The sequence below is a fragment of the Salvelinus fontinalis genome, chromosome 7 (assembly GCF_029448725.1).
Source record: "Salvelinus fontinalis isolate EN_2023a chromosome 7, ASM2944872v1, whole genome shotgun sequence".
NCBI classification, from domain to species: Eukaryota; Metazoa; Chordata; class Actinopteri; order Salmoniformes; family Salmonidae; genus Salvelinus; species Salvelinus fontinalis.
Genome location: NC_074671.1, coordinates 38,628,908 through 38,773,086, shown reverse-complemented (window position 1 = coordinate 38,773,086; position 144,179 = coordinate 38,628,908). Strand labels below are relative to the sequence as shown.

At 43.2% G+C, this 144,179-nt stretch overlaps 1 protein-coding gene across 2 annotated transcripts; it reads right to left on the bottom strand.

Annotated features, from left to right (window-relative positions):
- Window positions 1-35,793: 35,793 nt before the first annotated feature.
- On the bottom strand, window positions 35,794-113,231 carry LOC129859461 (enhancer of polycomb homolog 1-like). 2 transcript variants are annotated; one of them, XM_055929280.1, is made up of 14 exons: window positions 112,924-113,231; window positions 90,071-90,230; window positions 76,759-76,904; window positions 76,361-76,567; window positions 74,079-74,227; window positions 72,645-72,801; window positions 68,806-68,964; window positions 66,411-66,500; window positions 66,056-66,204; window positions 56,539-56,963; window positions 38,633-38,787; window positions 38,254-38,395; window positions 37,624-38,047; window positions 35,794-37,388 (listed from the first exon to the last, which is right to left on the bottom strand). In XM_055929280.1, the coding sequence occupies exons 2-14, from the start codon at window positions 90,168-90,170 to the stop codon at window positions 37,316-37,318; spliced, it is 2,376 nt and encodes a 791-aa protein (XP_055785255.1). In that variant the 5' UTR covers window positions 90,171-90,230; window positions 112,924-113,231; the 3' UTR covers window positions 35,794-37,315. The 2 variants fall into 2 exon arrangements, with proteins under 2 accessions (XP_055785255.1, XP_055785254.1); XM_055929279.1 differs by lacking the exon at window positions 112,924-113,231 and adding an exon at window positions 102,374-102,764.
- Window positions 113,232-144,179: the final 30,948 nt, after the last annotated feature.

Here is a 144,179-nt window from a genome sequence, read left to right as displayed (position 1 = left end):
TTACGAGGGAACACGGCTAGCAAGGAAGCCCGAGAGGCAGCCCCTAATTTTTTGGGGGGGGGGCACACGGGGAGATTGGCGGAGTCGGGTTATAGACTTGAGCCAACTCCCGTGCCTACCGTGGCGAGCGTCGTACTGGTCAGGCACCGTGTTATGCGGTGGAGCGCACGGTTCACAGCCTGGTGCGATACCTTCCAGCTCCCCGAATCGGCCCGGGCTAGAGTGGGCATCCAGCCAGGTCGGAGGGTGCCGGCTCAGCGCATCTGGCCGCCAGTACGTCTCTACGCCCCAGGATATCCTGCGCCGGCTCTGCGCACTGTGTCTCCGGTGCGTCTGCACAGCCCAGTGCGTCCTGTGCCTGCGCCCGTGCATGTGCCGGGCCAAAGTGACCATCCAGCCAGGATGGGTTGTGCAGGCTCTACGCTCGAGACCTCCAGTGCGCCTCCTCGGCCCAGTGTATCCTGTGCACGCTCCCAGAACCAGGCCTCCTGTATGCCTTCCCTGCCTGGTGAGCCCTGTGGCAGCTCCACGTACCAGACTGCCCATACATCTCCTCACTCCAGTGATGATCCATGGCAGGAAGCCTCCAGTGATGATCCATGGCACAAAGCCTCCAGTGATGATCCATGGCAAGAAGCCTCCAGTGATGATCCATGGAAAGAAGCCTCCAGTGATGATCCATGGCAAGAAGCCTCCATTGATGATCCACGGCACGAAGCTTCCAGTGATGATCCATGGCACGAAGCCTCCAGTGATGATCCATGGCACGAAGCCTCCAGTGATGATCCACGGCAAGAAGCCTCCAGTGATGATCCACGGCAAGAAGCCCCCAGTGATGATCCACGGCACGAAGCCTCCAGTGATGATCCACGGCAAGAAGCCTCCACTGATGATCCACGGCACGAAGCCTCCAGTGATGATCCATGGCACAAAGCCTCCAGTGATGATCCATGGCAAGAAGCCTCCAGTGATGATCCATGGAAAGAAGCCTCTAGTGATGATCCATGGCAAGAAGCCTCCATTGATGATCCACGGCACGAAGCCTCCAGTGATGATCCACGGCACGAAGCCTCCAGTGATGATCCATGGCATGAAGCCTCCAGTGATGATCCACGGCAAGAAGCCTCCAGTGATGATCCACGGCAAGAAGCCCCCAGTGATGATCCACGGCACGAAGCCTCCAGTGATGATCCACGGCAAGAAGCCTCCACTGATGATCCACGGCACGAAGCCTACAGTGATGATCCATGGCACGAAGCCTCCAGTGATGATCCATGGAAAGAAGCCTCTAGTGATGATCCATGGCAAGAAGCCTCCATTGATGATCCACGGCACGAAGCCTCCAGTGATGATCCATGGCAAGAAGCCTCCACTGATGATCCACGGCACGAAGCCTCCAGTGATGATCCATGGCATGAAGCCTCCAGTGATGATCCACGGCAAGAAGCCTCCAGTGATGATCCACGGCAAGAAGCCCCCAGTGATGATCCACGGCACGAAGCCTCCAGTGATGATCCACGGCAAGAAGCCTCCACTGATGATCCACGGCACGAAGCCTCCAGTGATGATCCATGGCACGAAGCCTCCAGTAAGGAGTCATGGCATGAAGCCCGCAACGAGGGTCCCCAGTCCGGAGCCTCCAGCGACGGTCTCCAGTCCGGAGCCTCCAGCGACGGCCTCCAGTCCGGAGCCTCCAGCGACGGCCTCCAGTCCGGAGCCTCCAGCGACGGCCTCCAGTCCGGAGCCTCCAGCGACGGCCTCCAGTCCGGAGCCTCCAGCGACGGCCTCCAGTCCGGAGCCTCCAGCGACGGCCTCCAGTCCGGAGCCTCCAGCGACGGCCTCCAGTCCGGAGCCTCCAGCGACGGTCTCCAGTCCGGAGCCTACAGCGACGGTCTCCAGTCCGGAGCCTCCAGCGACGGCCTCCAGTCCGGAGCCTCCAGCGACGGCCTCCAGTCCGGAGCCTCCAGCGACGGCCTCCAGTCCGGAGCCTCCAGCGACGGTCCCCAGTCCGGAGCCCCCAGCGACGGTCCCCAGTCCGGGGCCCCCAGCGAGGGTGCCCAGTCCGGGGCCCGCAACGAGGGTGCCCAGTCCGGGGCCCCCAGCGAGGGTGCCCAGTCCGGGACCCGCAGCGAGGTTGCCCAGTCCGGGGTCGGCGACGAGGGTCCTCGCACCAGAGGTGCCTCCAGAGTGGGGTGAGCCAGAGGTGGAGCGGGGTCTGCGTCCCGCACCTGAGCCACCACCGTGGATAGATGCCCACCCAGACCCTCCCCGATAGGTTCAGGTTTTGCGGCCGGAGTCCGCACCTTTGGGGGGGGGGGACACTGTCACGCCCTGACCTTAGAGAGCCTTTTTATGTCTCTATTTGGTTTGGTCAGGGTGTGATTGGTCAGCCAAAAAGCAGGAATCCACAATTTTTTGCTATTTTGATAGGTGAGGCTTATTTGATCGAATAGAAGTTTCATAATGCTTACGTGGTTACAAGTGTACTGATATTTACTGAGTAGAGCAAACATTAAGAACACCTTCCTAATATTGAGTTGCAACCCCCCTTTTGCCCTCAGAACAGCCTCATTTCGTTGGAACATGGACTCAAGGTGTCAAGAGTTCCACAGGAATGCTGGTCCATGTTGACTCCAATGCTTTCCACAATTGTGTCAATTTGTCTGGATGTCCTTTGAGTGGTGGACCATCTGTCACGCCCTGACCATAGAGAGCCCTCGGGGTTCTCTGTGGTGCAATAGGTCAGAGCGTGACTAGGGGGCGTTCTAGTCTTGAATTTCTATGTTGGTTTGAGTATGGTTCTCAATTGGAGGCAGCTGATGATCGTTGCCTATAATTGGGGATCATACTTAGTGTGGTCCTTTTCCCACCTGCGTTTGTGGGATATTGTTTTGGTTTAGTGCTATGTGGGCTACGAACTGCACGTTAGTTTATTAATTTTCTTTTTTTGAAGATTCACTTTAATAAATATGTGGAACTCTACTCACGCTGCGCCTTGGTCCGCTCATTATGTATACGACGAACGTGACACCATCTTAATACATACAGGAAACTGTTGAGCGTGACAAACCCAACAGTGTTGCAGTACTTGACACAAATACCCCGTTCAAAGGCACAAATCCTTTCTCTCATCCATTCACCCTCTGAATGGCACTACATACACAATCCATGTCTCATTTGTCTCAAGGCTTATAAAACCTTCTATAACCGGTCTCCTCCCTTTCATCTACACTGATTGAAGTGGATTTAACAAGTGACATCAAAAAGGGATCATAGCTTTCACCTGGATTCACTTGGTCAGTCTATGTCATGGAAAGAGGTCTTCTTAATTTTTTTGATACTCCGTGTACTGTGCAACTGGGTCCTGGTCAATGCACGTGACATTCCGGCAACATTAAGAAAACTGATTTTATATCAGAGTTGTGCCTGTTATCCACACGCAATCACACGCATATCAAAGTAACTTTTCTTTTTCTGCTACTTCTATGAGTTGGCAAACAAACTGAAAGGGTGCATACTGTGTGCTGCTTTGAAAGGTATGAAGCCAAGGTTGGCGATCTACTGCCATTTACAGTTATGGAATGTTTGCTCACGATATAATTCATTGGCTGATCCCTCCTGATGACCCGGATGTAATCATGTGATCCTTCCTTCACCCATAGGAAGGCCCACCCAGTTGACTATTTTAAGATTTTGGAAGCCCTCAATAGCAATGTCCATGCCAAAACGGGTTATATCCATCTAGACTCTAGAGTCCTCTATCTAACTCTGATTGTAAATTCCCACTTCCCACTTGGTTACGAACACACATAGAAAATGATAGAGGCCTCTTGTGGCCAAAAGGCTGTTTTAACATGGTCAGCCAGCACCATTGAGGGCTTCCACCATGCTTCTGCCATTTGAAACTAGTAAATGTAGTTAACTGGGTGGGGATTCCTATGTGTTGTAGCCTCTACAGCATTGCCCATACTGTCACAGATCTTATAGTGGCACAGATATGAAGATGAATCCTCTATCTATCTCTATGCGAACGCAACATTAAAGGAGGCCAAAATTAATTGTTTCTCAATTATGCTTTAAGATGTCCACAATCCTTCCTCCAAAGGACCATTCTATGAATTACATTTTGTGAAAATCATGTATTTTTTTGTTCCACTCTTGCCCCCTACTAGCCCTCCAACACCACTTATCAGTGTGACCCTTAACAAAGCAGAAAAAAGAGCAAACATCTCCAGGACTGATGATACCAAAAAACCTGTTTTACTTACTGTGTGTGTGTGTGTGTGTGTGTGTGTGTGTGTGTGTGTGTGTGTGTGTGTGTGTGTGTGTGTGTGTGTGTGTGTGTGTGTGTGTGTGTGTGTGTGTGTGTGTGTGTGTGTGTGTGTGTGTGTGTGTGTGTGTGTGTGGCAGGCATGAGCGCCTGTATGTTTGCGCTTTCACGTTGTGTGTGTGTGTGTAAATGCTTGTGTGCCTGTCATTACAGAGCTGCAGGGTGTGAGTGAGGCACAGCAGGCTTATCTCAGGGCAAATAGTGTGCGCCTGTCATGCCTGCTGTAGCCGATGGCAACCAACAGGAAATCACAACAGGGAAGAGGAAGCATGCACGGCATCAGACCATTCCCAGGACTGAGACTGTCTCAAATGGCACCTTCTTCCCTATATAGTGCACTCCTTTTGACCAGGGCCCATGGTCAAAAGTAGCGCACTCTCTATATAGGGAATAAGGTACCATTGGCGACACATCCTGAACATAATCAGAACTGATTATGTTAAATAAATAAACTGAACAAGTGGTCCCCAGATAGACAGTGCATCCCAAATGGCACCATATTCCCTATATAGATCTGGGCAAAAGTAGTGCACTACATAGGGAATATGGTGCCATTTGGGATGTATACCATATTTCTTGGCGAAAGCTGCTGTCTGCTGCAACAGAGGCGGTTCAGGGGTGTATGAGATCAGGAGATTTCACTTTGGGGATGTTTTTTGTCTGTTTTCTGCTTTGTGATAGAATTATATAAAATCCAGTTAAACCATGGCAATAATATTTCCAACACATAAACCAGAACCAGTACATGGTGGATGCTATAGCTCTCCACTGTTGGTGGATGGGGTGAGTTTACCCTTTCTGTAAAGTCTTCATCCATGTTCATTCTTTCCTCATCGATTTATCAAACACTGCCAAGTGGTGGTTAGGATCAGTCCTTCAATGAGGAATGGTATTGAGATTGAGGGCCACGGCTATCACCTGCTATGAAATGATGACATTCTTATGTAGATTTTTAACTTACACGCACGCCCATACGCAGGCACACGCAAACATACACACGCTCCAGAATGAAAGCGTACTCAATCACGGTTCAGCCCAGCTTGTACCAAAACACACACACACTCTCTCTCTCTCTCTCTGTCTCTCTCTCTCTGTCTCTCTCTCTCTCTCTCTGTCTCTCTGTGTGTGTGTGTGTGTGTGTGTGTGTGTGTGTGTGTGTGTGTGTGTGTGTGTGTGTGTGTGTGTGTGTGTGTGTGTGTGTGTGTGTGTGTGTGTGTGTGTGTGTGTGTGTGTGTGTGTGTGTGTGTGTGTGTGTGTGTGTGTGAGAATGCCGTCCTGTCCATCTCCCAACAGAACAGCCTCTTAATTATGGAGGTCTCTGCTGCTGCCAATTAGTGTAGCAGTCCCACTGGTCTTAATTATACAAACTACACTGATAATGACAACAACGCAAACACACGCTGTCATTAGACTGGCTGCACACAAACACTCCATTTTAATTCATACAGTCACTCTGTGCATGTAATTCAAAACAACATGATGTTATACACAATTGCTGGGAAAAAGAGCAGATTCTTAGTATTGAATTCACAATATGTTCTGAAGATTAAAAATGATTATTTATATAGGTATGGTAGACAGTCACCATGCTATTCATATGAGCTATTCATAAAATAAAATATGGTATTGAATTGTTCTAGACATTCATCTAAAGAGGTTTTTCATGAAGGTCGGGAGTACTTAGATAAGTAGCTGTGTGAGTAATGAGTCATTCTGGTTTTACAGGTGCAGAGAACATACTGTACATGACAGTTTACCATATTTTAAAGCATCCATCCCCACCCCTCTCCTGCCCTTCACTTTCTACTATCAGCCTCCAGCTAACTTTAAACAAGAAGAGGGTCTATTATATAATGTGCTATTCTTTTTTACCCTGATTCAGTGAGCCAACCAAATGTTAACATGTGTTGTTATTGAAATGCTCCTGTTGCTTCCAATATGTTGTAGGTAGGTTAATTATTTGACCTAATGGGCATCGTCAGACAGTTAGACAGACAGCAGCATGACTGACACAGCCACGACGCAACCGCAACGCGTATGTCTGGGACTGATGTCTATTGGAATCACGAAGAACAAATTGAAATCTTCTCACCTCTCAAATAATTGAACTCGATCAATGTAATTTAACTCAAATAAAAAAAACATTTGACATCAATTATTTTGTGAAGTAATAATATGTTGATTGAAGAAGTCTGAAAAAAAGAGACTCAGAGTATTAAGCATAGGCCTATATTTTGTGTCAGAAAAGTAATCCATTTTTTGGGGGACCACTAGATGGCAGATGGAGCTCGAGCTCTAGGTTTAGATAGTCTGGTTGATACCGAACTCAAAGTGCTGCTGACTTCATAATCTGGAAAAGCTGTTTTGATGTTGTCGACACAGCGTTGATAATAAATGAGGGCTGTACTTTACTGGTTGGTTCTCCTCTGTGTCTTTCTCACTCAAACCCCCACAGGCACAGCCACACACACAGTGTGTTGGTTTTGTGTTACTGTGAACAAGCAAACTCTTTCTATTGACACACTGGACTAATCAATATTATCAATGGAACCATTGGAATTTATGGCTCAATATTCTCATACTTTGAAATCAGGTTGTGAGAAAATGTCTTCTGTTGGATTATTTTGTCGACGAGAGGCAAACCTTCTTATTCGGATAACCCTTTTAAACACACACCACCAAACTCTGTTTGGCTAAAATCAATCAGTGCTTTAACTTCTTTGACTGGGGTCATACAATTTCCTCTATAACCCACCGTCTCTGCCTGGGTCTACAGTAATTAACAGCCCATTTATTGAGAGATGTTTATGCCACACTGTCACACTAATCATTTCTGAGCTAAGGGAGTGGTGAAAAAGCAATGCAGTGACAAAAGCGGGCCCCCGGGTGTGCGGTTGATGGAGATAACAGGAATTTTCTGTGTGCGCGTGCGTTACACTGACTCCTTTCCGTGATTATACATGTACATGGGGCTGGACATCACACACACATTCACTCTCAAGGATGGATATAGGATACAAAAAGATGAGGGCCAATTCAGGATTATCTAGGGCCACACTCCAGCGTTAATACTACATTCAATCACATTGATTCAAGATGGAATTTGAAGGTTGTAACAATTTGTTTCCGAGGCAACCAGAAAGGAAGGAATTCACTGTAGCGAGGAAAAACATCAACTGAGTCTGAAATAAATGTCATGTTTGTTTCCCTGTGTTTCTGCCATTCGTTTCACGATGACCATTTCATCTCTGCTTCCTTCGACATGCTCCTCATTAAATTCCCTTAAAGCAATACAGTAGCTTGTGAGAAAGTACCATTTTTTTTAATATATTTTTTTACAGTGAAACTCATTCTCACATTTCACTCTTTCACTCTTTTTTTCACAGTGAAAAATAAACATTCACTCCAAATGACATCTTTTGTTTTATTTTATCAAAGACATTGTTTTAATGCAAGAACATGATATCAGTTTAAACGTTCCTCTGCTATTTTACGATACAGATCCTTATTTTTTTTAAAGCCGGAACACATTACGGGGGAGGAGGAGGATGTTATTCTCCATTTCAGTTTTCCTCGTTATTAGTTCACATATAATCCCAAAGGCTGGCAACAACAAAAAAGCTCCGGCACACAAAAGGACTAAACCACTTTGATCCAGAAGACTGATTAAATATAACTACACTTGTTTTCGAAACAAGCTTTGATGTGAAGATTATGATAACAGCACCACTGCAATACGGGACACACGACTCCAGACTCACGAACCAAGCAATCTACATATTCTGGACAAGAAGCTTTTGGATTGGTTCACCGTTTTTCCATTTCCTCCATTGAGAAATATGAGATGTAACCAGTGAAGTGAATAGTTCATTTAATTTCAGATAAACACTCAATCTCAGGATGGATCAATAAGCAACCTAAAATCAAAACAAGGATTGGGGATCCACACTAACTTGCCCAGTTACTCATTGCCATTAGGAACTATGTAAAACGAGACTAACATCTATGGGACTGTGTGCTCTGTCTTTGAATGTGACTTAATCCATGAAAAGGCACCCTGTTATTCATGTTATCCTGTTACCTATCCTCAAGATACTGTGACTCTACATATGAGGGATGCACGTCATAACAACCCCTCATGACTCAAGTATCAATCCATTATTTGTTCAATTGTTGCCATGAGGTTATGTCGTTAGGGTGTGACTAGGGAACCAGATTGATAATTTGTCTATCTTCTGTTCCGAATGGGATAACCAGGGGTAATCTGGTAAAAGGTCAAAAGAGTTCCCCCCTAATCTCTGTGCAGGTCTGGTCGTTGGAAACTAGAGTGTTGGTCAGGGCCTGATTAGTGCTAGTCCCCTAGTTTAGTTTAGTGCGGTTAGCATAAGATATCTTCAGATTAGGGCTAAATGGTTTGTTAAAACATTATTCAACGGATTAAAATGTTACTTACTCAGAGGTTAAACCTGGACAATACAACAAGCACTGTGCAGGCAGAGGAGATTGTTGTTTTCCACGAATGCTAGAACTGAATAGACAAAAATAACCATTGTTATTAATAGAAAAGGCTTCTGATAGCTTCACCGATAACTTGGTTAAAAATCAGACATGATTTATTGTGATACTTTCATTCAGTCCTCTCACTCTTCTCATGTCGCGAGTGTTACTTCATCCTAGGGGACGCCAAACACCCAAACCAAAGCAAGGGGCGATTAGGTACTGCTCATGAATACATTTCAGATGGGATATGTCCGAAATGGCAGTTTAGGTAACACTTTATTTGAATAGTGCATCTTTAGATGCTCCACAGACTATCAGTAACATTTCAACCATCTACTAACCTTAGCTCTAACCTTAACCGTTATCCAAACCCTAAACTTAACCCTTAACCTAACCGTAACCATAGCAAGCAGTTGCATCTAGATCTACAGATGGAAAATCCAGACTATCCAAATAAAGTGTGACAATAGCTTATTATCTATACTGCTCTACTGTTGGAGACTCAATCATGGAGTCTTCCACCTAAGGGATAAGGGGTTGGTTAAACATACATTATATATACAAAAGTATGTGGACACCCCTTCAAATTAGTGGATTCAGGCATTTCAGCCACACACGTTGCTGACAGGTGTATAAAATCGAGCACACCGCCATGCAATCTCCAGAGACAAACATTGGCAGTAGAATGGCCTTACTGAAGAGCTCAGTGACTTTCAACGTGGCACCGTCATTGGATGCCACCTTTCCAACAAGTCAATTCGTAAAATTTCTGCCCTGCTAGACCTGCCCCGGTCAACTTTAAGTGCTGTTATCGTGAAGTGGAAATGTCTTGGAGAAACAACATGGTAGGTCACACAAGCTCACAGAACAGGACCACTGCGTGCTGAAGTGCGTAGCGCATAAAAATAATCTGTCCTCGGTTGCAATACTCACTATCGAGTTCCAAACTGCGTCAGCACAATAACTGTTTGTCGGGAGCTTCATGAAATGGATTTCCATGGCTGAGCAGCAGCACACAAGCCTAAGATCACCAACATTTGGTGGAGGAGGAATACTTATCTAGAGCTGTTTTTCATGGTTCGGGCTAGGACCCATAGTTCCAGTGAAGGGAAATCTTAACGCTACAGCCTACAATGACATTCTAGACGATTCTGTGCTTTCAACTTTGTGGCAACAGCTTGGGGAAGGCCCTTTTGTGTTTCAGCATGACAATGCCCCATGCTCAATGCCAGGTCCATACAGAAATGGTTTATCGAGATCGATGTGGAAGAACTTGACTGGCCTGCACAGAGCCATGACCTCAACCCCACCGAACGAACACCTTTGGGATGAATTGTAAAGCCGATTGCGAGCCAGGCCTAATCGCCCAACATCAGTGCCTGACCTCTTGTGGCTGAATGGATGAATGGAAGCAAATCCCTGCAGCAATGTTCCAACATCTAGTGGAAAGACTTCCCAGAAGTGTGGAGGCTGTTATAGCAGCAAAGGGGGGACCAACTCCATAGTAATGCCCATGATTTTGGAATGAGATATTCGACAAGCAGGTGTCCACATACACTACATGACCAACAGTGTATGGACACCTGCTCGTCGACCATCTCATTCCAAAATTACGGGCATTAATATGGAGTTGGTCCCCCCTTTGTTGCTATAACAGCCTCCATTCTTCTAACATAGCCAAATCCACAAATTATAAGGGGTGTCCACATCATTTTTTATATAGTGTACTTTTGGTCATGAACTGTACATTTTACAATTTTAAATGTAACCTTTATTTAATTAGGCAAGTCAGTTAAGAACTAATTCTTATTTAGAATGACGGCCTACACCGGAGAACGCTGGGCCAATTGTGTGCCGCCCTATGGGACTCCCAATCACGACCAGTTGTGATACAGCCTGGAATTGAACCAGGGTGTCTGTAGTGACGCCTCAAGCACTGAGATGCAGTGCATTAGACCGCTGCGCCTTAGACTGCTGTGCCACTCGGGACATCAGCATGATCACAGTTTGCCAGCGAACTGAATCAGTCCAATTTGCATGTCAGGTAGCCTGCGGAGTCAAAGATTGTGTCCCAAATGGTGCCATATTCCATTTATAGTGCATTACTTTTGACCAAAGCCCTATGCAGTGCATTATATAGGGAATAGGGTGCCATTTGGGTTTTACACAGACGGTTCCACAGCAAAGAAGCAATGAACTGAGAGTAGTGGGAGAGAGGAGAGTTGAACGAATAGCCCACCACACACAATGGATAGGAAGTCAGCTGAATGCGATTTGGAGGGGTGAGGGTAGGGATTAGGTGAGTGTGAGATGCACCAGCTGCTGTGTGGCTGTGTGTGTGTGTGTGTGTGTGTGTGTCGTGTGTGTGTGTGTGTTGTTGGAGGAGGGATTCTCCCCCAGGACTGGAGGCAATCCTAGTCCATGTCATTAACCACACACACACACACACACAGCTCGTTTCTATATGCCTATTTGAATAGCATACACACTCTGAAGAACAAACAGTCACACACAGTGGTAAAACACACAGGCAATCATTAATTCTAACACACAAATATATCAATGCTTGCATCATGTATAAATAACGAAACAGCCTATTAATAAAACAGCCTGTTTTTTTCTGTGTTATAATGCACTGACTATACCAAACACTAGGAACACCTTCCTAATATTAAGTCCCCTCGGAACAGCGTCAGTTCATTGGAGCATGGACTCTACAAGGTGTCGAAAGTGTTCCACAGGGATTCTATGGCTCATGTTGACTCCAATGCTTCCCACAGTTGTGTTAAGTTGGATGGATGTCCTTTAGGTGGTGTTCCATTCTGGATACACACGGCAAACTGTTAAATGTGAGAAACCCAGCAGCATTGCAGTTCTTGACACAAACCGGTGCACTTGTTACCAACTACCATACCCCGTTCAAAGGAACTTAAATATTTTGACTTGCCCATTCACCCTCTGTATGGCACACATACACAATCCATTTCTCAATTGTCTCAAGGCTTTAAAAATCCTTCTTTAACCTGTCTCCTCCCCTTCATCTACTCTGATTGATGTGGATTTAACAAGTGACATCAATAAGGGATCATAGCCTTCACCTGGATTCACCTGGTCAGTCTACGCAATGGAAAGAGCAGGTGTTCTTAGTGTTTTGTATACTCAGTGTATATTCATAGCTGCCAGTAACTGTCTGTAAAGATGCATTAGAAATAGAATGGAATCTTGCGAAGGAATAGAATAGAATGTTGAGTAAAGCCAGAAAGGCTTAGTGACACAGCAATAGGCTCTATATGGGACACACACTCCTCAGATCTTGTGCCAAACTGTGTGGGTGTAACACACACACACTGCCTGGGTGTAACACACACACACACACAAAACCTTTGTGTTACAATCTATAAATATTGTTTCTGTGTAAATCTTTAAGCGTTTTGGCAGAATTCATACTTTTGACATAAGCTGCCTATTTATTTATGCTGTCTTTTCCTTCTTGGCAAAAATAACAAACTGCTTCATAGATATAACAGTTTAATTGAATGTTAACTCTGATTTTTTATCATCCATTTAGCTCTCTGATGGTTAGAAGAAATTGGACTGATACAACCAAGTAGAACAATGCAACCTTTGTAACCTAAATGATCAATGTGTATCCATGGACTACAGACCAGGTGGTCCATGTTGACACGTGCCTGCCTATCTAGCCACACGCCATGCCCCAGATCTGTGTGTGCTAATGGCTCTCTCTTCCCTGCATAATGGCACATACCATGGTCCACCGCTTTCTAAATGACACCCTATTTCCTATTTAGTGCCGATACCATAGGTCAAAAGTAGTGCGAATAGGGGGGCTTTTGGGACACATGTTATATCAGGTGTCCAGAGTTTAGGTTGAGCCCAAGTAGTCTGATGTATGTACAGTATATACGTTAACACAGAGTGGGATTAGTTACAGTGCCTTCATAAAGTAGTCACACCTCTTGACTTTTTCTACATTTTGCTGTGTTTCAGCCTGAATTTAAATGTATTCAATTTAGATTTTGTGTCACTGGCCTACACGCAATAACCCATAATGTCAAAGTGGAATTATGTATTTAGAAATGTTTACCAAAATAAAAATGTTAAAACATTGGAATGTCTTGAATCAATAAGTATTCAACCCCTTTGTTAAGGCAAGCCTAAATAAATTCAGCAGTAAAAATATGCTTAACAAGTCACAATAAGTTGCATGGACTCCCTCAGTGTGCAATAATAGTGTCTAACATGATTTTTGAATGACTACCTCATCTCTGTACCCCACACATACAATTATCTGTAAGGCCCCTCAGTCGAGCTGTGAATTTCAAGCACAGATTAAATCACAAAGACAGTGAAGGTTTTCCAATGCTTCGGGAAGGGCATCTATTGGTAGATGGGTAAAAAAACAAAAAAAACATTGAATATCCCTTTGAGCATGGTGAAGTTATTAATTACACTGTCACAACTTCCGCCGAAGTCGGTCCCTCTCCTTGTTCGGGCGGCGTTCGGCGGTCGACGTCACCGGCCTTCTAGCCATCGCCGATCCACTTTTAATTTTCAATTTATTTTGTCTTTGTTTTATACACCTGGTTGCAATTCCCCAATTACATGTTCATTATTTAACCCTCTGTTTTACTCACGGTTTTTGTGCGTGATTGTTTTATGTATGTTCGGTCCGTTATTGTGGGCTCGGTATTATGACATGTTATTGGACTATTTGAGTAAAGTTACTTGTGTTACTCATCTCTGCTGTCCTGCGCCTGACTCATTTACATTACATTTTAGTCATTTAGCAGACGCTCTTATCCAGAGCGACTTACATTAGAGTGCATACATTTTTATTACATTTTACTTTTTTTTTTTTATTTTTTTTTTTACATATTACATATTACATTTTACATACTGGGACAAGGATATCCCTACCGGCCAAACCCTCCCTAACCCGGACGACGCTATGCCAATTGTGCGTTGCCCCACGGACCTCCCGGTTGCGGCCGGCTGCGACAGAGCCTGGGCGCGAACCCAGCCCAGCCTAGGCGCGAACCCAGAGACTCTGGTGGCGCAGCTAGCACTGCGATATAGTGCCCTAGACCACTGCGCCACCCGGGAGACTCCTCTGCACCAGCTACCCCCAGACCACTACATACACTTTGGATGGTGTATCAAGACACCCAGTCACTACAAAGATACAGGCGTCCTTCCTAACTCAGTTGCCAGAGAGGAAGGAAACCCTAGTGATTTCACCACGAAGCCAATGGTGACTTTCAAACAATTACAGAGTTTAATGGCTGTGATGGATCAACAACACTGAAGTTACTCCACAATACTAATCTAAATGACAGTGTGGAAAGAAGGAAGCCTCTACAGAATACAAATACTCCAAAATGTGCATCCTGTTTGCAACAAGGCACTTAAGTAAAACTGCTGAAATGTACTTTATGTCCTGAATACAAAGCGTTATGTTTGGGGAAAATCCATCACTGAGTACCACTCTTCATATTTTCAAGAATGGTCGTGGCTGCAGGGGTGTTGACAGAATTTTGGGGCCCCATGAAAAAAACAATACTGGGCCCCTAACATATAAATCAGAATGTTTCAGATTAAAATAACGTACTGAACAGTAAGTGTTATTAAATATACTAACTATAAGCTTCTGCTGCTCTATACTACAATTGTGCAGATGTAACGGTCCTGACCTGTTTTATGTTGTTTTTGTATGTGTTTAGGTCAGGGCATGTGTTTTGGGTGGGCAGTCTATGTTATCTGTTTCTATGTTGGTTTTGGTTGCCTGGTATGGCTCTTAATTAGAGGCAGGTGTTTTGCGTTCTCCTCTAATTAAGAGTCATATTTAGGTAGGATGTTCTCACTGTTTGTTGGTGGGTGATTGTCTCCTGTGTCTGTGTCGATGTTACACCTTACGGGATTGTTTCGGTTGTTCGTGCGTTTTTTGTAGTAAGTACTTGTTCGTTCGTTCTGCGTGTGTTATATCAGTTCGTCGTACTAAGTCTGTCTATTTTCGTTTTGTTATTTTTGTTAGTTTATTCAAGTATAGTTTGTTTCGTTTTGTCTTGTAAATAAAATTCATCATGTATTCACAACCCGCTGCGCCTTGGTTCGATCACTACTCCTCCTCTTCTTATGAAGAGAGAGAGGAACGCCGTTACAGAATCACCCACCATTCCAGAGCCAAGCAGCGGAGTAAATGGAGTAAGGGACAGGAAAAGAAGGAGCAATGGACATGGGACGATATATTGGACGGAAAGGGTTGCTACACATGGGAGGAGATCCTGGCTGGTAGGGATCGCCTCCCATGGGAACAGCTGGAGGCACTGAGGAGAGCAGAGGCTACCGGAGAGAGGAACCGGAGCTATGAGGGAACGCGTCTGGCACGGAAGCCCAAAAAGCCCGTAAGTAACACCCAAAAATTTCTTGGGGGGGGGCTAAGAGGTAGTGGGCCAAGGGCAGGTAGGAGACCTGCGCCCACTTCCCAGGCTTACCGTGGAGAGCGGGAGTACGGGCAGGCGCCGTGTTACGCAGTAGAGCGCACGGTGTCTCCTGTACGAGTGCATAGCCCAGTGCGGGTTATTCCACCTCCCCGCACTGGTAGGGCTAGATTGGGTATTGAGCCAGGTGTCATGAGGCCGGCTCAACGCGTCTGGTCTCCAGTGCGTCTCCTCGGGCCGGCATACATGGCACCTGCCTTACGCATGGTTTCCCCGGTTCGCCTACATAGGCCGGTGCGGGTTATTCCACCTCCCCGCACTGGTCGGGTGACCGGGAGCATTCAACCAGGTAGGGTTGGGCAGGCTCAATGCTCAAGAGTGCCAGTACGCCTCCACGGTCCGGTATTTCCGGCGCCACCTCTCCGCCCCAGCCTAGTACCTACAGTGCCTACACTACGCACTAGGCTACCAGTGCGTCTCCTGAGCCCAGTTCCTCCTCCACGCACTCTCTCTGTAGTGCGTGTATCCAGTTCGGTGCCTCCAGTTCCGGCACCACGCACAAAGCCTCCTGTGCGTCTCCAGAGCCCTGTACACACTGTATCTTCTCCCCCTACTAATCCTGATGTGCTTGTCCTCAGCCCGGTGTCACCAGTGCCGGTACCTCGCATCAGGTATAGAGTGGGCTTTGAGAGTACAGTGTGCCCTGTCCCTGCTCCCCGCACTAGTAGGAAGGTGCTTATCCTTAGCCCGGTGCCTCCAGTTCCGGCACCACGCACCAGGTCTACAGTGCGCCAGAGCCATCCGTCTCCCCAGCGCCATCTGAGCCATCCGTCTCCCCAGCGCCATCTGAGCCATCCGTCTCCCCAGCGCCATCTGAGCCATCCGTCTCCCCAGCGCCATCTGAGCCATCCGTCTCCCCAGCGCCGTCTGAGCCATCCGTCTGCCATGAGCCTGCAAAGCCGCCCGTCTGCCATGAGCCTGCAAAGCCGCCCGTCTGCCATGATCCTACAGAGCCGTCCGCCAGACAGGAGCCGCTAGAGCCGCCAACCAGACAGGATCTGCCAGAGCCGCCAACCAGACAGGATCTGCCAGAGCCGCCAACCAGACAGGATCTGCCAGAGCCGCCAACCAGACAGGATCTGCCAGAGCCGCCAGCGAGCCATGAGCAGCCAGAGCCGTCAGAGAGCCATGAGCGTCGAGAGCCGTCAGAGAGCCATGAGCGTCGAGAGCCGTCAGCCCGCCATGAGCGTCGAGAGCCGTCAGCCCGCCATGAGCGTCGAGAGCCGTCAGCCCGCCATGAGCGTCGAGAGCCGTCAGCCCGCCATGAGCGTCGAGAGCCGTCAGCCCGCCATGAGCGTCGAGAGCCGTCAGCCCGCCATGAGCGTCGAGAGCCGTCAGCCCGCCATGAGCGTCGAGAGCCGTCAGCCTGCCATGAGCGTCGAGAGCCGTCAGCCAGCCATGAGCGTCGAGAGCCGTCAGCCAGCCATGAGCGTCGAGAGCCGTCAGCCAGCCATGAGCGTCGAGAGCCGTCAGCCAGCCATGAGCGTCGAGAGCCGTCAGTCAGCCATGAGCTGCCCTTCAGCCAGAAACGGCTATTTACCCAGAACTGCCCCTCAGTCCAGAGCTGTCTCTCTGTCCGGAGCTGCCTTTCAGTCCGGAGTTGCCCCTCCATCATTATCTCCCTCTCTATCTTGATCTACCTCTATATTCTTATCTATCCCTCTGTCTTGATCTATCTCTCTATCCCGGTGCTGCCCCTTGTACCGGTGCTGCCCCTTGTACCGGTGCTGCCCCTTGTACCGGTGCTGCCCCTTGTCCCGGTGCTGCCCCTTGTCCCGGTGCTGCCCCTTGTCCCGGTGCTGCCCCTTGTTCCGGTGCTGCCCCTTGTTCCGGTGCTGCCCCTTATCCCGGTGCTGCCCCTTATCCCGGTGCTGCCCCTTATCCCGGTGCTGCCCCTTATCCCGGTGCTGCCCCTTATCCCGGTGCTGCCCCTTGTGATGGTGTATCAAGACACCCAGTCACTACAAAGATACAGGCGTCCTTCCTAACTCAGTTGCCAGAGAGGAAGGAAACCCTAGTGATTTCACCACGAAGCCAATGGTGACTTTCAAACAATTACAGAGTTTAATGGCTGTGATGGATCAACAACACTGAAGTTACTCCACAATACTAATCTAAATGACAGTGTGGAAAGAAGGAAGCCTCTACAGAATACAAATACTCCAAAATGTGCATCCTGTTTGCAACAAGGCACTTAAGTAAAACTGCTGAAATGTACTTTATGTCCTGAATACAAAGCGTTATGTTTGGGGAAAATCCATCACTGAGTACCACTCTTCATATTTTCAAGAATGGTCTTGGCTGCAGGGGTGTTGACAGAATTTTGGGGCCCCATGAAAAAAACAATACTGGGCCCCTAACATATAAATCAGAATGTTTCAGATTAAAATAACGTACTGAACAGTAAGTGTTATTAAATATACTAACTATAAGCTTCTGCTGCTCTATACTACAATTGTGCAGATGTAACGGTCCTGACCTGTTTTATGTTGTTTTTGTATGTGTTTAGGTCAGGGCATGTGTTTTGGGTGGGCAGTCTATGTTATCTGTTTCTATGTTGGTTTTGGTTGCCTGGTATGGCTCTTAATTAGAGGCAGGTGTTTTGCGTTCTCCTCTAATTAAGAGTCATATTTAGGTAGGGTGTTCTCACTGTTTGTTGGTGGGTGATTGTCTCCTGTGTCTGTGTCGATGTTACACCATACGGGATTGTTTCGGTTGTTCGTGCGTTTTTTGTAGTAAGTACTTGTTCATTCTGCGTGTGTTATATCAGTTCGTCGTACTAAGTCTGTCTATTTTCGTTTTGTTATTTTTGTTAGTTTATTCAAGTATAGTTTGTTTCGTTTTGTCTTGTAAATAAAATTCATCATGTATTCACAACCCGCTGCGCCTTGGTTCGATCACTACTCCTCTTCTTATGAAGAGAGAGAGGAACGCCGTTACAGCAGATTCTAGTGTCCACCTTCATCCTTTGCCTATATTAACAATATTGCAAACATTAACAAAAGCTGTCTGTGTCATGAGATTTATATGATGCTTTATTATAAATAACTACACAATTGGTGACTTATTTTTAATATATGGTATTGTAGTCAGTTTTAATGAATAAATTACCAATGATCCATGTTTCAGATGAAAAAATGTATTACCAATTCTTATAAACAAGGCTAAACCTCTTCTGCCCTATGCATAATTCCTAAATATATGCCTAAATAACATCCCCAAAATAAAAATAAATCCTGAACGATGTGGACTGCAGGCATAAATGAAAGAGCTGGAAAACCTGGACCCATACAAATCAGCTGGGCTTGACAATCTGGACCCCCTATTTCTGAAACTGTCCGCCGCCATTGTCGCACCCCCTATTACCAGCCTGTTCAACCTCTCCTTCGTATCATCTGAGATCCCCAAGGATTGGAAAGCTGCCGCGGTCATCCCCCTCTTCAAAGGGGGAGACACCCTGGACCCAAACTGTTACAGACCTATATCCATCCTGCCCTGCCTATCTAAGGTCTTCGAAAGCCAAGTCAACAAACAGATCACTGACCATCTCGAATCCCACCGTACCTTCTCCGCTGTGCAATCCGGTTTCCGAGCCGGTCACGGGTGCACCTCAGCCACGCTCAAGGTACTAAACGATGTCATAACCGCCATCGATAAAAGACATTACTGTGCAGCCGTCTTCATCGACCTGGCCAAGGCTTTCGACTCTGTCAATCACCATATTCTTATCGGCAGACTCAGTAGCCTCGGTTTTTCTAATGACTGCCTTGCCTGGTTCACCAACTACTTTGCAGACAGAGTTCAGTGTGTCAAATCGGAGGGCATGTTGTCCGGTCCTCTGGCAGTCTCTATGGGGGTACCACAGGGTTCAATTCTCGGGCCGACTCTTTTCTCTGTATACATCAATGATGTTGCTCTTGCTGCGGGCGATTCCCTGATCCACCTCTATGCAGACGACACCATTCTGTACACTTCCGGCCCTTCCTTGGACACTGTGCTATCTAACCTCCAAACGAGCTTCAATGCCATACAACACTCCTTCCGTGGCCTCCAACTGCTCTTAAACGCTAGTAAAACCAAATGCATGCTTTTCAACCGTTCGCTGCCTGCACCCGCACGCCCGACTAGCATCACCACCCTGGACGGTTCCGACCTAGAATATGTGGACATCTATAAGTACCTAGGTGTCTGGCTAGACTGCAAACTCTCCTTCCAGACTCATATCAAACATCTCCAATCCAAAATCAAATCTAGAGTCGGCTTTCTATTCCGCAACAAAGCCTCCTTCACTCACGCCGCCAAACTTACCCTAGTAAAACTGACTATCCTACCGATCCTCGACTTCGGCGATGTCATCTACAAAATAGCTTCCAATACTCTACTCAGCAAACTGGATGCAGTCTATCACAGTGCCATCCGTTTTGTTACTAAAGCACCTTATACGACCCACCACTGCGACCTGTATGCCCTAGTCGGCTGGCCCTCGCTACATGTTCGTCGTCAGACCCACTGGCTCCAGGTCATCTACAAGGCTATGCTAGGTAAAGTGCCGCCTTATCTCAGTTCACTGGTCACGATGGCTACACCCACCCGTAGCACGCGCTCCAGCAGGTGTATCTCACTGATCATCCCTAAAGCCAAAACCTCATTTGGACGCCTTTCCTTCCAGTTCTCTGCTGCCTGCGACTGGAACGAATTGCAAAAATCTCTGAAGTTGGAGACTTTTATCTCCCTCAACAACTTTAAAAATCTGGTATCCGAGCAGCTAACCGATCGCTGCAGCTGTACATAGTCCATCTGTAAACTACCCACCCAATTTACCTACCTCACCCCCCATACTGCTTTTATTTATTTACTTTTCTGCTCTTTTGCACACCAGTATCTCTTCTTGCACATGATCATCTGATGATTTATCACTCCAGTGTTAATCTGCTAAATTGTAATTACTCGATTTATTGCCTACCTCATGCCTTTTGCACACATTGTATATAGATTCTCTTTTTTCTACCATGTTATTGACTTGTTTATTGTTTACTCCATGTGTAACTCTGTGTTGTTGTCTGTTCACACTGCTATGCTTTATCTTGGCCAGGTCGCAGTTGCAAATGAGAACTTGTTCTCAACTAGCCTACCTGGTTAAATAAAGGTGAAAAAAAATAAAATAATGTGGTACATACAGAGAACAAGCATCTGTGAAACTGCAACTGTAGTGTCAAGACCTTATGTGGGCATTCCTGAGTAAGTTCAACAGGAGATAAACCTTAGCAGATAATACTCTGAAACAGTATTTTGCCCATCCCCAGGCAGGCTTGGGTAGAACAGGTTAAGGCATTTGTCCTTGTGTTTGTTCCCTGTACACAAAACCCAGAGGTTACACTGCACCAAGAGCCCAGCGTCGAGCCTTCTTGTGAGCAAACTCATTTATAATGTCTTTAAAGTTAAATTTTCTAGCTAACTGGTTTTCAATTGAAAGGATGGCAAGGCTGTTCAACCTTTCTTGGCACATTGTAGATCTTAGATAGTTCTTTATACGTTTCAGCTTACTGAAGGCACGTTCACCTCCAGCAACTGTTACGGGCATTGTACAGAAGATTCCCAGCGCAATGCACACCTCTCCAAAAATGCTCTGTAGCTGCATCTTGTGGATGGCATTTAGGAGCTCAGGAGAAAGACCATCTGAAAAAATGGCACCACATATCGTCTTTAGATGTCGCACTTCATTTTCAAATCCATCTGTGAGATCTTTGGAGTACTTGCTTCTCAATTTGTGGCAAGATACACAAATTTGGTTTTCAGTCATTTTCCCAATTGTAAGTATTGGCGATAACTCCTCGCATATTGCTGCAATCGCGTGGAACCGCATGTCCAAATGACTGATTATACTATCCAGAGCCACATAAAACACTGTGTTGCGAAATCCAGTGTCTGACTTCTGTTCATTTGCTATGTCATCTTCAGTCTCATCAGGGAAACGTTTTCTCTCTTTCTGGCGGCTCATCTGTTCACTGTGAAACTGAGTAGTTCCACCCATTTCATTTGCCACCATGGAGGCTTCTGCCAGAAGAGCGTCACCATTGATTACGCAGAGCCTGAATTTCTTCCTGTGGTGCCTTAATGTGAGCTGCTTCAGTGTCCAGAGAAACATGTCCTGACTGAAGAATTAGGCTTCTATTCTCAACACCCTAAAACACTTTTACCCAGAAAGTGAGCAGGAAGATTGCCTTGAAAGACATGAAGTAGCTTTTCAGACCTTTTGCCTCAGATTTGGCTTCGTTTGTTCGGCTGCAGGTAGCAAGAAGCATGTCTAGGGCCTTGGTGATAGACGGTAAATGAGGCGCCACTGGTTGGATCGCAGCAATACGCGCACTCCATCACGTGTCTGAAAGGCGGTTAAGACAGCATCCAGTCTTTTCCTTGAGAATGGCCCATCACTCTGGGCTGGCACAGAACAGATTGTAAAGACGATTCACACAGCCAAAAAAAGGTTGATACTTCTGGGCACGACTGAGCTGCATGTACACACACAAGATTAAGAGTATGGGAGGCACAATGCGAGTATGTGGATTCTTTTGCAGTATGTGTGCTTGAACTCCCTCACTTTCCCTGACATATTTGCACCATTATCATAGCCTTGACCTCAGCAATCTGCTATGTCAATACCATGCCCTTCCAATGCACTCAAAATAATTTCAGAAATTTGACTGCCTGTCGTTCTAGCAAAGTCTTTAAATTCAAGAAAACATTCAATGATTTCCAATTCACCTGTTCCCTGAACTTTATATTTGTGTACATATCTCACCAATAATACATTTTGCTCAGTATGGGAAATGTCTGGAGTTGCATCACATATAATAATAGATTAATAGAATAATAGATAGCATATTCTCTTTCATAAAGCATTGTTTTCAAAACCCTTTGACCACCTATTCCTATGAACTCATTTTGGCTCTTAGGGCTGCGGTAGCGGGCCATAATTTGACAACAGTTCAAGGAACCCTAGGCAATGTCCATTATGCACATCATCAAGATTGAGTGATTTGCATCTGGAATGGCAGATTCCGAGATGCTAAGTACAGTGTCAAACCCACAAGCCTTTCTAGAAGTGCTCTGTTTTTATACATTTCTGACTGTATTTGTTTCTGCAGCTGACTGTCTATACCTGTAGCTGTTGTTAGGTTATGCTGCAGATTTGTCCATTTCCAGTAACAGTTCTTGTGAGACATGCCATCCTCATGCTCTGGTAGTGTGTCATACATTCTCTGCCATTTCACTGATGATATCTTATAGCCATCCTTACTATTCAGAGAACTGGGTGATGGTTCACTTTGCTCATGAGAAAAAATAACACATGGAATGCAATGTAATGCCTTTACACTCTTACTATAAATAAGCCAGTCTCTCCGCACCTTTTCTCTTCCGTTTGCTGACTTACTGTACTGTAAATAGTTGTGGAAGAGCTTGCCTTCTGAGTCTGAGGGCATGATTTTTTACAGTTCACCTCACCACACCTGTTTGCTAGTTTGCAAAAAATAGCTTCTCTTTCATGGTCTTGTACTTTCTCTAGCCACAGTGCTGGATCATCTAAAACCTCATCTTCCTCACTTCGAATCTGTCCATACTCTTCCTTTCCCTTATTACTTGCTTGTTCAATCTCTTCAGTCACTCCTTCACCTCCTCCCTGCTCTCCTCTGCATCATTCTGCCTACCTGGGGCTCTCTAGGCACTAGGAAGTGGGTAAACAAAGGGAATGTTAGGGTTAATGTTCTCTCCTACAAAGGTTACCATACTACAAATCTACTACTGAAAGAAAAAAAGTTTCATAGTATACATATCAAATAGGATACGTATTTAAGTGTGTCTAAGTCATCATGTGCCTAACTTTACAATTTAAAAATGGTCTAGTTATGCTGCTGCTACAAAACAACTATCTCACCTTCAAGATCCACTGTTTCAACTTCATGTAGTAGACACACGTTGGGATGGTTGGATAGAGAAGCCTGATCTGATTATGGTTATACGTCTTCATTTTCATCACAGATTTTTAAAACACTTTTAAAAGGATAAACAAATAATTCTCTAAACATTTAGGGGCCTCTACCAGGCTAGGGCCCCATGAATCATTAATGTCCCCCCCCCCCTTAATGATGCCCTTGGGTGGCTGCATCATGTTATGAGTATGCTTGTCATTGGTAAGCACTAGGGATTTATTTTTTTTGGGGGGGGGGGGATAGAGCTAAACACAGGCAAAATCCTAGAGAAAACCTGGTTCAGACTTCCTTCCAACAGACACTGGGAGACAAATTCACCTTTCAGCAGGACAATAACTTAAAACACAAGACCAAATATACACTGGAGTTGCTTACCAAGATGACATTGAATGTTCTTTAGTGGCCTAGTTACAGTTTTGAGTTAAATTGGCTTGAAAATCTATAGCAAGACTAGAAAATGGCTGTGAAGCAATGATCAACAACTAATTTGACAGAGCTTGAAGAATTTTTTAAAGAATAATGTGCAAATATTGTACAATCCAGGTGTGCAAAGCTCTTAGAGACTTACCCAGAAAGACTCGCAGCTGTAATCACTGCCAAATGTGATTCTAACATGTATTGACTCAGTGGTGTCAAAACGTGTGTAAATGAGATATTTCTCTATTTCATGAAAAACAAATGCAAACAAATTCTTAAACATGCTTTCAATTTGTCATTATAGGGGTATTGCATGTAGATGGTTGAGATAAAAAAACTATTTAATACATTTTGAATTCGGTCAAAAAACACAATAAAATGTGGAATAAGTCAAGGGGTATGAAAACTTTCTGAAGACACTGTATATTCTTGTTACAGTATGTAAGGACTCTTGAACAGGAGGACAAAAGGTGATGCAAAGCACTTCTACAATATTTGTCTACGTAGGCAAATAAAATAAAAAATACCTGCAAAGACAGCAGATAAGCCATTGCAATCACGGTAATTATTATGTTCAAACTGCATGCTGTATTTCAAGATGAAGTACCATCGATTGACCATTGACGGGAAGAATGTATGTCCTTGTAGAACATTGCTTTTCAAAATGTTCCAGTTTTTTAACATTTTATCCTGAGATGAGGAAGGAAAGTGGATTTACCAGAAATAACGTGTCACTGTGTCAGTCTCAGAAAAAAGGAAGCAGATGCCATCTCTAGTAGACTAGTGGAGCTGGTATCTAGCTGAGATGCTAGATAATGGCCACATGCAGGTAGCATTTTATAAACAGGGAGACAAACAACTTCAAAAACCTCTGTTGGAAGGAAGTAGCCTACCTGGCATATAGAGATGTTTTTGGCTTTAAACTGAACCGTAAAAAGCCCTCTTTGTTTGTCTGGATCAGAGCTTCAAATGCAGCAGAGAGAGAGCGCGGGAGAGAGGACATACCATCCCCCTTAAAGCCACTGAAGCCTGTTCTGAGAGGGGCCCTCTTTGGTGGGTGGTGGAGGGAAGGGAGGGATGTAGGGAGGGAAGGAGAGGCAGGTGCTGAGGAACAGTGACTCTGTTGTGGGTCCTCTCAGTCTCTCTACTCTCATCCCTCTTTCCATCTCTCACTCCCACCATCACCAGGAAACAGGTGTGTGTGAATCCCTGCCTCCCTGCCTGTCAACTCTCTGCCTCTATCCCTCCATTTCTTCAGTCTCTCTCGCTCTCTCCCTGTCTCTCTCTCTCTCATGCTTCAGCGGTCTCATGCATGCTGTTTTAGAATGCAGTTTATTGACAAAATATATTTTTGTGTATTATATTCTCCTCATCTTCAAGGTCTCTTTCTGTCACACGCAAATCCTGAATCCCCTGAGTCTATCAGACCCTGGACTATAGAGGAGACAGGGTGCCATTTTGGACGCCCAAGTTCCTTTATCACCTGAACATGAGCTCATCAACCCTTTGGAACCCTGCGGGCGTGACAACATCGTCAATGTGACAACATCGTCATAACAACATTGTCAAGGGCAACGTGTTCTGACAGGAGCCATAAAAGTCTATTAAACAGCGATCAACTTCCATTTGGGTTGGCGTTGATGACTAGCACATGGCGATAATGCTGAATGTATTAATTCATGCTTATTTATTCATTCATGCACAGAGGCAGAGTACAATCCACCAATAATAACATGAACACATTTCTAATTTAAGGTGTAACGTTATCAGTTCAGTGTGTCAATGTGAATTAGGCCTAGGCTGCGTCCTAAATGGCACCCCATTCCCTATATAGTGCATGATATAAGGAAAAGGGTACCATTTGGGATGCACCCCTAATCTTTGATCCCCACCCTCACATTGCCTTTGACTGTTGGATGGATCAATCATAGATAGACGCAAGGCTGAGCTGTCTATTGACACAGATAATGTGACAATTGACTGCTCTCATTACATAATGTGTTGAGCCATGTTCATACTGTTGGTAAAACAATCATACATCCCGAATAGCACCTTATTCCCAATGTAGTGCACTACTCTTGGCCAGATCCATATGGGCCCTGGTCAAAAGTAGTGCACTACATTGGGAATAAGGTGCTATTTGGGATGCAGGCCATGTCTTCATTATTGGTGGAACAGGTGTTGCTGTATACAATCCTAGACGTCCATTCTCCAACGCACTCAAACGCAATGTATTTTTCATTTGTCTTTTATTGTTGACACACTGTCACTCTGAAGCCTTGCTGCTTAGCAACAGAAGCCTGCCGGCTGCTGTTAGACCATCCTCTTCCTGTCCCCTGGGATAGATGGAAAGGTCACATCACTCGTCCACTAGTCTATCCACAGAAGATGTACTCAAATACCTGTCTGTCAATACAGAGGAAGGAGGAGTGTTTGCCATTGCCTGTCTGTCTGTTGGCACAAAACATCCATTTTGGGACAATGGGAAGAGCATCCATACATCCATGTAACCTGGCACTGATATCCACACTGAATATCGCTCTGTTTCACTATTGTTTGTGTGTGTCCCAAATGTCACTCTATTCTGCCATTTGGTACACATATTTTACTTTGCAGAGTGTCCCAGTGTCTATTGGACTTCCGATCTAGAGTCCTCCTCTGAACTAGTTTTTAAATGATCCTCTCCCAAAGGAAAATAACATGACAATAAATATACTTGATTAATCCCAGAAGGGAAATTGGTAACATTTTACTTAAATTAACTTTATGTTTGACTACAACAGAAAAGTATTAAATAAATATAATAAACCTCTTTTTGAAAAGGCATCTAATTTGACATTTCAGGGACGAGAGCTTCAGTCCTCCATCATCACCTTATTGTGATTCCTCTCACACAACACACAGAATACATTCATGCATTCTCCCAGACGAAGCAATCAGGACCAGGATGGTTTTCCATCCCTTTGACTTTCGTAAATGTAATGGTTTATCAATAAAGCAGCTCATTTAAAGCAGGCCGAACACACACTGCAGAAGCCCAGTGTGAATGTGAAAGCCCGTTTTTTCCCCAAATGGCACCCTATTCCCTACATAGGCCCTGGTCAAAAGTAGCGCACTATTTTTTTATATTTTTTATTTCACCTTTATTTAACCAGGTAGGCTAGTTGAGAACAAGTTCTCATTTGCAACTGCGACCTGGCCAAGATAAAGCAAAGCAGTTTGACACATACAACAACACAGAGTTACACATGGAATAATAACAAAACATACAGTCAATAATACAGTAGAAAAATAAGTCTATGTACAATGTGAGCAAATGAGGTGAGATAAGGGAGGTAAAAGCAAAAAAGGCCATGGTGGCGAGGTAAATACAATATAGCAAGTAAAACACTGGAATGGTAGATTTGCAGTGGAAGAATGTGCAAAGTAGAGGTAAGGAGCAAAGGAGCAAAATAAATAAATACAGTAGGGGAAGAGGTAGTTGTTTGGGCTAAATTATAGATGGGCTATGTACAGGTGCAGTAATCTGTGAGCTGCTCTGACAGCTGGTGCTTAAAGCTAGTGAGGGAGATAAGTGTTTCCAGCTTCAGAGATTTTTGCAGTTTGTTCCAGTCATTGGCAGCAGAGAACTGGAAGGGCAGTGATCAGTTGAATAGCATGCATTTAGTTTTACTTGCGTTTAAGAGCAGTTGGAGGCCACGGAAGGAGAGTTGTATGGCATTGAAGCTCGTCTGGAGGTTAGTTACCACAGTGTCCAAAGAGGGGCCAGAAGTATACAGAATAGTGTTGTCTGCGTAGAAGTGTATCAGAGAATCACCAGCAGCAATAGCAACATCATTGATGTATACAGAGAAGAGAGTCGGCCTGAGGATTTAACCCTGTGGCACCCCCATAGAGACTGCCAGAGGTCCGGACAACAGGCCCTCCGATTTGATACACTGAACTCTATCAGAGAAGTAGTTGTTAAACCAGGCAAGGCAATCATTTGAGAAACCAAGGCTGTTGAGTCTGCCAATAAGAATGTGGTGATTGACAGAGCCGAAAGCCTTGGCCAGGTCGATGAATACGGCTGTGCAGTAATGTCTCTTATCGATGGCGGTTATGATGTCGTTTAGGACCTTCAGCGTGGTTGAGGTGCACCCATGACCAGCTCTGAAACCCGATTGCATAGCGGAGAAGGTATGGTGGGATTCTAAATGGTCGGTAATCTGTTTGTTAACTTGGCTTTCGAAGACCTTAAAAATACAGGGTAGGATAGATATAGGTCTGTAGCAGTCTCAGACGATGGGAATCTCAGACGATACGAAAGAGAGGTTGAACAGGCTAGTAATAGGTGTTGCAACAATTTTGGCAGATAATTTTAGAAAGAGAGGGTCCAGATTGTCTAGCCTGGCTGATTTGTAGGGGTCCAGATTTTGCAGCTCTTTCAGAACATCAGCTATCTGGATTTGAGTGAAGGAGAAATGGTGCGGGCTTTGGCGGGTTGCTGGGGAGGGTGCCGGGCAGTTAACCGGGGTAGGGGTAACTGGGTGGAAAGCATGGCCAGCCGTAGAGAAATGCTTCTTGAAATTCTCAATTATAGTGGATTTATCAGTGGTGACAGTGTTTCCTAGCCTCAGAGCGGTGGGCAGCTGGGAGAAGGTGCTCTTATTCTCCATGGACTTTACAGTGTCCCAGAACTTTTTTGAGTTAGTACTACAGGATGCAAATTTCTGTTTGAAAAAGCTAGCCTTAGCTTTCCTAACTGCCTGTGTATATTTGTTCCTAACTTCCATGAAAAGTTGCATATCACAGGGGCTATTCGATGCTAATGCAGAACGCCACAGGATGTTTTTGTGCTGGTCAAGGGCAGACAGGTCTGGAGTGAACCAAGGACTATATCTATTCCTAGATCTACATTTTTTGAATGGGGCATGCTTATTTAAGATGGTGAGGAAGGCACTTTAAAAGAATAGCCAGGCATCATCTACTGACGGGATGAGGGCAATGTCATTCCAGGATACCCCGGCCAGGTCGATTAGAAAGGCCTGCTCGCAGAAGTGTTTTAGGGAGCGTTTGACAGTGATGAGGGGTGGTAGTTTGGTCGCAGACCCATTACGGATGCAGGCAATGAGGCAGTGATCGCTGAGATCTTGATTGAAAACAGCAGAGGTGTATTTGGAGGGCGAGTTAGTTAGGATGACATCTATGAGGGTGCCCGTGTTTACGGATTTGGAGTTGTACCTGGTAGGTTCATTGATCATTTGTGTGAGATTGAGGGCATCAAGCTTAGATTGTAGGATGGCCGGGGTGTTAAGTATGTCCCAGTGTAGGTCACCTAGTAGCACGAGCTCAGAAGATAGATGGGGGCAATCAATTCACATATGGTATCGAGGGCACAGCAGGGGGCAGAAGGAGGTCTATAGCAGGCGGCAACAGTGAGAGACTTGTTTCTGGAAAGGTTCATTTTTAGAAGTAGAAGCTCGAATTGTTTGGGTACAGACTTGGATAGTAACACAGAACTCTGCATCTTTGCAGTAGATTGCAACACCGCCCCCTTTGGCAGTTCTATCTTGACGGAAAATGTTATAGTTGACGATGGAGATTTCAGGGTTTTTGGTGGTTTTCCTAAGCCAGGATTCACTAAAGCAGTGAGTAAAACAAACTTAGGGAGTAGGCTTCTAATGTTAACATGCATGAAACCAACTATATAGGGAATAGGGTGACATTTGGGACACAGACCATGTCTAAGTCTGAATTAGCATGCTATTCACTGCTAGTCATTCTGAACAGCCTTTTCCATTAAAGGCATTATTGATGGAGTAGTGCACATTTTATAATGTAGTGCACAACATTTTATAATAATTCTAGGGATTTTGTGCCAAGTGATGTGACGTGATAGATAAAATTATGAAATGGGTGTGCCTCCCAATTAGCACCCTATTCCCTTTAGAGTGCGCTACTTTGATATAGGCTCTGGTCAAATGTAGTGCACTATATAGAGAATATGGGTGCCATTTGAGATGCAACAGGGGAGTTGGCCTGAGGGGGATGTATTGTGAGAGGCTATACAGTACAATACTGGAGGCTGTTATTCAATCACACAACTAACTAACCAACCATCCGCCTCTCTCCCAGTCAGTAAGTACCTCTTCTGAAGTGACAGGACAGCATCACCCCTCTCTGCTTCACGTGAGAGCTGTCTGACTGCCTAAATGACTGACACACACAGACACACACACACACACTAATTACAAAGCTACTTATTATACCATAAACTCTATCTGTACATTCAGTACCAGTCCCACTCATATAACTCTCTGCTGCTCTATACATAGTACTGTATCAAACCCTCCTCACTCATTTCTAAGAAAACTGAATCAGAAAAGTATGGATCTTGAAGATTAGGGTAAAACGTTGCCGTGGCAACTGCGCTCACATAGAGTTTAAACTGAATGACACAGGAATTAAATTGCTATCCCTAACTATTGCTTGCAAGAATAATCAAGCATGTGCAATCTTCCTCACTAGTACAAAATGATTGGAAAATTGCTAATCTAATCATCCAGAAAGTATCAAGTTGGAGAAATGATTTATTGTTGCCTATTATACATGTGCCTCTGATTGTTCTTCTGAGGCCCCTACATACCCCCTAACTTACCTCTATCTCTCTGTCCCCCTCTCTCTCTCTGTTTGTCTGTCTCTCTCACACGCACGCACGCACGCACACACACACACACACACACACACACACACACACACACACACACACACACACACACACACACACACACACACACACACACACACACACACACACACACACACACACACACACCACCTACATACCTTACCTCATCCAGGACCTCTACACCAGCCGGTGTCAGAGGAAGGCCCTAAAAATTGTCAAAGACCCCAGACACCCCAGTCATAGACTATTCTCTCTACTACCGCATGGCAAGCGGTACCGGAGTGCCAAGTCTAGGACAAAAAGGCTTCTCAACAGTTTTTACCCTCAAGCCATAAGACTCCTGAACAGGTAATCAAATGGCTACCCGGACTATTTGCATTGTGTGCCCCCCCCCCAACCCCTCTTTTACACTGCTGCTACTCTCTGTTTATCAAATATGCATAGTCAAATTAACTATACATTCATGTACATACTACCTCAATTGGCCTGACCAACCAGTGCTCCCGCACATTGGCTTACCGGCCTATCTGAATTGTGTCCCGCCACCCACCAACCCCTGTTTTACGCTACTGCTACTCTCTGTTCATCATATATGCATAGTCACTTTAACCATATCTACATGTACATACTACCTCAATCAGCCCGACTAACCGTCTTTTTTACTGTTGATTTTGTTTCTTTACTTACCTATTGTTCACCTAATACCTTTTTTACACTATTGGTTAGAGCCTGTAAGTAAGCATTTCACTGTAAGGTCTACTACACCTGTTGTATTCAGCATTTCACTGTAAAGTCTACACCGGTTGTATTCGGCGCACGTGACAAATAAACTTTGATTTGATCATTCTGTCTTATGGTTTGTGTCCCCAGCGCAGCCCAGACTGACTAATTGCCTGTGTCACTGCAGCCCATCTGCATCAGGTTCACATGACACTGGGAAAACTCCGTTTAGATTCGAAAACATTTTCAGCGTGCAGATAAAACATCTATACACATACGGAAACACAAACATACACACAACTTACTGGTTGAGCTCTCTCGCTGGACTAAACACAGTACTCGAAAAATATCCAACAGTGAACACTCTTAGACCGGCCAATAAAAACCCAGTGTTCCTGTTAAAACCCCAACGTTACTGATAACTCTGTAAAAGGCTGCCAGAACAGTGTTTTCTCCTCTTGAGCAGACAGAGTAATACTCATGGTACCAGGCAAAGAGAATGGCCTCTCTCTATATTGAGTGCAATTTTCTCTCAAGGATGGCACAAGCACAATAGCACCGGGTAGCTGCTACATCTAGCCTGGCTGGCCCCAAACTCCTCATATGGAGGAGAATCAAGTTTGTTTCAGCCTAGCAAAGGTGAGTGGGTGTTGCAGAGTAGACATCCAGTGAAACGGAAAAGTTGAATACAGATTGATCTCACACCACAACTGTGTCCATGGTGACAACAGGGGAGAGTAGTTCTGGCCCTGAATTATTCTATAGCTACGTAACAAATGGCCCCCGTTATCCCTATAGAGTGCACTCCTTTTGACCAGAGCCCTATGGACCCTGGTCAAAAGTAGTGCACTACAAAGGGAAAAGGGTGCCATTTGTGACATAGCCACAGAATCATTCAGGGACAAAACTACTCACCGTGGATACCGTTGGAACGCAGATTCTGTTTACCACGGCATCATGTTCACAACTTCAAACAATGCACTTTAATCTGCTCACATGTCAAGGTGAAAACAGAACCAGCTTCTAATCAGACCGGAGTCTGACTACATCACCTCACTAGAATGAAATGGCACCCTATTCCCTTTTAGTGCATTACTTTTGACCAGGGTCCATGAGGCTTTTATGTTCCTCCATCTCTCTCAGCATCTACCCTACTGAGACAGGAATCATAATTAATCCTTGAGTAACATGATCATGTTATACAGGAAAGGCTATCTCTCTCCAGGTGTAAAATTATTTCTGAGTTAAAGAGGGACCATAGATGTTTCCATTGCATTGACAGAGAAGTCATATCATAGACAGCACCATGGTATGAATCAATAACGTCCTGACTCCTTTTCAGACTACAGCACCTATTGGCCAGGGTGAGGGGGGACAGAGAGAGAGAGAGGGGGTCGAGAGTGGGACAGCCAGGGGGTAGAGAGAAAAAGGAAAGAGGGGGAGAAAGAGAGAGAGGGGTTAAACCTGCTTGGCCATCAGCCCTTCCAATCCCCTCCCTGATGAAGACATCTGATCCAGTGGTGGTAAACCGCTGGATCTTGTTTGCCATTAGGGCTATTTTGGGCACGCTTTACAATTTCTCCTATACTCTGAATGCTAAACCCATGCCAAGGAGAGAGGGAGAGAGTTTTATATTTCAGCTGTTTGCGTCGAAGAGTTAATGTAAAGCAGAGTAATTCTACCATGTGCTACATGGATGTATGTTGACAGCGCAGCATTGTCATGGTGAATCTTCCCTAGGAGCAGTGTGTGTGTGTTGCTGGGAGGGTAGGTCACGTGTGGCTCAGTTGGTAGAGCATGGCGCTTGCAGCATCAGAGTTGCGGGTTCCATTCCCATGGGGGACCAGTACAAAAGATTGAAGTATGAAAATGTATGCACTCTAGTGTAAGTTGTTCTAAGAGCGTCTGTAAAATGTGTGTGTGTGCTGTTTAGTTTTTCTCACATGAGCAGCCGAGCGCCCTGCATTGTGTTGGAGGCATGGCCTGTGTGCCAAATCGCACCCAACACAGTGCACTATATAGGGGGTTACAGGTTACCATTTGGGACACTACGCAGTAAGTTCATCATTGATTTCACACAAGCGGAGCAGCCTCAGCCCAGCCAAGGTAATTCAGTCCCTCTGTAACCACCAGTCAAGCGTTCTCATTACAATGTTCTTAGGGTACGTCCCAAATGGCACCCTATTTCCTACATAGTGCACTACTTTTGAACAGGCCTTGAGAGCAACTAATTGTCAGTGTGAACTGGAGCGATATGACACAACTTCCCGAAAAAAGCTGAGCAGACAAAACGCAAACTACAGGGGACATTTTACTTAATCAAAGGAGATCCAGTCTGCCGTGAAGCATTTATTCATGCATACGGGTTCATGTACATATATCAGCTTCATGTACATATATTAGCTTCATGTACATATATTGATATCTCATTTTGTTAGAAAGTTGTTTGCATTGCTTTGCATTGTTTGCATTACTGCCTACTGTTAGCTAGTTAGCTAACTCTAACTGACTGGTTAGCTAACCAACATTAAACCTAGCTAGCTAGCTAATGTTAAATTGCTTGGTATCCAATCCAGCTAATGTTATAAATCGTATCTCATTTTGTCAGAAATCCATTTGTATTGCTAGTTAAAGGCTAGCTAGCCAACCTTAAACCTTGTCGGCTACTACTTTCACCGCACTACCTTATTAACCATTCTGTTTAGCTCATGGCCTCATGTGAATACTTAGAGATGGGTGGGGCTAAGGCTTAAGAGGGTGTGAACAACGCTTAATGGGAGAACTACAAAATGAGCTAGAGAGCAAGTGTGGAATAACAAGTTTTGCCCTACTCAAATAAACAGACCTTTCGTAAGTTTCCCGCAACTGCAGTGTATGATATACCATTTGAAGCCCTGAGTTTGTAATTTAATAAAATGTACAAAAAAGGACATTTATGAATGGTACACAAGACTCAATTGGGAAATGTAGTCACATTTGACATGTTAACAAAGACATAAAAGTGAAGGCATAATTGAGGCCCAGCGGTGGAGGGTTTTCTCCTTAAAAGCAATCTTGCCGCAAATGGAATTTGAATTTGGTCACCATGTGGATCACACCCATTGGTGGAAAAAGTACCCAATTGTCATACTAAAAGTAAAGATGCCTTTATAGAAAATTACTCAAGTAAAAGTGAAAGTCACCCAGTAAAATACTACTTAAGTAAAAGTTCTAAAGTATTTGGTTTTAAATATACTTAGGTATCAAAATATAATTGCTAAAATATACTTAAGATTCAAAAGTAAAAGTATAAATAATTTCAAATTGTTTATATTAAGCAAACTAGACAGCACAATTGTCTTTATTTTTTTAACAGATAGCCAGGGGCACACTCCAAAATACATAATTTACAAACAAAGCATGTACACTATATGACCAAAAGTATGTTGACACTTGCTCGTCTAACATCTCATTCCAAAATCATGGGCATTAATATGGAGTTTGTCCCCCCTTTGCTGCTATAACAGCCTCCACTCTTCTGTGAAGGCTTTCTACTAGATGTTGGAACATTGCTACGGGGACTTGCTTCCGTTCAGCCACCAGCGCATTAGTGAGGTCGGGCACTGATGTTGGATGATTAGGCCTGGCTCACAGTTGACATTCCAATTCATCCCAAAGGTGTTCGATAGGGTTGGGGTCAGGGCTCTGAGCAGGCCAGTCAAGTTCTTCCACACAGATCGACACTACCCATTTCTGTATGCGTTGTGCACAGGGGCATTGTCATGCTGAAACAGGAAAGGGCTTTCCCCAAACTGTTGCCACAAAGTTGGAAGCACAGAATTGTCTAGAATGTCATTGTATGCTGTAGCGTTACAATTTCCCTTCACTGGAACTAAGGGGCCTAGCCCAAACCATGAACAACAGCCCCAGACAATTATTCCTCATCCACCAAACTTTAGTTGGCACTACGCATTCGGGCAGGTAGTGTTCTCCTGGCATTCGCCAAACCCAGATTCATCCTTTGGTGAAGCTGATTCATCACTCCAGAGAACGCTTTTCCACTGCTCCAGAGTCCAATGGCGGCGAACTTTACACCGCTCCAGCCGATGCTTGGCATCGTGTTCTTAGGCTTCTGTGTGGCTGCCCGGCCATGGAAACCCAGCTCGCGACAGTTATTGTGCTGAAGTTGCTTCCAGGGGAGTTGGGAACTTGGTAGTGAGTATTGCAGAGGACAGAGGATTTTTACGCGCTAGAGCACTCGGCGGTCCCATTCTGTGAGCTTTGTGGCCAACCACTTTGTGGCTGAGCCGTTGTTGCTCCTAGACGTTTCTACTTCACAATAACAGCACTTACAGTCGACAGGGGCAGCTCTAGCAGGGCAGAAATTTGACAAACTGACTTGTCGGAAAAGTGGCATCCTATGACGGTGCCACTTCAGTAAGGCCATTCTACTGCCAATGTTTGTTTATGGAGATGGCATGGGTGTGTTCGATTTCATACACCTGCAAGTATGGCACCTCCAAACAATACCATTAGTCAAATATACACACACAACCCTGTATGACATGAGTAGTTTCAAAATGACATTTTTTTATTCGGATGTAGATTTTAAGCTTACACACCCACACACGACCATGACATTCAACCAACAAAAGACAGCGAGCCACATAATCCACATATAATGCCCTGGGCTTTATTGTCTGATTTTATCGTGAGAGTTCGGTCACTTTTTTTCCACACAAAAAAATATATTTCTTGTCCCAGCCTCCAGGTGGGACAAGAAAACTTCAAGGATAAATCCTGCCATTGGACTGGGTATTCAGATTGTGACGACACAGACAAGTACTACTAGTAGCACTGTCTTTGTGCCTTACTCTTCACAGAAGAGAACACATAGTTCCCCAAGGGAAGGCACCCGATACTTGTGGTTTTTGGCCTTGCATCCTTCTGGGGAGAAAAGAGAAACGCAGCCTTTCTCAATTAGCTAACCCCCTTCAAGATTTTTCTTGTCAGAAATTGGAATGATGATACATGTACAGCAATTTTAACTGTCATTCACCGCCCTTATAACCTATGCATGAACAATTAACAACATAATGAAGTCTTTCAATACGAAGAAGCTTAATCATTTTTTACCACAAGAAAAATACAAAAATAACAATTCTGTTTACAAAATAAATGAATTGTGTGGGAGGGGGGAGAGATCCCATTGCATGTAAACTAGGGACAAATTATACAAAAGCAGCATTAAATATCAATCAAATCATTAGAAAACAAACAAAAAAATAGTGCTTTGAATCAGAAGCAGCAGGAAGAGACTTCATCCCTAGTTTTGTTACTTGTATCGGGATAACAATGTAAATGGAAGATACCGGGAAGAGATATAACCACACAAAGTAAAGTGAACCAAAGCCGACCTTCTCCTCTGGCTCCCCTCATCCCCAAAGAGTCTATCTTTATGTCACTATTGAATTCCATATGATCCAAAGAAGTACAGGGACCCAAACGGGGGAAAACCTGCTTTGTGTTCACAATATACAAAATACCCAGGAGTCCGTAGCTACCTAACATTTACTACAGCACAGGAACCAATGAAGGTACAGTGTACAAATAAACAAAAGGAAAAAAACTGTAAACACAGCACAATAAATAGATAACAGCAGGCTCTGCAACATGCAAGTGATGAAACGTCTTAATTTGAAACTTTCATCTATACAACTCACATAAGTGTATCGCTTTTTTCTTTTCATTCCCAAGTGCAAAACATCACAAATTAATAAGTTTCTGTATTCAAGTAACGTATATACAAGGGGGTATTACAAATATGTAGTTATAGTACAGATACTATTTTGCCATATTCATAATTTACAAGATGTCAATTTTTACTCATTAACAGTAACGAATACAAAAACAAAACAAACATTAAAAAAGCATGAGAGATGAGAATTGCAACAATACATTCCCACAGTTGCCGTGGAAATGTGTCTGTCCGTACTACGTATATAGTCCGTTGTGTGTGTGTGGAGTCCCGCCTGCCGCCCTATTTGCATTCCCAATGCTACGGTGCACAGCACCTAAAGAGTGAACTCAGAGGGTAGCAGCAGACTCTAAGCAAAGGACTGGTTGTGCAGCAGAGGGTTGGGTAGTGTTGGGGCTGCCTGTCATGGCAGCTAGCTGCACCACCACCACTCTGCTACGTCACCTCCATGGCCACTGTGTTGTCAGTTATACTGTTTAGAGCTGGCTTGTCTTGATTGTGATTATCTCTGGAGGAGGAATACAAACAGTGTCAAACTTTTGTTGGAATACACAGCTCCCACTAGACACATGGCTTAGGCATGACATTAGGCAATCAAGATATGACACCAGATTCAATATAAAGTGCACTACCTTTGACCATTTCCCAAAGGGCTGTGGTGAAATGTAGTGCACTACAGATAATAGGGTACCATTTGAGAGACATAAATAGTATATCAGTCAGAGAACGTCAACTCGTCTCACCTGGATCCTATGTCCATGGTAGAAGCCCCGGTGACCTTGTTGGGCATCTGACAGTTGGTGTTGGCAGCCATCTTTAAGGCAGAGGAGGGCACGGCTCCCAGGGCCCTGGGTATGTGGCGTGTGGTGGTGCCGCCCAGGATGGGGAGGGCAGGGGAGGAGGAGGAGGGGGGAACACTCAGACGGAGGTTATTCGCAATCAGGACCTGAGTGGTGGTGGGGGAGGTGTTTGCAGCATTGTTACCCAGGTGAGTGTGATGGGCATTGGGAGGGAATGTGAGAGAAGAGGCCGTGACGGGGGACGGAGAGGTAGAGGAGTGGTTGGACGAGGGCTGGAGGAAGGTGGGGGTTGATGGAGGAGGGGTGAGAGTCTGGTTGCTGTTAGGGTGGTGGGTGGTGCTGGCCAGGTGTAAGCTCTTGTACACTCCTGAGAGAGATGGGGAAAGACAAAATACATTTACAAGAGATACATTGAACACTTCCTCAATTGAACACTTGACTTGCATTGACTGATATGTGGCCGACTAAATCACTCTGGATAAGAGCGTCTGCTAAAATTACTAACATTTAACTCCCCAGTCTCATTTATTTCATTTGCTATGAAGTGAACTACAGATCAGCGGTGCTGCTCACCTGAGCCTGGGAGGACCCCGTTGACTCCACTTCCCAGAACCCCCTCCTCCTTTGTCTTGAAGGCCATCAGCTGGTCCGTGCTCACCAGGGCAGAGGCAGCAAACTGGGCACTGGCCGAGTCTAACGTCTTAGAGATTATACACTGGAGGGGAGGGAGGGCAGAGACCAAGTCAGACATTCTACATACCATTGAAGGAAAAAAAAGTGTCAAAGGAATGATATCAGTGTTTCCCCTAATATATTTTATCAGGGGGCTAGAGGAGGGCCTGCCTTGCCTTTACAATGGTAAGGGAAATGCTGGGTGAAATACACATCGATAGGGCTATTTTGGTGCTTTTGGAGGTTTGTGTGTGGCGTGTGTAAAGGAGTGGTGTCTGACCTGTGTGTGGGGTGGTGTTGCTGTGGATGTTGTAGTAGTAGAGGATGTGTCTGTGTTGGGCTGTGTCTGTTGCTGCTGTTGAATCTGCTCCAGCTGCTGTTTCTGCATCAGGGCCAGCTGCTCCTGGTGCTGCTGGTACTGCTCTGCTGTGAACGCTACACAGATACAGGATAACAGTGTTATAACACACAAGGGTTATACATACAGGAGAATGAAGAGTTGAGGTAATATGCAGATCCTATATTTCTCCACCAGTCATAGATAAAGCAAAGAAATAACTGCACAGTAAACGCGGTAGGCTATATGCCACTCCCATATATACAAAGCGCTTAGTCTTATCGCCTCCAAGGCTGACTGACCTTGTACAGCCGTAGCTTGTCAACTAGATCAACATTCAATATCTTCACCAAGCTGGTGAGAAGTACCAGTGGTCTGGCTTTGGCTCCAAGTGAGAGCAGGTCTGTGTGTGTCTTGCTGATTTCCACCTCTGGGCAGCCGAACGTTCTAGGCAGCTGAGCGTGTATACGGACCGGTAAACAGTGTGTGACAATGAGTTCGTTTTGCGTCGCCATATATTTTTTATTTATCCATTATTTTACCAGGTAAGTTGACTGAGAACACGTTCTCATTTGCAGCAACGACCTGGGGAATAGTTACAGGGGAGAGGAGGGGGATGAATGAGCCAATTGTAAACTGGGGATTATTAGGTGACCGTGATGGTTGAGGGCCAGATTGGGAATTTAGCCAGGACACCGGGGTTAACACCCCTACTCTTACGATAAGTGCCATGGGATCTTTAATGACCTCAGAGAGTCAGGACACCCGTTTAACGTCCCACCCGAAAGACGGCACCTTACACAGAGCAGTGTCCCCAATCACTGCCCTGGGGCATTGGGATCTTTGTTTAGACCAGAGGAAAGAGTGCCTCCTACTGGCCCTCCAACACCACTTCCAGCAGCATCTGGTCTCCCATCCAGGGACTGACCGGGACCAACCTTCAGAAGCAAGCCAGCAGTGGTATGCAGGGTGGTATGCTGCTGGCATATGCTGATATTCTGGCGAGAGTAAATAGCAGCATGTAACTCATCAGCTAAGAAGAACATGAAATCGCTAGACTGCCTGTTTGTACAAACATGTCAATAATGTATTTTGTGTAAAACATGTAAATAGCGGCATTTAGCCTACTCCCCTCCTGAAGAACAAACATGAAATGGTGCTTATACACTGCTCAAAAAAATAAAGGGAACACTTAAACAACACAATGTAACTCCAAATCAATCACACTTCTGTGAAATCAAACTGTCCACTTAGGAAGCAACACTGATTGACAATAAATTTCACATGCTGTTGTGCAAATGGAATAGACAAAAGGTGGAAATTATAGGCAATTAGCAAGACACCCCCCAAAACAGGAGTGATTCTGCAGGTGGTGACCACAGACCACTTCTCAGTTCCTATGCTTCCTGGCTGATGTTTTGGTCACTTTTGAATGCTGGCGGTGCTCTCACTCTAGTGGTAGCATGAGACGGAGTCTACAACCCACACAAGTGGCTCAGGTAGTGCAGTTCATCCAGGATGGCACATCAATGAGAACTGTGGCAAAAAGGTTTGCTGTGTCTTTCAGCGTAGTGTCCAGAGCATGCAGGCGCTACCAGGAGACAGGCCAGTACATCAGGAGACGTGGAGGAGGCCGTAGGAGGGCAACAACCCAGCAGCAGGACCGGTACCTCCGCCTTAGTGCAAGGAGGTGCACTGCCAGAGCCCTGCAAAATGACCTCCAGCAGGCCACAAATGTGCATGTGTCAGCATATGGTCTCACAAGGGGTCTGAGGATCTCATCTCGGTACCTAATGGCAGTCAGGCTACCTCTGGCGAGCACATGGAGGGCTGTGCGACCCCACAAAGAAATGCCACCCCACACCATGACTGACCCATCGCCAAACCGGTCATGCTGGAGGATGTTGCAGGCAGCAGAACGTTCTCCACGGCGTCTCCAGACTCTGTCACGTCTGTCACACGTGCTCATGTGCTCAGTGTGAACCTGCTTTCATCTGTGAAGAGCACAGGGCGCCAGTGGCGAATTTGCCAATCTTGGTGTTCTCTGGCAAATGCCAAACGTCCTGCACGGTGTTGGGCTGTAAGCCCAACCCCCACCTGTGGACGTTGGGCCCTCATACCACCCTCATGGAGTCTGTTTCTGACCGTTTGAGCAGACACATGCACATTTGTGACCTGCTGGAGGTCATTTTGCAGGGCGCTGGCAGTGCACCTCCTTGCACTAAGGCGGAGGTACCGGTCCTGCTGCTGGGTTGTTGCCCTCCTATGGCCTCCTCCACGTCTCCTGATGTACTGGCCTGTCTCCTGGTAGCGCCTGCATGCTCTGGACACTACGCTGACAGACACAGCAAACCTTTTTGCCACAGTTTGCATTGATGTGCCATCCTGGATGAACTGCACTACCTGAGCCACTTGTGTGGGTTGTAGACTCCGTCTCATGCTACCACTAGAGTGAGAGCACCGCCAGCATTCAAAAGTGACCAAAACATCAGCCAGGAAGATTAGGAACTGAGAAGTGGTCTGTGGTCACCACCTGCAGAATCACTCCTGTTTTGGGGTGTGTCTTGCTAATTTCCTATAATTTCCACCTTTTGTCTATTCCATTTGCACAACAGCATGTGAAATGTATTGTCAATCAGTGTTGCTACCTAAGTGGACAGTTTGATTTCACAGAAGTGTGATTGACTTGGAGTTACATTGTGTTGTTTAAGTGTTCCCTTTATTTTTTTGAGCAGTGTACTTACCGAGGCAAGGAATGCAATAGTTCTAACAGTTTTGTGTAAAACGTGAAGTTGGTAGGCTAACCCATGAACGAAGGTGATCAATGAGGGGGGAGTGGCAGCGGAGCACTCCACACAGCTGCTACGTAGGCAGCGGAGTGGGCACTCGGCTACGAATGTATTTATTTATTTTTAAAATTCACATGCTCAGAAATATCTATTTATAGCCCGGGAAAATTGGGATACAGAAACTCTGTATCCGTAGCCACTCCATTATCTAAAATACATTCTCAATACACATTCTACACTTAACCAGCCACTCTGCTTTGGGAGTACATCTTTCCAGATTCCAGATGGGGTTTGAGATGGGGCATGTAAACCTCGAATCAGGTCACTATCTACACTATGTCAAAGCTTTGACTTGACTGAGTCCATACAAATACATCCTTCAGAACAATTGAGCCTGAAGATTGCTTTATCAGGAGAATAACCTGGTTATCCTTTGATCTAAGCAAAATAGGTGTCAAAGCCACTGAATTGCCAGGACATACCCTACTCGAACACAAATACGCCTAGTGACATCAAAAGCCGACAAGGTGAACATCAACACAGCAACGTTCACAGGAGCATGTGCATGGCAAAATATGCCTCCCCAAAATTGTAATGCAGTTTCATGCCTGGCCTAGCACAACACCAGGGGGTATGAAAAGAAAACACACATTTCAGCTTTCTGACATCAAACAGCATTCTAAAACATGCGGTGAGGTATATTCTGACCTTTAGACACTAACATGACTATCAAGGTTAAACTCCAATGTCAACTTTGTCAGCTCAGTGATTCAATCTTGCAACCTTACGGTTAACTAGTCCAACGCTTTAACCACCTGCCTCACGAGGAGCCCGCCTGTTACGCGAATGCAGTAAGAAGCCAAGGTATGTTGCTAGCTAGCATTAAACTTATCTTATAAAAAACAATCAATCAATCATAATCACTAGTTATAACTACACATGGTTGATGATATTACTAGTTTATCTAGCGTGTCCTGCGTTGCATATAATCGATGCGGTGCGCATTCGCAAAAAAGGACTGTCGTTGCTCCAACGTGTACCTAACCATAAACATCAATACACAGGTATATATTTTTTAAACCTGCATATTCAGCTAAAATAAATCCAGGTTAGCAGGCAATATTAACCAGGTGAAATTGTGTCACTTCTCTTGCGTTCATTGCACGCAGAGTCAGGGTATATGCAACAGTTTGGGCCGCCTGGTTCATTGCGAACTAATTTACCAGAATTGTACGAAATTATGACATAACATTGAAGGTTGTGCAATGTAACAGGAATATTTAGACTGATGGATGCCACTCGTTAGATAAAATACGGAACGTTCCGTATTTCATTGAAAGAATAAATGTTTTGTTTTCGAGATGATAGTTTCCAGATTCGACCATATCAATTTGACCTAATGCTCGTATTTCTGTGTTATTATGTTATAATTAAGTCTATGATTTGATAGAGCAGTCTGACAGTGATGGTAGGCACCAGCAGGCTCGTAAGCATTCATTCAAACAGCACTTTCGTGCGTTTTGCCAGCAGCTCTGCTCTTTATGAATTCAAGCCTATCAACTCCCGAGATTAGGCTGGTGTAACCGATGTGAAATGGCTAGCTAGTTAGCGGGGTGCGCGCTAATAGCGTTTCAAACGTCACTCGCTCTGAGACTTGGAGTAGTTGTTACCCTTGCTCTGCATGAGTAATGCTGCTTCGAGGGTGGCTGTTGTCGATGTGTTCCTGGTTCGAGCCCAGGTAGCGGCGAGGAGAGGGATGGAAGCTATACTGTTACTGGCAATACTAAAGTGCCTATAAGAACATCCAATAGTAAAGGTATATGAAATACAAATCATATAGAGAGAAATAGTCCTATAATTCCTATATTAACTACAACCTAAAACTTCTTACCTGGGAATATTGAAGACTCATGTTAAAAGGAACCACCAGCTTTCATATGTTCTGAGGAAGGAACTTAAACGTTAGCTTTCTTACATGGCACATATTGCACTTTTACTTTCTTCTTCAACACTTTGTTTTGGGATTATTCAAACCAAATTGAACATGTTTCATTATTTATTTGAGGCTAAATTGATTTTATTGATGTATTATATGAAGTTAAAATAAGTGTTCATTCAGTATTGTTGTAATTGTCATTATTACAAATAAGTTAAATAAAAAAACGTCCGATTAATCGTTATCGCCTTTTTTTTTGTCCTCTAATAATTGGTATTGACGTTGAAAAATCATAATCGGTCGACCTCTTAATATCAACCATAAACTGGGTCTGGCCAGCAAATCTATAGCAAACTTGCAACATTGTATCAACTATTCAGGGCCCTCAGAGTTTCCCACGCCAGTGAGCTCTGGACAGACAGCTGTACTTGTGCAAGGGATAAGAAGTAATCAGGTATTTTATGCCGTTTCCACTAGATTAGAGGATGACATTTTTACCTTTGACGCCGAGGCTCGAAAGGGAGAGAGCCCGAAATATTTTTCAAATAGATTGAGGAACTATTTATTGTTGTTCTCAATATATTTAAAAACAGACTGTTCAATTACTTTGAGAAGCTCCACAGCTCATTAGTGATGGGGAGGTAAAACTAAAATCAGACAACCCCAAATGGGCACATTTATACATAGGCCAGGTAGCCTAGGCCTAACTTCTAGCAGTGTTTTCCATTGGCATTTCCCACTTCATATTAAGAAGGCTACCTTTAATTTAAAAGTTCCAAATCGCTAGTCCATCGAGCTCTCTCCCACTAGAATGAACGATATGCATCTTCTTGCGTTCTATTGTTATGATAGGCACCTGTTAGTAACAAAGCGAGCGATGGCGGGGAAATGCGACAGAGCGGAAGAGATGAAGTGAGCATTTCCCCTCTCGCCAAAATCTGTACACAATAAACCCAATGTGTTTCTATGGGATTATTTTGGATTTAAGATTGTCGCCTGCCAATTATGTGCGGATAAAATGTTAACATTTGATTAGTATGGTGAAGTACCACCGCAGGAACAATAGGTAGAGTCGAGTCTCATTCGGGTCCAAATATGACAATTGGAGCCCTCACGGAATCCAGACATTAAGCCGTTCAAGACTATCCTACCAACAGGACATTAACTGAGTCGTGGCTGAACGACAACATGGATAATAAACAGTTTGCTGGGATTTCCGTGCATTGGCGGGACAGAACAGCTAAGTCCGGTGCACGCATCTACCACTCTGTAGTTGCTAGCGGTATTCTGGTAGATGCAAAAGCTTTCCCAAAAACCTTCTCAATTAAATGTTAAATACAAAGTAGCCTAAGCTTAACTGGTAGAACAATATCAAGATTTTCATCAATCCAGTGGGTATTTGTTTTTCAAATGCTACCATCCCATGTGCGCTACAAAAAAAAAAACACAGCTGAACAACCTCTTGCAGGGTACTCACTTGAATTTCTGGTAACTACACCAACAAATCTTAATTTCTCCGATTTTCCCAAGACCTCAAGTTGCCTGATGTTTTAAGCACTGTTGTGGACTTACATCCAATTGTTTTCTATTAAAGAAAAGTGAGATTGAGTGAAAACGGTAATTAAGACTAATCTCAAAAAAAAAAAAAAAGTTTAATGTTTAAGGTTTAATGTTCTCTTACTAAGGAAATTGCCCTGATCATATAGGCCTAGATCAGAGCTCTCCAACCATGTTCCTGGAGAGCTACCCCCCTGTATGTTGACTTCAACCCTTGTTGTAACTAACCTGATTCAGCATTTTAAATTATTATTAGGTGCCCAAGATTGGGGTTGGAACAAAAACCTACAGGACGGTAGCTCTCAAGGAAAGCCTTGGTCTAGACAATATCCAAAACTTAACACAGTGAAATCATACATTTTCAGTACTAAAACATTTAAGTGATGTAATCTAGGAGGTACACTCGATAAAGTCTTCATTTAGTTGTGTATTTTATAGTGAATCAAGGCATTAGAATGCACCAGACGCCACCAAAATAGAGTTATTTTGACAAGCCCCCCTTGGACCCCGCCCAGGTGACGTCTGGCTGGCAACTTTTTTGATTTGTCAAGCTACTCTATGTACATGTGGGGTAAAATAAAATCAAATAAAAATGTATTTGTCACGTGTCGAATACAACAGGTGTAGACCTTAGTGAAATGCTTACTTTACAAGCCCTTAACCAACAACGCAGTTTTAGGAAAATACAACCAAAAAAGCAAGAGATAATTAAAGAGCAACAGTAAATAACAATAGCGGGACTATATACGGGGGGTACTGGTACAGAGTCAATGTGCGGGGGCACCGGTGTTAAGGTAATTGAGGTAAAATGTAGAGTTATTAAAGTGACTATGCATAGATAGAGTAGCAGCAGGGGGGGGGGGGGGGGGGGGGGGGGGGTGAAGTCTGACAATTTTTAGGGCCTTCCTCTGACACCGCCTGATATAGAGGTCCTGGATGGCAGGAAGCTTGGCCCCAGTGATGTACTGGGCTGTACGCACTACCATCTGTAGTGCCTTGCTGTCGGAGGCCGAGCAGTTGCCATACCAGGCAGTGATGCAACCAGTCAGGATGCTCTCGATGGTGCAGCTGTAGAACATTTTGAGGATCTGAGGACCCATGCCAAATCTTTTCAGTCTCCTGAGGGGGAATAGGTTTTGTAGTGCCCTCTTCACGACTGTCTTGGTATGTTTGGACCATGATAGTTTGTTGGTGATGTGGACACCAAGGAACTTGAAGCTCTCAATCCTGCTCCACTACAGCCTTGATGATGAGAATGGGGGCGTGCTCGGTATCCTGTAGTCCACAACCATCTCCTTTGTCTTGATCACGTTGAGGGAGAGGTTGTTGTCCTTGAACCAAACAGTCATATCTTTGACCTCCTCCCTACCACTGTTGTGTCATCAGCAAACTTAATGAATGTGTTGGAGTTGTGGCTGAGTGAACAGGGAGTAGAGGGGACTGAGCACACACCCGAGGGGCCCCCTTGTTGAGGATCTTGAGGATCAGCATGGCGGATGTGTCGATGCCTACCCTTACCACCTGGTGGCGGCCCATCAGGAAGTCCAGGCTTCAGTTGCAGAGGGAGGTGTTTAGTCCCCGGGTCCTTAGCTTATTGGTGAGCTTTGAGGGGACTATGGTGTTGAATGCTGAGCTGTAGTCAATGTATAGCATTCTCACAGAGGTGTTCCTTTTGTCCAGGTGGGAAAGGGCAGTGTGGAGTGCAATAGAGATGGCATCATCTGTGGATCTGTTAGGGTGGTATGCAAATTGGAGTGGGTCTAGGGTTTCTGGGATAATGGTGTTGATGTGAGCCATGACCAGCCTTTCAAAGCATTGCATGGCTACAGACATGAGTGCTATGGGTCAGAAGTCATTTAGGCAGGTTACGTTAGTGTTCTTGGGCTCCGGGACTATGGTGGTCTGCGTGAAACATGTTGATATTACAGACTCGGACAGGGAGAGGTTGAAAATGTCAGTGAAGATACTTGCCAGTTGGTTAGTGCATTCTCAGAGTACACGTCTTGGTAATCCGTCTGGCCCTGAATGTTGACCTGTTTAAAAGGTGTTACTCACATCGACTGTGGAGAACATGATCACACAGGTAGCTCTCAAGGAACAGGGTTGGAAAGCTTGGCCTAGACAATATCCAAAACACTGCTTCTATGCATAAGCTGGTGCGTATCCTTTATTATTTTTTACCCCTTTTTCTCCCCAATTGGTAGTTAGTCTTGTCTCAATCGCTGCAACTCCCGGACTCGTGAAAGGCGAAGGTCAAGAGCTGTACGTAACACAACCCAACCAAGCCGCACTGCTTCTTGACACAATGACCACTTAACCCGGAAGCCAGCCGCACCAATGTGTCCGAGGAAACACGGTACACCTGGCAACTGTGTCAGCATGCACTGCACCCGGCCCGCCACAGTTGTCGCCGCTAGTGCGTGATGGGACAAGGACATACCTGCCAGCCAAACCCTCCCCTAACCCGGACGACACTGGGCCAATTGTGCGCCGCCCCATGGGTCTCCTGGTCACGGCCGGCTGCGATAGAGACTGAACTGGAACCCAGAATCTCCAGTGGCACAGCCAGCAGAGCGATGCAGTGCGCCACTCGGGAGGCCCTAGGTGTGTATCCTTACTCAACATTGACAGGAGCACTCCAAACAAAAGACAATGAATAAATTGAGAAAACTCATAAAAGGAATGAAATACACCAAAACTTGTGTAGCATAGGTTGTGAGCTCTGCAAACATGTCCACTCCAAAAACAAGAACAGTAACCAGCTGTAATCAGTGCTCTAAAGTGTGACCAATTGTGCAACGGAATATTTTGCTGTTCAACCACGAGTTGTATTTTGGGAGCACTGGGCAACAATTAAAAATCTGCCCAGATAATCGTGGTAATAAGTGCAGATTCGTTAGCGTCATGCACCATTACCACAGTGAAAACAGCATGCTTCTAAGCCCAACCAGGTCAAAAGATATTACCCGTGCATAATTTATATCTTCCTATAGTGGATCGCATTTTACCTTAACAAACCAAGTCGTGGGGGGGGTTCTAAAACTACTTGTGCGTCATTAACCATTTGTTTACACTTTGTTCATGTTACCTCATTGGCTAGCTAAAAAACGTGTAACTATCAGTATTTGATCCGGCGCCGACAGAGATGGTCACCTCGCTTCGCGAAATTGTTAATATTACTTGTTAGATATTACTGCATGGTCAGAACTAGAAGCACAAGCATTTCCCTACACTCGCATTAACATCTGCTAACCATGTGTATGTGACCAATAAAATTTGATTTGATTTATATCCAAACATTTGGGGTCACAGAAAGGAAAAGGGATAGATTATAATGGCCCGAGGGGATGGCTGTCGTTTTACAAGCTCCTAACCAACTGTTAACTCATTTTGTACATAATGTTGCTGCTACCGTCTCTCATGACCGAAAAGAGCTTCTGGACATCAGAACAGATATTACACACCTCGAACTGGATGAAGATTTTTTCTTTAATGAGTCCGATGCTAAGGATATACTGCTTTCCGGAGATGAGGACCAAATCCCTGCCATTCGTTTGAAGAAAGAAATACAAGAGGCAGAGTGCTGGGTGCCTTGTGAGAGTTTTTCAGCTAGTGAGTCAACCACCAAAACCCTCTTTATTATTGGCCAAAGTGCAATAATTGGAAAACTGGACAATCTATGACTAAAATGATCCTACCAACGGGAGATTAAAAACAAATATCTTTTGTTTCACAAAGACTTGGCTGAACGATGACATGGATCATATAGAGCTGGCTGGCTTCTCCGTGCATTGGCAGGATAGAGCAGCAATGTCTGGTAAGACGAGGGGCGGGGGTGTGTGTCTATTTGTCAATAACTGTGGTGCGCAATGTCTAATATTAAAGAAGTCTCAAGGTATTTCTCTAATGAGGTAGAATACCTCGTGATAAGCTGTAGACCACACTATCTAACAAGAGAGTTCTCATCTATATAATTCGTAGCAGTCTATTTACCACTACAAACCGATGTCACTAAGAATGCACTCAAAGAGTTGTATCAGGCCAAAAGCAAAAAAGAAAATGCTCATCAAGAAGCGTCGCTCCCCTAGTGGCCAGGGACTTTAATGCTTTAATGCAGGCAAAGAGTAAGAAATTGTAAGTAAGCAGGCAAGATATTGATATTATTCTCACATATATGTTGCTTTTGTCTAGGTGGGAAAGGGCAGTGTGGAGTGCAATAGATATTGCGTCATCTGTGGATCTTTTCAGACGGTATGCGAATTGGAGTGGGTCCAGGGTTTCTGGCATGATGGTGTTGATGTGAGCCATGACCAGCCTTTTAAAGCACTTCATGGCTACTGACCCGTTCATTGCCCCTCAGGAGACTGAAAAGATATGGCATGGGTCACCAGATCCTTAATAAATTCTACAGCTGCACCGTCGAGAGCATCCTGACCGGTTGCACCACCACCTGCTATGGAAACTGGTCGGCATCCGACCGTAATGCGCTACAGAGGGTAGTGCGTACGGCCCAGTAGATCATTGGAGTCAGAGGAAGGCCCAAAAAATTGCCAGGGACTCCAGTCACCCAAGTCAGAGACTTTTCTCTCAGCTACCGCATGGCAAGCGGTACCAGAGCACCAAGTCCGGGACCAAAAGGCTCCTTAACAGCTTCTACCACCAAGCCATAAGACTGCTCAACTAAACTAATCAAATGGCCACCCGGACTAATTACATTGACCCCCCCCCCACCCTTGTTTTTACACTGCTGCTACTCGCTGTTTACTATCTATGCATAGTCACTTTCCAAATTACCCCGACTAACCTGTACCCCTGCACATTGACTCGGTACTGGTACCCCCTGTATATAGCCGTGTTATTTTAATTTCCCCCCTTTATTTCTTTAATTGCATTGTTGGTTAAGGGCTTGAAAGTAAACATTTCACAGTAAGGTTCACCTGTTATATTTGGCACGTGACAAATGCAATTTGATTCTTCAGGAGATCAATGATCATAGCAATGAATGAAGAATGGTAAGTTGGTGGTTGAAGATTTCCCTCTAGTGGTGTGGGGGCTGTGCTTTGGCAAAGTGGGCGGGGTTATATCCTTCCTGTTTGGCCCTGTCCGGGGGTATCATCGGATGGGGCCACAGTGTCTCATGACCCCTCCTGTCTCAGCCTCCAGTATTTATGCTGCTGTAGTTAAGTCGGGGGGCTAGGGTCAGTTTGTTATATCTGGAGGACTTCTCCTGTCTTATCCGGTGTCCTGTGTGAATTTAAGTATGCTCTCTCTAATTCTCTCTCTCTCGGAGGAGGACCTGAGCCCTAGGACCATGCGTCAGGACTACCTGGCATGATGACTCCTTGCTGTTCCCAGTCCACCTGGCCTTGCTGCTGCTCCAGTTTCAACTGTTCTGCCTGCGGCTATGGAACCCTGACCTGTTCACCGGACGTGCTAAAAAAAGCCAACTGACATTTACTCCTGAGGTGCTGACTTGCTGCACCCTCGACAACTACTGTGATTATTATTATTTGACCATGCTGGTCATTTATGAACATTTGAACATCTTGGCCATGTTCTGTTATAATCTCCACCCGGCACAGCCAGAAGAGGACTGGCCACCCCTCAGCCTGGTTCCTCTCTAGGTTTCTTCCTAGGGAGTTTTTCCTAGCCACCGTGCTTCTACACCTGCATTGCTTGCTGTTTGGGGTTTTAGGCTGGGTTTCTGTACAGCACTTTGAGATATCAGCTGATGTAAGAAGGGCTATATAAATACATTTGATTTGATGAATGAAATCTCTTGCATGTCATCATCACAAGCCAGACTTTTTAAAGAGTGTAGAATTTATGTAATGCATCTTAATAAAAACATTGCGCTTAGTGTAGAAACCTAATATTCCGAATGTAATTTCAACGACAGGTATTTGTATCAACATTTCAGCTTTTAGTTTATTATAATGTATTTACAGATTTACATGTTAGTTCCTAGGGCACATGTGCTTTAAAACTAACTACAATTAATGTAGGCCATCTCAATCAATGTAAAAATCATTCTGGTGCTCTTAAGTTGGGCACACCAGTGCTACCAAGTATAATTTAAAGCCCTGACTGTTATATAATAATATTGAATGCAAACAGAAATCCCCGTAACCAAAAACTTATTTTATCAATGTTATCAAATTGCTTGGCATGACAAGGCAACTACCCCCGCGGCATGCGTGCCTTGCGTGGCCGTTGCCCGTTTTAAGAGTGATTGACTGTGCCATCCCTGCAGCCTCCGCAATGGATTAGTCCACAGACACAGGTGGGAATCAGACAGGCGTCTCATTAGGGGCAAGGCCATTTGGCCCTTAAGAGGTGCCCAATCTGCCAGGACACCAACGCCATCTGCTAGGGCACCAAGGGCTTTGACGAAAATAGCCAAAACAAGCGTTGGTAAATGTACACAAATAAATTAGCCTACATGTCAAAGTGTTGGTGATAGCTTATGCGTATTGGCTACAGCCTCATGTCCACACCGAAGCAGTCATTGAGGTGCCAGAAAATGTTGCCAAACTTTCATACTTAATTACACACACAAACACCAATCAAAAGTTTTAGAGCATCTACTCATTGAAGGGTTTTTCTTTATTTTTTAAAAACTATTTTCTACATTGTAGAATAATAGTTAATACATTTAATAGTTTTAATAACACATATGGAATCATGAGCTAACAAAAGTGTTAAAATATATTTTTATATTTCAGATTCTTCAAATAGCTACCCTTTGCCTTGACAGCTTTGCACACTTGGCATTCTCTCAACCAGCTTCATGAAGAAGTCACATGGAATGCATTTCACTTAACAGCTATGCCTTGTTAAAAGTTAATTAGTGGATTTTTAAAATAAGTTTGAGCCTAACAGTTCTGTTGTGACAAGGTTGGGGTGCTATACAGAAGATAGACATATTTGGTAAAATATCAAGTCCATATTATGGCAAGAACATCTCAAATTAGCAAAGAGAAATGACAGTGCATCATTACTTTAAGACATGAAGGTCAGTCAATACGGAACATTTTAAGAACTTTTATAGTTTCTTCAAGTGCAGTCGCAAAAACCATCAAGAGCTTTAATGAAACTGGCTCTCATGAGGACCGCCACAGGAGTAAGTTCATTAGTTACCAGCCTCAGAAATTGCAGCTCTAATAAATGCTTCACAGAGATCATGTAACAGACACGTCAACATCAACAACTGTTCAGAGGAGACTGAATTAGGCCTTCATGGTCGAATTGCTGTAAAGAAACCCCTACTAAAGGACACCAATAAGAAGAAGAGACTTGCTTGGACCAAGAAACATGAGCAATGGACATTTGACTGGTGGAATTCCAAATTGGAGTCCAAATTTCAGATTTTTGGTTCCATCCGCCATGTCTTTGTTAGACGCGGAGTACGTGAACAGATGATCTCCGCATGTGTATTTCCCACCTTAAAGCATGAAGGTGGGGGTGATTTGCTGGTGACACCGATTTATTTAGAATTCAAGGCACTCAACCAGCATGGCTACCACAGCATTCTGCAGCGATACGCCATCCCATCTGGTTTGGGCTTAGTGGGACTATCATTTGTTTTCAATGGGACAATGACCCAACACACCTCCAGGCTGTGTAAGGGCTATTTGACCAAGAAGAAGAATGAATGAGTGCTGCAACCGATGACCTGGTCTCCCCAATCCCCCAACCTCAACCCAATTGAGATGAGTTGGAACGCAGAGTGAAGGAAAAGCAGCCAACAAGTGCTCAGCATATGTGGGAACCCCTTTAAGACTGTTGGAAAACCATTCCAGGTGAAGCTGGTTGAGAGAACCCCAAGAGTGTGCAATGCTGTCATTAAGGCAAAGGGTGGCTATTTGAAGAATGTCAAATATATTTTGATTTGTTTAACCCTTTTTTGGTTACTACATGATTCCACGTGTGTTATTTCATAGTTTTGATTTCTTCACTATTATTCTACAATGTATAAAATTGTAAAAATAAATAAACCCTGGAATGACTATGAGTCCAAAATTTTGATCGGTACTGTATAATAAATCAATTTAATAGTCACCATCACAATAAATCCATTATTTATTTTAGGCAGGTCTAAATAAACATAACAAAATGTATTTCAGTATTACAGAATATGAGTTGGTATGTTATCTGGCTGTGTGCCATTCCATAGGCTGTAGGCTTGTTCATTTAGTCCCTTGTTCATTTAGGCTATGTTGAGCGTAAAAGTGATAATTTGAAACCAGGTCCAATAAACTAGAGTTAGAGTAAATTGGCTACTGTAGTTATGAACGACACAAACTTCAGAAAGTCTTAGAAATCAAAACATATATGGACTGAATGATGCGACTTGGGTTGCATCGTGTCGGAATTATTCAGGGGACATTTTTGGATATTTTCCATGGGAAGTTAAGCCCTGGAATTTTGCTTAAATATATATAAAAAAATTAGATTATAACAGTGAACCTTTTTTTGTGGGATACACATAAGGCAATTCTCAGTCTTGTGGCATATATTGGTTAAACTATCCCCAATTAAATGTAATTGCAACCCTCTGCATGAACAGTGCATTCTTCCATCACATGTGCAGCTGATTCTCAAGATCTTGCACACTAATGAGATGCTATGAGCCCACACTACTACTACATGCTTTCTGGTAAGTTTTGAACAATACTGGGTGGGAGTGAATATATATCACATACATGATTTTTTGTTAACTAGTAAATAGTAGCCTACAGCAAAGTGTGTTAAAAATAATTGCTATCTTGTTAACAATTTCTGCTAGTTAGTTTTTGCTACCATGTGGGTTTTTAGCTTGAGCCTGCGAACTGAGTGTTAATTCATCCGTTTCCATTTTAAAACATTTATCTTACAAAGGAGTGGTTTAATCTAACTGTTTAACTATTAATATGTACATGGAATTGTAGGTGTTTTTTAAACAATTTCCCCCCCTAATCTTTACAGGAAAATGCCACGGGCACTATCTGATGTGGGGCACTGCAGCTAAGGTAGAAGGAAAAGCTGTGTACATTTGCAAATACTGTGCCAAATCATATGTTTAGAACGCAACAAAGACGCAGAATCATCTGGCTTAGTGCATAATGTCCCCTCAGCTCTCACAACAAGCAACCTCTGACAAAAGTCCCTCCTTCTAATCAAGGTAAAAAAAATATATGAATCAGACACCTTATCGATAGCAACAGCTCATGGTCCTCCTGGAATCAGAAGTTTTTTTGACCCAATGGAGGAACGTAGTCAGAGAAATGCTGATGAATGTCTTGCTCGAGCTGTGTATGCACGAGTTCACCATTGATGCTCACAGGCAATGTGTATTGGAAGAGATATCTGAATGTTCTTCATCCAACATACACCCCTCCAACCAGACATACTTTATCTACTCATTTGCTGGATTCAGAGTTCAACAGAGTTCAAGAGAATGTCAAGCAAATCATAGAGAAAGCAGACTGTATTGCAATCATCTCTGATGGGTAGTTGAATGTTTGCGGGCAAGGAATAATTAACTACATTATCTCCACCCCTTAACCAGTATTCTACAAGAGCATAGACACAAGTGACAACAGACACACGGTATCTACATTGCAGATAGACTGAAGGCAGTCAGTGCCCTTGGACCACAGAAAGTCCTTGCACTGGTGACAGACAATGCTGTGAACATGAAGGCTGCTTGGTCTAAAGTGGAGGAGTCCTACCCTCACATCACACCCATTGGCTGTGCTGCTCATGCATTGAAGCTGCTCCTCAAGGACATCATGGCACTGAAAACAATGGATACACTACAAGAGAGCCAAGGAAATGGTTAGGTATGTGAAGGGTCATCAAGTTAAAGCAGCAATCTCTCTCACCAAGCAAAGTGAGAAGAATAAGAGCACCACATTGAAGCTGCCCTGCAGCACCCGTTGGGGTGGTGTTGTCATCATGTTTGACAGTCTCCTGGAGGGGAAGGAGTCTCTCTAAGAAATGGCCATATCACAGTCTGCCGATATGGACAGCACCATCAAGAGGATCCTCCTGGATTATGTATTTTGGGAGAGTGGTAAGCAGCCTGAAACTCCTGAAAACTATAGCAGTAGTCATTGCACAGATTGAGGGAGAATGCAATCCTGTCTGATGTTCAGACTCTGCTTTCAGAAGTAACAGAAGAAATCTGTACTGCCCTGCCCTCTTCACTGTTGCTCCAAGCAGAGGAAACTGTAGTTCTGAAATACATCAAAAAGAGTGTAGACTTCTGCCTGAAGCCCATACACGCCACAGCATACATGTTGCACGCCAAGTATGCTGGCAAGAGCATCCTGTCTGGTGCAGAGGCAGCAGCTAAATGGGGATCTAAGTGAAATACAAATATATTGTATAACATCACAATCATTATCTGAAAAAAAAAAAAAAAAAAAAAAAAACTTTGGTGTCCCTCCTAGGCTTGGGCTCATATATAGGCCTATGCACAAGCTCCAACATGCCTATGGATGTTTGGAATTAAATCAAATCAACTTATAAAGTGCTGTCCATTTTGTTGCGTTGGTTTTTGGGGATATTTCAAAGCCTATGTTATACACTCAGTTACAACCTGTTGAACTTCTCTTTCTTCAAATTGATCAATCACAGTACGTTTTAAAGTTAGATGTGATTTTCGATTGCATGTGCATTGATGTCAGTGGTTAGCGGGATAAATAGAGCCCTGAGAACCAGGCCATTAGCGTATTGATGGTCATTAGCGAATTGCAAATGCCCAACACAACCAGAGTGCATAAAAGGAGATTACGGTCATGACTCATGACCGCTGGTGCTGTGACAGTAATAAGGTCACCGCAACAGACCTACGGTCACAGCAACAGACCTGCGCACACGCACGTGTACACACACGGTCAATGAAAATATGTCAGCTCACAATTTCAGTCATGGAGAAATTTTTGAATTACACCCCTCCCCACACACTCAAAGCCTGCTGAATTCTGATTTTTCACACCAAACCTTCATAGCTCTTCCAGAACAGAAAAACTATTTAAAAGAGATTATGATCGTGTGACGAGGTCAAAACTTAACCACCTCCTTTACCTGCCTGACAAATTCTTTTCAATCTCTAAAGATCATTTCTAACAAGAGAATGTGTATCCTGCATAACATCGACATAGTGCCCTAAAGCAAGAGGGTGGAATGCGGCACCCTTTTCCCCTTACAGTGCACAATTTATTTTTTGTTGTTGACCAACGTCTTACACTTGAGTCAAAAGCATCTCAGAGTAGGAGCGCTAATCTAGGATCAGGTTCTTTCTCCTATTCGTTATATTTAAAAGTCAAAACAGAACGTCAGAAACACACCCCATCACAGGGCTGGGGTCAATCCCATTTACATTCAGGAATCAGAAGCAAATTAGCATGCACCGCTAGGCCTATCTATACCTGCATTGCGTAAACCAAGTAGTGAGTGACAGAAACAAAGTACTCAGTACTCTCAAGCAGGACCACGCAGGCTACCCGATGCCTGAATACTAGCATAAACCTCCTTAGGCAGGGATGAGTTCTCCAGCACAGGACAGTGGACTAACTCACCGGTTATGGGGGTAGCTTTGGGGCCGGTGCAGGGTCGGGTGTTAACTCCACTCCCCAGGAGCTTGATATGTCCCGAGGACGTAGTCCGGTTAAATCCTGTATAGCGTGAGAAGTCACCTCCACCCAGGGGGTGATGGGATAGTGTCCGGGGCCTAAAGTGCCTCCAGCGGCACGACTTAATGTTCAAAAGAATCTCACTGAGGTCCACAGATGACGACAAAGAGGAGGGGATGGAGGATGAGGGGTGGTGGTTGTTGGAAGCATTGGTTCGGTCCGAGGTATTGGCGTCTGAGGTACTGGCTGGCTCTGCGTTGCGGAGAGGAGAGCTTGTGGGAGATGAGGCTTGAAGTGGTTCGGTTTCGGGGTCCGAGTCCAGGTTGTGAAACATGCTGTCCAGGTCTGTGTGTGCTCTGTCCAGCAACAGCCTGAAACATAATCAGAAAGAGACTCTTTACAAATCACAGTAGGGATGCAAATTCCAGTCAATTTTGCTGACTACTAAGCGACCCCCATTAACAGGTTAACAAACGGTTAAACTAATTCCAGTAAAATTACGTGACAAACCGAAAAAAACTATGCATGGGTACAAGGAATGGAAACTTTTCATAACTAGCTTAAAAGAATGTGACAATAGCAAGCCTATCGTCTCATATTATTGAACATGCAACTAAACTACTGTTATGATGCAGACAATGTAATACATTGCATTTCCGACAATGCAATGTGTGGGAAAACACTGTTCTTAAAAGAAACGCGCCTGGTGCAAGCAGGTTCATGTGACAGAGATAAACATCTCCGTTGGAAACTTAGTGGGGACATCTCAACATGCAAGAACTAGGATAGGTTGTTAAAATGATAACAATTGTGCCTTTGGCTTCAGGACAATGAAAGGAAGTTTATGAAAACCAGTAGAACAGGAGAGTAATGCTAAGAAACTTTTCGGTTGCTGTTGTTCGCGGCTGCATGCTACTCCTCTGTCTCTCCCTCTGCTCCTGCTCCCTGTGCAGCAGCCAGTGTTGCCAATTTAGCAACTTTGTCGCTATATTTAGCGAGTTTTCAGACCCCTCCAACAACTTTTCTTGGTAGAGGAGGCTAGCGTCAAATTCAGCTACTTTTCAGGCTGCCTTTGGGGAGTTGACAGAGGATTTCTATGGTTTTGAAAACATTTAGCGAGTTTCCCCACTCAATTCTGCTGCAAACGAGAGTGAGAAAAGCTGTCTATGAAACAAATGTCACAGCAACGGCACGCACACAGGTAAAGAAGCACAAGCTGAGGGGGTGTGTGCCAGGTGAGGGGACCGCAGTTGGGCTTCAGCAAGGCAAATTGGTGCTGTGGCGTCGTCGGGGCAACGGCAAAACTGCATTTAGTGATTCTCTGAAAAAATAGTCTGCAACACTGGCTGCTGCAGTCTGCGTCGCTTAGCAACGTATCTCCGCTCTGGTTTGCTCGTAGAGACCAGGTGTTCAAACTTTCACTCAGGCCCCCCTTCCAGCAACAGGGAACGTATCACGCCTGCGTGGACACCAGGTCTATTTCTATTGGCACAAGTACTGTTAATGAACAACACCCCTCTTGTTGGCGGAGTCATGTCTAATGTGTATTCATGTGATATTTAAGCGACTCAAACTAAATCTATGGGCTAAAAAACCTAGCTAAAAACCTTAACTGACATGGGCCAGTTGATCTGGACATTTCTGACAAGTTATAAATAGCTCGCTAAGGTGGGCAATGACTGACATGGCAAGAGGAAAACTGATTATGCTCTACCCAATTTCAAAATTGCACCCTGTGCATCCTACTATTATTACTATAACTTTCAAGAGTAAGTTGAAAGCCGGACTGAGTTTCTTAAAAAAAATATATACACTACATGGCTAAAAGTCTGCTTTATGCTACAGCATACAATGACATTCTAGATCAGACATGGGCAAACTACGGCCCGCGGGCCACATACGGCCCGTTAGGCTTTTTAATCCGGCCCGCCGAACTTGTCCAAATTATAGTAAAAACCTCCTTTTTTCCCCTTTCCCTGCAATGCCCACGTTTCCCCAATAGATGGCGCACTCAAAACACATTGACCGTTGTTGGAGTGGCGCGTATTTCTCTTTATTTCACTTTAATTTTCACTTCGTTTCACGTCACCATTAAGCCCTTCTGTGAAAATGAGCGGACCAAAGAGAAGGAAAGTGGACAGCGAATGCCGAGTGTTTAATAAGGAGTGGACAACAAAATACTTCTTCACTGAAGTCCGATCAACGGCTGTATGTCTGATATGCCAAGAAGCTGTTGCGGTTTTCAAAGAGTACAATATCAGCCGTCACTTTGCCACGAAGCATGCAAACTATGCTAGCAAGCAGTCAACACAAGAACGGGCGGCTACTGCTCAGAGGTTGGCAGCTAATTTACAGAGTCAACAGAACTTTTTTCACCGACAAACTGCAATTCAAGAGTCAAGTACCAAGGCAAGTTATTTGCTGGCATTCAAATTAGCAAAGGCTAGCAAGCCTTTCTCCGAAGGCGAGTTTTTGAAAGAGTGCATGGTAGAGACAGCAGGTCTCTTGTGTCCGGAGAGCAAAGCCAAGTTTGAAAAAATCAGTTTAGCACGCAGGACAGTGACTCGCCGCGTGGAACTGATTGACGAAGATATAGTCAGCGAGTTAAACAAAAAGGCGGAGTCCTTTAAGTTATATTCACTAGCACTGGATGAAAGTAACGACATAAAAGACACTGCTCAGCTCCTAATTTTTATCCGAGGGATTAACGACAGTTTTGAGATAATGGAGGAGCTTTTGAGCATGGAATCACTGAAAGGGAAAACGCGAGGAGAGGACTTATATGAACAGGTGTCTGCTGTCATCGAGAGAATGAAGCTACCTTGGAGTAAACTTGCCAATGTCACCACGGATGGATCGCCAAATTTAACTGGAAAAAACATCGGGCTGCTGAAAAGAATCCAGGATAAAGTGAAAGAAGAAACCCCTGACCAGGATGTTATTTTACTTCACTGCATCATTCATCAGGAGTCTCTGTGTAAGTCTGTATTGCAGCTTAATCACGTCGTGGATCCAGTTGTAAAACTTGTTAACTTCATACGAGCAAGGGGACTTAATCATCGTCAGTTCATTACGTTCCTGGAAGAAACTAATGCGGATCACCAGGACCTACTTTACCACTCTCGCGTCCGCTGGTTAAGTTTGGGGAAAGTGTTTCAACGAGTCTGGGAGCTCAAAGACGAGATTCGCTCATTTTTTAATTTAATGGGGAAATCCGAAGAATTCCCAGAGCTGAGCGACACAAACTGGCTTTGTGACTTTGCGTTTGCTGTGGACATATTTTCACACATGAATGAGCTGAACGTGAAGCTACAGGGGAAAGATCAGTTTGCGCACGACATGTACACAAATGTGAGAGCCTTCAAATCCAAGCTGGTTTTATTCTCCAGGCAAATGTCAAACAAATCTTTCGCACATTTCCCCACACTAGCCGTGCAGAAAGAGGCCGCCCGAAATGCGAAGAAATACTGCAAATCACTGGACGATCTGCACAGAAAATTTTGCCGTCGGTTCTGTGATTTTGAAAAAATTGACAAGTCACTTCAACTGGTGTACTGTCCCCTGTCACAAGACCCCGAATCAGCACCGCAGGAGCTGCAATTGGAACTGATCGATCTTCAGTCTGACTCCATCTCAAAGGAGAAGTTCAAGTCTCTTAAACTGAATGACTTTTACGCTTCACTTAACGAGACCGCGTTTCCAAACCTCCGGAGGAAGGCGCAGAAGATGCTGGTGTTGTTTGGCTCAACCTACGTGTGTGAGCAGACGTTTAGCGTCATGAAAATCAACAAAGCCCATCACAGATCCAAGTTAACTGACCAACACCTCAGATCTGTCCTGAGAATTGCCACAACAAAACTAACTCCAGACTTTGATGCACTGGCAAAAAAGGGAGACCAACAACACTGTTCCCACTGAAATGGTGAGTTTTTCTGCTGTTATGAAAAAATGCATATGGAAAGTTTGGAAGTGCGTCTTTTAATTAAGAGCAATGCGCATTTACGCACAGCAGCGGTACAGTAGCTTTATTAACACGCCACACATCGCTCTTAATTTAAATTTTCAGCTGCAGGTAGGATATTTAATACAGCCTATGTCTGTGTGCTTGGCAACGATACACGTGTACTGTTTGCGCGTGAAGGCGAGGGCGTCCGTGGCGAGTTTGTAGAGCGCGCGGTCAGGACAATCCATCCATGATTTTGCGGAGTTTAACACAAGTAGATATTATTGAGCTTGAGTATTTCGTTGTGTAATAATATGTTTTGAATGTTGAAAGTGATTCCATTTTTCAATAAATGTTGATTTCTTTAACTTTGCACCTTCGATTGAAACTTATTAAAAACAGACGCAATCTTGATAAATCACAGTGCGTATGTTATTTTAATCTATTTACATTTCCTCATCCCGGTATCTGCGAAATAGTATGTAAATGCCATATCTTGCATATTCCTTGAGACAAATTTATTAACTGATAAGGGCTATTTTTCACATTTGAAAGACAGTTAATAAATTGGGTTGTAGTGTTCTTACTGTGCTATGAGGTTTGCACACACTACATTTAATGCTTTAGTATATCCGGCCCAAACACTCCCTCCAAATGCTCCTGGCCCGGCCCCTCTGTCAAATTTTAGAACCCATTGTGGCCCGCGAGTCAAAAAGTTTGCCCACCCCTGTTCTAGATGATTATGTGCTTCAAACTTTGTGGCAACAGTTTGTGGAAGGCTCTTTCCTGTTTCAGCATGACAATGTCATCGTGCACAAAGCGAGGTCTACGCAGAAATGGTTTGTCGAGATCAGTATGGAAGAACTTGACTGGCCTGCACAGAGCCCCGATCTCAAACCCATCGAACACCTTTGGGATGAATTGGAATGCTGACTGGAAGTCAGGCCTAATCACCCAACATTAGTGCCCGACCTCACTAATGCTCATTTCTGAATGGAAGCAAGTCCCCGCAGGTTTCAACATCTAGTGGAAAGCCTTCCCAGAAGAGTGGAGGCTGTTACAGCAGCAAAAGAGGGACCAATTCCATATTAACGCCCATGATTTTGGAATGAGATGTTCGACGAGGAACATGCAGTGTATTTTTTTTCTGAGGGGGGGCAGCAATGTATCCATCTAATTGTTTCCGGCACTGAGCAAATTTCAGGTCTACTGAGCGCAAACTTCAGCTTGTGCAACTTCCAACGCACATTTACTGCGATCACTGTGGCTATATCCACTTTAAGTTACAGTTTTAACAGTGGCCATGTAGGCTACTGTGGCTATTTCATCATAATGTAGGCCTACCATCAAAAACTCTGGAGAAAAATGCATCCCATAACATAGTAACATGGAAATAGATGTTCTATCATTCAACCTACAGTAGCAGCCAATGTGTGGTGTTCAATGTAGGCTTACATTACATTTTTTTATTTTATTATTATTATTTATTTAATTTATTTAACCAGGTAGGCTAGTTGAGAACAAGTTCTCATTTGCAACTGCAACCTGGCCAAGATAAAGCATAGCAGTGTGAACAGACAACAACACAGAGTTACACATGGAGTAAACAATAGACAAGTCAATAACATGGTAGAAAAAAGAGAATCTATATACAATGTGTGCAAAAGGCATGAGGTAGGCAATAAATCGAATAATTACAATTTAGCAGATTAACACTGGAGTGATAAATCATCAGATGATCATGTGCAAGAAGAGATACTGGTGTGCAAAAGAGCAGAAAAGTAAATAAATAAAAGCAGTATGGGGGGTGAGGTAGGTAAATTGGGTGGGTAGTTTACAGATGGACTATGTACAGCTGCAGCGATCGGTTAGCTGCTCGGATAGCAGATTTTTAAAGTTGTTGAGGGAGATAAAAGTCTCCAACTTCAGAGATTTTTGCAATTCGTTCCAGTCGCAGGCAGCAGAGAACTGGAAGGAAAGGCGTCCAAATGAGGTTTTGGCTTTAGGGATGATCAGTGAGATACACCTGCTGGAGCGCGTGCTACGGGTGGGTGTAGCCATCGTGACCAGTGAACTGAGATAATGCGGCACTTTGCCTAGCATAGCCTTACATCAGACGTAAAAAAAAAAAAAAGAAAAAAAAAAAGAATAACAGGCAGGGCTTGACATAAACCGGTTTATCCACTTGTGCTTCAGAAAAGGGGGCAACTACAAAGGTTGTGTTTGATGCAAGAAACCACTTAAAATAAACCACATTATTCCCATACCATTATTACAGAGAATCAGAAATTATACTACCCTCTCCCTATTGGCTACTTAGCTTATTCAAGCCTGTCTCAAAATACAACACTGACCCGTATAAAAATAAATTAAGCTCTTTACCTGACTTGCGTTTCAAAGATGTCTAGAAAGGTACACATTTTGTGCTTTCTTGGGAAATCATTCACTCCTCTATTGCTGACTATAAATTACCTATAACTAGGCTAATAACTCACTAACTAGCAAAGGATATGAACAAAATGTGCACACATGGCTACACGCAGCACCCGCTTTAACCTCAAAACAGGAGCATCTACTCATGTTGTAAACAGTCCAGTTCAGAGTAAATGGCACAGATCCAGATATGGTAATGGTATATTTGCATATAGGCCAACTGCAGCTCTGCTTGTTCATGCCGCAAAGGTCTGTGTAGAATCCCAACTCCGGTGCGTTCTGCCGACAACAAAATCTCTTGCATAGTTTGTTTTGATTCATTTTGTTGCATTGAAAGTGGCTAATATTGCATGGATTCGATCACAATTGCCACAGTAAAGGGAAGCGTTGACAGTTAACAGAGAAAACTGGTTATCAACCTTTTGAGTCAAGATCACTTTGAGTCCAACTGAAAGCCGAGATCTACCGCTTAGATTTTTTGTTGTTGTTGCTTGACTTAAAAACATAAGCCTATGCAACATTAACCAATTAAAAGCAGTACTTTAGCAGAGGTTTTTGAGGTAAGCTATAGGCCCAATACATTACCACTGCATATTGGCTTTGCTTGAATTGCCCTGCCAATGCATTGCTGTTTGGAACATAAAAAAAATTATATATATATATATATATATATATATATATATATATACATACAGTAGCAGTCACACACCTACAAGGGTTTTTATAGATTTTCTCTATTTTCTACATTGTAGAATAATAGTGAAGACATCAAAACTAAAAAAAACTCCACATGGAATCATGTAGTACCCAAAACAACAAATGTGAAATAATTCTAAATATATTTTAGATTCTTCAAAGTAGCCACCCTTAGTCTTGATGACAGCTTTGCACACTCTTGGCATTCTCTCAACCAGCTTCACCTGGAATGCTTTTTCAACAGTGTTGGAATGAGTTACCATATATGCTGAGCACTTGTTGGTTGCTTTTCCTTCACTCTGTGGTCCAAATCATCTCAATTGGGTTGAGGACGGGTGATTGTCTCTCAAAGACACGGTGGTTGGAACGAAAGGACAGTTTTCCACCAGTCTTGTTTCTTGGCCCAAGCAAGTCTCTTCTTATTATTGGTGTCCTTTAGTAGTGGTTTCTTTGAAGCAATTCAACCATGAAGGCCTGATTCACACCGTCTCCTCTGAACAGTTAATGTTGAGATGTGTCTGTTACTTGAACTGTGTGAAGCATTTATTTGGGCTGCAATCTGAGGAGCAGTTAACTAATGAAATTATCCTCTGCAGAAGAGGTAACTATGGGTCTTCCTTTTCTGTGGCGGTCTTCATGGGTCAGTTTCACTACTTTTAAGAATCTCAAATATATTTAGTTATGTTTAACCCTTTTTTGGTTACTACATGATTCCATGTGTGTTATTGCATAGTTTTGATGTCGTCGCTATTATTCTACAATATAGAAAATAGTAAAAAATTAAGAAAAACCCTGGAATAAGTAGGTGTCCAAACTTTTGACTGGTACTGTTCACATTTCAAAATTTGAGTTAGGCTATATGATCACACCGGTAATAGATCCGGGGTACCAGGTCAATGTGCGGGGGTACAGGCTAGTCAAGGTAATTAAAAAAAATGAGCCTTTAATTTTACTGGGCTGATGGTGCCTGCCTCTGATGGTCGGGTCTCAGTGGAGGGAGAGAGCAGCAGACTGATGGGGGTGGATCCCCTCAGTTTGGCAACCACTCCACTGGACTAGAAACTGAGCCATTAGTTGACGTTAAACGCAAGTTACTTTCTAACTCTATAAAATCATTGTACATTTTTTGGAACTCGACACTTACGGTTTTATGACTGACTAGATGTTAAATTCTGACACCTACAGTATTTAATTAAAACAAAAATAATGCAAATAAACCTATAGACATATGCATGACCGGCCAAATATATTTTTTTGCGGCTAACTGTTACCCTAAATCACTTATTGATAACAGACTGATGCGGCACCCTATTCCCTACATAGTGCATTACTTTTGACAACGGCCCATTGGTGGCGAATAGGGTGCCATTTGGTCAAAAGTAGTGCACTATGTAGGGAATAGGGTGACATTTGGGATGCAGTTATAGACTCATCTTCCTAAAACATGAGATGGTAAGTTCTGGATATATATTCAAAACCCCAGGCAGGTGGTATAAGCGGGATTACATTTTGCAGCTGTAATTGTATATCACACTATGAGAGTACTAGTTCTAGCCTCCTCAAAGACCTGATAGTTGATTCCAATATCTCTCGTGTGGGCACGCGCGAGAAACAGTCGCCAGCTAAACGTAATCTCCTAAACCAGAGATTCCAGAAGTCCCTCCCTTGATTTGAAGGGTAATAATTGCAAAAATACATTTTAAAAATGTTAACGATTGAAATAAACATTAAACGACGCAGTAATCCACGATTGAATTATGCTAGAAACAAGCTGTGAAAAAAGGAGGAAGATACAACCGATGCACATCGGAATAACTGACATTCAGAAGCCGAGCTACAAATTTGGACGATTGGACTTTGCTTGGAAAGTAATCTTATACAATGTGTGACTGTCGCCGTCAATTGTTCTATTCACTTTCTGTACAAGAGAATACGTATAGTTAAACAGAAGGTTCATATAAATTACCATAAAACATTTGGTAGCAGAATGTTTGAGGAAATATGGTGCAGATTTTCTTTTCTTTATCCATGTATATTATTATCATCATCATAATTAAATAGCCTACCTAAAAAGTGTAATGAGTCTTTTTAAATTACGTAGAATTGCAGGAAATGAGCTTCAAACAACAATTTTGTCAAACGTGAGAAGGGGCCCTAGAGGAAAAAAGGTTGTGAACCCCCTGTCCTAAACACCATCCAGCACAGAAATAGGATCCCGTCAAACGAACGGCTACTATACCAGGCTAGTAGAGCCACAAGGTGAGATTTGGGATTTGTCCCAAATGGAATCATATTACCTTTAGACCTGAGCCCAAAAGTAAAGAGTCACATATGGAATGTGGTGCCATTTAGAACACAGCCTTAGGGAGCAATAAGGGCGCCTGAACTCACCTGCCCCCTCTGCCCGTGCGCCGCCGTGCCAACCCTACGCAGCGCCGGGGCACCGTTAGAGACGTGAGACAGTAGCGGAAACGAGGGTCCCCCAAACCGCCCTCTGACGGGCTGACCCATGGCCAGTTACCACTCTGGTCCAGGCGTGACTGAGACAGGGAGAGAAGAGAGTTCGAGACAAAGGAGGAAAGCTCCATCAGTAAGGCATTGATGTGGCCAGCAGAATGTGGAAGATAAAAAAGCAGCAGGGCCAGTGGCAACCCTGGCTGTGTGTGGCTTGCTGTCCGAGAGAGCGCCGTAAGGGCTATAAATAGAGCAGTTGAGTCACAGGAGGGCAGGCAGCTACTCTACTCACAGCATAATACTGACAGCCGGCCTTCCTCCGGAACACAAAGCAGCCATCTGGGTCATTCTCCTCCTCTGCCTCCGAGGAACCTGAATGAATCTAAACATAAACGTAAAGGGGGGATGGGTGAGTTACATTAAGAGACCATAAGAACAATGTGGCTGGCTACCTAGACAACAGCCACGATTGTGATCATATCACCAACTGCTGCTACTACTAGTTCTTCTACTACTAGTTCTTCTACTACTAGTTCTTCTTGTACTAGTTCTTCTTGTACTAGTTCTTCTTGTACTAGTTCTTCTTGTACTAGTTCTTCTTGTACTAGTTCTTCTTGTACTAGTTCTTCTTGTACTAGTTCTAGTTCTTCTACAAGTCCGATTACTACTGCAGCTACTACTGCCACCACCAAATACAGACCGATACCTAACACTATCGCCTTCACTACTATCTACTAGAGGTCGACCGATTAATCGGAATGGCCGATTAATTTGGTCCGATTTCAAGTTTCATAACAATCGTAAATCTTTTTTTTTTTTTATATAAACACCTTTATTTAACTAGGCAAGTCAGTTAAGAACACATTCTTATTTTCAATGACGGCCTAGGAACGGTGCGTTAACTGCCTTATTCAGGAACAGAATGACATATTTTTACCTTGTCAGCTCAGTGAATCAATCTTGCAACGTTACGGTTAACTAGTCCAAAGCTCTAACCATCTGATTACATTGCCCTCCACGAGGAGACTGCATGTTACGCGAATGCAGTAAGAAGGTAAGTTGCTAGCTAGCATTAAACTTATCTTATAAAAAACAATCAATCACATTCACTAGTTAACTACACATGGTTGATGATATTACTAGTTTATCTAGCGTGTCCTGCGTTGCATATAATCGATGCAGTGCACATTCGGAAAAAGGACTGTCGTTGCTCCAACGTGTACCTAACCATAAAAAGCAATGCCTTTCTTAAAATCAATACACAAGTATATATTTTTTAAACCTGCATATTTAGTTAATATTGCCTGCTAACATGACTCGTTGCGAACTGTGAAGAGTATTTCTTCCTAACAAAGACGGCCAACTTCGCCAAACGGGGGATGATTTGAAAAAAGCGCAATCGTTGCACGACTGTACCGAACAATAAACATCAATAAAATTCTTAAAATCAATACACAGAAGTATATATTTTTTAAACCTGCACATTTAGCTAAAAGAAATCCAGGTTAGCAGGCAATATTAACCAGGTGAAATTGTTTCACTTCTCGTGCGTTCATTGCACGCAGAATCAGTGTATATGCAACAGTTTGGGCTGCCTAGTTTGCCAGAATTTTACATAATTATGACAACATTGAAGGTTGTGCAATTTAACAGGAATATTTAGACTTAGGGATGCCACCCGTTAGATAAAATACGGAACGGTTCCGTATTTCACGGAAAGAATAAACGTCTTGTTGTGTGTTATTATGTTATTATTAAGTCTATGATTTGATAGAGCAGTCTGACTGAGCGGTGGTTGGCACCAGCAGGCTCGTAAGCATTCATTCAAACAGCACATTAGTGCGTTTTGCCAGCAGCTCTTCGCTGTGCTTCAAGCATTGAGCTGTTTATGACTTCAAGCCTATCAACTCCCGAGATTAGGCTGGTGTAACCGATGTGAAATGGCTAGCTAGTTAGCGGGGTGCGCGCTAATAGCGTTTCAAACGCCGCTCGCTCTGAGACTTGGAGTAGTTGTTCCCCATGCTCTGCATGGGGAACGCTGCTTTGAGGGTGGCTGTTGTCGATGTGTTCCTGGTTCGAGCCCAGGTAGGGGCAAGCAGAGGGACGGAAGCTATACTGTTACACTGGCAATACTAAACTGCCTATAAGAACATCCAATAGTAAAGGTATATGAAATACAAATCGTATAGAGAGAAATAGTCCTATAATTCCTATAATAACTACAACCTAAAACTTCTTACCTGGGAATATTGAAGACTCATGTTAAAAGGAACCACCAGCTTTCATATGTTCTCATGTTCTGAGCAAGGAACTTAAACGTTAGCTTTCTTACATGGCACATATTGCACTTTCACTTTCTTCTCCAACACTTTGTTTTTGCATTATTTAACCCAAATTGAACATGTTTCATTATTTATTTGAGGCTAAATTGATATATTATATAAAGTAAAAAAAAAAAAAGTGTTCATTCAGTATTGTTGTAATTGTCATTATTACAAATACATATAAAAAAATCGACATCGGCTTTTTTTGTCCTGTAATAATCGATATCGGAGGTAAAATCATAATCGGTCGACCTCTACCATCTACGCCCTAAATGGCATCCCATTTCGTAAAACAGTAAATAAATAGGGTGCCATTTAGGACGCATCACTCATCACCACCAGCAGTGTTATTTATGAGTTCACCTGGGAAAAGGGTTCGTCGTCAGAGCTGGGGAAGTCGTACTGGTTGAGGTCCTTGGGGTTGAACACAGAGGGGCCAGAGTGTTGGGGTGCAGAGAGAGGAGGAATCTTAGGCTTCTTCTCGTACTTCCTCTTCATTCGGACCACTTCAGTTTTCTCTGGCTGGAAGGAAGAATATAGAAGACTAATTAATGGTCCATTTACTCCACGAGCAACAGAAATGTGTCTGAGCCCTGTAGAATTTCTTATGGCGGTGGCGCTGTGATGGGGAGAATCATTTAGAAACAGAACAGTGTAGTGAGTTAAGACTCATTGATATGAAGATGGTGGGCGAGGCACGCGCCATATCCTTCTGCCCAGACAGATTGTGCCTCTCCCTGACCAGACCCCACCCCCCTCCGCTGAGGGTTAGTGAACTGAACTCCCATTCAACCTAAGGCCCCAGGGGGAAAAGGCAGGGAGAAATGCTACAATACGGGGGAGCAGGGGTGTCATAAGTCAAAACAATGGAAGAAACGAAAGCAAAGGGACAGCGGGGTTTGGACTAGGAGTGTGGAGGGACAGGGTTACATCAACAGATGAGGGTGGGAGAGAAACAATAGAGTCACTAATCACCCAGTCATAAGTAGTAGGGATGAGCATCTTTCAATTTCAAGATGATATGTACCTTAGGGCTGGGCAATATATCGAATTATTTCCAAAATGTCTGGATCGCATGAAGCAAGTATTTTTTATATAAGCATTTACGTCCTCTTGTTGTCTTTCTGGTCTCTTCTCCTTCTAACCTTCAGTGCTGTGTGCACCTTCCCTTTCTCACACACACACACACACACACAACGCCCCTACCCCTGTGACTCACAAAAACACAGCTGAGATCAATTCTTCCTCTGACAAGTGGTGTCAATTAGCTATTTGCATTCGAGGTTTGGTCCAACAGTCTCGGTCATATGGAAAGTGGAATACGTTGAGACATTTTACTGTAGTAGAGAAGTTGACCTTTCTAACAATACCATTTGTCTCAACTCCTCAAATTGCACGCAGAGCAAATGCTACAAAAACAGGAAACGGAAGCTTTATGCTCAGTTTGTCTCGTGCGGCACCACATACCGATAGCAGCATTTTAGCCACGGGGAATGTTTTTCCAACAGTCTTCAAGGAGTTCCCACATATGCTGAGCACTTCTTGGCTGCTTTTCCTTCATTATGGGGTCCAACTCATCCCAAACCATCTCAATTGGGTTGAGGTTGAGTGATTGTGGAGGCCGGGTCATCTAATGCAGCACCATCACTCTCCTTGGTCAAAAAGCCCTTACACAGCCTGGAGGTGTGTTTTGGATTATTGTCCTGTTGTAAAACAAATGATAGTCCCACTAAGCGCAAACCAGATGGGATGGTGTATTGCTGCAGAATGGCATGGTAGCCATGCTGGTTAAGAGTGCCCTGAATAGATCCTGAGGCACATTGTCGTGCCATTTATCCGCCGCCAACACCTCATGTTTCAGCATGATGTGCGGTCGCAAGTCGCAAGGATCTGTACACAATTCCTGGAAGCTGAAAATGTCCCAGTTCTTTCATGGCCTACATACTCAGACATGTCACCCATCGAGCATGTTCGGGATGCTCTGGATTGACGAGTACGACAGCGTGTTCCAGTTCCTGACAATATCCAGTAACTTCGCACAGCCGTTTAAGAGTGGGACAACATTCCACCGGCCACAATCAACTCTATGCAAAGGAGAGGTGCCATGCTGCATGTGGCAAATGGTGGTCACAGTAGACACTGACTGGTATTCTGATCCAAATCCTCTTTTGTTAAGGTATCTGTGACCAACAGATGCATATCTGCATTCCCAGTCATGTGAAATTCATAGATTAGGGCCTAATTTATGTATTTCAATTGACTGATTTCCTTGTATGAAATAACACAAATTGCGGAAATCTTTGACATTGTTGCGTTTATATTTTTGTTCAGTATATAGTAAAGCTGTTACTGAAGATGCCATAACGATGTTCAGTCTCCTTATCAATATAACAGCTATGGGAATATCTGCCTCTTGAGGGCCTAAAATGACCACCACCACCTCCGGGTCAATTTTGGCATTGGCAGGTAAGATGTCTTTCACCAGCCACGCTGGCGGGTGGTCAGGGCTCCACCGTGCGAGTATTTCACATGCATTTGACCACATTTACAGTTCAAGTCAGAAGTTTACATACAGCTAGCCATATACATTTTCTCAGTTTCACAATTCCTGACATTTAATTCTAGTAAACATTCCCTGTCTTTGGTCAGTTAGGATCACCACTTTATGTGATGTGAAATGTCAGAATAATAGTAGAGAATGATTTCAGCTTTCATTTCTTTCATCACATTCCAAGTGGGTCAGAAGTTTATGTACACTCAATTAGTATTTGGTAGCATTGCCTTTAATTATTTAACTTGGGTCGAACGTTTCAGGTAGCCTTTCCACAAGCTTCCCACAATAAGTTTGGTGAATTTTGGCCCATTCCTCCTGACAGAGCTGGTGTAACTGAGTCAGGTTTGTAGGCCTCCTTGCTTGCACACGCCTTTTCAGTTCTGCCCACACATTTTCCAAGGGATTGAGGTCATGGCCACACCAATACCTTGATTTTGTTGTCCTTAAACCATTTTGACACAACTTTTGAAGTATGCTTGGGGTCATTGTCCATTTAGAAGACCCATTTGCAACCAAGCTTTAACTTCCTGACTGATGTCTTGAGATGTTGCTTCAATATATCCACATACTTTCCAGCCTCATGATGCCATCTATTTTGTGAAGTGCACCAGTCCCTCCTGCAGCAAAGCACACCCACAACATGATGCTGCCCCCTCCGTGCTTCACGGTTGGGATGTTGTTCTTTGGCTTGCAAGCCTCCTCCTTTTTCCTCCAAACATAATGGTCATTATGGCCAAACAGTTCAATTTTTGTTTCATCAGACCAGAGTACATTTGTCCAAAAAGTACAATCTTTGTCCCCATGTGCAGTTGCAAACCGTAGTCTGGCTTTTTTAATGGCAGTTTTGGAGCAGTGGCTTCCTCTATGCTGAGCGGCCTTTCAGGTTATGTCGATATAGGACTTGTTTTGCTGTGGATATAGATACTTTTGTACCGGAAATTGCTCCCAAGGACGAACCAGACTTGTGGAGGTCCACAATTTTTTGGGCTGATTTCTTTAGATCTTCCCATGATATCAAGCAAAGAAGCACCGAGTTTGATGGTAGGCCTTGAATTACATCCACAGGTACACCGCCAATTGACTCAATTAGCCTATCAGAAGCTGCTAAAGCATGACATTATTTTCTGGAATTTTCCAAGCTGTTTAACAGCACAGTCAACTTAGTGTATGTAAACTTCTGAACCACTGGAATTGTGATACAGTGAATTATAAGTTAAATAATCTGTCTGTAAACAATTGTTGGAAAAATTGCTTGTTTCATGCACAAAGTAGATGTCCTAACCGATTTGCCAACACTATAGTTTGTTAACAAGAAATTTGTGGAGTGGTTGAAAAGCGAGTTTTAATGACTCCAACCTAAGTGTATGTAAACTTCAGACTTCAACTGTATATAGTAAAATAAATGCTGCAGTTGCAGTTATATAATTTTCAGTTTTGTTTCATAGCTGGTAAATTAATTATACAAAGTTAAGCTTCAAATACTATATAGCCTTCCTCGAGCTGCAACACTGCCTGCCTGGTTGGGGGCTATGCACGCGTGAAGAGGTGAGTGAAATAAAAAAAATTAGAAGCGTTGCATAGGCATAACAGTTGGTCTAATTTACTTGGCTGGTGGACAAAAAAGTTAATTTTATGCCCTGTCTCTTACCTTCGTTTTGTAGTCCTTCATGTCCATGTGGTCTTGGTGGCGGTACTGGTTGCTGTTGGAGAGGGGAATGATGGGTATCGTGTAGATGGGCTTCACCAGAGCCCTCTGGGCCAGGGCCTCAGCCATCACCTCACTGCCGTAGTCAGGCATGCCGTTCCTGGGGAGGACACATGGAGATAAAGGGGGCTTGATTAAGACTCGGAGAAAGACCGTTTTGGGTCAAAACGTTGCACAATAAAACAGTGTGCCATCTTTTTTTATGACTTCACTTTTTATACTTTGCACATGCAGGTTACTGGACGCAGGTAGGCTACACCATTTCAAAATTTGAGAAAATGCCCAGTGAAGGACGTTAGCTACCTGTGTCTCTGCCATGCCACTGACAAGCTTTTTAGCATAGGAGTGCAAAACATCTCCCATCAAAAATAGAATATCCCAATATAACTAAGTAAAAATAAAACCATAGGAATAAAAGAGGGAGCCACCAGCGCAGGGTAGGCTGATAACAGGCGGAAATTGCAATGTCACTACAAATCAAAAAGTCAGTGACAGCAACTTTCAGATTAAATATATTCCATTTTAATACGTGATATTTGTATAGTTAAGTCCCAAATAGCACCTTATTTCCAATATAGTGCACTACTTTTGTCCAGAGCTCAATGTGCCCTCTTCAAAAGTAGTGCACTATATAGGAAAAAGGCTGCCATTTGGGACACAGTATAGACTGCTCCACAAGGGAACAGCAAGCCCCCAAAAATGTTTTAAGAGATATAATACGCAACTAACCAACAGTAAGCCCAGCTTATTCTATTCCATTCTGTGCCGACAATACCATTATTTTTAATGGGCAGCAGTGTAACGAGTCAAAGTCAATGAGCGCATTGCTTTGACCTTACTGAAAAATAAGGTGAACTCTATTTGATAATGTATGCAAAACAGAGCACTGAACGATGCTGCCAATTAACATGAGGAGCAGAGCCCGTCTCCTTAAAAAAAACATGCTAATACCATCATACAGGATGCGTCCCATATTCCCTATCTTGTGCACTACTTTTGACCAGGGCCCATAGTGTACTAGGGAATAAGGTGCCATTTGGGACACATCCTGTATGATGGGTATTAACACGCCATTTTTTTAAACAAACATCGCAGTTTAAAATCAACCAGACCGGCTACTACAGAGCCACAGATACAAAACGGCCAGGGATGTCAAAAAAACCCTGTTCAGTTAATAGTCTGCTACAATCGCAGAGAAAGTAACTGTTTCATTGATTTGGGGGACAATTCATTCATAATCCACAACAGCAGAAAAATCACAGGGAGAAATGGTGGGGTTTTGATACTAAAGTTATCCATTCTTTCCTCACGGTGATGACCTCATCCGTCTCTCTCATTCATATGAATAAAACGTAAAAAATATCAAATCTGTATCACCTCTTCTCTACAATCTCCAGGGTGAGGTGGAGCAGCTCTCTCTTGCTCTTCTCCCTCCTCTTAATCATCTCCAGAATAGTGACGGCTCGGCTTAGATCCCTCCGCAGTTTCAGCATCTTCTCATACCCAGCCTCGTCGTTCTTACGGTTCTGCAGAAACAAGTAAGATGTTAACATCTATGTTGATGCAGGAATAAAGCATGGGAGCAGCCTTTAAATTAGCATTTTCTTACTTTAACCTGTTGGGGATGGGGGCGCTGTTTAGACTATTTATGCTAATGTGGCTAATTTTTTAAACGGCTTCCCACAAAATCCTTGATCGTACAATATGCATATTATTATTATTATTGGATAGAAAACAGTCTATAGTTTCTATAGGAGTTGAAATTTTGTCTCTAAGTGGAACAGAGCCCATTCTACAGCAATTTCCCTGACATGGAGTCAGATTTGAGAAACGTTGGCCACTTTTCTGAAGTCATTTAAACGGGCACTGTCGTTGCTATGACTATACGGACACTTCTTACGTCTTCCCCTGGATGCCTTTACGTGATGACGATTCCAACGGGCTCGATTGCTCGTTCACAGGCCCTACAAATGAAAAAAACCTTTAGCTAGCAAGTCTTTTCTTGCTGCGTAACGCGCGTGGAAGACACCGACCCTCTCCTGTTCCAAGCGTTAGTTTAGCCTGTTATATTTCTCCGGTCATCTTTTCACTCGTTATAGGAGTTACAAACATCACAAAGTAGTTAATTTAAAGCGTTTTATAGCAATTTATATCCGTTTAGTGCGATTTTGGGACATTTATTTTTGCAACGAGGTGAAAAGTTGGGCACGCTTTTCAGTTCATCCCGAACGTAGTTGACATTTCCACATGGCAAGAGGACAGCTTTCCACCAAAAGACGATTTCTCCCAAGAAAGGATCCTTTGCCCAAGATACTGATGGAAGAACAGCTCAAGGTAGGACATTTTTATTATGATAAATCGTGTTTCTGTCGAAACATTTTAGTGGCTTAGGACGCCATGTTTTTTGACGTAGCTTCGCTTGGCGCAAACTGTATTGAAAAGTAAGGATAAATTAAAAAATGTAATAACGCAATTGTATTAAGAATTAAATTGTCTATCAATCCCTGTCCACCCTATATTTTTTAGTCACGTTTATGAGTATTTATGTATAAGAGTAGATCACTGTCTAAGTGGCGCAAGGACGTTTTCTTTACCAGCTTGTCTACATTTCACATTGTCTAACCATGATTTTGGTGGCTAAATATAAACATTTTCGATCAAACTGTATATGCATGTTGTAATGTGATGTTACAGGAGTGTCATCGGAAGAATTCTGAGAAGGTTAGTGAAAAAATTAATATCTTTTGGCGATGTTGACTTTTATCGCTCACTTTGGCTAGAATCAATGCTGGGCTGCTAATTGCTATGTGCTAAGCTAATATAACGATTTATTGTGTTTTCGCTGTAAGACACTTAGAAAATCTGAAATATTGTCTGTATTCACAGGATCTGTGTCTTTCGATTCGTGTATGCTGTGTATTTTTACGAAATGTTTGATGATTAGTAGTTAGGTAAACACGTTGCTCATTGTAATTATTCTAGTCCATTTGTGATGGTGGGTGCAATTGTAAACTATGCCATATACCTGAAATATGCACTTTTTTCTAACAAAACCTATCCCATACCATAAATATGTTATCAGACTGTCATCTAATGAGTTTTTTTGTTGGTTAGGGGCTATAAATATCTTAGTTTAGCCGAATTGGTGATGGCTACTGGTGTTGGTGGACAAATAAAAGATGGTGGAATATGCTAATGTGTTTTTAGGTAATAGATGTACATCTTTACATATTGTGTCTTCCCTGTAAAACATTTTAAAAATCGGAAATGTTGACTGGATTCATAAGATCTGTGTCTTTCATTAGCTGTATTGGACTTTAATGTGTGAAAGTTAAATATTTTAAAAAAATATTTTTTTTGAATTTCGCGGCACTGGTTTTTCAGTGGGGGGGGGGGGGGGGGAGTGCCGCTAGCGCCACGCTGATCCTAGACAGGTTAAGACGTTAACTGGGTGCTCTGCTATACTGTCACTTCCTGAGAATAGTTCATAGCTAAATTACACACTAGTGAATACAAAAAGGTGGGTTAGAATATTCCCTCAACCATGTCCTGGATCGCAATGCCCTGTGAAAAGGCCACCTTTCTGAAAGTGAAATGGTTTATTATACTTGCACGCAGCCCTTGTTCAGTTCCGTCATCCTACCTAGGACGTGGCTCACCTTTCTAGTCTGCATCTTCTCGGTCCTCCTGCGGAAGGCCACGTAGGGGTCTGAGGTGCTAGATCCGTCCCTCTTCTCCTGCTTCACCGTGGGAATGAGAGAGCCGCTCTTACAGTTTTTCCTCTTCCTGGTCCAGTAGTCAAACACCTCCTTGATCAGCTCGTCATCCTCCTTCAGCAGCAGCTTTGCCTCCTGCAGGTTCACCAGCTGAGCAGACAACACACATTTAGTCACACTGTTCTTTCTAGTACTCAATAAACCCCCGCGCTTACTCCTAGCCTTTCAACTTTAAAAAAATCAAATAAGCAGAATGGTAGTCGACAAAAGGTTTGATGAACATTGGCCTACGTCCCATTTTCTGAGAGACCTGCCTTCAGCATTGTGGTTTGCTAAAGTACCTGCGTGCCACTGCCTTTCTCCAGCCGGTCGATCATGTCCTCAAACTGCAGAGAGGTGATCTCCATCTTCTTCTTCAGCTTATTCACAAAAACCTCGTCCTCTGAATCCAGGTCGTAGTCCGGCTGCTCTGTATCCAAACTGAAAGCTGTGATAGAGAAGTAAAAAAATAAACTTGTTTTAAAAAAAAATATTGTTTTAGGTGGTAGACCAGCTTTCATAAATTGCAGATAAATTGTGCGATCTATCAATGTAATTATCTGTATCCTTTCAAATTCACCAAATATTTTCTTGTAATAAATATTTTCCTTTATTATTTCTCCCTGACCTTACCACCTATCCCCCAATTGGAGTAAACTAAATGGACAACAACACGTAGGCTTCTACTTCCAGCTTAAGAAACGTACTCCTTCTGTCGACTGCACTTATTTTCAGCAAACTTAACATGTGTAAATATTTGAATGAACATCAGATTCAACAACTCAGACAAACTGAACAAGTTCCACAGACATGTGACTAACAGAAATTGAACAATGTGTCCCTGGACAAAGGAGGGGGGGGGGGGGGTCAAAAACAAAAGTCAGTCAGTATCTGGTGTGGCCATCAGCTGCATTAAGTACTTCAGTGCATCTTCTCCTCATGGACTGCACCAGATTTGACAGGTCTTGCTGTGAGATGTTACCCCACTCTTCCAAGGCACCTGCAAGTTCCCAGACATTTCTGGGGGGGAATTCCCACAGGTCCCAGACGTACTCAATGGGATTGAGATCTGGGCTCTTTGCTGGCCATGGCAGAACTCTGACATTTCAGTTTTGCAGAAAATCTCACAGAACGGGCGGTATGGCTAGTGGCATTATCATGCTGGAGGGTCATGGCAGGATGAGCTGGTAGGAAGGGTACCACGAGGGAGGAGGATGTCTTCCCTGTAACGCAGAGCATTGAGATTGCTCTTCACTGATGAGTCGCGGTTGCAGGCACTTTTTGCCAGTCCTGTCTGGTCCAGCGACGGTGGGTTTGTGCCCATAGGCAACATCGTTGCCGGTGATGTCTGGTGAGGACCTGCCTTACAACAGGCCTACAAGCCCTCAGTCCAGCCTCTCTCGGCCTATTGCGGACAGTCTGAGCACTGATGGAGGGATTGCGTGTTTCTGGTGTAACTCGGGCAGTTGTTGTTGCCATCCTATACCTGTCCCGCAGGTGTGATGTTCGGATGTACCGATTCTGTGCAGGTGTTACATGTGGTCTGTCACTGCGAGGACGATCAGCTGTCCGTCCTGTAGCGCTGTCTTAGGCGTCTCACAGTACGGACACTGCAATTTATTGCCCTGGCCACATCTGCAGTCCTCATGCCTCCTTGCAGCATGCCTAAGGCACGTTCACGCAGATGAGCAGGGACCCTGGGCATCTTTCTTTTGGCGTTTTTCAGAGGAAGTAGAAAGGCCTCTTTAGTGTCCTAAGTTTTCATAACTGACCTTAATTGCCTACCGTGTGTAAGCTGTTAGTGTCTTAATGACCGTTCCACAGGCGCATGTTCATTAACTGTTTATGGTTCATTGAACAAGCTTGGGAAATGGTGTTTAAACCCTTGACAATGAAGATCTGTGAAGTTGTTTGGATTTTTACAAATTATCTTTGAAAGACAGGGTGCTGAAAAAGGGACATTCCTTTTTTTGTTGCTGAGTTTACATAATATATACATTTTACGACAGTATATTTTACATTAGTTATAATTTGTTTTTAGTCCCAGCCTTCAGCTACCCTCGACTCCTCCCATCTATCTCTAAAGACCATCCAGTTTTGATTTCTAGCTGCCATATTTTTTCTACTGCTGTTCCACTAAATTTGTGAACTTTTCCATTCTAACAGTTTCTACAGATTGTAAATTAAAGAAACATTTTTGCTATGAGTATTATATTACTGATCAATTGACTAGGGCTTTTCAAATCACTCAGCAATGCTATTTGCAGAGTTAGCTCCAAGTAAATGTTGCAATAGTTTTTGCCATTCCTGAACTTGCGACCAAAAACAAGCCACATACCTAAACAAGTGATCTAATGATACGGTCTCTTCTCAGAAGATTTAGCAGAGATGGGGTGGTTGTATCCCCCATACATATAACATTCTATAAGTTAAGGTAGTTTTAATTTAAATTGAAAAACCAAGTTTTGAATCTGGCGTTGTTTTGTGTATAGTTCATAAACAATGTGCCATGGAATCGGTACATTGAAAATCTCTCAACTGTTTTGCAACCTGTATGGCACAGCTCTACATTTTTGGTCATTAAATTAAACTGGTATACTTTATCGCAATTTTGGTCTTTTATGCAGGGCCGACAGAAGTTCCTTAACTTCTCCCCTTTACACTTGACTCCTCCATTTGAGGTAATGCTGCAATCAGTTGGATATACTTTGATAGAGCCGACATTTCCATGTATTTTTCTTAACTGCATGTGTAACAACTCCACCAGTCCAATTTATGATATAATGTACAAACATCATCCCCCAAAAATGTATTGTTTTTATTTATACATTTGAGTTTAACCATAATATTTTTTCCAATATTTTTTTGTTTTCTGGTGGCTCAAACTGAAATTGCAACGAGCTTTCTATAGCTTGTTTTAAAAATAGCTATATTTTGGAGATCTTCAAATAACCAAAAGTGAGAGGCTATCTGAACGAAGGGGAAACGGCCATTTTTGAACACAGGATGAGCCATTCTTACTAATCTGCTTGAGAACCAGTTCAGATTAAAGTATAGGTTTTGTATGACTAGAGCCTTTAGTAAGAGATCCAATGCTTTAATATTTAAAATAATTTCTCTCCTCCGAATTCATATTCATTATATACAGTGCCTTCAGAAAGTATTCACACCCCTTGACTTCACGCACGTTGTGTTGCAGCCTGAATTTAAAATGGATTAAATAAAGATTATTTTTTGTCACTGACACAATACCCCATAATGTCAAATTGTTAACATGTTTTCCAAATTCTTTGCCAAATAAACATTTTAAAATGAAATGTCTTGAGTCAATAAGTATTCAACCCCCTTTGTTATTGCAAGCCTAAATATGTTCAGGAGTAAAAATGTGCTTAACAAGTCACATAATAAGTTGCATGGACTGTGTGTAATTATAGCATTTAACATGATTTTGAATGAATGCCTCATCTCTGTACCCCACACATACAATTCTCTGTAAGGTTCCTAAGTCGAGCAGTGGATTTCAAACAGATTCAACCACAAAGACCAGGGAGGTTTTCCAATTGGTTGACAAAAAAACAGGCATTAAATATCCCTTTGAGCATGTTGAAGTTAATAATTACACTTTGGATGGTGTATCAACACACCCAAAAGAAACAGGTGTCCTTCCTCACTTGCAGGAGAGGAAGGAAACCGTTCAGGGATTTCACCATGAGGCCAATGGTGACTTTAAAACAGTTAAAATGGCTGTGATAGGAGAAAACTGAGGATGGATTAACAACATTGTTGTTAATCCATAATACTAACCTAATTGACAGTGTGAAAAGAACAAAGCTTGCACAGAATAAAAAATATTCCAAAACATGCATTCTGTTTGCAACAAGGCACTCAAGTAATACTGCAAAAAATGTGGCAAAGCAATTCCCTTTTTGTCCCGAATACAAAGAGTTGTGTTTAGGGCAAATCCAAAACAACCCTTTACCGAGTACCACTCTCCACATTTTCAAGCATAGTGGTGGCTGCATCATGTTATGGGTATGCTTGTAATCGTAAAGGACTTGAGTTTCTCAAGAAAAAAAGGAAAAAAGTAAGAGCTAAAACACAGGTAAAACCCAAGCGGAAAACCTGATTCGGTCTGCACACTGGGAGATGAATTCACCATTCAGCAGGGCAATAACCTAAAACAAATGTCAAATCTACACCGCAGTTGCCTACCAAGACAAGTGTGAATATGGTCAAGTTACAGTTGACTTAAATCTCCTGGCAAAACTAGTAATGATCAACAACCAATTTGACAGACCTTGAGGAATTTTTAAAACAATAAAATGGGCAAATGTTGCACAATCCAGGTGTGGAAAGCACTAAGAGACTTACACAGAAACATTCACAGCTTTAAAATCGCTGCCAAAGATGATTACATACTGCCGGGAAGAACTATTGGATAAGAGCAGCGTCAACTTACCAACATTACGACCAGGAATAGGACTTTCCCGAAGCGGATCCTCTGTTCGGACCACCACCCAGGACAATGGATCTGATCCCCAGTAGCCGACCCAAAACACAGGCGCAGCAGACGGAGCGGCCTTCTGGTCAGGCTCCATAGACGTGCACATCGTTCCAGAGTATACTACTCGCCAATGTCCAGTCTCTAGGTAGACAAAATACGAGCAAGGGTTGCCTTCCAGAGAGACAGAAACATGGCTCTCTCGGGATATGTTGTCGGAATCAGTTCAGCCACCGGGCTTCTCCATGCATCGCACCGACAGAAATAGACATCTCTGGGAAGAGGAAGGGCGGGGGGTGTATGCTTTATGATTAACAACTCATGGTGTAATCATAACAACATACAGGAACTCAAGTCCTTCATGCTCACCCGACCTAGAATTCCTTACAATCAAATGCCGGCCATTTTACCTACCAAGAGAACTCTCGTCAGATATAGTCACAGCCGTGTACGTTCCCCCTCAAGCGAACACCAAGACGGCCCTCAAGGAACTTCACTGGACTCTATGTAAACTATATATCCGGAGGCTGCATTTGTTGCTGGGGATTTTAACAAAGCAAATTTGAGAACAAGGCTACCTAAATTCTATCAGCATATTGATTGCACGACACGCGGGGATTATTCTCTCGACCACTGCTACTCTAACTTCCGCAATGCATACAAAGCCCTCCCCTGCTCTCCCAAATCTGACCACGACGCCATCTTGCTCGTTCCGTCCTATGGGCTGAAACTCAAATAGGATGTACCAGTGACGAGAACCATTCAACCCCGGTCTGACCAATAAGAAACCACGCTTTAAAATTGTTTTGATCACGCGGACTGGAATATGTTTGTCAGCCTCAGAACAACATTGACCTGTACGCTGACTTGGTGAGTGTGTTTATAAAGAAATGCATTGGCTCTAACCATTGTGACTATTAAAACCTACCCTAAGCAGAAAACGTGGATGGATGGCCGCACTCGCACTAAACTGAAAGCGCAATCCGCTGCATTTAACCATGGAAAGAGGTCTGGGAATATGGTTGAATATACACAGTGTAGTCATTCCCTCTGCAAGGCAATCAAACAGGCGAAATGCCGGTACAGGGACAAGGTGGAATTGCAATTCAACGGCTTAGACACGAGACGTTTGTGGCAAGGTCTACAGGAAATCACGGACTACAAAAACAGCCACGTCACAGACACCGACGTCACGCTTCCTACAAACTAACACCTTCTTTGACCGCTTTGAGGATAATACTGTGCCACCGTAACGGCTTGCTAACAAAGACTGCGCCCCCCCTCTCTTCCTTCGTGGCTGACATGAGTAAAACATTTAAACGTGTTAACCCTCGCAAGGCTGCTGGCACAGACGGCATCCCTAGCCGCGACCATAGAGCATGAGCAGACCAGCTGGCTGGTGTGTTTACAGACATATTCAATTGCTAACTATCCCAGGCTGTTGTCCCCACATGCTTCAAGAAGGCTACCATTGTTCCTGTACCCAAGAAGGCAAAGAACTGAACTACTACCGTCCCGTAGCACTCACTTTTGTCATCATGAAGTGCTTTGAGGCTAGTCAAGGATCATATCGCCGCTACCTTACCGGCCACCCTAGACCCACTTGAGTTTGCAAACCGCCCCAACTGGTCCACAGGTGACAGAATCACCATCACATTGCCCTATCCCATCTGGACAAAAAGAATACCCATGTAAGAATGCTGTTCATTGACTACAGCTCACCATAGTACCCTCCAAGCTCATCATCACGCTGGAGGCCCTGGGTCTCAACTCCGCCCTGTGCAATTTTTAAATTTAGAAATTCATACTAAAAATATAAATGAACACCCATGGCATAATTGTGTTAGTGTTTGCAACAATATATAGAATAATGGGCGATATACTGCATCTAAAAAATAATTAAACTTTTGTCCGGCGCTTCAATTTCATGAAGAATAACAAAAGTAAAAAGCCATTTTAAAGCATATCACATGATGGTAATCATGAAGCTAATTGACATAATTTGAGTCAATTGGAGTTGAACCTGTGGATGTATTTCAAGGCCTACCTTCAAACTCAGTTTCTCTCTGCTTGACATCATGGGAAAATCTAAAGAAATCAGCCAAGACCCCAGAAAAAAAAATGTAAACCTCCACAAGTCTGGTTCATCCTTGGGAGCAATTTCCAAACGCCTGAAGGTAACATGTTCATCTGTAGAAACAATAGTACGCAAGTATAAACACAATGGGACAACGCAGCCGTCATACCGCTCAAGAAGGAGACGCGTTCTGTTTCCTAGAGAGGAACGTACTTTGGTGCGAAAAGTGCAAATCAATCCCAGAACAGCAAAGGACCAGGTGAAGATGCTGGAAGAAACAGGTACAAAAAGTATCTATATCCACAGTAAAACAAGTCCTATATCGACATATCCTGGAAAAACCCCTCAGCAAGGAAGAAGCCATTGCTCCAAAACTGCCATAAAAAAGCCAGACTACGGTTTGCAACTGCATATGGGGACAAAGATCATACTTTTTGGACAAATGTCCTATGGTCTGATGAAACAAAAATAAAACGGTTTGGCCATAATGACCATTGTTATGTTTGGAGGAAAAAGGAGGACGCTTGCAAGCCGAAGAACACCATCCCAACCGTGAAGCACGGGGGTGGCAGCATCATGTTGTGAGGGTGCTTTGCTGCAAGAGGGACTGGTACACTTTACAAAATAGATGGCTTCACGAGGAAGGAAAATGAGGTGGATATATTGAAGCAACATCTCAACACATCAGTCAGGAAGTTAAAGCTTGGTCGCAAATGGGTCTTCAATCCTATAGAAAATTTGTGGGCAGAACTGAAAACGCTTGTGCGAGCAAGGATGCCTACAAACCTGACTCAGTTACACCAGCTTTGTCAGGAATAAAATTCCCACAACTTATTGTGGGAAGCTTGTGGAAGGCTACCCGAAACGTTTGACCCAAGTTAAACAATATACCAAATACTAACCGAGTGCATGTAAACTTCTGACTCAGGAAACAGCAGGGGGAGCACCCCCCTATCCACATCGACGGGACAGTAGTGGAGAGGGCAGTAAGTTTTAAAGTTCCTTGGCGTACACATCACAGACAAACTGAATTGGTCCACCCACACAGACAGCGTGGTCAAGGCGCAGCAGCGCCTCATCAACCTCAGGAGGCTGAAGTAATTCGGCTTGTCACCAAAAGCACTCACAAACTTCTACAGATGCACAATCGAGAGCATCCTGTCGGGCTGTATCACCGCCTGGTACGGCAACTGCTCCGCCCACAACCGTAAGGCTCTCCAGAGGGCAGTGAGGTCTGCACAACGCACCACCGGGGGCAAACTACCTGCCCTCCAGGACACCTACACCACCCAATGTCACAGGAAGGCCATAAAGATCAAGGACAACAAAAACCCGAGCCACTGCCTGTTCACCCTGCTACCATCCAGAAGGCGAGGTCAGTACAGGTGCATCAATCTATCTCAAGGCCATCAGACTGTTAAACAGCCACCACTAACATTGAGTGGCTGCTGCCAACATACTGACTCATCTCTAGCTACTTTAATAATGGAAAAATTGATGTAAAAAATGTATCACTAGCCACTATAAACAATGCCACTTAATATAATGTTTACATACCCTACATTACTCATCTCATATGTATATACTGTACTTGATACCATCTACTGCATCTTGCCTATGCCGTTCTGTACCATCACTCATTCATATATTTTTATGTAGATATACTTCATCCCTTTACACTTGTGTGTGTATAAGGTAGTTGTTGTGAAATTATTAGGTTAGATTACTCGTTGGTTATTACTGCATTGTCGGAACTAGAAGCACAAGCATTTCGCTACACTCGCATTAACATCTGCTAACCATGTATATGTGACAAATAAAATTGGATTTGACTAGTGGGAATGTGGTGAAAGAAATAAAAGCTGAAATAAATCATTCTCTATTATTCTGACATTTCACATTCTTAACTTCTCTAGGGTAGGGTACAGCACTCGGAATTTTGGATGAAATGCATGCCCAAATTAAACTGCCTGCTTCTCGGGCCCAGAAGATATGATATATTCTATCCAAACTGTTAGAAAACACTCTAAAGTTTCCAAAACTGTTAAAATAGTGTCTGTGATTATAACAGAACTGATTTGGCAGATGAAAACCTGAGAAATCCATTCAGGAAGTATTTTTTTGGTTGGTTTTGTAGTTTTCTATTCAATGCTATTACAGTATCCATTGACTTAGGACTCAAATTGCAGTTTCTATGCTTTCCACTAGATGTCAACAGTCTTTAGAAATTGTTTCAGGCTTGTATTCTGAAAAATGATGAAGTAAGAGCAGTCTGAATGAGTGGACCCTAAAGTGTCACAGAGCTTTTTCATGAGCGAGTCAGAGAGAGTGCCTTTCTTGTTTACCTTTTAAATTGACGACGTTATTGTCCGGTTGAAATATTATCAATTATTTCGGCTAAAATCAACCTGAGGGTTTAATACAAACATCGTTTGGCATGTTTCTATGAACTTTACGGATACAAGTTGGATTTTTGTCTGCGTTTGAGCCTGTAGATTACTGAAGAAAACGCGCAAACAAAACTGAGGTTTTTGGATATAAAGAGACTTTATCGAACAAAAGGAACATTTATTGAGTAAATGAATGTCTGCTGAGTGCAACCATATGAAGATCATCAAAGGTAAGGGATTAATTTTCTCTCTATTTATGACTTGTGTAACTCTTCTACTTGGCTGGTGACTGTTTGTAATGATTTGTCTGCTGGGCTATGTTCTCAAATAATCGTAAGGTATGCTTTCGCCGTAAAGCATTTTAAAAATCTGACACCGTGGTTGGATTCACAAGAAGTTACTTTAAACCTATGTAAAATGTTTTGTTTTCAGAATTTTTATAATGAGTATTTCTGTATTTGAATTTGGCGCCCAGCACTTTCATTGGCTGTTGAAGAGGTGGGACGCTAACGTCTCACGTACCCAAAAGAGGTTAAAATAAAGTGGTGATCCTAACTGACCTGAGACAGGGAATATTTACTAGGATTAAATGTCAGGAACTGTGAAAAACTGAGTTTAAATGTATTTGGCTAAGGTGTATGTAAACTTCCAACTTCAACTGTATGTGGTACTCAAAATAAAATGTCATTTTTTCTGGGTAGTTATATTTCTGCCAAGCATGGATATAATAACCTTGTGATTACACAAAAATTTCCATAATTATTGTATATATATATCTTTTTAAACACTGTGTTATACTGAGTCACAATAATGAATTATTGGCTTCATTCTTGAATATAACTAATATAAGGGCATAGGTGACACTTATTTTTTTGCTACTTTGAAAACCTTATACGTCTTTGACCCATATAGTGTATTTTATACCATCTACTGGACCTTGCCTATGCCGCCTCGGCCATGGCTCATCCATGTACATATTCTCATTCATCCCTTTAGATGTGTGTATTCGGTAGTTGGGGAATTGTTAGATTACTTGTTAGATATTACTGCACTGTCGGAACTAGAAGCACAAGCATTTCGCTACACTCACATTAATATCTGCTAACCATGTGTAAGTGACTAATAAAAGTTTGATTTGATTAGTACTTACTCAGGGGTATGAATAATTATGTAAATTAGATATCCATATTTCATTTTCAATATGTTTGCAAAGATGTCTAAAAAAAGGTTTTTACATTGTGATTATGGGGTAGTGTTTGTAAATTGGTGAGAAGAAAAAAACAAGTCAGTATTTATAATACATTTTTAATTCAGGCTGGAACAAAATGTGGAATACGACAAGGGGTATGAATACTTTCTGAAGGCACATAGGCCCGTTTCAATTTTGTCTGGCTTGCAGTTCCAAATAAAGAAGAATATTTTGTGCTCATGTAATTAATAAAAAAAAGTTGTCAGGCGTAGGCAGGGCCATAAGTAAATAGGTAAACTAGGATATGACTAAAGAATGAATGAGGGTGATTTCCCCACAAATATACAGGTATGGTCCTTTCCATGATAGCAAAATCTTTACTAATTTGGCCAGCTTTCTACACTGAAGAAAAATATACAACACAACATGTAAAGTGTTGGTCCCATGTTTAATGAGCTAGGGGAAAAAATCCCTGACATTTTCCATACGTGCAAAAAGCGTCTCAAAATTTGCACACATTTGTTTTCATCCCTGTTTCCTGTGCATTTCTTATTTGCCAAGATAATCTATCCACCTAACAGGGTAGTATATCAAGAAGCTGAATCAACAGCACAATCATTACAAAGATGCATCTTGTGCTGGGGACAATAACATAGTTTTAAAATGTGCGGTTTTGTCAAAACGCAATGCCACAGCGAACAACTGGCATGCTGATTGCAGTAATGTCCATCAGAGCTGTAGACAGATAATTTAATGTTAATTTCTCTACCATAAGCCTCCGTCATTTTAGAGAATTTGCCAGCTTGTGAATTTGGCAGGCCACAATCAACAGCCTGATCAACTCTATGCGAAGGAGATGACGCGCTGCGCGAGGCAAATGGTTGTCACACCAGATAGTGACTGGTTTTGTGATCCACGCCACTACTTTATTTATTTGTATTTTTTTATGTATCTGTGATTAACAGATGCATATCTGTATTCCCAGCCATGTGGAATCCATAGATTACTTCATTACAATACAATTGACTGATTTCCTTATACGAACTGTAACTCTGTAAAAGCTATGAAATTGTATATTGCATTTATATATTCTTTGTTCAGAATATTTATAAATAGTTTACGTAAAGAATTGAATGAATTACTTAACACATTTCCCTAACTAGAATAGTGAATTTATAGTTTACTTATAAACTGTTGGATTTTGGGGATTTTACCCATTTTATTATTTACGGTCATCCATGTCAGTCTTAGAGTCTATTCGTTTTCTTTTAGTTTGGTTTTTCATTCTGTCTGTTTACTGCCCCCTACCCCAAAGAAGTTTTTTCACATCCGGATGAAAAGCATGCCCAGAGTAAACGGCCTGCTACAAAGCCATAAAAGCTAGAATATGCATATTATTAGTATATTTGGATAGAAAACACTCTGAAGTTTCTAAAACTGTTTGAATGATGTCTGTGAGTATAACAGAACTCATCAGGCAGGCAAAAACCTGAGATAAAATCCAACCAGGAAGTGAGAAATCTGAGGTTGGTCGATTTTCAACTCAGCTCCTATTGAAGATACAGTGGGTTATTGGTAATGGTGCACTTCCTAAGGCTTCCACTAGATGTCAACAGTCGTTAGAACCTTGTCTGATGCCTCTACTGTTTAGTGGGGCCGAAGGAGAGAGGAATGAGTCAGGTCTGCCATGAAGTGACCATGCGCGTTCACGTTAGAGCAAACTCTGTGCCATCGCAATTCTGAAGACACAGGAATACTCCGGATGGAACATTATTGAAGAATTATGTTAAAAACATCCTAAAGATTGATTCAATACTTCGTACTTTCCGCTGGACCTGCCGCGCGTTGTGAGTTTGGAAAGTGTACTGAACACTAGAACAACAAGGAGGAATTTGGACATAAATGATGGACATTACGAACAAAACAAACATTTATTGTGGAACTGTGATTCCTGGGAGTGCATTCTGATGAAGATCATCAAAGGTAAGTGAATGTTTATATTGTTACTTCTGACTTCTGTTGACTGCATAATAATGTCGGCTATATTTGTGTCTTGATTGGGCTCTGAGCACCAACTCAGATTATTGCATGGTTTGCTGTTTTCGTAAAGCTTTTTTGAAATCTGACACAGCGGTTGCATTAAGGAGAAGTGCATCCAAAATCCCATGCATAACAGTTTTATCTTTTAGCAATGTTTATTATGAGTATTCCTGTAAATTGATGTGGCTCTCTGCAAAATCAAAGGATATTTTGCGACTTCTGAGGCATTCTGCACCGCCATCTTCAGTCCACCATACTCCTGCCTTTTAGCCCAAAAACATGTAACATTTCCCAAGTGGTAGTGCTTCCCAAATGGCACCAAATTCCCTATATAGTGCACTACTTTTTACCAGATCACCAGGGCCCTAGACAAACAGTGTACTTAATAGTGAATATGGGTTACAGAAAGATGACCATGGGAACTCTGGTAAAAACACACGTCTCTATATATAGCGCAGATCACAAATCGGCAGCTTAATGCGGCGAACTCCAGAAATACACTAAGCTTGCAAAAAGCCTGCCCTCCCTTTGCCTTTGGTTCGACATGAAAGCCCCTTAGAAAAAAACTGAGCTGACAGGAGTGTTTGTGAGCTGGGGCTGAGAGGGGGTCCCCCTGGGCTTAGACTATTCAGTGTCCCACACCCCCTGCCTAGACTGTGCCCCTCTATCTTTCCATCTGTGCCTTCTCTCACTGTGCGAGTGTGCTCAAATGCTTTCAGACCGCAGAACACCTCTGGATCACACTGCTGCTATTAGAGAAACACCAGGGGCTGACAATCACTTAAAGGTCCAATGCAGCCAATTTAATCTCAATGTCAAATTGTTTCTGGGTAACAATTAAGTACCTTACTGTGATTGACAATTTCTATTGAAAACAGAAACAAAAAACAGGTTCTTAGCAAAGGGCAATTTCTCAAACAAGAATTGTACTACGACTGTCTGGTAGTGGTCTGAGTGGGAAGGGGAAAACTGGGAAAAAAATAGCGTTTCAATCCTCTCTGCCAATAAAGGCTATCTTATTGATGTATTGCACCTAACTAATTTACCGCATGGTGATGTCAACATGGAAGGCCAAAACTCAATCCCACCAAAACAGACAAATTTCGGGGTCTTTTGAAACTACTCTTAAACTAAAACTGCATTTCCATAATTTTCAGAGTATTACTCCAACCTTAGTGTGGAAATATATGTAACACAGCAACACCACATTTTGGATTGCACTGAGGCTTTAAACATACCCCAGACAGAGCACACATGCACTGCAAACACAGAGCAGCATGAACACAAACTGCAGTATGTGCACACACGCAAGGCACACTCAAGAGAAGAAAAACAAACATCTGCCGACTGACCAAAGAGACAACAGAAAAACAAAGACCGCTGACAAACAGGCTACATGAACAGTAATTCTCCTTACGTTGTATGTGAATGAGCTGCTTTGGCATCTTGAAGTCCCCAGGGTAGAGGGACTCGTAGTAGGCGATGTTGCTCCCTGCTTCGGGGACAGGGATGACCATGTTGTCCCGTTTCTCCCCATACACCTGCTGTGCCGAGATAGCCCGCTGTAGATGGTGCTCCTGTGGGGGAGGAAGGTAAAGGTCAGTAGGCCTACACTACAACTGTGGCAGTTAAAAAATAAATGATACGTAATTACACCAAAAATCAAACTGAGCACACTTTCTAATGTTTCAAAAACAATGATTAACAGTAAGTAATAATGGGGTATAACTGCTTAATTTCATTTGTGACCTGCGTCTTTTAACCAATGTTAAAATAAAGAATTTACATACAATAATAAAAACAAACATATCTACAACTGAACATTAAGCATTAACAAAGTGCCTGTCCTGCCACAAAATGCTGAGTGATACTGCTTAATATTATTATATTTCAGGGATATTACGCTGACATTTTTTTTTACAATGAGTACATAATGTGCGCCTAAGTAGAATCACACAAATAAAATGTAGGAAACAATAGGCATTTTACGTTTATTTTCTGATTGTTTACCTTACAAATAACAACTGTGTGTGGATGTGTGCATTCCTATCAAAGCAAGTGCCTTATCTTCTGTATATCGTGTTGTCATTTCTACTGTAGCATGAAATATGTATGTATGTACAGTTTTATTCACCTTTTCATGTACTGGTGACAGAATGCATTCTGATTATTGCATAAATTGTAATGGACACCTATGACGTGTGTAAAATACTTTTTTGAGGGTCGTATTAATTATAATGAGCTAATGCTAAGCTATTTGCCAGCTATGTGTGGCACCATGTTTGTTGACATTATACAATGCATTCTGGGTGTCACGTAAACGTCTGTCAGACCAAAAATGTATTGAGGCCAAGGAATAGTTCACTCATCTTTCAAGTAAACTTCCGGAAGTGAATGAAGGTAAGTAACAGATCGTAGACGACACCCCCCCGTTCAAGATGCATACTGTAAACACACCAAACTAATCTTGTCTCTTAGTATCTTTGATTGACGCGAAAAACAAACATGGCGGCACACACAAACGACCCATCGATGGATTACTTAAACATTTCTAGGAAGTGTTTTACTCAAATATTTCGATCAATGTTGAGCCCACCCGTGAAGTATTATAAATAGTAATTGCTATTAACTTATTCATATTGTGGTCTCTGTCAGCCTAGAGTTTTCTAAATATGCTTGCGTTACGTCAATCTCACCTCAGTTAGCGCTAAAACGAATGTAGTCCACATTTTCTGGTTTGGATGATTATGTATGCTGTTGCTATTTCTGTGAATGTCTTAACATTGCATTCCAAAATAAACTTGTCACATTCAGGACATAACTTTGTAAGGACTGTGTTTGTGCAAAATGGTTCTGGGAAAAAATGTGTGGCTAGCTCAAACGCGGACTGTTGCGTCAATCGAAACTGGACGTTCTAGGTGAGCTTTCTAATCCAACCGGTTTAAAGCATCAGGCAAAAGCCCTATTCGGACGGGATACATTTTACTGGGGGAGATAAGTTAATGTAATTGTGCACAAGCACAAATCGCCACATCCGTAATTTTTGTACTGTCCGACTCTGCCATCTTGGTAATTTTTACTTGGCAAGAAAGTTATCCCAGCCCTAAAAACCTACTGTTTTTCAGCAAACTCTCAGGTCCTCTGATAATACTTATCCCGTGTGAATCGTCATCCCTGTGTTTTGAGTGATATTAGAGTTTAACAGGTGCTGCACCCAGTTTGGATAAGCACATGGGAACAAATTGATGCTTAAAATAAAGTGCTATGCACGTAGCCTACAGATGAAGGAACTGTTGTCACAACTTTCCTAGTGCCGCACTTCTCTTTTAAAAGATGAATTAGATGATAATCTGCCAATTAATTGACATTCTTCAGTTAATTAAATGTATGCATAGGTTACGGTTCATATTGATATGCGTTATTATTTTGACTTTCTCCGAACTGAAGGCCCGTTAGGTGTATGGATAGCCTAATATTGGCCTTTGAAATGTCTTCACGTCTAGAAGAGCCTCCAGGCGCCACGTCATAAGTTAATTTTGAATGAGGGGGAAAAAATATTATAGGGGTAAATCTAATCCCACCCGAATCGTCCACTGGAAAAACGGACATGCTGGGGCGATAATTACATAACCGATGTTCTATAGTAATACTAGTCCCGTGTGAATAGGGCTAAAGTAACCAACATAGTTAATTTTATTCAAACATAGGGTGTCTGTATATAGGGTGTGTCTGTATATGGAAAAAAACATGTTTTACATTTTCTACCAATCGATTGGTCGAAACACTCGCGGTTGACCAATATTGTTTTTAGTCTGGGACAGCCCAACTGTGTGTTTCTAGCTTCTCAACCAACCTAATGAGAACTTGAGTGCGTTTACAGGTATCCCAAAGTTTATAGACTCACCTGTACTGATATTGTTTTGAGTTGATCTGAAGATGCTGAACGTCTGACCTCGAATTCCCCTGAATTGATTTCCCCCGTATTGTGAATTAAAATTGGATGAGTACTGTGAATGTGACCTCGGATGGGGACACTGGACCTACTGCTGGATCGAGTCGGGGGTGTAAGCCTATATGTTGAATTGCTGGGGGGGCTTAACCTTTTCACAGGTACCAACAAATATGTGTTTACATTCTACAGTGATCCCTGCCACGTATGCTTAACTTCTTTGGGATAGGGTGCAGCATTTTCACTTTTGGATGAATAGCGTGCCCAGAGTAAACTGCCTCCTACTTAGTCACAGATGCTAATATATGCATATTATTATTAGTATTGGATAGAAAACACTCTGAAGTTTCTAAAACTGTTTGAATGATGTCTGTGAGTAGAACAGAACTCATATGGCAGGCAAAAACCTGAGAAAAAATCCAAACAGGAAGTGGGAAATCTGAGGTTTGTAGTTTTTGAACTCAGCCCCTATCGAATTCAGTGGTATATAGGTTATTTTACACTTCCTAAGGCTTCCACTAGATGTCAACCGTCTCTAGAACGTTGTTTCAGGCTTCTCATGTGAAGGGGGGCCGGATGAGAGCTGTTTGACTAAGGGGTCTGGCAGCAGCCTCGTTCTCAGTCACGCGCATTTCACATGAGGTAGCTCTCATTCCATTGCTTTTCTACAGACAATGGAATTCTCCGGTTGGAACATTATTGAACATTTATGATAAACATCCTAAATATTGATTCTATACTTAGTTTGACAAGTTTCTACAACCTGTAATATAACTGAACTTTTCTTCCGACGACCTGAATAAAAGAAGCTATTTGGACATAATTGATGGACTTTATGGAACAAATCAAACATTTGTCGAACTGTGATTCCTGGGAGTGCATTCTGATGAAGATCCTCAAAGGTAAGTGAATATTTATAATGCTATTTCTAACTAATGTTGACGGCGCAACTTGGTGGATATTTCTTTTGGCTGTTTTGGGCTCTGAGCGCCGTACTCAGATTATGCTTTTTCCATAAAGTTTTTTTGAAATCTGACACAGCGGTTGCATTAAGGAGAAGTGGATCTAAAATTCCATGCATAACAGTTGTATTTTGTATCAATGTTTATTATGAGTATTTCTGTAAATTGATGTGGCTCTCTGCAAAATCACCGGATGTTTTGGTACTATTGAACATAACGCGCCAATGTAAACTCAGATTTTTGGATATAAATATAAACTTTACCGAACAAAACATACATGTATTGTGTAACATGAAGTCCTATGAGTGTCATCTGATGAAGATCATCAAAGGTTAGTGATTAATTTTATCTCTTTCTGCTTTTGTGACTCCTCTCTTTGGCTGGAAAAAATAGCTGTGTTATTCTGTGAATAGGCACTCACCTAACATAATCGTTTGGTTTGCTTTCGTTGTAAAGCCTTTTTGAAATCGGACACTGTGGCTGGATTTACAAGTGTATCTTTAAAATGGTGTAAAATACATGCATGTTTGAGGAATTTTAATTATGGGATTTCTGTTGTTTTGAATTTGGCGCCCTGCACTTTCACTGGCTGTTGGTTAGGTGGGACGCTATCGTTTCACGTACCCTAGAGAGGTTAACAAGAAATGTGTGGAGTGGTTGTAAAACGAGTTTAAATGACTCTAACCTAAGTGTACGTAAACTTCCAACTTCAACTGTAAACCACTACGAAATATATTTTATCAAAAATATTGTATTTTCAGCAGTTTGAAGCTGGTGTAGAAAACCGAAAGTAAAAGCAAAAACAAAACTTGACAGGAAGCATAGAATTAGAGCACATAGAACAGATCTACCGCTTAGACTTGCTTTCAATAAGAATGACAGATCTAAAATAAAATTGTGAAACTGGTCATCCATAAAGTTACATATTGCAGCTTTAAGGCACTTCGACTCAAGTTAAATTATAATGATTGAGCCTACACAATAACACAATCATACTATTCCAACTGCATACTATTCATGAATAAATAACTTTGGTTAAGAACAATGGTAAAATAAAAACTTATGTTAATCATTAATGAATGAAGTGCTGTGCTTATAGCACATCTTTATTTTGATGAGCATGTAAAAAAAAAAGTATGTTTAATATGTAGGTGTAACAATCCTGACCTATATATTATCATATATATATATTATCATATATATATATATATATTATCATATATATATATATATATTATCATATATATTATCATATATATATTATCATATATATTATCATATATATATATATATTATCATATATATATATATATATATTATCATATATATATATATATATATTATCATATATATATATATATTATCATATATATATATATATTATCATATATATATATATATATATATATTATCATATATATATATATATATATATATATATATATTATCATATATATATATATATATATATTATCATATATATATATATATATATATATATATATTATCATATATATATATATATATATATTATCATATATATATATATATATATGATAATATATATATATATATATATTATCATATATATATATATATATGATAATATATATATATATATATATGATAATATATATATATATATATATGATAATATATATATATATATATATATGATAATATATATATATATATATATATGATAATATATATATATATATGATAATATATATATATATATATATATATATGATAATATATATATATATATATATATATATTATCATATATATATATATATATATATATTATCATATATATATATATATATATATTATCATATATATATATATATATTATCATATATATATATATATATATATTATCATATATATATATATATATATTATCATATATATATATATATATATTATCATATATATATATATATTATCATATATATATATATATATATATTATCATATATATATATATATATATTATCATATATATATATATATATATTATCATATATATATATATATTATCATATATATATATATATATATTATCATATATATATATATATATATTATCATATATATATATATATATATTATCATATATATATATATATATATAATCATATATATATATATATAATCATATATATATATATATAATCATATATATATATATATATATATATATATATGATTATATATATATATATATATTATCATATATATATATATATATATATATGATTATATATATATATATATATATATATATATAATCATATATATATATATAATCATATATATATATATATATATATATATATATATATATATATAAAATAATGTCGGAAAAGACTTATTAGGGGTTCAGCAGCTAAGCTTGTGAAACCCTATTGCATTAGTTGTCTTAATTATTATTCATCTTCTTCCGTAAAGCCAAATTAAAATGCTAATTCTCATGAGATTAGGAGAGTGCAACCTGGCATGATGGTGAAGGGCCACACCCTCTCATGCAATGCCATGCCAAAAGGCCACATGGTGGTGCTATAACAATCGATTTAACATGGAAACTTTGTAAGGTCATGCCCCTCACCCAGTTTGACCTAGTCATGACATTCAGCACATAGGTCCCTCTCCAAAAACAAGTCTGCCTCAGCCATTACAATATATATATTTTTTTTTAGTTACACTTCAAAGGCTACTTCTTTGAAACTTCACTTGTGGCATCTACAGACAAAGTTCTCCCAACGCAACATTTCCCAGATTAGTACATAAAACATGGCCGCCATTGACCAACACGCACTCACGTGGGCGTGGTCTGGCACATAAATGAGTCACGGATATTCGTATTGTAGCAAAACTTGGTAACCGTTCCAAACACTGAAGACTCAACATATTCAAGCACAATCTGATCAACCACAGTGGCGCTATAACGCACCCATGTTAATATAGCTTAATCTGTTGATTCCAGGTGATGAAATTTGGCACATGCTCAGGGATATGAGTCTAGCTAACCTGTAAAGTATGGTTCAGTTATGCCGCATGGTGGTGCTGTTAGACATGAAAAACAGTCATGCAAACTCACTGGCTCATATCAGCCATACTGTTTGCGCTAGAGTCCTGGAAAAAGTTGCATGTAAGACATGGGTACAGAGATGAGACAACAAATTAGGTGACAAATCGGTCGAGGAGAAGACGTTTTAAAGTCAACATCTTTGAAAATAGTCCAAAATACCCCATAAGCATAATATTTATTGGATAACCTTTAATGTATTGTTCTGATATTTGGTATGTGTGGTAAACAGTACAGAAGTAGCTCATTTTTGCGCAATGTGTCCAACTTTTCCTGATGGTGGCACAGTGGGCCCACAGCTGAATCCTGGCAATCGTTGCGGCACTCACTAATTAGTTAATACACTCCAGACAACCATATTGGAAGGATAGACTGTTGCTTTAGTGATGTGACCATGTCACCGACAGGATGTTCATATCAAATATGATAGCATATACAGTAAATAAATTAAACTCTCAATGAGTCGTTTTTGAAGGTCTCAGCATGGCGCCAAATCACCCCCATGAGGCCTAAGGCAACACACACACCGCTGAACTCTGGGCAGGGTGAAAACTTGCATAAGGAACCAATTGGAAGCAGGCCTGAGCCAGACACCTTTGCACGCTCCTCTGGAGAACGCCAGGCAGCGACCCACTAACCTGAATCACAGCTGACCTGACGATAGCAAATTACTCACAGCTGCTTGGCTGAGCTTAGTGAAGTTGGCTACTAATGGGTACGCACATGATAGTGATAAAGGATGTCTGTGAATATAACAACCAATGAACAAAATAGTCACAGCAGGGAGAAGGACCGTACATTAGATCATTCAGCTAGTTTATCCTTAGCTCAGGTAGCCTACCTTCTTAAGGCTTAGCAGCATTAGCTAAGGCAGGTGAAACATGTAGTGTGGGTGATAAACAGAAAAGCACCCTGATATGAAAATCCATGATATAGAAACCTTGCTACAAGCATCAGCTTACTTGCCTCAGTGCTAGTATTTGTGCCATCATGCCAACTCCCTTTCACTCAATGCCAACTCCATGTTTTGGCATGACAATGTCAAGAGCAGAAACATCTGATACCATTAGACTACCTGATACACACAGCTAGGACACCTTGGCTAAAACAGAAACACAGGTGGGAAAGTTTTGCAGCCTATTTTCACAGAGACATGCATTTCCCTCAATGTAATGTTCCCTGAGGAACAGGATGTAGACTCCAATAAAAAAGCGTGTAAAAACTCCAATAAAAACGTTTTTACAAGTTTGATAATTACGGCCTTAGTGTAGATTCTGTTTTGATTGAGAAATTTTAGTAGCCTAGTGTGTATAGTAAATTCTAGTAAAGTAGCAGATGCAACAGTACTGCACTCAAATCATGCAGCATGTCAACATTTCAGCAGGGTCATTAGCTAGGTGTACTGTATGGTTTCAGCAGGGATGTTAGCTATTAGGCTAGGTGTATTGTCAGTGTGGAAGACTATGAAACACTGGCTCAGTCTGACTCATGTTCCTCTTGGAGGATTACAAAACTCAAACTGGGCGAGGCAGGCAGGGGTTGGAAATTGTTCACTACATGGGACACAGCTTAGCGCATGCATTCTCAAACTTTTTGGGGCCGGGAACCCTTTTCTGTTACAGCAAACAGCAAACTCATCAGGAACGCCCTCAAAACAACTTGAGTGAGGACGGACTAAGTCTCGGATCCTGGGAAGGAACATTTTAAAGGCCCGCCTCTTGGCATTGGAGAGAATGTTGCAGTTTTGAAGTTAAATTCCTGCAATTTATGCTTTGGCCACAAATACAGGTATAGGATGTGTAAACATTATTTGGGTATGAGTTAATACACTGCTCAAAAAAATAAAGGGAACACTAAAATAACAAATCCTAGACCTGAATGAAATATTCTTATTAAATACTTTTTTCATTACATAGTTGAAAGCGCTGACAACAAAATCACACAAAAATGATCAATGGAAATCAAATGTATCAACCAATGGAGGTCTGGATTTGGAGTCACACTCAAAATTAGAGTGGAAAACCACACTACAGGCTGATCCAATTTCGATGTTTTAAGGACATTACATGTCAAAATGAGGCTCAGTAGTGTGTGTGGCCTCCACGTGCCTGTATGACTTCCCTACAACGCCTGGGCATGCTCCTGACGAGGTGGCAGATGGTTTCCTGAGGGATCTCCTCCCAGACCTGGACTAAAGCATCCGCCAAATCCTGGACAGTCTGAGGTGCAACGTGGCGTTGGTGGATGGAGCGAGACATGATGTTCCAGATGTGCTCAATTGGATTCAGGTCTGGGGAACGGGCGGGCCAGTCCATAGCATCAATGCTTTCCTCTTGCAGGAACTGCTGACACACTCCAGCCACATGAGGTCTAGCATTAGGAGGAACCCAGGGCCAACCGCACCAGCATATGGTCTCACAAGGGGTCTGAGGATCTCATCTCGGTACCTAATGGCAGTCAGGCTACCTCTGGCGAGCACATGGAGGGCTGTGCGGCCCCCCAAAGAAATGCCACCCCACACCATGACTGACCCACCGCCAAACCGGACATGCTGGAGGATGTTGCAGGCAGCAGAACGTTCTCCACGGCGTCTCCAGACTCTGCCACGTGTGCTCAGTGTGAACCTGCTTTCATCTGTGAAGAGCACAGGGCGCCAGTGGCGAATTTGCCAATCTTGGTGTTCTCTGGCAAATGCCAAACGTCCTGCACGGTGTTGGGCTGTAAGCACAAACCCCACCTGTGGACGTCGGGCCCTCATACCACCCTCATGGAGTCTGTTTCTGACCGTTTGAGCAGACACATGCACATTTGTGGCCTGCTGGAGGTCATTTTGCAGGGCTCTGGCAGTGCTCCGCCTGCTCCTCCTTGCACAAAGGCGGAGGTAGCGGTCCTGCTGCTGGGTTGTTGCCCTCCTACGGCCTCCTCCACGTCTCCTGATGTACAGGCCTGTCTCCTGGTAGCGCCTCCATGCTCTGGACACTACGTTGACACGACACAGCAAACCTTCTTGCTACAGCTCGCATTGATGTGCCATCCTGGATGAGCTACACTACCTGAGCCACTTGTGTGGGTTGTAGCATGAGACGGAGTCTACCACTAGAGTGAAAGCACAGCCAGCATTCAAAAGTGACCAAAACATCAGCCAGGAAGCATAGGAACTGAGAAGTGGTCTGTGGTCACCACCTGCAGAATCACTCCTTTTTTGGGGGTGTCTTGCTAATTGCCTATAATTTCCACCTTTTGTCTATTCCATTAGGCACAACAGCATGTGAAATTTATTGTCAATCAGTGTTGCTTCCTAAGTGAACAGTTTGATTTCACAGAAGTGTGATTGACTTGGAGTTACATTATGTTGTTTAAGTGTTCCCTTTATTTTTTTGAGCAGTGTAGAATATTAACTTTAAAAGTGAGATTGACTGGACAGTCACTTTAAATTACAATACATTTAAGTAAAAAAAAAAAACTTTTTGGGTGAACAAGAAAAATTGAGTTGAAAAGTGGAGAACAGTCCATAAAAATATATTCCTGTGAACCTCCCAGGCCCATGTTGTGCAGGGTTAACATGATCAATTGTAGATCAGGGATGGGAAACTAGTCCGAGGACTGGAGCGCCCCCCCCCCATCCCTAGAAAAACCCAGTTGATTAAACAAACAGCATTCTAAACAGAAGATGATTAGTTGATTACTGAAGTGTGTTAGCTGGGGCAAAAGGGTTACACTAAGGGTAACCCCTTTGCACTAGGGTTACACTAATCAGGCCCTCAAGGACTGGAGTAGCCCATCCCTGTTGTAGATTAATAATATCACATTGTATTGTATTATAGCCTCAACTTATTCAAAGGATCCTTTGGCCAAAATATGTCTAATCAGTAAAAAAAATATTTTGAGATCTGGCTGCAGACCCCTGGCTTAGTGCTCAATACTTTGATACAAAGTATCAAACAAATCCAAAACCTCATACAGGTTTGGCACAGTCCATTCAGTAACCAAGTAGCTTAATTGTGCAAAGACAAATCCAACAAAAGACAAAAATAATCTATTTGGACTTAATGGAGCTAGAGGACAGTCAAGGAAAAAGACATTATTGGTCAAGCCAAACAGTCTCCTATTTCTTAGAGGGGGTAAGCAACCCTGTTCCTGCAGTGATTTTGATTTAAACTAGGGACAACACCTGCCCAACTGAGCTAATCGATCAGTTCAGTGATTGCCTAAAATTCAACACACCTGGTCTTCCAAGTCGGTTAAATCAAAAATAGGGTTGCCTACCCCAGTCCTAGAGCAAAGCATGAGGGGAAACAACACTTCCAGCATTCCATAAAAACGGCATAAAACATTGAGATGTATAAAATATGCATGCTGTTGATTCCTTTATGGTTTCACTACAGGCCGCCAGCCACAGAGTTTTGCTTTCCAGATTTAAAACAACCTGGTCAGGGGAAGCTAGCTAGCTAGCAGTTCATCCATTCAGTCTGCCCCAGTCAACCAGCCCCAAGACTGCGTCCCAAAACTTCTGGACCACTAACCCGATGTGCAGTAAGACACAAGTAATGCACTAGAGAGAGAACAGTCTAGGTTTTCCATCCACTTCCCACTGGGGTAGATGAGGGTCAGACAGCAAAGAAGCCATGCTGCATATCACTTGAGCCCCTGTAGTAAAACAGCCTCTCTTCTGTCACTCCGTGAGGTTACATAAGAGAGCGGTATTCTTCTAGTAGTTAATTTAACTGCACTACTGCTCCCCCATCCCTCCGGGTTCAGAGGGAGACCCCCTCTGATGCTCTAGTTAAGAGAGACATTGTCAATCACACCAAAATGCTCAAAATTGGCCACTGGGTTTGTTTTGATTATAACCCAGAACTTGGTTGTTTTGCGTCATGCCCCGACAGGCAAAAAATATGCACACCATATCAGCACTCAGATCTGCTATATTACATTCAGGAGATCACGTGCTTCATTACCCTTAGGCAGGTGCTCTTTACTTCCATAGCTAGTTTACTACAGCCTCCTACTCTGAGGTACTTTATGAATACCTGGTCTGGCTTCTAAATTGCTGATTTGTCAGTTGTAGTCCACACTTGAAAGAATTTGACTATGGTATACATTCCAACAGACTCAATGTTCCTGTCAATTTGAGACACTTGGCTAAGAAATAGCTTTTGTGCACACTTATGTATTCGAAAAGGCTGTGCAGTCTGGCAAGAGGTATCAGCGCCTTAGAGTTTGCTTCATATAACACATGCACGTTTCTGTTCAGTTATTGATTGTTGTTTTACCGATCTGTCCAAACGTGTAGCCCATTCAAAACATGAATAGTTAGGACATGTCGACTCAGTGTCTCCCCCTGGTATTTGTTCGTGGTAAGAGCACCACTTCAAAGCCCATCCCCAACTGTGTTTTTGGCAAAGACAACGTAAACAAAATGGCGGATGTGAAAAGAATCACGTGACCCCTTTGTGCTTTCCAATGTAAATCCAAGTGAAATAAGGGGATACAACACGGCTTACTAACCTAAATTCGAAACAATACACGACTGGGATAATATTGACGGTAAAATGTCGGTGTTACACGCACATTTCGTCGCAATGTACACTTCACAGAAAACCGACACGGCCGCCATTTTGTGCAAACTTGCGCAGGAAAGATAGGGGCGACCCCCATATTGTGAACATAGTGCAAACATCTCAAATATGAATCTGACAGCGATAAAACATACCGATTCCTCCTCTTTCTCCATCCCAGTTGGCATTTGCGGCACTGCCCGATTGATAGAGGCATATTCGTGCAGGTCAGGCAAGTCCTCGCAGCGGAAAACGGGTAGAAGCTTGGTAGCGTCCAGCGCCCGTGCCCGAAACGACAATTTACTCATTTTTTATAATGTAAGATGCAGCATACATCTATCGATCTAATAATATTCACAGCAGTACTGGTTTGAGTTCTCATGAATGGATCTGTGATGTTCATCAGAAGTCAACAGTTCGCTTGGTAGCAGGGCAGGTATACGGCGATGCGAACGGGAGCCGGGAAGGCCCGGATTTTGGTCGATTACTGTCGGTCTCTTTTTTTCCGAGGCTCCGCTCTCCCTCCCTGGTTCAATACGCCATAGCCAACATGGCGGACATTACAAATTCTTGCAGCTGTCCCTTCGCTCCTGGCGGCCCAACCCCCGATCACACAACAGCCATTCCCTTACAGTATTGCGCGCATGCGTGCTCGCGGAGCCCCGAGGGGCGGGAACACTGGGGGAAGGGATATCACTAGTTACCACAGCCAGAAAGTCAAACCCCGCGTATTCATACAATTTCTTAAAATGTGATTTTAAAAACTAAACCACACTTCTAAACTTAAATTATGACACAAAAAAACATTTGTTTTCATGAACTTTTACGATAGTCGATTTTGACTGTGGCTGTGGTAACTAGTGGAAACCTGATGAAAGGCGAGTACTCACGCTCCCTCTGTAGAAACGGACTGATACTCACATATTAGGATAGGCAGCTGCAAACCAGTGTGCGATACCGGGGAACGAAATCACTTGCAGTACTAATGTACTTTTTACTCAACAGTACAGAAACAGACAGCCCTGCAGTGATAATTCATATTTTGCACAAACGTGTATGAGGAAAAAAAATGCAATACAATACACCTTACCAGTCAAAAGTTGACACACCTACAAGGGTTTTTCTTTATTTTGACTATTTCACATTGTAGAATAAAAGTGAAGACATCAAAACTATGAAATAACACATATGGACTCATGTAGTAACCAAAAACGTGTTAAACAAATCAAAAAATATTCATTATATGTGAGATTCTTCAAAGTAGCCACCCTTTGCCTTGATGACAGCTTTGCACATTCTTGGCATCCTATCAACCAGCTTCATATTGAATGCTTTTCCAACAGTCTTGAAGAGTTCCCACAAGGGATGCCCGATACATCGGCAAGCACATCAGAATTGTACGATATTAACTAAAAATGCCAACATCGGCCCGATGTCTAGTTTAACAACAATGTGCAAAACCGATGTCAAAGCTGACATGCATACCTATATAATGTAGGTACATGACGTAATGAACCACAAAAAAAATCTAGCGCTACACGTGCCACACAGCATTCCTAACCTAGACCAATGTCTGCTGTGTGGATCGAGCAGTCAACAAGTCTAGCAGTCATTTGAAAGAGTAAGAACATTTCAGCGAGACAACTCAAAAGGCGAACTCCATTAACGGCAAGATAATGGAATTCATTGCCCTTGACAATCAACCGTTCCCTGTCAAATCAAACTATTTGTCACATGCGCCGCATACAACAAGTGTAGACTTTACCGTGAAATGCTTACTTACAAGCCCTTAACCAACAGTGCAGTTCAAGAAGAAAATATTTACTAAGTAGACTGAAATAAAAAGTAACACAATAAGAATAACGAGGCTATATACAGGGAGCACAGGAACCGAGTCAGTGTGCGAGGGTACTGGGGGGGGGGGGGGGTCAATGTAAATTGTCCGGTGGCAATTTGCCATGCGGTAGCAGAGAAAACAGTCTATAACTTGGGTGACTGGAGTCAATTACAATTTTACGGGCATTCCTCTGACACTGCCTATTAACTTGGTCCTGGATGGCAGGAAGCTTGGCCCCAGTGATGTACTGGGCCGTACGCACTACCCTCTGTAGCGCCTTACGGTCAGATGCCGAGCAGTTGCCATACCAGGCGGTGATGCAACCTGTCAGGATGCTTTCAATGGTGCAGCTGTAGAACTTTTTGAGGATCTGGGGACCTATGCCAAATCTGTCCAGTCTCCTGAGGGGAAAAAAGGTTTTGTCGTACCCTCTTCACGACTGTCTTGGTATGTTTGGAACATGATAGTTTGTTGGTGATGTGGACACCAAGGAACTTGAAACTCAACCTTCTCCACTACAGCCCTGTCAATGTTAATGGGAGCCTGTTCTACACCGCCTCTTCCTGTAGTCCACAATCAGCTCCTTAGTCTTGCTCACATTGAGGGAGAGGTTGTTGTCCTGGCACAATGCCAGTTCTCTGACCTCCCTATAGGCCGTCTCATTGTTGTCAGTGATCAGGCCTACCACTGTTGTGTCATCAGCAAACTTAATGATGGTGTTGGAGTCGTCCCTGGCCATGCAGTCATGAGTGAACAGGGAGTACAGGAGGGGCCTGAGCACACACCCCTGAGGGGCCCCCGTGTTGAGGATCAGCGTGGCAGACGTGTTGCCTACCCTTATTACCTGGGGGCGGCCCGTCTTGAAGTCCAGGATCCAGTTGCAGATGGAGGTGTTTAGTCCCAGGGTCCTTTGCTTAGTGATGAGCTTTGAGGGCACTATGGTGTTGAACGCTGAGCTGTAGTCAATGAATAGCATTCTCACATATGTGTTCCTTTTGTCCAGGTGTGAAAGGGCAGTGTTGAGTGCAATAGAGATTGCATCATCTGTGGATCTGTTAGGGCGGTATGCAAGTTGGAGCGGGTCTAGGGTTTCTGGGATAATGGTGTTGATGTGAGCCATGACCAGCCTTTCAAAGCATTTCATGGCTACAGACGTGAGTGCTACGGCTTGGTAGTCATTTTAGGTAGGTTACCTTAGTATTATTTGGCATAGGGACAATGGTGGTCTGCTTGAAACATGTTGGACTGGCAGGGAGGGGTTGAAAATGTCAGTGAAGACACTTGCCAGTTGGAAAGCGCATGCTCTTAGTACACGTCCTGGTAATCTGTCTGGCCCTGTTGCCTCGTGAATGCTGACCTGTTTAAAAGGTCTTGCTGCGGAGAGCGTGATCACACAGTCGTCTGGAACAGCTGATGCTCTCATGCATGTTTCAGTGTTACTTGCCTCGAAGCGAGCACCGAAGTAATTTAGCTCGTCTGGTAGGCTTGTGTCACTGGGCAGCTCTCGGCTGTGCTTCCCTTTGTAGTCTGTAATAGTTGGCAAGCCCTGCCACATCCGTCGGAGCCGGTGTCGTATGATTCGATCTTAGTCCTGTGTTGACGCTTTGCCTGTTTGATGATTCGGAGGGCATCGCAGGATTTCTTATAAGCTTCCAGGTTAGAGTCCCGCTCCCTGAAAGCAGCAGCTCGAGCCTTTAGCTCAGTGCAGATGTTGGCTGTAATCCATGGCTTCTGGTTGGGATATGTACGTACGGTCTCTGTGGGGACGACATCGTCGATGCACATATTGATGAAGCCAGTGTCTGATGTGGTGTACTCCTCAATGCCATCGGAAGAATCCCGGAACATATTCCAGTCTGTGCTAGCAAAACAGTCCTGTTGCTTTTCATCTGAACACTTTTTTTTTTATTGATCGAGTCATTGGTGCTTCTTGCTTGAATTTTTTGCTTGTAAGCAGTTATCAGGAGGATAGAATTATGGTCAGATCAAATAGCCAGTCTGGCTATCAAGTCAGTTCATCAAATTTCTGCGCTGCTAGAGCTGCCCTGGTCAACTAAGTGCTGTTAATGTGAAGTGGAAATGTCTAGGAGCAACAACGGCTTAGCCGCGAAGTGGTAGGCCACACAAGCTCACAGACCGGGGCCGCTGAAGCGTGTAAAAATAGTCTGTTCTCAATTGCAACAGTCACTACAAAGTTCCAAATTGCCTCTGGAAGCAACGTCAGCAAAATAACTGTTTGTCTTCAGTTTCACGAACTTCGTTTCCATGACTGAGCAGCCGCACACAAGCCTAAGATCGCCATACGCAATGCCAAGAGTTGGCTGGTGTGGTGTAAAGCTTGCCGCCATTGGACTCTGGAGCAGTGGAAACGCATTCTCTGGAGTGATGAATCATGCTCACCATCTGGCAGTCCGACGGCCAAATCTGTGTTTGGTGATTGCCAAGAGAACGGTACCTGCCCCAATGCAAAGTGCCAACTGTAAAGTTGGGAGGAGGAATAATGGGCTGGGTGGTTTTATTTTTATATAGTTCGGGCTTGGCCCCTTAGTTCTAGTGAAGGTATATCGTAACGCTACAGCATACAATGACAGTCTATCTAGGCGATTATGTGCTTCCAACTTTGTGGCAACAGTTTGTGGAAGGCCCTTTCCTGTTTTAGCATGACAATGCCCATGTGCACAAAGTGAGGTCCATATAGAAATGGTTTGTCGAGATCGGTGTGAAATTACTTGACTGGCCTACACAGAGCCCTGACCTCAACCCTATCTTACACCTTTGGGATGAATTGGAACGCCGATGCAAGCCACACCAAATCGCCCGACATCAGTGCCCAACCTCACTAATGCTAATGGAAGTTAGTCCCCGCAGCAAATGTCCCAACATCTAGTGGAAAGCCTTCCCAGAAGAGTGGAGGCTGTTATAGCAGCAAAGGGGGGGGGGGGGGGACCAACTCCATATTAATCCCTATGATTTTTTAATTAGTTTTTCGACAAGCAGGGGTCCAAATACTTGGTCATGTAGTGTAACTCATTTTAACTGTAAAAGAAACCAAAAATGTTTCTATACGTTACAAGGGATGCACAAACTCTAGATGGGCTACTTGAGTAGTTGAATACAAGTGCAGCAGACTGGTGTGAGAAATGATGATCCTGGCCGTGACCTAACTCCCTGCGGGTGTCTCAGGGGAAGTTGGGTTAGGCAAGAAATCTAATTGTATTTGTCAGATGCGCCTAATAAAACTGGTGTAGACCTTGCCGTGAAATGATTGCTTAAGAGCCCTTCCCAACAATACAGAGTCTAAAATTAAAATGGTAACACAAGAGGAATAAAATAAAATACAAGAATGGAGCTATATAAAAGGGAATACCAGTACCAGATCAATGTGCAGAGGTACAAGGTATTTGAGATAGACATGTACATGACGGCAGGGTAAAGTGACTAGGTATTAGGACAGATAAGTCAAATAAGAAAGAGTAGCAGCTGCAAATGATGTGTAAAAAGTGTGTGCGTGTGTAATGTGTGTTTGTGTTGTTGGTATGCGTGTGTGTATGTAGTGTCTGTGAATGTGTCAATGTAGTGTGTGTGTGTGTGTGTGTGTATAGCGATATATAATATAGTCTAGTGAGTGTGTGTAGGGTCAGTACAGATAGTTCAGGTACCATTAATTGACTATTCACAGTCTAGCTATTTAGCAGTCCTATGGCTTGGGGGTAGACGCTGTCTCAGAACCTGTTTGCCGGAGAGTAGCAGAGCGAACAGTCTATGGCTTGCGTGGCTGGAGTCTTCTGCAATTTTTCAGGCCCTCTGACACCGCCTGATATAGAAATCCTGGATGGCAGGGAGCTCAGCCCCAGTGATGTACTTGGCTGTCCGCACCACCCTCTGTAGCGCTATGCGGTCAAGGGCGGTGCATTTGCCATACCAAGCAGTGATGCGGCCAGTCAATATGCTCTCGATGGTGCAGCTGTAGAACTTTGAGGATCCAAGGGTACATAAATATTTTCAGCCTCCTGAGGGGGAATCGACACTGCCGTGCCCTCTTCTTGACTGCAGGAGTGTGTGGACCATGTTAAGTCCTTAGTGATGTAAACCCCAAGGAACTTGAAGCTCTCAACCTATTTTACAACAGCCCCGTAGATGTGCTCTCCCCTCTTTCTCCTATAGTTCACGATCAGCTCCTTGGTCTTACTGACATGTGTGTAACAGGACAAATATACGCACCCCCCCCAAATGATTTGCTAACCAAATATGAAAAGCAAACCACGACTCAGTGTACTGTCATTTTAGGCAACCTATAAGTTAGTCAATGTCGCCCTCTTGTGGCATAACCTAAGTACTGCAAAGCGTTGGGGTTATTTCATACTTCAACTGGTCTTCAATATTGAACAAAAATATTAAAACGCAACATGCAACAATATCAACAGTTATAATGAGTTACAGTTCATAAGGAAATCAGTAAAAACAGGTAAAAAAGCCTGGAGGTGGTCCTGGTCATTTGTTTTATCTTTGCATTCTAAAACAATTATTAAACAGGCATCTACAATGAGTGTACAAAACATTAAGAACACTTTCCAAATATTGAGTTGCGCGCCCGCCCCCTCCCCCCTTGCCCTCAGAACAGCCTCAATTCGTCATGGACTTTACAAGGTGTCGAAAGTGTTCCACAGGGATGCTGGCCCATGTTGACTCCAATGCTTCCCACAATTGTGTCAAGTTGCCTGGATGTCCTTTGGGTGGTGGACCATTCCTGATACACAATAAACTGTTGAGCGTGAAAACCCCAGCAGCGTTGCATTTCTTGACACAAACCGGTGCGCCTGGCACCTACTACCATACCCCGTTCAAAGGCACTTCAATATTTTCAATTGTCTTAGGTTAAAGAAGGATTTTTAAGCCTCGTCTCCTTCCCTTCATCTACAAGTGTAGATGATAATTGTAGATGATAATTTCTAGTTTTTTCTCTATGCAGCCGAAAGGGAGCACGGTTAATTTATAACATACAGTAGAATTTAAAAACATGTGGCCAGCTGATCTTTTGCACTGAAGTGTGTAGGCAACCACGAAGTAGGCCTACTGTAGTTTTTTAAAAATCTGAGGAGACAGTTTCAGAAATCACAGGCAGTGCAGCATATTTAGGTTGGGGAAAAGTAAATGCAAAACATGAATTTAAACTGTTAGAGGTCCACAACAATTTGCAATTGTTTTTGTCTTTCATAAACAGTCAGTGACATTTGCTGTAGCCTGCAAAATAAAATATTCTGTATGCATCCCCAAAAAACATTTGATGTTCCCCATTGATATTTTCTTTAGATACTATCCGGTCTTGGCCTACTTCCAAAGTATACAGAAAATAAAGGGTGTTATTGTCACCATAAAAGGTGAATGATGAGCTATTATCAGGCGGCGTTACAATGCTTGTTCACAAGCAATTTTACGACAGGTCTGATTTATAACCGGAACAATGTGGCGTGCGCCAAGTTTATAAATCAATATGTTTGTGCTTGCTAAGTCTTTTCAGAAATGGTGCAAGTAGATTGTGTAAATTTTACACAACAGTTATAAAAGGAGGCCCCAGATGTTTCACAGGATGTATAAATCTGAAGCATCTGTTTGACATTACCACTCACCGCCAAATATGGTGATGAGAGGAAGCCCAGTGGCCGGCAGTGGAAGAAGATAGATTTTATCCGACATTATGCAAATTTTCCTATTGATGAAACACTTGATTTCAATACAGCTTTCAGTCTACAAAACTTGAATCTGTTACAAACAGAGTGGGCCAATTTTTTTTACTTTACCCTATGCCAAAGTTTCTAAAGAATTGCATTGTTGAGAAACAGTGCTAGCGCAAATCGAGTTCTTGTGCATGCACATTTCAGAGAGTAGGCGTTCCCAAATGGAAATATGCTAATTTATGCTGCAGTAGTTTGTGTGTCGGGGGGGGGCTGGGGTTAGTCTGTTATATCTGGAGTATTTCTCCTGTCTTATCCGGTGCCCTGTGTGAATTTAAGTATGCTCTCTCTTTCTCGAAGGACCTGAGCCCTAGGACCATGCCTCAGGACTACCTGGCCTGATGACTCCATGCTGTCCCCAGTCCACCTTGTCGTGCTGCTGCTCCAGTTTCAACTGTTCTGACAAAACTGCACATTTTAGAGTGCCCTTGTATTGTCCCCAACACAGGGTGCACCTGTGTAATGATCATGCTGTTTAATCAGCGTATTTATATGCAACACCTTTCAGGTGGATGGATTATCTTGGCAAAGGAAAAATGCTCACTAACAGGGATATAAACTAATTTCTGTACAAAATTTGAGATAAATAAGCTTTTTGTGCATATGGAACATTTCTGGGATCTTTTATTTCCGTTCATAAAACATGGGACTAACACTTTACATGTTGTGTTTATATTTTTGTTCAGTATATTACACAGTTAACAGTATGAAGTGAATGTGTTGTATTGAGTAGAAGTATGAATATCAGTGCCAGATGTGTAGGATGCGAGGCCACTGAATTTCCCCCCGTGCTATCGCGATACTTGCCTGGTATCGTAAGTAAAATGTTGGTATCGTGACAACACTACTCTCTACTCAACAAATATTGTAGCTGCTGACTATTCACTCCACCCCCATAGCCCCCAATGCATTACACTATAATAGACTGTACATGGAATACATATTGGCTTGTAGCTAAAATTGGGTGGGAAATACTCAGTGGGGTCTATACCAACCAAATATGTGTAGTTTGAAGGGGACTGTGTCATACATATCCCTATCTCCAACACCTCCATAGCCCCCAATGCAAAACATTGTAATAGACTTATACATATTGGCATGTAGAGAGAACTTTTCTACCCATCTCAGCTAAAGTGGGGAGGGAAATAATCAGTCCCCCTGAAAAACGAACCATATTCATGGTTATTTTTACTCGTTATTCACTGTCACTTAAAACACTTGTTTTGAAAAAACACTTGTCTTGGAAACATGCTTGTCAGAACTCTCATTCAAGAATCATGGGCCTTAATATAGAGTGGGTCCCCCTTTGCTGCTATGTAACCCCCCCCCCCCCCTTTCCACTAGATGTTGGAACATTGCTGCGGGAACTTGCTTCCATTCAGCCACAAGAGCATTAGTGAAGTCGGACACGGGTGTCGGCGATTAGGTCTGACTCAAAGAAGGCATTCCAATCCATCCCAAAGGTGTTCGATGGGGTTGAGGCTCTGTGCAGGCCAGTCAAGTTCTTTCACACCAATCTCGAAAAACCATTTCTGTACGGACCACACTTTGTGCACGGGGGCATTGTCATGCTAAAACAGAAAAGGGACTTCCCCAAACGGTTGCCACAAAGTTGGAAGCACAGAATCATCTAGAAAGTCATTGTACACTGTAAAGTTAAGATTTCCCTTCACTGGAACTAAGGGGTTAAGCCGGAACCATGAAAAACAGCTCCAGAAAAAAAGTATCCACCAAACTTTACAGTTGGTACTATGCATACATTGGGGAATGTAGCGTTCTCCTGGCATCCGCCAAACCCAGATTCGTCCGTAGGACTGCCAGATGGTGAAGTGTGATTCATCACTCCAGAGAACGCGTTTATTTCCACTGCTCCAGAGTCCAATGGCAGCGAGCTTTACACAACTCCAGCCGCCGCTTGGCATTACGCATGGTGATCTTAGGCTTGTGTGCTGCTGCTCGGATACGGAAACCAATTTCATGATGCTCCCAACGAACAGTTATTGTGCTGATGTTGCTTCCAGAGACAGCTTGGAACTCGGAAGCGAGTGTTGCAACCGAGGACAGACTACTTTTTCGCGCTACAGCACTCGGCGGTCCCGTTCTGTGAGCTTGTGTGGCCTACCACTTTGTGGCTGAGCCGTTGTTGCTCCTAGACGTTTCTACTTCACAATAACAGCACTTACAGTCTACAGAGGCAGCTCTAGCAGGGCAGAAATTTTATGAACTGACTTGTTGGAAAGGTGGAATCCTATGACCTGCCACATTGGAAGTCACTGAGCTCTTCAGTAAAGCCATTCTACTGCCAATGTTTGTCTATGGAGATTGCATGGCGGTGTGCACAATTTTATACACCTGTCAGCAATCGGTGAGGCTGAAATATCCGAATGTACTAATTTGAAGGGGTGTCAACATACATTACTTAACTATATATACAGAAGTATCCATCAACCTACGTGACATCAAAGAGGGCCAACCAACTTTCTAGTAGAGAATGCAGTGTTTAGAGACACACAAAATAATACAACAATATCGTACGTTAGCGAGATTTGCTTTGTGGTCACTTGACTTGGTAACGAATGTCGAATAATTTGGCTAATTTGCAGTTATAAAAAAAGTAGGTAACTAGCGCCGTTAGCTAGGTAAGTTAGCTAGCCAACTTGTTAAGTTAACGTTACGCCCACGATAAAAAATAACGTCTACATTTAATAACAGCTTTTCAATCCTTGACCTTAGCGAATGTTTGGTCACACAGTCCAGGCAGATGTTACGGTAGCTAACTTAGTTAGCTAACGTTCGTTTTTTTTCCAAGAACGAGAACAGTTAATGTTAGCAGCTAAGTTAAATAACTTTACAAAATGATAGATATAAATAAGAAATGTGCGTATCTAGCAGGCTAGATTGTGGGGAAGGGCATTTGATTTCCAAGTTACTTTTACACCAGCGTTTTTAAAAACGAGAGTTGTGAATTAAGACATGGGCGTCGATAGCAAACGTCGTTAGCTTGCTAACATTAGCCAATGTCTATTCCCTTTCTTTGGCTAGCTACAATCAAAAACTTGTCAAATGTACATTACAATATTTATTATAGCATAGATAGTCTAAGAGAGACAAACCCCACACTAGAAAATTAACTTACCAGAGAAACCACCAGGGAGGACGATGACAACTCTGGTCGACATGAGTCGAATATCCCAGTTAGCTAACGTTAGCCATAGGAAACCGTCCGCATTATTAGTTGCTTGCTTTAACTCAGCAATCCACAAACACTATGCAGTATTTAGAACATGGCTACACATTTCTCGGTTTTCATTGTAAATTGTGTGTTGGATCAATATTTTGCTGTCCAACATCAGAACTTGAAGGGATATCATAGCTGTTGCGAAAAATATGTTCTTCCAAAAAGATTACAGCTCAGCTGACCAAGCCAAAATTTGCATTGTCAAACAGACGGTTTGTGATTGGACAGTTTGAGTGGCACCAATCACCTGTGGAGACGATGAGCCCACTGTTAGTTTACTTCAGTGGACCTCGTAAAAACATTACTGAACGGACCGAACAGATGAAGTAGATGAATTTTATATTCTACTTCTACTCCATTAATTATTGATGAAAGCCAATAGTAAGACTGTGAAATGTGTGAATGTATTGTACTAAAATTGAATTGTATACACGTATGGCTCATTTGATGTAAATTCCCTGCAGCCAGACAATATACATGGATCATTTAATCTGACCTGATAATATGAATTTAGTTTGGGAAAGTATTGCTGGAGCAGTAGTGTAGACACATTCATTTACCAGGCAGACAGACACAGTGGCAATATTCCATATGAAATACATCGTTGCAGTGAGATGCAACATTTTCCTTCCCCCCTCAAGGTAAAGGAGTGTCTTGCTAATTCCCACCCCACCCCTCTCTCCCTTTCCCTTCACAGCCTTTCTTGTGCAAAGATCCGTCCTGCTATCAGCTGCTTCTGGGATGTGCTAATGCTGCAGCCCACATTGCCCATCAGACACAGATGAGAGAGAGAGGGAGAGTTGGAGGAAGCATATGGAATTATCTAGAAATAAACCTCCTCTTGGCTGTAAAAACGCTGCATGTCACAGAGTTCTGTGCTAGCTAGATGTTTGCATCGTGTCACAGAGGGAGGGTAGAACATAGTGATTAATATCACATTCTCAGCAATGTCTTCAGCAGCCATCTGGGTTTATACAAATGTTTATGAGAAATTTACTGTAAAAATTCTGCGCCATGTGATCACAAAGAGATCCCTCTTTAGCACTGCCCTGTGGTTTACAGTGAGAACAGTCTAGGAGAGATGATTGTGGCTGAGAGAGGTCAATGGGGTTGTAAAGGAGAGACTAAAGACTGTGTCCCAAATGGCACCCTATTTCTTACATACAGTAGCAACCTAAAAGGGCAGTCCACCTTACTGTCTGAGTGCTCCAAAGTGAGACATAATAAGTGATGCTATTTATATTTAAGGCAATGGTGCTATCAGAGAATCAGCTATAATTGCACTGATTCCACCTCTTCCATTCTGAAAGAGGGTGAACTAGCTGAGCCTGCAGAGGTTATAAACAATCATACAGAATGTGGTAGAGAAGTGAGTGTTCTTTCCTCTTTATATTACACATTTGGTGGAGGATGAATAATGGTCTGGGCCTGTTTTTCATGGTTCGGGCTAGGCCCCTTAGTTCCAGTGAAGGGAAATCTTAACGCTACAGCATACAATGACATTCTACACTATTCTGTTTCCAACTTTTTGGCAACAGTTTGGGGAAGGCCCTTTCCTGTTACAGCATGACAATGCCCCCGTGCACAAAGCAAGGTCCATAAAGAAATGGTTTGTCGAGATCGGTGTAGAAGAACTTGACTGGACTGCACAGAGCCCTGACCTCAACATCAAACACCTTTGGGATGAATTGGAACGTCAACTGCGAGCCAGAACTAATCGCCCAAAATCAGTGCCCGACCTCACTAATGCTCTTGTAGCTGAATGGAAGCAAGTGCCCGCAGCAATGTTCCAACATCTAGTGGAAAGACATCCCAGAAGAGTGGAGGCTGTTGTAGCATTAAAGGGGCGACCAACTCCATATTAATGCCCATAATTTTGGAATGAGACGTTTGACGAGCAGGTGTCCACATACTTTTGGTTATGTGGTGTAGTTTTACACTTAGGACAGGACTCTGCCATTGTGCTGTATTTGTGAATTTTGTCTCTTGGTTAATAAATTATTACATTATACTTGATTAAGCATGCATTTTCTTTAACTGTAATGTTGTTAGTTTTGTTCCCACATTCCCTCCATCATGTGCCAATATCAGTTTTTTAAAGTCTTGGTTCCAATAGATTGAGAGATTGTCAGTTGGATAGGCTCTGTGCAAGGTTTTGTATGTCTTACCTATCGTATGAATATCCTTTTCTGACTGAAATATAATTATTTCAAGATTGCTCTGGTGTACTTTTTTAAAGAATTTATTCAGTGTGGTAATTGGTATTACTGAGAATGAATATAAAAACTTTGGTAGCCAAGCTATTCTGAAGAGGTTTATTTTACCTGTAAGATTTATGGGAAGATTGTTCCATTTAAATAGATCTGCTTTCATATTGTTGAGTAAAGTTATCTTTAAATATTTGTTGTTGGTTGTTACTTATTAAGCATCCTAAGTACTTGATCTTTTTTGTGGTTCACTTAAAGAACTGCTGTAGATCATGAGTTATTACTTTTCTTTTTCCTGTTGCCGTTATTTAGTTTTTATACAGTAAATTGTAAATCCTGAGATTTTTTACCCCTCTTTCTCCTCAATTGGTAGTTACAGTCTTCTCTCATTGCTGCAACTCCAGTACGGACTAGGGAGAGGCAAAGGTCAAGAGCCGTGCGTCTCTAACACAACCCAACCAAGCCGCACTGCTTCTTGACACAATGCCCTCTTAACCCGGAAGCCAGCCGCAACAATGTGTTGGAGGAAACACCGTACACCTGGCTACCGTGTCAGTGTGCACTGCACCCGGCCCGCCACAGGAGTCACTAGTGTGCGATGGGACAATGACACCCCTGTTGTCCAAACCCTCCCCTAACCCAGACGACGCTGGGCCAATTGTGCACCGCCCCGGTCTCCCGGTCGCGGACGGCTGCGACAGAGCCTGGACTCAAACCCAGAATCCGTAGTGACACAGCTAGCACTGCGATGCAGTGCCTTAGAATACTGCGCCACTCGGGAGGCCCTTATATCCTGAGATTTTACAGTATTCTGAAAATATTTTTAGCAAGAGGGGCAGTGAGTTTTCAATATTGTTCAGGTATATCAGGAGATTTTGGGGCGGCAGGTAGCCTAGTTGTTAGAGCGTTGTGCCAGTAACCGAAAGGTTGCTGGATTGAATCCCTGAGCTGACAAGGTAAAAATCTGTCTTTCTGCCCCTGAGCAAGGCAGTTAACCCACTGTTCCCCAGTAGGCTGTCATTGTAAATAAGAATCTCTTCTTAACTGACTTGCCTAGTTAAATAAAGGTTGAAAAATAAAAATGTATCTGCAAATAAGTTTAATTTATATGAATGTTTACCAATATTGATACCTGTTCATTATTAATTGGGTCCTGTCTAATTCTTTCTGCAAGCGGTTCAATTGCCAGTGCAAACAGGAGGGGGGAGAGATGACATTCCTGTCTTGTGCCACTTTTTAAAGCAGTTTGATCAAATAATATATTATTTGTGTATATTTTTGCTTCATAACATTTATATAGAATTTTTACTAAATGTATTATTTTAGCTGGAAAGTTGAACGCTTCCAAAGTTTTGAAAAGAAAAGGTAATTCAAGACATAATTTCGGGCATCAACGGTCATTATCGAAAGATCTATATCTAGTTATTTAGCATATCGCATTAAACTGAAACATGTTCTTGTATTTGTAAGTGTCTATTTTTAATAAACCCTGTTTCATTGATATGTATCAAGTCTGGTAAGACTATTGCCATTCTATTTCTAAAGAGATTTGTTATTATTTTGTCACAAATTATTAAACTTATCGGTCTGTAATCAGCAGGGCACTCCAGATTTTCCTAGTTTTAATATAACTCAAGTAACTGTTTGATAAATGAAACTAGGGGGCACTGAATTCAGTGACATGTGGGTTGTCTTTTCTGTAAATATGGGTGCTACTTTGTCACAAAATGTTAAATAGAATTCTATGGGAAAGCCGTACATTCCCGGTGCTCTTCTCCATGCAAATGTTTTAATAGTGTCTACTATCTATTTTGGGGTGATTGCTGCAGCACCCTGAGCACCTCTATTTCCTGTGGCTATAGGGGCCATGGAAATATTCAATGCCAACACAATCTCACACTCAATTTATGCAAATATGTGCAAAAGGTATTTCAGCAGATTTCTTGCGTTTTTGTGCGCATTTGTGTGAAAAAATAAATAAATATGTGTGACTTAATTCATAGGAAAATACAAACATTTTTGTGCTACTTCATTCTTAGGGAAATACATTTTTGGGGAGCAAACTTCAGAACAATCTTTTCAAAGTTATTGGAGCAATGCATTTTGGGCAATGGTGTTCTACACTGCCTTTTATTGTCTCCCACATTTATTTATATTAAAAAGCAAACACGTTGTCACGCCCTGACCTTAGAGAGCCTTTTTTATTCTCTATTTGGTTAGGTCAGGGTGTGACTTGGGTGGGCAAATCTATGTGTTCTATTTCTTTGTTGGCCGGGTATGGTTCCCAATCAGAGGCGGCTGTCTATCGTTGTCTCTGATTGGGGATCATACATAGGCAGCCTGTTTTCCACCTGAGTTTGTGGGATCTTGTTTTTGTACAGTTACTGTGTAGCCTGCAGAACTTTACGTTCGTTTGTCTTTTGTTGTTTTTTGTTTTGTTTTTGGTGTACGTTTACAACGCTGCACCTTGGTCTCATTCCAACAACGGACGTGACAGAAGACCCCACCACAAACGGACCAAGCAGCGTGGTCGGGAGGAGAGGACACGACGGAAACTCGAGAGGCAGCCTCAAAAAATTTTGAAAGGCGGGGCAGATGACGTGGGCGTCGATGCTGAGGGGTGAGTCCGAGACCGAGGAGGAATTCTTGGACCGTTTGAGCGAGGAGTGGTTGGCAGTAGAGAGGCACGAAAGAGTTTGGAGGGGTTGGAGTCTGGAGCAAGACAGTCACTTTGAGGAGCGTGTGACCCTTCAGGCACCATGCTTTGCGGTTACACGTACTGTGTCTCCGGTACGCATCCACAGCCCGGTGCGCTCTGTGCCAGCTCCCCGCATTTGCCGTGTTAGAGTGGGCATTCAGCCAGGACGGATTGTGCCAGCTCAGCGCTCCTGGTCTCCGGTGTGTCTCTTCGGCCCAGGCTATCCTGCGCCGGCTCTGCACACTGTGTCTCCGGTGCGCCTTCACAGACCAGTGTGTCCTGTGCAAGCACCCTGCAGTTGCCGGGCTAGGGTGAGCATTCAGCCAGGATGCGTTATGCCAGCTCTACGCTCCAGACCTCCAGTGCGCCTCCTCGGCCCAGGATATCCTGTGCCAGCTCCACGCACCTGGTCTCCTGTGCGTCTCCCCAGTCCGGTAAGCCCTGTGCCAGATCCACGCACCAGGCCTCCAGTGCATCTCTCCAGCCCGGTGCGTCCTGTGCCAGCTCTACGCACCCGGCCTCCAGTGATGATCCATGGCCCGAAGCCTCCAGTGGTGATCCATGACCAGGAGCCTCCAGTGATGATCCATGGCCCGAAGCCTCCAGTGATGATTCATGGCCCGAAGCCTCCAGTGATGATTCATGGCCCGACGCCTCCAGTGATGATCCATGGCCCGAAGCCTCCAGTGATGATCCATGACCCGAAGCCTCCAGTGATGATCCATGGCCCGAAGCCTCCAGTGATGATCCATGGCATGAAGCCTGCAGTGATGATCCATGGCACGAAGCCTCCAGCAACGGTCTGCGGTCCGGAGCCTCCAGCGAGGGTTCCCAGGCCGGAGTCTCTGGCGACAATCGGTGGTTCGGTTCCTCCAGCAGTGATCTACGGTCCGGAGTCCGCGACGACGATCTACGGTCCGGAGTCTGCGACGACGATCCGGAGTCCGCACCTTTGGCGGGGGGGTACTGTCACGCCCTGACCTTAGAGAGCCTTTTTTATTCTCTATTTGGTTAGGTTAGGGTGTGACTTGGGTGGACAAATCTGTGTTCTATTTCTTTGTTGGCCGGGTATGGTTCCCAATCAGAGGCAGCTGTTTATCGTTGTCTTTGATTGGGGATCATATTTAGGCAGCCTGTTTTCCACCTGTGTGGTTACTGTGTAGCCTGCAGAACGTTACGTTCGTTTATCTTTTTTCTGTGTTCATCAAAATAAAGAACGATGTACGCTTACCACGCTGCACCTTGGTCTCATTCCAACAGTGGATGTGACACACGTTAACAACCCAATAGTGATAATCAACCAAGTTGTCACAGAAATACTTATAATAGGAGCCTCATGTTTTTTAAAAATGTTGTATTAATGTCAATGCTGTTTTCTATGCTTGTTTTTGTCAGGTTTTATGAGAGTTTCCAGATTGGAGTATAAAGCTGTATTTTTCTTATTTTCTTTTGTGGTATCGATGAAGGTATTTGAATGGGGATACATTTTCATGATTGGGAATTAATTAATCAACAAATGTGGGGAAACAAGACCTGCCAATAAAATATGTTTGGTTTAAATTCTGCCGGTGCTACTGCATGGTATTTGCAACTATAACGAGCCTGGACTATGATCAATTAAGCCATATCAATGCAGTTAAACAGGTTAATGTAAAATAAAATTATGTTGACTTACTCTTATGGTACTTCCAAGGCCGTTTCATGATTATTATTACAGTCGTGTCAATCAGGCTGTTGTAACAAGGCATATTAGGCCTACTGCCTCTGCCCAGATCCCCACTAGGCTTTCATGGCCTACTAGGCTTTCATGGCAATGGCAATGGCAGTGAGAGCTCACTTTGCCATGTATGAGCCCTGGTTAGAGTCCCTGTTGTAGCTTTCACTTTCTTCCGCTGCATTGGAATCACGTCTAGCTCGCCTCTAGTTCTGTGATCTAGTGGTGGAAAGCATTCTGTATTTCAACATTGTGTTGGGTCTAATTACACTGATATATCTAGTGAACAATGGATAAGCAACGATGGGCATGATGGATAGAAGTAGTCACTACAGGTGTAATCAAGCCTTACATAAAAGTTTCCTGAAACTGATGTGTTATGCCCTGACCAGTTATTCAGAAGAAAATCCTCTGTGACTGATGCATTTTTATAAGTTAACTTACCAATGTGGACCCAAGACAAACACATTCTACACATTTACAAACGACCTGTTTAAAAAAAACAAATCAAATCCAATCACATTTTATTGTGTCACATTCACACATTTCAGATGTTATTGCGGGTGTAGAGAAATGCTTGTGTTCCTAGCTCCAACAGTGCAGTAGTGTTATGACAACCAACCGAGTGTTATTACAACCATGGTGTTCTTTTGTTACTGAAGCTTACAGTGCCTTCGGAAAGTATTCAGACCCCTTGATTTCTTCCACATTTTGTTACAGCTTACAGCTTTATTCTAAAAGGGATTAAATTAATATAAATCCTCAGCAATCTACACACAATACCCCATAATAAGACCCTTTGCAATGAGACTCGAAAATTGAGCTCAGGTTCATCCTGTTTCCATTGATCATCCTTGAGATGTTTCTACAACTTGATTGGAAAGGCGCACACCTGTCTATTTAAGGTCCAACAGTTGATAGTGTATGTCAGGGCAAAAACCAAGCCGTGTCGAAGGAATTCTCCGTAGAGCTCAGAGAAAGGATCGTGTCGAAGCACAGATCTGGGGAAGGGTAGAAAATCATTTCTGCAGCATTGAAGGTCCCCAAGGACACCTTGGCCTCCATCGTTCTTAAATGGAAGATGTTTGGAACCACCAAGACTTCCTAGAGCTGGCCGCCAGGCCAAAACTGAGCAACCGGGGGAGGAGGCCCTTGGTCAGGGAGTTGACCAAGAACCCGATGGTCACTCTGACAGAGCTCTAGTGTCACGACTTCCTCCGACGTTGGCCCCTCTCCTTGTTCGGGCGGCGTTCGGCGGTCGACGTCACCGGCTTTCTAGTCGCCACCGGTCCATGTTTCATTTTCGTTTGGTTTTGTCTTCATTATACACACCTGATTTCTATTCCATTAATTATGTTCCTTATTTAACCCCCTGGCTTCCCTCTCTGTTTTGTGCGTTATTGTTTGTCATGTGGGTTCGTGTTCTTGTGCTTTGGATTTTTGTGTTCCGTGTTGGAATATTATTCTTTCATTTTTTGAGTAAACTGTCGGACAATACTCATTTCTGTGTCCTGCGCCTGACTCCACCTTTCTTCATTTCACCAACACCCTCACATCTAGACTTACTCTGTGGAGATTTGAGAACCTTTCAGAAGGACAACCATCTCTGCAGCACTCCACCAATCAGGGCTTTATGGTAAAGTGGCAAGACGGAAGCCACTCCTCATGACAGCCCTTTTGGAGTTTGCCAAAAGGCACCTAAAGACTCTCAGACCATTAAAAACAATCCTTTGGGTTCTCTATGGTGTTGTAGGTCAGGGCGTGACTAGGGGGTGTTCTAGTCTTTTCATTTCTATGTTGGTGCTCTTAGTATGGTTCCTAATTAGAGGCAGCTGATGTTCGTTGTCTTTAATTGGGGATCATACTTAAGGTGTCCCTGTTCCCACCTGCTTTGTGGAATATTGTTTGTGTTTGTGCTTGTTGCACCACGTAAGTCACGTTTCGTTGTTTGTTTATTGTTTTGTTGAGAAGTTTCACTTAATAAAAGGATGTGGAACTCAAATCCCGCTGCTCCTTGGTCCGTCCATTTCAACAATCATGACAAACGCTGGAGTGGCTTATGGACAAGTGTCTGAATATCCATGAATGGCCCAGCCAGAGCCCAGACTTGAACGTGATCGAACATCTCTGGAGAGACCTGAAAATAGCTGTGCAGCAACGCTCCCCATCCAACCTCACTGAGCTTGAGAGGATCTGCAGAGAAGAATGAGAGAAACTCCCCAAATACAGGTGTGCCAAGCTTGTAGCGTCATACCCAAGAAGACTCGAGGCTGTAATCCCTGCCAAAGGACACACCTTCTCATGCCAGGGTTTTCTTTATTTGTTCAAGTTTCTACATTGTAGAATAATAGTGAAGACAACAAAACCATGAAATAACACACATTGAATCATATAGTAACCCAAAAAAGTGTTAAACAAGTGTAAATATATTTTAGATTCTTCAAAGTAGTCCCCCTGTGCCTTGATGACAGCTTTGCACACTCTTGGCATTCTCTCAACCAGCTTCACATTGAATGCTTTTCCACCAGTATTGAAGGAGTTCCCACATATGCTGAGCACTTGTTGGCTGCTCTTCCTTCCCTCTGCGGTCCAACTCATCCAAAACCATCTCAATTGGGTTGATTGTGGAGGCCAGGTCATCTGATGAAACACTCCATCACTCTCCTTGGTTAAATAGCCATTACAAAGCCTCAAGGTGTGTTTTGGGTCATTGTCCTGTTGAAAAACAAATGATAGTCCAAATAAGCGCAATCCAGGTGGGATGGCGCATCGCTTTAGAATGGTGTGGTAGCCATGCGGGTTAAGTGTTGGGCAAAACTAAACATGGCGGTGTTCACTTTAGCAATCTCACTGGAATAAAGACCTCCTCCATTCCTGTCATTATTGAAAGAGATTGTGATATCTCACATCTCAAAATTGGGCTACTTAATGTCAGATCCCTCACTTCCAAGGCAGTTACAGTCAATGAACTAATCACTGATCATAATCTTGATGTGATTGGCCTGACTGAAACATGGCTTAAGACTGATGAATTTACTGTGTTAAATGAGGCCTCTCCTCCTGGTTACACTAGTAACCATATCCCCCGTGCATCCCGCAAAGGCGGAGGTGTTGCTAACATTTACTATAGCAAATTTCAATTTACCCCCCCCCCCAAAAATGACTGCATTTTCATTTTTAGAGCTTCTAGTCATGAAATCTACAGCTTACTCAATCACTTTTTTATAGCTACTGTACCCTTTCCACATCGATGGGACAGTAGTGGAGAGGGTATAAGTTTTAAATTCCTCGGCATACACATCACGGACAAACTGAAATGGTCCACTCACACAGACAGCGTTGTGAAGAAGGCGCAGCAGCAGCAGAGAGCATCCTGTCGGGCTGTATCACCGCCTGGTACGGCAACTGCTCCGCCCACAACCGTAAGGCTCTCCAGAGGGTAGTGAGGTCTGCACAACGCATCACCGGGGGCAAACTACCTGCCCTCCAGGACACCTACACCACCCGATGTCACAGGAAGGCCATAAAGATCATCAAGGACAACAACCACCCGAGCCACTGCCTGTTCACCCCGCTATCATCCAGAAGGCGAGGTCAGTACAGGTGCATCAAAGCAGGGACCGAGAGACTGAAAAACAGCTTCTATTTCAAGGCCATCAGACTGTTAAACAGCCACCACTAACATTGAGTGGCTGCTGCCAACATACTGATGCAACTCCAGCCACTTTAATAATGGGAATTTGATGGAAATTTATGTAAAAATGTATCACTAGCCACTTTAAACAATGCCACTTAATATAATGTTTACATACCCTACATTACTCATCTCATATGTATATGTATATACTGTACACTATATCATCTAATGCATCTTGCCATCTTTATGTAATACATGTATCACTAGCCACTTTAAACTATGCCACTTTATGTTTATATACCCTACATTACTCATCTCATATGTATATACCGTACTCTATACCATCTACTGCATCTTGCCTATGCCATTCTGTACCATCACTCATTCATATATCTTTATGTACATATTCTTTATCCCTTTACACTTGTGTGTATAAGGTAGTAGTTGTGGAATTGTTAGGTTAGATTACTCGTTGGTTATTACTGCGTTGTCGGAACTAGAAGCACAAGCATTTCGCTACACTCGCATTAACATCTGCTAACCATGTGTATGTGACAAATAACATTTGATTTGATTTGATTTAGTAATTAAATAATAACGTTAGATTGTTTTGAAGGAATCTAAAAGTATCTCCTTTTGGTTAGAATAATTCCCCGACGGTAGAAAATAGTAAAAATAAAGAAAAACCCTTGAATGTGTCTAAACTTTTGACTGGTACTGTGGGGCGGCAGGTAGTCTAGTGGTTAGAGCACTGGGCCAGTAACCGAAAGGTTGCTGGATTGAATCCCTCGAGGTAAAAATCTGTCATTCTGCCCCTGAGCAAGGCACTGTTCCCGGGCGCTGAAGACGTGGATGTCAATTAAGGCAGCCCCCCACACCTCTCTCATTCAGAGGGGTTTGGTTAAATGCGGAAGACATATTTCAGTTGAAGGAAAACAGCTGTACAACTGACTAGGTATCCCCCCCCAATATGTCAGCAAAGGTGAGTGGTTACCTCTTAGTACAGACGTTGAAGTTGAAGCGTGTGGGGGACTACCCCATAGACCTGTACCACCTGATGGACCTCTGCTTCTTCATGGAGGACACAGATCCTCTCCAAGTCACCTGGTAGGAGCGGCCTGCCAGGTAGGATGCAATCCAAGAGTGTGCAGGGCTTGAGACGCACAGCCATGAGAGGGTGGAGATGAGGATCTGATTGTTTACTATGTCAAAGGCAGTGGATAGATCTAGGAGGATGAGAACAGAGGAGAGAGAGTCAGCTTTGGCATTGCGGAGAGCCCCCGTGATACAGAGAAGAGCAGTCTTGGTTACGTTACCTGTCTTGAAGCCTGACTGGTTAGGGTCAAGAAGATCATTCTGTGAGAGATAACGAGAAAGTTCATCAGACAGCACACTCAAGTGTTTTGGAAAGAAAAGAAGGAAGGGATACAGGTCTGTAGTTTTTGACATCAGATAAGTTGAGTGTTGGTTTATTGAGGAGGGGAGCAACTTGGGCCATTTTGAAGTCAGAGGGGATGCAGCCAGTGGTCAGGGATGAGTTGATGAGGGAAGTGAAGAATGGGAGAAGGTCTCCAGAGATGGTCTGGAGGAGGGGATGGGGTCGAGCGGCCTGGTTGTCGGTCGGACAGACCACTAGTTGCAGGATGTCATCTGGAGAAAGAGGGGAGAAAGAGGTCAAGGTGTAGGTTAGTTCTTCCCTTTGCCTACCACTACCTCCTGGGCCTCACGGCCTGTTCATTGAGCTGGTGGGGGGACAGCGGATCTCAAGAAAACTGGACTCAACAGAGGGGAGCCTGGATGCTTGATGTGAATTTTAATGTAACCATCACTGCCCCTCAATTTGTGTCTGGCACCAGTACGTGACAGTCCCGGGTGGTCATCAAGCCCCAGGGCTACAGTGAGGAGGTGGAGACTATGCTGAAGACCATATGTGACTGTCCATGTCAGAGGGATAGGAAAGTTGTGTGGCATGTCAGAGCGTTGTGTGGGCATGGAGAATCCTGGGAGACACCTGTGTCGCCATGACAACACCTCAGAAGAGTGCAGTGGGCAAGGCGTGTGTGTTTCAGGAAAGTGTATGTGCCATATAAGCCACAGAAATCCCACCCTGCATGCTTACTATGGGCAGTTCTGTGAGTGCAGTGACGTCCACTATGACCAGTACCGGGGCTTACCATGTGGAGATAGGTGTGTGCTCTCTTTCTGACATCTGACATACTGTTTAATCAATTAATCAATCAAACAATCAAATGTATTTATAAAGCCCTTTTTATATCAGCCGATGTCACAAAGTGCTATACAGAAACCCAGCCTAAAACTCCAAACAGCAAGCAATGCAGATGTAGAAGCACAGTGTCTAGGAAAAACTCCCTAGAAATGCAGGAACCTAGGAAGAAACCTTGAGAGGAACCAGGCTCTGAGGGGTGGCCAGTCCTCTTCTGGCTGTGCCGGGTGGAGATTATTACAGTTCTACTGCTTTACATGGGCAGGTCAAGACAAGGGGCGCTATTTACACAGTTAAATAGCGCCCCTTGTCTTGACCTGCCCATGTAAAGCAGTAGAATACAACAGTCGACCTGGTCGTGCTGCTACTCCAGTTTCAACTGTTCTGCTGCGCCTATGGAACCCTGACCTGTTCACCGGACCTGCTGTTTTTGACTCTCGCGCTCTACCGCACCTGCTGTCTCTAACTCTGACATTTACTCCTGAGGTGCAGACCTGTTGCACCCTCTACAACCACTGTGATTACTATTATTTGACCCTGCTGGTCATCTATGAACGTTGTAATCTGAATGTTAGCAATGCTAAAAAGTACATGTAAAATCCCATAGCGAATGCTAGCTAAATGCTAAAGAGCGCATTGCAAACATTTTATACAGTGGCTGACATAAACTATTTGCTGGACAGACATCCCAGCTCCTAAAGTTATATAAGTAACTCAAAAATGTGCTGCACGCACAAAGAAAATGTTATACAACAAGGCTCTTGATCCAGGAGGGGATTTTCTGCTGTTACCAAGAGAAGCTTGATTTTGCAAGAAGCTAGCCACTTAGCTAGATAACTAGCTACTAAATTAGCACACCAAATGTATAACTGCAGAGCATGGTGAGTGGAACTGTATTTTTTATTGCAGCTCACTAACTCTTTTAAAATGACTTATTTGTGTGAAACATTATTACATTTAAACTTTAGGTCAACATTTACTTTGTATATTAAACGTGAAATGCTTTTTGCAATGGGAAGTAATGGTTGTATATTTCGATTGGGAAATGCTTAATCGTTGTGTTTTTGTATTCTTATGATTGGGACCTACTGGCTTATTATGTCCGAGTGAATGCTTATGCTTTAACATCATGCTGTGTGTGACTGGTGTCTTTCTATCGGCCCTATGCAGTGGTGTAGTGGTGCCTGGAGAAGTGGGTGTACTCTAATTTTGGCAAAAAGTCCCCACCCTGTGTTAGAAATTACATGTTTTCCCATTGAATTATTTTAAATAAAAATGTGATGTTCTAAATCCACAAAAATGCTTAAACCACATCAACCTGATTGGATGGGCCTGTCAGGGACTGGTTCCCCAGTGGGTGGGGCTGTGTCCACACAGGCCAACCCATGCCTATGCAAACAGCCATGATGACAATTGCACAACACAAATAGTCTACTAACCAACTCTTCGGACCTAACTTTTTCAATACCTGGTTGTTGCCTTAGCCACTGGCTTCGACAGGTGTAATGAGAGGGACACAGACGGGTGCTAAGTTAATTTCCTGTATCTGGCCGGACAGAGACGGCGCGCTGCCCACATTCACTCAACCCTAAAGCTACTGTATGTAGGAACACAGAAAAACCTATATTGTCAAAAAATTATTATAACAATTTTAATCTCATGAATGGTCAGTCATTTGAAAGTGGCTACATTCTCCAGCCCCAATCCTCAGTTGTTTACCAAAAGAGTGGTGGGTAACCAGTTCGTTGCTGTTTGAATCCCAGATTACCCCTCTAATAAACCACACTCTGTCATAATTCCTGCTGTTCAAAGGCCATTTGAATTATTGACATACAACCCAATGATTATTCATAATGGAAAAGTCAGGCTGTTGAAATGGCAGATTGTGGCTTTAACCTTTGACCTTGTTCTCTTCCTCCCGGAGTGCCCATCAGGTCCTGATGTGGTTCTGGTGACTGCAGTGGTGTCTGGCTCCATGGTGGTCCTGGATGTAGTCTCTCTACTGCTCTGGAAACTATTTACCTCCCAGCCACGACTGGAGGGAGTTCGACCACTTCCAGAAAGAACTGGGAGCAATGACCTGGGACAGGGTGCGGGTGCTCTGTCTCCCCTTTGACACTATGGACCCTGGTCAAAAGAAGTGCACTATATAGGGAATTGGATGCCATTTGGGACACAGACAGGGTTTGGCTTTCCCTGATATGGCTGTGGTGTAGACGCCATGAAGGTTACAGCCGTATCAGGACAAGTGTCTCACCAGACTCAAGGGAACTATCTTGTGGAGAATATACAGTACAGTACAGTAGCTGTGTTTGTCTCTTCACTGCCTGAATTAGGATTGTGATGAGATAAATTATTGGGAATCATATGTAGATCTACTGATATTGTTCTTCCTCTGTTCCATTGCAGGGTGACAACCCGATCTACAAGAGTGCCATAATTGTTGTCAATCCCAAGTATAAAGCTCAATGATGGACATGTTGCCCCCAACTCAAGAAAAATGTACTCATTCTCAGAAATTATTCAAGCGGGCAATGTAAAAATTAACATTATTTCCTCTCATAATTTCTATTGATGCTTTCATTCACCCACTGCCACAGGGTTCTTATCCTCTAGTGCCACCCTGTGGACAAATAAAACAGAACATTATATGTCATCAAAACATGATGACGTAGAATTATATAAAATATTAATTTGATTAAACACTTTTGTTGCATTAACCTCTTGGAGTGAGATTTCACCTTAGGTCAGAATTGGAGGAAGGGGAAGGGGGGTGGAAAACAAACATACAGGTGTCAGGCAGATTACATTTAATATTTATATTTACAGCCATTCAATGGCGTAGAGAGGTGATGCAGTGAGGTCTTTCCACACAAATAGGCTATCAGTTACATCTGACTCCATTACTGGACCAGCGTCAGTGATAAGGACCCAATGTCCTCTATACATTTTCCTCTCCAGAGTGGAAACTAGCAAGGTGAGCTAGAGAGCCAGGCTGTCCCAAACTACACCCTATTCCCTTAATAGTGTACTACTTTAGTAGGCCCATTTAGGGCTCTGGTTGAAAGTAGTGCAGGAATAGGATGCCATTTTGGATGCAATCCAAGTAATCTCAACTGAAAAAAATAATCATCAATATTAATGCAAAACAAAATATCATGAATGTAATTTGTGATAATGCCAGATGAAATGGAGCTTTACTGGCAATTTTTCTTCCCATCCTATTTGCATTTTAATGCACTTTCAAACTTTGATTTTCCTTTTGTTCTCCTCTCCCTTTAGCCTTCTCCTTAAACTGTTTTGATTTGAAATAAAAATGTTCAGGTACTCAATTTAAAAACTTATGATGGCTTATTACATTGTTACAGAGCAGGGTGTGTCAAGAGATATCACTGTATGTTAAGCCTCATCCCCCCAGAGTTTCACTTATACTTACTTCATCCTTTTTGTTCCTGGAGGTACTAAAGTTTAATTTATACTACACCTGAAAAACAATCTGATGTTTTGCCTATTTTTTAAGGCAAAGTCTGATCATCTCTATAGGGGTTGGAGATGGTTAAGTTTTAGAAAAAGCCTCTGACCCTCATATCAGTCTGTGGTGTGTGAGCAAGCAGGTGTTGAATGAGCCATAGAGGGATCAAAGTGTTCTAGCTGAGCATGGGTCTGCAACTAAGACAGAGTGGCAGCGACAGAACAGGCTAAGGCCTCAGCCTGACCCACAGACACAGCTGGAGACTATACCTGCGTCCCAAATGGCACCCCCTCTGGTCAAAAGTGGTGCACTTAATAGTGATTCCCTGGCTGTCGTCTCTGGTTCTGGGTGGTGGGTCTCTGGGTCTGGTTCCTCTCCAGCAGCTCTCTCTCCCATAGATTGAAATCGACTGTGGCTAGCCCCGGAGCCCATGCTGCTGGGGCATCGGGAGGACGAAGAGGATGAGGGGACTGAGGCCCGAGACACCCTCCGCCGGAGGTTCTGGGAGATGGAGCGGTGCAGGTTGGTCATGGAGGAGGAGTTTGCTGCCATGGTGACCACCCAGGGGTGGCGGAGGGACTGGGTGGCGGTGAGGCGAGATGAAGGATCCACCTCTAGGAGGCTCTCAATCAAGAGAGCTAATATGATTTGACTATTAGATGTTCTTTTTAAAAATATATTTAAAAAGGAATAGTTTCACCATATTAAAATGAGAGTTCAGTTAATGTAACAGGGTTGACCTTAAAATGAGGGACAGAGGTAAATTAATCACCAATGACAAACTCAGCAAAAAAAGAAACGTCCCTTTTTCGGGACCCTGTCTTTCAAAGATAATTCGTAAAAATCCAAATAACTTCACAGATCTTCATTGTAAAGGGTTTAAACACTGTTTCCCATGCTTGTTCAATGAACCATAAACAATTAATGAACATGCACCTGTGGAACGGTCGTTAAGACACTAACAGCTTACAGACGGTAGGCAATTAAGGTCACAGTTATGAAAACTTAGGACACTAAAGAGGCCTTTCTACTGACTCTGAAAAACACCAAAAGAAAGATTCCCAGGGTCCCTGCTCATCTGCGTAAACGTGTCTTAGGCATGCTGCAAGGAGGCATGAGGACTGCAGATGTGGCCAGGGCAATAAATTGCAATGTCCGTACTGTGAGACGCCTAAGACAGCGCTATAGGGAGACAGGACGGACAGCTGATCGTCCTTGCAGTGGCAGACCACATGTAACAACATCTGCACAGGATCGGTGCATCTGAACATCACACCTGGGGAAAGGTACAGGATGGCAACAAAACTGCCCGAGTTACACCAGGAACGCACAATCCCTCCATCAGTGCTCAGACTGTCCGCAATAGGCTGAGAGAGGCTGGACTGAGGGCTTGTAGGCTTGTTGTAAGGCAGGTCCTCACCAGACATCACCGGCAACAACATCGCCTATGGACACAAACCCACTGTCCCTGGACCAGACAGGACTGCCAAAAAGTGCTCTTCACTGACGAGTCGCGGTTTTGTCTCACCAGGGATGATGGTCGGATTCGCGTTTATCGTCGAAGGAATGACTGTTACACCGAGGCCTGTACTCTGGAGCGGGATCGATTTGGAGATGGAGGGTCCGTCATGGTCTGGGGCGGTGTGTCACAGCATCATCGGACTGAGCTTGTTGTCATTGCAGGAAATCTCAGTGCTGTGCGTTACAGGGAAGACATCCTCCTCCTTGGAGTGGTACCCTTCCTGCAGGCTCATCCTGACATGGCCCTCCATCATGACAATGCCACCAGCCATACTGCTCGTTCTGTGTGTGATTTCCTGCAAGACAGGAATGTCAGTGTTCTGCCATGGCCAGTGAAGAGCCCGCATCTCAATCCCTTTGAGCACGTCTGGGACCTGTTGGATCGGAGGGTGAGGGCTAGGGCCATTCCCGACCAAATGTCCGGGAACTTGCAGGTGCCTTGGTGGAAGAGTGGGGTAACATCTCACAGCAAGAACTAGCAAATCTGGTGCAGTCCATGAGGAGGAGATGCACTGCAGTACTTAATGCAGCTGTTGGCCACACCAGATACTGACTGTTACTTTTGATTTTGACCCCCCCTTTGTTCAGGGACACATTATTTCATTTATGTTAGTCACATGTCTGTGGAACTTGTTCAGTTTATGTCTCAGTTGTTGAATCTTATGTTCATACAAATATTTACACGTTAAGTTTGCTGAAAATAAACGCAGTTGACAGTGAGAGGACGTTTCTTTTTTTGCTGAGCTGACAATAAATAATGATCTTCAGAAATGACTTTGTCAACGCAACAAAATAACTAGGGCTTTACAATGATGGTGAAAACTTGGAGAGATTTTGGGGCTAAAGATGGAATCCTTAATAGTGAAATCGTATGTTTGCAATATTACAACAACAAAGACGTTTTTCCTTCGAACATCATTGCAAGTCTCCTTCCGTGGCCTCCAACTGCTCTTAAATACAAGTCAAACTAAATGCATGCTCTTCAACCGATCGCTGCCTGCACCTGCCCGCCCGTCCAGCATCACTACTCTGGACGGTTCTGACTTAGAATATGTGGACAACTACAAATACCTAGGTGTCTGGTTAGACTGTAAACTCTCCTTCCAGACTCACATAAAATATCTCAAAACCAAAGTTGAATCTAGAATTGGCTTCCTATTTCGCAACAAAGCATCCTTCACCCATGCTGCCAAACATACCCTCGTAAAACTGACCATCTTACCGATCCTCGACTTCGGCGATGTCATTTACAAAATAGCCTCCAACACCCTACTCAACAAATTGGATGCAGTCTACCACAGTGCCATCCGTTTTGTCACCAAAGCCCCATATACTACCCACCACTGCGACCTGTACGCTCTCGTTGGCTGGCCCTCGCCTCATACTCGTCGCCAAACCCAGCTGTCAGAGCAGCTCACAGATCACTGCACCTGTACATAGCCCATCTATAAATAGCCCAAACAACTACCTCTGTGATAAGGTGCATCTAGGTGATAGGTGTAGGAGTCAGGCGCAGGAGAGCAGGGATGTCTGAGAAGCGTGTTTTAATAAGACAGTCCACCAACACTGGAATGGCACAATCGAAAAGAACGTAACAGAGAACCCGTGCAAACGCACGGAGGAACAAACACGGTTGCGACACTCATACACTTACGTAACAAATAACGGTAAATCCAACCGAGCACATCACAATGAAAGACTAATCCCGCACAAACCTAGGCAGGCAACAGGGTACATATATACACACAGAAATTAACGCAAATGAAACCAGGTGTGAAAAGAACCAAAGACAAAACAAACAGAAAAGGAAAAAGGGATCGGTGATGGTGTCACGTTCCTGACCTGTTTTCCTTGTTTTGTATGTGTTTAGTTGGTCAGGGCGTGAGTTGGGGTGGGCATTCTATGTTAATTGTTTCTATGTTGGGTTAATTGTGTTGCCTGATATGGTTCTCAATTAGGGGCAGGTGTTTGACGTTTCCTCTAATTGAGAACCATATTTAGATAGGCTGTTCTCACTGTTTGTTTGGGGGTGATTGTTTCTTGTCTCTGTGTTTTGTCTGCACCAGATAGGACTGTTTCGGTTTGCCACATTTTGTTGTTTTATATCGTTGTAAGTGTTCACTGTTTTCGTTTAATTAAACATGTTGAGCACTGGCTACGCTGCGTGTTGGTCCGATCCCTGCTACACTCTCTCTTCTAGTGAAGAGAGGGAAGGCTGCCGTTACAGATGGCTAGTAGACCGTCGACGCTGAGCGCCGAGCGCTGCCCGAACAGGGAGAGGAGCCACCTTCGGTAGAAGTCGTGACAACCTCTTCCCCTACTGTATTTATTTAGTTTGCTCCTTTGCACCCCAATATTTCTACTTTGCACACTCATCTACTGTCAAATCTACCATTCCAGTGTTTTAATTGCTATATTGTATTTACTTCGCCACCGTGGCCTATTTATTTCCTTTACCTCCCTTATCTCACCTCATTTGCTCACATTGTATATAGACTTATTTTTCTACTGTATTATTGACTGTATGTTTGTTTTACTCCATGTGTAACTCTGTGTTGTTATATGTGTCGAATTGCTTTGCTTTATCTTGGCCAGGTCGCAGTTGTAAATGAGAACTTGTTCTCAACTTGCCTACCTGGCTAAATAAAGGTGAATTTTTAAAATAAATTGCACACACAATAGAACAGCAGCATGTGTACTACGCTACGCTCCCCCAGCGCTCCTCACCTCAGCTTGTCAACAACAACGACTGCGGGGCGGATAGTGGAACTGTTTCCCACTACTGAGGATTCCATCTTTAAGTCGGTTAAAATCTTCCTATATGTCAAAATGCTGAATTTTCGCACTTTAGCAAGCCTTTATTCATATTGAAAATATGATTAATTGAATTCTCCACATGGACTAACCTCTACAGGATCAATGACCCCCCCCCCCCCCCACGGGACGGTTGAGCTAACATACGTATGTGATTAGCATGAGGTTGTAAGTAACAAGAAAATTTACCAGGACATAGACATATCTGATATGGGCAGAAAGCTTACATTCTTGTTAATCTAACTGCACTGTCCAATTTACAGGAGCTAGTACAGTGAAAGAATACCATGCTATTGATTGAGGAGAGTGCACAGTTACTTGAAAATGTATCAATAAAACAATTAGGCACATTTGGGCAGACTTGATACATTTTTTTTTACAGGAATGCAATGGTTCATTGGATCAGTCTAAAGCATTGCACATACACTGCCGCCATCTAGTGGCCAAAATCTAAATTGCTTCTGAACTGGAATAATACATTGTGGCCTGTCTCTTGCATTTCAAAGATGATGAAAAAAATATTGATATATAAACATGTTTTTTTCTTGGTATTATCTTTTACCAGATCTAATGTGTTATATTCTCCTACATTAATTTCACATTTCCACAAACTTCAAAGTGTTTCCTTTCAAATGGTATTAAGAATATGCATATCCTTGCTTCAAGTCCTGAGCTACATACAGGCAGTTAGATTTGGGTGTCATTTTAGGCGAAAATTGAAAACAAAAATGGTCCGATCGTTAAGAGGTTTTAAAAGGCACTTCATTTTATATAACAGACTTTTTAAATGTACTATTGGTGCACAATTTCTACTTAAAATATCAAAGGGACGCAAAAGGCACTTATTTCATGGAACAACCCATCTCATGACAAAGAAAAATCCTGTTTAACATTTTTGAGTGGTATAGTATTTGTATTCTTTGCATTAATAGGTGGCATATCCTTTTGATAAAAGATTTGTCAGATTAATGAAAACGTTAAGTTTCATTTCTCAGTTGAATTGGTTTGAATGAAATTCTACTACCTTCAATTCAAATTAAATTAAAATTATGCTTGTTGTGGGGTGTGGCCACTTCAAATTCAATTCAAAATCATTGTTTGAATTGAATTAAATCCAGAAATTCCAAATTGACTCCAAACCTGGTTTTATATTGACTTCACAATACAACCCTGCAGACATATATCTATCTAGGGGGTCTTTTGGTTCTTTGTAATTTCAAATTATTCCCCTCGAAATGAACAAAATCACCCTTGTGAAAAGATCATCAACATGCAGTGTTTTTCAATAAAGAATATATAATCCATTGAATACATCATAATCCTTTTGGCATTATGTCATAGAGACAATGCTCCCCTCAATCAAGGTGCCCTTACAAGTAATCCAAACTATGCAACATTCTTTAAATCTAAAGCCTGTTACTAAAGTACTGTTACTTTGTGACCTTTGTGTCACCTCTCCACATTCAATATAATATCACAGGTGCAGCTGGAACTAATGCAATTGTTTTGGTATTAAACCATGTAAGATCCTTAGCATTGGCTTGACAACATTAATAATAATACATACAGTAGTCTGATTATAATACTTCAGAAATACTTTAAGAACACAATCGACTTGTTTCCTTAACAACCACGACAGAACAAACTCATATCAATGTCATTCAACGAAGAGGGAGGAGAAAAAAAATGATGACTGTAATTTATCTTCCACTAACCTCTATCACAGAAGGTTGGTGGTACCTGGAGCAGAATAAGAGGAATGGTTTTAAATATAACAAACACATGGCCTCTATGTGTTTGATGCCATTCCTTTTCCTCTGTTCTTGCCATTATTGTGAGCCTGTCACGTTCTGACCTCAGTTCCTTTTTTTATGTCTTTGTATTAGGTTGGTCAGGGCGTGAGTTGGGGTGGGTAGTCTATGTTATTTTTTTTCTATGTTATTGTATTTCTGTGTTTGGCCTGGTATGGTTCTCAATCAGAGGCAGCTGTCGATCATTGTCTCTGATTGAGAATCATACTTAGGTAGCCTGTTTTCCCCATTTTGGTTGTGGGGGTTTATTGTCTGTTTTAGTGTCTGTTCACCTTGCAAAACTGTTTTGTTTTCTCCTCGTTGTTATTTTTGTGTAGTGTTCACTTTCAATTAAATTATGACGAACACTTACCGCGCTGCATTTTGGTCCTCTTCTCCTTCACCAGACGAGAATCGTTACAGAGCCGTCCTCCCCTCAACAGCCTCCACTGCTTTCTCTATACAATGCCTTCGGAAAGTATTCAGACCCCTTGACTTCTTACACATTTTGTTACATTACAGCCTTATTCTAAAATGGATTAAATAATTTTTGTGCAAAAAAATAAATAATTAAATAAAGAAATACCTTATTTACATAAGTATTCAGAGCCTTTGCTTTGAGACTCGTAATTGAGCTCAGGTGCATCCTGTTTCCATTGATCATCCTTGAGCTGTTTCTACAACTTGATTGGAGTCCACCTGTGGTAAATTCAATTGATTGGACATGATTTGGAAAGGCACACACCTGTTTATATAAGGTGCCACAGTTGACAGTGCATGTCAGAGCATAAACCAAGCCGTGAGGTTGAAGGAATTGTCTGTAGAGCTCCGAGACAGGATTGTATCGAGGCACAGATCTGGTGATCTGGTTACCAAAAAAATGTCTGGTGGTAAGAAAGGACGATTGACATAATTTTTCAAGTTTCATCACTCAGTTATTATATTTTTGTTCAATTTAACAAACCAAAGTTTACATTTAGCAAACTAAAGTAAAAATGTAAAATATGGTTTGCCGCCCAGCCCTTTGTTATGCTGGTGAATGAGGACCCAAAAGCGACTTAACAAAAACAGAGTCTTTATTCCAGTATTAAACAAAACGGTACACCAGGATATATCTTAGATGACACCTGCTCACACGCAGCATCTGATGAAGGCAAAAACACGACAGGGCGGAACCTGGACACAGAACAGCAAACATCAAACAGGAATCCGACAAAGACAGAAGCAGAAAACAGAGGGAGAAATAGGGACTCAAATCAGAGGGCAAAATAGGGGACAGGTGTGAAAGAGTAAATGAGGTCGTTAGGAGAAAGAGAAACAGCTGGGAGCAGGAACGGAACGATAGAGAGAGAGAGCGGGGGAGGGAGAGAGGGAGGAGGAGAGAGAGGAATAGAAAGAGGGAAAGAACCTAATAAGACCAGCAGAGGGAAGCACAGGGACAAGACATGAAGATCAAAGACAAAACATGACAGTACCCCCCCACTCACCAAGCGCCTCCTGGCGCACTCGAGGAGGAACCCTGGCGGCGACGAAGGAAATCATCAATCAACGAACGGTCCAGCACGTCCCGAGATGGAACCCAACTCCTCTCCTCAGGACCGAAACCCTCCCCATCCACTAAGTACTGTTGACCACGTCCCTGAGAACGCATGTCCATGATCCTCCGTTCCTTGTAAATAGGTGCGCCCTCGACAAGGACGGGAGGGGGGGAGGGAAGACGAACGGGGGCGCGAAGAAAAGGCTTGACACAAGAGACATGGAAGACAGGGTGGACGCGACGAAGATGTCGCGGAAGAAGCAGTCGCACAGCGACAGGATTAACGACCTGAGAGACACGAAACGGACCAATGAACCGCGGAGTCAACTTGCGAGAAGCTGTCGTAAGGGAAAGGTTACGAGTGGAAAGCCACACTCTCTGACCGCGACAATACCTAGGACTCTTAATCCTACGTTTATTGGCGGCTCTCACAGTCCTCCCCGCAGACGAAGGCAGACCGGTACTAAAGTCTAAGGCGATCTGAGACCATGGTCGAGAAGGAATGGGAAGCGGTCTAAGACGACCGGCATGAGGAGAGTTACCTGACTTAGTCTGCGCGCAGTCCGGACAAGCAGCCACGAAACGGCGCGTGTCCCGCTCCTGAGTAGGCCACCAAAACCGCTGGCGAATAGAAGCAAGCGTACCCCGAACGCCGGGGTGACCAGCTAACTTGGCAGAATGAGCCCACTGAAGAACAGCCAGACGAATAGAGACAGGAACGAACAGAAGGTTACTAGGACAAGCGCGCGGCGACGCAGTGTGAGTGAGTGCTTGCTTTACCTGTCTCTCAATTCCCCAGACAGTCAACCCTACAACACGCCCTTCAGGAAGAATCCCCTCGGGTTCCGATGGCGACAATCGATGAGAAAAGTAAGCGCAAGGATGGACCTTATCGTCAGACTGGAAGCGCTGGGACAGAATGGCTCCCACGCCCACCTCTGAAGCGTCAACCTCGACAATGAATTGTTTAGTGACGTCAGGAGTAACAAGGATAGGGGCGGATGTAAAACGCTTCTTGAGGAGATCAAAAGCTCCCTGGGCGGAACCAGACCACTTAAAACAAGACTTGACAGAAGTCAGAGCTGTGAGAGGGGCAGCCACTTGACCGAAATTACGAATGAAACGCCGATAGAAATTAGCGAAACCGAGAAAGCGCTGTAACTCGACACGTGACTTAGGAACAGGCCAATCGCTGACATCCTGGACCTTAGCGGGATCCATCTGAATGCCTTCAGCAGACAGATAATCATCGAGAGCCTTACGTTCGGGAGCCGACAGAGAGAATAATCTACCCCGAGGAGAAGTGGTCCCCGGATGGAGATCAATACAACAATCATACGACCGGTGAGGAGGAAGAGAGTTGGCTCTGGACCGACTGAAGACCGTGCGTAGATCATGATGTTCCTCCGGCACTCCTGTCACATCACCAGGCTCCTCCTGAGTAGAGGGGACAGAAGAAACAGGAGGAATAGCAGACATTAAACACTTCACATGACAAGAAACGTTCCAGGATAGGATAGAATTACTAGACCAATTAATAGAAGGATTATGACATACTAGCCAGGGATGACCCAAAACAACAGGTGTAACAGGTGAACAAAAAATCAAAAAAGAAATGGTCTCACTGTGGTTACCAGATACTGTGAGGGTTAAAGGTAGTGTCTCATATCTGATACTGGGGAGAGGACTACCATCTAAGGCGAACATGGGTGTGATCCTCCCTAACTCTCTGAGAGGAATGTCATGTTTCCGAGCCCATGCTTCGTCCATAAAACAACCCTCAGCCCCAGAGTCTATCAAGGCACTGCAGGAAGCAGCCGACCCGGTCCAGCGTAGATGGACCGACAAGGTAGTACAGGATCTTGATGGAGAGACCTGAGTAGTAGCGCTCACCAGTAGCCCTCCGCTTACTGATGATCTCTGACCTTTAACTGGACATGACATGACAAAATGTCCAGCAGAACCGCAATAGAAGCAAAGGCGGTTGGTGATTCTCCGTTCCCTCTCCTTAGTCGAGATGTGAACACCTCCCAGCTGCATGGGCTCAGTCTCTGAGCCGATGGAAGGAGATGGTCGAGATGCGGAGAAGGGAAGCCCCGCTAACGCTAGCTCTCTTCCACGAGCTCGGTGACGAAGATCTACCCGTCGTTCTATGCGGATGGCGAGTGCAATCAACGAGTCCACGCTGGAAGGAACCTCCCGGGAGAGAATCTCATCCTTAACCTCAGCGTGGAGTCCCTCCAGAAAACGAGCGAGCAACGCCGGCTCGTTCCAGTCACTGGATGCAGCAAGAGTACGAAACTCTATAGAGTAATCCGTTATGGATCGATCACCTTGACATAGGGAAGCCAGACCCCTGGAAGCCTCCTTCCCAAAAACTGAACGATCAAAGACCCGTATCATCTCCTCCTTAAAGTTCTGATAAACGTCAGAACACTCAGCCCTTGCCTCCCAGATAGCTGTGCCCCACTCCCGAGCCCGCCCAGTAAGGAGTGATATGACGTAAGCGATCCGAGCTCTCTCTCCAGAGTATGTGTTGGGCTGGAGAGAGAACACAATATCACACTGGGTGAGAAAGGAGCGACACTCAGTGGGCTGTCCAGAGTAACATGGTGGATTATTAACCCTGGGTTCCGGAGACTCGGAAGACCAGGAAGAAGCTTGTGGTACGAGACGAAGACTCTGAAACTGTCCTGAGAGATCGGAAACCTGAGCGGCCAGAGTCTCAACGGCATGACGAGCAGCAGACAATTCCTGCTCGTGTCTGCCGAGCATTGCTCCCTGGAACTTGACGGTAGTGTAGAGAGAATCCGTAGTCGCTGGGTCCATTCTTGGTCGGATTCTTCTGTTATGCTGGTGAATGAGGACCCAAAAGCGACTTAACAAAAACAGAGTCTTTATTCCAGTATTAAACAAAATGGTACTCCAGGATATATCTTAGATGACACCTGCTCACACGCAGCATCTGATGAAGGCAAAAACACGACAGGGCGGAACCTGGACACAGAACAGCAAACATCAAACAAGAATCCGACAAAGACAGAAGCAGAAAACAGAGGGAGAAATAGGGACTCAAATCAGAGGGCAAAATAGGGGACAGGTGTGAAAGAGTAAATGAGGTCGTTAGGAGAAAGAGAAACAACTGGGAGCAGGAACGGAACGATAGAGAGAGAGAGCGGGGGAGGGAGAGAGGGAGGAGGAGAGAGAGGAATAGAAAGAGGGAAAGAACCTAATAAGACCAGCAGAGGGAAGCACAGGGACAAGACATGAAGATCAAAGACAAAACATGACACCCTTACTCACTTTACTACTAAGTAGAGAATGATGACTTTAATCAACTTCATCTCACTCACAATTTCCACAAATTCAAAAATATATAAACTGTAACAAATAGACTCGCTGACTAGAATAAGGGCAACACCAACAACCCAAGGAACACCTTTGAATTAATGTTACTCTTTCTAAACATCACTCTTCAGGGAAGGTCTCGCTCCTCCCCATTTTTATCCATAAATGCATTTCTCCATTTTTGTCTCTCACCCAGTAATGACAATTAATCAACCATGAAATTGACAATCATGAGTGTTGCCAGCAAGAGGAATTCAAAGAGAAGCAGGTCTCACATAGACACAGTGTACTAAACTAGAGAGAGCAGAGAGAGAACTCTGTCTATCTGAGCAGAGTAGTCTACTGCGCACAAAGCAGGAACTTAAACATGTTCCTCACAGACTCCTTTATTATGTTATTTCACACCTGAGAGGCAGAGAAGTCAGTCATAGTCACTTTGCCTGGAGGGAGAAACAAGATTTGATTGAGCTCAGTCACAACTAAAGACCACCGTTTGTTCCTCCTAATCATTGTGTTGTTCTGATCATTTATTGTTAATGTCTTGTATACATTCAATATGTCTTGGTCAATACTTGGTCAAAACAGGGTTTCTAACTAAAAATGGAGGTGAAAGCTACATTATCAACACATACAATACTAGTAACTCACACATGGGTTTAAAGTAAAAACAACATGAACCAACTAATATGACCGAGGGTCTATATACTGTACAATATGATGGATCTTTATACTTTCTCCAAGTATTGTCTCCCAATGTCAATACAATAAATATACTGTTCAGAGAGAAAAATTGTGTCAACTTATCTTTGGAAGTGGGCTACCACCACCTGAAGTAGAAGTTGATTTTCTTGTTTTATTTTGTACATTTTCCATGTAAAAAAATGGCTTTATTAGGTTTGGTGGAAGGGGCAAGAGCCTGAACCATATATCATTGCTTAGGAGGAAGCCAGTTGAGGAGAGAAAGGGACAATAAGCCTACACTCCAAATGGCACGCTATTCCCTACCTACATAGTGCAATACTTTTGACCAGAGCCTTATAGGCCCTGGTCAGAAGTAGTGCACTACATATGAAATAGGGTGCCATCTGGGAGGTAAACAAATAGGAGAAAAAACTACTGAGAAAGGTTTATTGAGCAACATCTTGTTAGCTGTTAAAGAGCGAGAGGAGGATGTGAAGTGTCAGTTGCTCACTTCAAGCTAGCTTTGTTAGCGCCAGGATATATTCTCACCTGACAAACATATAATTACAACAAATGGAAACGCTAGAGGCTAGTATTACAGCTCTGATGTGAATGTGTGGATAATAAACTCTGAATAATGTAAAACTGCATGCAAGCCTTTCAGACACTCACTGCTAAAGATTTATTAGCTGCTGTTACGGGAAGTCGAAGAAAGCAGGGGTTTTCCATAGCAACAAAGACAATCTTATATAACATTAGTACATTTATACACCACATTAGTACATACAGTATATACCACTATAATAGCACTGTAATTAAGGCCAATGAAATTATGTAGCCTGGTGTTTTAAATCGACTATCTAACTAGCCTGCTTGTATACTCTAATGCAGGGGTGGGCAACTCCAGTCCTCGGGGGCCTGACTGCTGTCACTTTTTCTCCATACCTAGCAAACACAACTGATTAATCAAACTGCATTCTTAACTGAAGATCATGATTAGGTGATTATTGGAGTCAGGTGCGTTAGTTGGGGCTGGGGCAAAACTGTGACACCAATTAGGTCCTCGAGGACTGGAATTGCCCACCCTTGCTAATGCCAAACATACATTACCATTAAAAACTAAATAGCATTTTTGGGTGGTATTTTTTAAAATGTCATGACTAATGTGCAATATAGAGAGGAGATTGTTTTTATATATAATAAGTGTATTACATTTGTAAAGTGCTTTTCATTATACAGAATAATTTGCATACAATAATAAGGTGCATACAATAAAAAATAAATAAAATAAATGGTCACAAGTAGACAGGCAACTATCACAAAGAACACAGCTGACGCTACAAGGGACAAGGACACCAAAGTGCACAGCTATCAACAGAAAGCCTTCCTAAAGAGAAAGGTCTTTCGGACTGTTTTAAGGGAGCCCAGCGTCTGTGGTGCCTTCAGGTGGTCCGGCAGAACGTTCCAGAGGCTGGGGGCAGTCGAGCTGAAAGCCCGATACCCCAAGGAGCGGAGCTTGGTCCTGGTATAGACTGCTGAATTAATTTACAGTCCCCTCACTAGGTGGCACTCTGGGCTAACCATTAGAAGCATGCATAGCTCTTGCTGCTAAATCTACCATACTGATGTTTGGGTCAGTATTGTGTGGCTTTTGTCAAACTCATGCTATACTTCATGCTTTATTGTGCACATACAGACACGCACACACACACAAAAATATTCTCAGGTTAGGCATGAGTAACACTCCATCTTGTGTGAGTGATAAGGTTGAGTGATAAGGTGCAAAAAGCCCAGAGGCAACTTCCTCCCCATGCCTCTGTCCTCCATCCCTCATTGCATCCTCCTTCCCTTCTACAGTTCAGTAGGGTATACAGTACATGTGAGTTTCTACTACAGAGCCTGAGGCGAGGGTTGTGAGACCTGTGTGTGTGTGTGTGTGTGTGAAGGAGGACTGGGGTTCAGGCCAGGTGACTATAGGCTGTTTACACACACCCATCAGGTCTCACCTTTTAGTCACTGTTTGCCCCATGGGTGACACCTGGGCTATCCACCATTTCCTGCCCCGCTCTTTCTCTCTCCTCCTCTCTGTCTCCCTTCTTTCTCTCTCTTTCTCTCGTTCTCTCTCCCCTGCTATCTTACTCTCTCTCTCATTCTCTATCTCTTTTTCTCTTCCCCTCTCTCTCTACCTCTGCCTCTCTCTCTCCCTTTCTCGCCCTCTCTATTTCTCTGGCTGTCTCCTCACCATTTACTGTAGGGGAGAGTGGGGTAAGTCGTGCCAAAGGGTTAGTTGAACCACCCATTGTTTCTAGAAAACCATGCACAAAAGTTTATGACCAAATGTTCAGGAAGAGGTCCTCATTTCATTGAGTCTGTGAAGGAGGAAATGGAAAGCAAATTAGGTCAGAAAAACAGATTTTCACAAAGTCAAATGAATTTACTGTGTTATTGTCATGTTCGTCATAAGGAGTAGACCAAGATGCAGCGTGGTATGTTTCCATCCTTTATTTCGGAATAGAAAACTTCAAAGAACAAAAACAACAAAACGAACAAACAAACCGTGAAGCTAGAATAATGCTCACAGGCAACTACACATAGACAAGATCCCACAAAGCACAATGGGGAAATGGCTACCTAAATATGATCCCCAATCAGAGACAACGATAAACAGCTGCCTCTGATTGGGAACCATACTAGGCCAACATAGAAATATAATTCACCTAGATAACCCACCCTTAAATCACACCCTGACCTAACCAACATAGAGAATAAAAGCTCTCTATGGTCAGGGCGTGACAGTACCCCCTCCAAAGGTGCGGACTCCGACCGCAAAACCTGACTCAATAGGGGAGGGTCCGGGTGGGCATCTACCGTCGGGGGAGGCTCCGGTGCGGGGTGAAGTACCCACTCCGCTCGTGGACACGTCATCGGAGGAATCGGACGTGGCTCGTGGCCGGAAGAACCGGACCGTGGGTCGTCGCCAGAGGAACCGGACCGTGAATCATCGCCAGATGCTCCGGGTCGTGGATCGTCGCCGGAGGAACCGGACCGTGGATCGTCGCCGGAGGAACTGGACCGTAGATCGTCGCCGGAGACTCCGGACCGTAGATCGTCGCCGGGGACACCGGACCGTGGATCGTCGTCGGGGACTCCGGACTGGGAACCCTCGCAGGAGGCTCTGGACTGAGAACCCCTGCTGGAGGCTCTGGACCGCAGACCGTCGCTGGAGGCTCTGGACCGCAGACCGTCGCTGGAGGCTCTGGACCGCAGACCGTCGCTGGAGGCTCTGGACCGCAGACCGCTGCTGGAGGCTCTGGACTGCAGACCGTAGCTGGAGGATCTGGACCGCAGACCGTAGCTGGAGGCTCTGGACCGCAGACCGTAGCTGGAGACTCTGGACAGCAGACCGTAGCTGGAGGCTCTGGACCGCATACCGTAGCTGGAGGCTCTGGACCGCAGACCGTCGCTGGAGGCTCTGGACCGCCGATCGTCGCTGGAGGTTCCGGACCGTGGA

What these genes read in the sequence shown, in the direction of transcription:
- LOC129859461 (XM_055929279.1), bottom strand. Translation starts at nt 102,526, where the DNA reads ATGAGTAAATTGTCGTTTCGGGCACGGGCGCTGGACGCTACCAAGCTT. An exon ending in TGAAGGACTACAAAACGAAG is followed by an intron (nt 68,965 to 72,644) that starts GTAAGAGACAGG and finishes TCTTCCTTCCAG; the next exon opens with CCAGAGAAAACTGAAGTGGT. An exon ending in CAAAGCTACCCCCATAACCG is followed by an intron (nt 38,788 to 56,538) that starts GTGAGTTAGTCC and finishes GTATCTGTGTAG; the next exon opens with CGTTCACAGCAGAGCAGTAC.